This window comes from Maniola jurtina, chromosome 14 (genome assembly GCF_905333055.1).
Source record: "Maniola jurtina chromosome 14, ilManJurt1.1, whole genome shotgun sequence".
In the NCBI taxonomy this organism is placed as follows: domain Eukaryota; kingdom Metazoa; phylum Arthropoda; class Insecta; order Lepidoptera; family Nymphalidae; genus Maniola; species Maniola jurtina.
Window position 1 is genome coordinate 12,948,869 of NC_060042.1, and position 144,179 is coordinate 13,093,047.

Genomic DNA, 144,179 nt, shown 5'->3' on the forward strand with positions numbered 1-144,179 from the left:
ATGAGATGGATTTATGTAAGAGGCATAACTTCATTTTTATTAAAATCTGAGCAAAGTCAAAGTATGCCCTATAGACCTTAAACAGCTAAGTATGCATGTCCACTGAAGCCGAGCGGAGGGGACTGCGGAGACATATACAGGGTGTTTGGTAATTAGTATATAATGACGACACGTACCCAACCCATGCTACTTTGATCTGATAAATAAAATGCTGAAGTAAAATGGCGAAATAAAATTATAAAAATTTCCATCCAAAATTTTAATTTTTTTATAACCAAGTTTTCATGGCCCTAATGTGCCCTAACTCACTGAGATCGTTGGCCTCAGCCTATCTAAAGATGGCCAACGATCTCAATGAGTTAGGGCACATTAGGGTCATGAAAACTTTGATATAATTTTTTTTTAATTTTGTATGGAAATTTTTATAATTTTATTTCGTCATTATACTTCAGCATTGTGTTTATCAGATCAAAGTAGCATGGATACGTGTCGTCATTATATACTAATTACCAAACAACCTGTATAACAAACAAATCAGATTATTAAAAGATGACGTGAATATCTCAAAAACTTGATTGGTAGGTAGACTAAGCACGTCTCCTCTCTGCTGCGCTTCAGTTGACAGGCACCTTCAGGTCCAGTAGTGACCAAAGCAGATATGGATGGAGATGTGTTTAGCAGATTATTCAGATTTTCAATAGATGACGTGAAAAAAATATCACGTCTTCTCTTAACCTAACCCCCCGATTGTGCATATAAGAAGAACGTAATAATTCATCCTAAGCGTAATCAAATTCTGCATCTTGATTGGTTGGATTCGCTGTTTCCATTCTTCCACAGCCAATCATGAGGCAGAATTTGCTACTGATTACGATTATTACGTTTTTCATAAACAATCGGGGCGTTCATTTGAAGACCTAACACATCCCCCCGCTCCACTTACCTAGATTTGGGGCCACAGGCCAGATTTATAATACTTAAGTCTTATTTACACTAATTAAAATGTTATAACTATTATTATAATCTATATTCTTTACTAACATAAAAATAAGAACACTACTCATGCAGATGCCGTCAGGTAAAGAGTTTTTTTCATGAGCATTTCAAGGTACAAATCACTGAATAGAAAATCATTTATTTATCAAAATGTGAATTAAAAGTGAGATTAATATAAAAGGGTTATTTTACCTGAAGGCATAGTATGCCATGTATTATTAAGAAAAGTGTAATTTTTTTATTAGTCCCAATGACTAGAACAATACTGATTTACACAAAAAAGGAAAGTTGAACACTAGCCAGCTATAGACGGACATGTTTCATAGAACATACTACAGGAAAATAGTGCTTTTTATCTTTTGGCAGATTTACACTAAGTGTCTGTCAACTGAAGCGGAGCGGAGTGGAGATGTTTGATGATTAACACACCAGTTAAACATATTATTAAAATACTAGCTGTGTCTCTTCGTGTGAATTTAGGTTTTTAAAAATTCCAGCAGTGGCGTGACGCATTAATAATCTGTTTGATCCGCTCAACACGGTCTCCGCTTCGCTTCAATTCAGTTCAGTTGACAGGTACCCTAACTAGTCACTTAACTATAAGAAATGTTGATATTAGGATACAATCATAGGTGCATAAGAGGGTCAAATACGTACATCAAAAATATATCTTTGGCTAGTTTTTGGTTTTTTTACATGATTTTATATCTTTTTGGGTAGTTTTCACATGATTTTATGAACTAAAATAGCTACGAGTATATTGGTTGTGGCAGATATAAAATAGTTACTGATATTACATAATATCAAAATATGTAGGTCTATAAATGAAGTGAGGTTTCGTTTACTAAAATATAAATAACCTAACTATTTATAAAGTCACGCAACTTATGTATCTGTACCCTAACAATGTAACTGTACCCTATAATGTAACTGTACCCTATAATGTAACTGTACCCTATAATGTAACTGTACCCTAACAATGTAACTGTACCCTATAATGTAACTGTACCCTATAATGTAACTGTACCCTATAATGTAACTGTACCCTAACAATGTAACTGTACCCTATAATGTAACTGTACCCTATAATGTAACTGTACCCTAACAATGTAACTGTACCCTATAATGTAACTGTACCCTATAATGTAACTGTACCCTAACAATGTAACTGTACCCTATAATGTAACTGTACCCTATAATGTAACTGTACCGTAACAATGTAACTGTACCCTATATTGTAACTGTACCCTATTAGATGGGCCTCACACTTTTTTACATGATTTTATATCTTTTTGGGTAGTTTTCACATGATTTTATGAACTAAAATAGCTACGAGTATATTGGTTGTGGCAGATATAAAATAGTTACTGATATTACATAATATCAAAATATGTAGGTCTATAAATGAAGTGAGGTTTCGTTTACTAAAATATAAATAACCTAACTATTTATAAAGTCACGCAACTTATGTATCTGTACCCTAACAATGTAACTGTACCCTATAATGTAACTGTACCCTATAATGTAACTGTACCCTATAATGTAACTGTACCCTAACAATGTAACTGTACCCTATAATGTAACTGTACCCTATAATGTAACTGTACCCTATAATGTAACTGTACCCTAACAATGTAACTGTACCCTATAATGTAACTGTACCCTATAATGTAACTGTACCCTAACAATGTAACTGTACCCTATAATGTAACTGTACCCTATAATGTAACTGTACCCTAACAATGTAACTGTACCCTATAATGTAACTGTACCCTATAATGTAACTGTACCCTATAATGTAACTGTACCCTAACAATGTAACTGTACCCTATAATGTAACTGTACCCTATAATGTAACTGTACCCTAACAATGTAACTGTACCCTATAATGTAACTGTACCCTATAATGTAACTGTACCCTAACAATGTAACTGTACCCTATAATGTAACTGTACCCTATAATGTAACTGTACCGTAACAATGTAACTGTACCCTATATTGTAACTGTACCCTATTAGATGGGCCTCACACTGGCGTCGAGGTTGTACCGCGTGATCGCCACGTCTTGTATGTCTGTGAGTTTGTTCAGTAACGGTGTGATGAAGGTACCGAGCCATTCCTTCGTGCTCCTGCTTCCGGTGATGGCCGCTAGTTGGCGGACGAATATCTCTCGTAGCGCTGTTAGCTGCCTTATTAACCTATGGAAAAAACAATTTTAAAGAAAATTATTGTCAAATTAGATATTTAATATAAATAAACTTTTACAGCTATTTTCGAATCATCAAATACGTCAAATAAATCTAATTTCGAATCGTCTACAATCAGCTCTTTTTTAGTTACTGTAACCTTCACTTGTCGGGGGTGTTATAAATTTTTAATTTACACTTTTTATAGATTAGATATGTACAATATTATGCCCTGTATCATTAAAAATAATTGCATAGTGGAAATCAAACAACTCGCTGTTTCAAAGACGATAAAGGACATAAACAGAGGTATATCTCTATGATGCTTACATGACAGACTCGTTGGCGATGATCTCGAGCTGCGCGGGGCAAGTGTAGCCGTGCTCCACTTGCCACGGGTTCATCCACGTGGCCAATCTGAAAACAAAACATACATACTGTCCATACTATCCATACTAATATTATAAATGCGAAAGTGTGTGTCTGTCTGTCTGCTACCTTTTCACAGCCCAACCGTTAAACCGATTCTGACAAAATTTGGTACACGGTTAGCTTATATCCTGGGGAGGGGCATAGGCTACTTTTTATCCCGGAAAATCAAAGAGTTCCCACGGGATCCACAAAAACCCATCCGCTTAAGCGATTTGTATGAAATTTGGTACCGAGATAACTTGCGTCCCTGTAATTGACATAGGCAATTTTTGTCGCGGAAAATCAAACAGTTTCCACGGGATCTTTAAAAACCTAAATCTACGCGGACGAAGTCGCGGGCATCTTCTCGTATGTATATAAAATAATACTACACAACTACTATACAAAACAATAATAGTCTACATTAAAGTTTAATACTTACAGATCGCTTTGTATGAGTTTCTCGGAGCGCTCCCTGAACATCTCATAACACTGCATGTGTTGCACCAACTCTTGTCCCGGCGTCACGTCCGCTTCTACAACAGGAATGATGACTACTAGTCAAATCAGCGACTTTTTATCAAACGTCAAAACCCTCGCTTAATATGGAAGCTTGTATGATATACACATATTATGTGACGTCATAAGCATGTTTTTCATTCAGATACAAGTTAGCTCTTGACTGCAATATCACCTGGTGGTAAGTGATAATGCAGTCTAAAATAGAAGCGGGCTAACCTTACCATACCCCTGTAGTTTCTACACGTGGCACGGCTTTGCCGGTAGGATGGTCGGAGAGTGGCACAGGCTACTTTTTATCCTGAAAAATCAAAAAGTACCTACGGGATTTTTAAAAATCTATATCCACGTGGACGAAGTTGCGAGCATTCTTTTTTTTTTTTAATTTATAGACTAGCGCTTGGCTGGAATCAGATCTGCTAGCAAGTGATGATGCAGCCTAAGATGGAGCGCGCTTGCCTAGAAGTTGCCTATTCAGTATTCACTCTTGACTTGAAGGTACCCATATTAAAGTGGAAGGGTCAACAGCTAGTCAATTATAATATTATCACTTGCTTTGACAGTAATACATTTGAGTAATAAGTACCAGACAAAAATATTCATAATTACCATTGACTTCATTACTATAGTTGGTGTCCAAAAACTTGTTCCACAATCGCAAGCACTCCCTCAAACAGCCCATAGACACCGCGAGCAGCTCACACAGCGTCGCGAAATGGTCGTACCTACAACACAAAATCAAGGAGTTGCCATAGTAATTAATAATTTGGAAATGACCGTCGTGAATATGAAAAAACCGGTCAAGTGTGAGTCAGACTCGCGCACCGAGGGTTCCACACTCAGGTATTTTTCCGACATTTTGCACGATAAATCAAAAACTATTATGCATAAAAATAAATAAAAATCTGTTTTAGAATGTACAGGCAAAGCCTTTTCATATGATACCCCACTTGGCATAGTTATCTTACTTTGAAAATTTAAACACATTTTAATTTTTTTTAAATGATCTAACCACAAATTCATGGTTTTCGGATTTATTCCTTTACTTGTGCTATAAGGCTTACCCAGACAGACAAACAAACAACAAAGTGATAGGATCACTTTGTTCTTTGTTCCGTTAAGGGTTCCGTTTTTCGTTTTGATGTACGGAACCCTAAAAAGTGTTATTTCTTGTACGATGGTAAGTACGGAACCCTTCGGTTGCGAGTACGACTCGAACTTGATAGATTTTTTACTAAACATAGGAATAGAAACTGGTGTGCTTACCGTGACCAGCCCGTCAGTATGACACCCACAAAGTCAACCTTGTGGCTATTTTTCTTGACTTCATCTATCCACGCCTCCTGATTGCTCATGTACCTTTCCTCATTCGTGTAGACCTGCCTCCAAACAAATAACAATAATAATAAGTGACTGCTCACAATCACAGAAATGTCAATTAAATGGTTAACAAGTGTTAATTAAAAATTTATAACACCCCCGACAAGTGAAGGTTACAGTAACTAGAAAAGTCCCATTTCATATTTTATTTATTTTAAGTTATATTTTTGTTGGTACCAAATAAACAGTTTTTCTTTCTTTCTTTTCTTTCAAAAGTGCTGATAACTTTCAAACGGCTGAACCGATTTTCTTGGATTATAGTAATTAAGAACACTCTCGATCAAGCCACCTTTCAAACAAAAAAAAACTAAATTAAAATCGGTTCATTAGTTTGGGAGCTACGATGCCACAGACAGATACACAGATACACACGTCAAACTTATAGCACCCCTCTTTTTGGGTCGGGGGTTAAAAAATTGATAATTTTTATCGATCACCCTGGCGTGATGAACGCTGTGATCTTATAAGCTGGAAGTCCCGAGTTCGATTCATGGCAGGGGCAATATGGGAATTTGTATTTTCTAAATTGTCAACTGAGCGTGGTGGACTATGGCCATAACCTTTGCCCAAATAGGGCAAAAAGATTGTACTAACCTATAATATGAGCCTAATAAGTTTTATTTTATTTAAACTTACCTTACAACTGCCATTAGCACCTTTGAATGCACTGCCGGCCCACACGGTGGGAAATAGCGTCTTATAGTTCTCCCACAGCTGCGGGTTAATGTGGAAGTGAGGCTTTATGTTGTAGTCCCACACCACGGGCCGCACTAGCTCCCCTAACTTGTAATCTAAAAAAACCGGCCAAGTGAGAGTCAGACTCGTGCACTAAGGGGTTCCGTACTCAGGTATTTTTTCCAACATTTTGCACGATTAATCAAAAACTATTATGCATAAAAATAAATAAAAATCTGTTTTAGAATGTAGAGATAAAGCGCTTTCATATGATAATATACCCCATGAGTCAACGGGAAGTACCCTATAGGTTTCTTGACAGACATGATGGACGGACGAATGGACAGACAGACATACAGACAGACAACAAAGTGATCCTATAAGGGTTCCGTTTTTCCTTTTGAGGTACGGAACCCTAAAAATAGGTGGGTACTGGGTACATTTATACTGTTTTCTTTTTCCTTGACGGCGCAGATTGGTGCCTGACAGGGAGAAATGGAGGATTCTAGAGGGGGTCTATGCCCAAGAAAGACAACGATCTAATTAGTCCAGGTAGGATTAAATATACACTGGGAAATTGGTATTACCATTATTTTGTAAGTAGTGTAATATATTGTATAATTGTAGTACTTAAGATCAGAGAATAAAGGCTATTTTTATTTTATTTTTATTTAAATAATATATACTAATCGCCCATTACTACCCATATTATAAATGCTAAAAGATAAAATGTCGTTGATTTGACTAGTAGTCATCATCCCTATTTTTTAAGTTAAGCAAAGTCAAGTGCAGTCTATAGATACCTTACATTGCAATACTTCAGCAGGAGTAGACCGCAACATATCGTCCCACAGTAGAATAGTAAGTTCCGGACGCAATTGCTTTATGAAAATGGCTAGATCTCGTATGTGCTCCAAATACAAGCACAATTTCCCGAATTTACTTGATACGGCCCTGTACTGGCATTGTATGCATACTGCTGTGTGCCACACCTAGAAACATTTTTTATTTCTGTTACAAGTTAGCCCTTGACTGAGATCTCACCTGATGGTAAGTGATGATATAGTCTAAAATGGAACTGGGCTAACTAGGAAGGGGTAATCGCCCACATAGATTTAGGTTTGTTAGGGTTCCATACCTTGAAAGGAAAAAAAGGAACCCTTATAGGAACTGTCTGTTATCTGTCTGTCAGTCGTGTCTGTCAAGAAACCTATAGGGTATTTCCCATTTACCTAGAATCATGAAATATGGCAGGTAGGTAAAGTAAGTAAAAGTAAAATATTCTTTATTGTACACCAACAAGACAGTAATATATAAATAACATTATAGATTTATGTACAAAAGGCGGCCTTATCGCTAAAATAGCGATCTCTTCCAGGCAACCTTAGGGTGAGGAGATAATAAAAATTAAAGCAAGTGGAAGGGGTGTACTAATAAAATAAAGTAAATAAACATAATGTATATATATAATTTAAAATAAATAATTAAGTATATACCTAATAATAATAATATTACAGTAAATAAGAACGGAATAAGGATAGGAATAGACGACAGATACGAGGAATAAAAAGTAGAAATAAATAAATAAACACATCAGATTGAGGATAAATAGAATAGTTTCAGTTTCGTTTTGAAAATAGACAGAGATTTAGACTGTTTGATATCCAAGGGGAGAGAGTTCCAGAGCAGTATAGCGGTAACAGTAAAAGATTTAGCATAATAGGAGGAGGAGTGTGTAGGTATTTTCAGCCGTAGGTCTTAGCCGTAGGTTTTCAGGTAGGTCTGCACAAGTAAAGGAAAAAATCGAAAAACCGTGCATTTGACAAAAAAAAAAAGTGTTATACGATCCTACGAAACCCTTTGTGTGTGAATCCGACTCATCCGGGATTTTTAAAACCTGTGAAACTATTTCTGGGATAAAAAGTAGTCTATGTTCTGAGATGTAAACTCACTCTGTACTAACCATCAAAATCGGTTAAACTGTTGGGCCATGAAAACCTAGCAGATATACAGACAAGCTTTCGCATATTAAGTATGGAAGTATGGATTGGCAAGTTACTTACTTCATCAGCCCCTATATGAAAGTATTTAGCGTCAGGCTGAACATTTAAGACCTGTTGCACCATCGCACGCACCAAGCTCTGGCTGTTCTGTTGTGAAGGACATAACACTGCCGGTGTCCTGGGCTTCTCTTGTAACTTCCTGAACACTGGGTGTTTGAGGACAAACTCCATGTGCCCTATAGTCTGAACTAATTGAATCTGAAAGTTTGAAATAATTATGGTACCTTTAAGGTCTGGTAGTTTTTGTATTTTGTTTTAATAATTTATTATTATACACTTTATATTGGCATTACCTGTACCTTTGTAGTAATGTAAGAGAATCTAATAAGTTACTTTTTCCCTACCTACTTCTTATTTGAAACCTGATTATGCCCCCTTGTAAATCCACGCAGATTTAGGTTTTTTAAAAATCCTGTGGCAACTCTTTGATTTTCTGCAACAAATTTGTCTATACCTGGGATGCAAGTTATCTTTTCAAATTTTATCATAATTAGTAAAACAGATGGGCTCCAAAAAGCTAGTAGCTAACAGACAGACAGACATGATACTTTCGCAATCATATTATTAGTATGGAATTTGCAAAATTTGGAAACTATGACAATATAATAATATGGTACCATCGAGCTGGAACTGTGATAGCTGTTAAGCTTCCAACTTAAATCCACCTATCCTATAATACAATTAAACATAAACTCTAATACCTACCACTTCAAGCTGATTCTCCTTTGCACACTGAAAAATATACATCACTTCTTCAATAGAATACATTCCATCGCCGCTTGCATCAGCATTGCTACCAATATCTACTATTTCTCCTCTGTAGGGGAAAGAGTCCTCCCATTCTATGAGTATGCCTGTAGCACCGCATTTCTTGATATATTTGAGTACCTACAAAAATCCTGTATATTAACTTCAGTCAAAAACTGGGTGATAATTTTTTAAGCAAATCTTTAACTACAGACATATCTTGGCGCTGTGATTTTGTAACATGGACAGAAATCCAAAGACAGGTCCAAAAACAGATCAGGGTCAATGTAGGAGAATACAAAATTTTTCAATTTCAATCAATTAACAAGCAACAATTAATTGAAGGTGTGACAAATTAACAAAGTAGAAAACTTAGATACTAAGGTACTTATAAAATGTATAATGTAAGTATAAATCATACCTGTTCTAAAAATGACAGCTTCAAAGGTGCACCTTTCAAATCCAAGTGAACTATCCTGCAAGTGATGTAACATTATAATTGTACTGTCTTGTATTATACTAAAGTAAAACCTTTACGTCCATAGGTGATTATTGGGGTGTAAGTAAGTATATTATATTTTTAAAGATAGATTTTATTTCCTCTGTTTATCAGCCTGAAAGGAAACAAACTAAGCATCCCCTAGAAATGGTTACAGGCTTTCGAAGTAATACGGACCAAACAACGCGCAAACATTGGCAAAATACCTATCACTTACTTATGCATTATAATTTGAAGTCGCACCGGGACTAAACAGCACTGAATTTTAAATAAAATAGTAAGCACACTTAGCGGAAATGGTACCAGGACACTCCGTCTTAAGTTTCCTTGTTAATTCCGCAACGTATTAACCGTAAAGGAATGAGTATTTTGTAGATATTTGGAAATAATTTCAGAGAAATTCAGTGAATTTAGCTGGAATTTAGTGATAAGAAAAGATAAGAAAACCCACATGTGAATACAAATCCCTAGCAGCAAATGTCAAAGTCAATTGACATAACTGTCAACTATCAATATGACAATGACACTGAAACATGTCAATAAAATCATAGATATTCTAACGCCATATATAATAAGCAGCCTACAATCTTTGTATGTACGGGTAACATTGTAAACGTGTCAACATTGTATAACTTATAAACATAGAAGCAAATTAGTAGGTATATTCATGCATAGAAGTAATATGTGTTTTTTTCACTGTCGGTATAATGTGTTTTAATCAGTTACTTATATAAGTAAGTAATTATTAATTACTTAGCAATTTAGTTTAATTAGATTCCGTTGGCACCTTTCGTGTACGGAACCCTAGAATAGTTACTTCCTAGTTGATACTCCAGGATGCGATATCTTTGTGTCAAACGATAAGACCGGTTCAGCAGTGAGTTGACCGTAAAAAGGTCAAACAGACAGACAAACCGACTAAACTTTCGTTTTTATAGTTAGTATTACTAGATGACGCCCGCGGCTTGGTCCGCGTGGATGTTCGAAACAAAAGCTGTCTATTCAATCATCTCTTCTTTCGTCGAATAATCCATGAAAAGGTAACAGACGGACAGATGGACGGACGGACAGACCGACACTTCGCATTTACAAAACATAGGTGCATATTAGTTAAGTGAGGTACATAATATAATCAGTGTGGGACAACCTCCAACCCGGAGCTCAAGAAGATAGCGGGAAGTGGGTGGATGAGGAAGGCGGAGGATCGTGTGTGGTGGCGCGCTCTTGGGAAAGTCTATGTCCAGTAGTGGACGCAAACAGGCTGATTGATTGATTGAATTTAATCCTAGGGTAGATAATTTAAATCCAGCCTAGGCTAACTAGCGAGACCTAAAAATATCCTAATAAATACCTACACCTACCTAATAACTATCTATTTAATAGGTATTTGCTCAGGGTATAAAACAATATAAAACAACACAAATGCATTAATACCAAACTTTAATGAAATAATTCTTGGTTAAATATTGTATATTGTATAATTTTTTATATTAAAATGCTAAATAAGTAAGTAGGTAAGTATAATAGGTATATATTCGAAAACTTACGAACTACAAATTACCTACAATACTTTGAAAAATATATTTCGTACAAAATATAAATAGAAATACATAGTAATTATTTAGGTACCTAGTTACCTAATATAAAGTAGTTGTAACTTGTACCTAGCTGTAAGAATATGTTAATGTAAAAATCTAGATACCTACTTAGGTATAATAGTAAGTATCCATTAATTTCAAAATTCACTCTGTAAAAATAGTACTTGAATATAATAAAATAATATAATAATGTTACATATGTATATCAGTATTTATTTTACAATATTTTTAATAACAGTTTTTGTATGTAGGACGTACTAGGTACCACTAACTTATTTTATTATAAAATCTACTCCAATATTTTTTATAAAGGTGGGCAGAGATTACGCACAGCTTCAATTCGGATTATTAGGCACAGTAGATCGGTATCATGACTTCCGGTTTCATATCACGTACCTACTAGATAATTAATTACTATCAAAACTTCTTCAAACCAATATTTTTAAAATGCCTACGCTATCGCTTCGCATACCTACTATACAAAAAATAATTAAAAAAACATCCGCACTTACTAGTCAAGTTTCACAGCAAAACTTAATTTAAAAAAACTCACAAGAAATTACATACAAAACTTTCTACTACACAATTCAATGAAACCTTTAGCCACATGCAACCTTCGTCTTACTGTAATGTCCTTCGTTATTATTTTCTCCTAGAAAATTAAAGCTACTTAGTGCAAAAATATTTTAAGATATCGTGTGACACAACAAATTTAAAATATAGAGAAAACATAAGTACCTGCTACTTACAACTATAATAATAAAAAAATACCTAAAATATTCATTTCGCTACAGTTCACTCGTTATTAAACTAGATAGGTATATAACTTTAAAAGATAATAATAATCTTAAATGTAAGTATGTCAATCGTCTATGATGTCATTATAATTTCTTAAAAATGTATTGAAAATTAATCAGCTCATTTTATATCACTGAAGTAAAATAAAATATTAAAAATAAGTACCTTAAAAAAAAATTGCATAGCCGTTTTATCAAAATAAACTGGCTCCTGAAGTTCGTTATTTACAATATTGTATTCACTCTAAAATCTGTCTAAAACCTATTTCTTTCCTTATGTCACAGTAAAAAGGCACTAAATTAAAATGAACCCAATCCTAAAGGCGTACACACACTAAGAACTAATATTTAAGTCACAAAATCAAAGATTATCTAATTAATTAATGTGCAATAATGATTCTCACTCCTGGATCGGGTTCGACCGCGACATCTTTAGCCAAAGGAGCGTTTCCGATTATGCGGAAATTCTTTGTGTATGGAATAACAGCTACTAGGAAGCCCGAAACGATCACCCATATACCAGCCACGTAGAACGCCGCGTCCCAATATCCAGTTCTGTCTTTTAAAGCTCCTGAAAATATTGATAAACGTATTTTAGAAACTGCCTCTCTTTAGCTTTAGCTGGCGGAATTTATGAAAACTTTCTTAGTGGGGTACTTTATAGAAAAAGATTTTCTTCATTTCTACAAGCAAAATCTCACATTTCTAGACCTCCAGGTGTTTTCAATTTTTTATTTGTGTCAAATAAGAAATAAAAAAAAAAAGTTAAGTGATTTATTCGAATAAAAATTAAAAACCAACGTAATCGCAAAACACTGCCTGGATCTAGATATATCTGTTATCTTTTTGCGGATTAAAGCAAAGTAAGCTGGTTCCTTGTCCTAAATGAATAGGCATGCTTGGTGGCATCATAAAAATCGTTTTGTTATCGTTTAAGCTTTAAGACATATTGTAGATTAACATCATATGATTGATTCAAAAATTCCAGATTGATTACCAATAATATTGATTTTTAATAAATACCTACCTAAAAGGTTTACATGATAACAACTGACGATAACAGAATGTAAACATATCAAAACTCTGATATTTCTGCTTGCATGAGGAATACACATTGCGCATAGAAGTATAACTAATACGTATCTATGTGCTATATATGTGATGAATTCATTTGTAAGGAGGATGACTGATGTAATTTTTCCAGAAATAATAATTTACCGCATCTAGACTGTACCCCCATCGATCCTAACATTGCTTTAAGTAGGTATTAAAATTTTATAAAAATCAAAAATTTTGCTTGAACAAACAAATGAGCATACAAGTGTTAGTGAAACTAACACTTGTATGCTCATTTGTCATTTGTCAACTATCATCGATGTTGAAATGGTCAAACAGTATTGTAGCCACTTATTGCAAATAACTATTTTTGGAATGTAAACATGAATCTACAACGAAGTTATATGGGGGTCGAAAATGCCCTGAATGGCTTCGAGAAAAGGATTGTACGGTTCGTCCAGTTCGTGCCTACTGAAGTGCCTACTGTAGTGATCTAGCATAGCTTAAAAAATAAAGAAAAGAGTAAAGAAGAAAGTCAGAAAGAAGAGTCAGAAGTAGTTGCGCGAAATAGGTAGGTACTATAAAAATAACACTAACTCACCAGCTATAGGCGGTCCAATCAAATGTCCGACTCCTTGACTTAGCAAAACCAATCCATAAGCCATTGTAAATCGTTCCAAAGCAATCAACTCCACCAATATACTTGGGGTGTAAGAATATGAACTGGAGAATGTTAGACCAAATACCATTGAGTTTATGGCTAAGATGTAAAAACTGTAGGTCTCCTTGGCATCTACAGTGCGAATCAGAATGGGGAAGAGGATGATTGTACCGCCACAGGCTATCAGGCATGCAGCGTATGTTTTAGTTATATTGACCCATGGCAGATCACCGATCCATCCAAGACCCACCTGAAATTAACAAGAAATTACGTACATATTCAGGACAAATAAAGCGCAAAATGAACGCAGGATAGAAGAAGAAGTACGATTTATTACAGAAAATTAAATCAACGAAGCTTCTAAAATTAATTTAATGTGGGTAGTGCATAAAAAATCTTTAGAAAATTAAATTATTAAATCCTGATTAAAAGGCGAGGTAAAGACCTCATAAAGTATATACCTACAATAATAATTCACCAATTCGAGGATATTCAAACCATTTTTAATATTTTAATGCGTAAGTTGTCCTTGACACATGAAACTTATCAGACTAAAATTAATAATTTAGAAAAGCAAATAAGACCTTAACCATGTTTGCTTTGCTGCATTCAAAGATAAGATTAGATCTCTCCAATGTTGTCGCTGTACTTCTTATGGTAATAATGATCCCATCAAAAACATAACATGTACAAAAATCCAAGTCTCGCAATGTACCTAGTTCTCTACCGCAAAATGTTTTGAGATCTAACATAAAACCAAGTCGGTTAATTTATTTAGTATCTATAATCCCACCAAAAACATTTCATGTAAAAAGGTAGCCAAGACTCACAAGTTCATAATGTTTTCACTGTTAAAAAGTTATGAGATCTCTAGTAGAGTCAAGCCCCTAGCTGAGCTTAGATTTGTGCTGGCCATGGGACCTATCCCAAGTCCAAAGTAATATAGCTCTTAAATGTTCTTGACTATATCACATTTATAACAATAAATAACAAATCACTCTACTTACAAGCTCTGATTCTACAAACCCTACATCTTGGTAAAAAAAGTACGGCTTGGCCGTTTACAGTTCGTGGATTTTTATCTGAAATGACATTTAAGCCCGGAATAGCTTCTGCGACCATCACGAAGTACAATACAAATTAGTAATTGTCGAACAAACTATTCCTTATGGCCTTAAAATATGTTATGTCATGTAATAGCTTAGCTCTTCACCAACAGAAGCCTATGATCTTCTCAGGGCCAATGTCACTGAATGCGGTGTGTTGTTTAGGTTTGAATACGTTACTCCATATGACATTGTTAAAGTGTTCAAATCTTTACAAAGCAAAAAAACCGGAGATCTGTGGGGAATATCAGTAAAAATAATTAACAATATTATTGATATTATTGCGCCATATCTAGCCTTAATTTTTAATGAGTCTGTGGATACAGGCGCTTTTCCAGATCTCATGAAATGTAGTAAATTGATACCTCTTTTTAAATCGGGTAGCAAAAGTGACCCAAATAATTACAGGCCAATTTCAATTTTGCCAACACTGAGCAAGATATTTGAGAAAATCATGCTCAACCAACTGCTTCAGCATTTCAATTTAAATAAGCTACTCCATTCTGAACAGTATGGCTTCACTAAAGGTCGATCAACAACCGACGCGGCCGCAATGCTGTTAAAGCATATATTCAATGCGTGGGAGGGGTCACAGAATGCCATTGGTATTTTCTGTGATTTATCCAAGGCATTTGATTGCGTTGAGCACGAGACTCTTTTAGTTAAATTGAGCCACTATGGAATCAAAGACACTGCGCTTGGTCTCATTGCGTCCTATCTTAGTGATCGTATTCAAACAGTATGTGTGAATGATGTGAAGTCATCCGGATCAGCCTCACTAATGGGTGTTCCTCAAGGCTCTATTCTAGGTCCTTTCATGTTCTTAGTATACATAAACGATTTACCATATGTAGTCCAAAATATTTGCGATATCGTACTTTTTGCTGACGATACGTCTTTGATTTTTAAAGTCGATAGAAATAAGGACAATTTTGACGATATAAATGGTGCCATATCTCAGGTAACTCACTGGTTTACTGTAAATAATCTACTTTTAAATGCAAAAAAAACTAAGTGTATTGAATTCGCACTGCCCAATACCAAGAACACAAGTAACATTAATTTAATGATAAATAATGATATTTTGAAAATAGAAGAGACTACTACATTTTTGGGGATAACCTTAGATGCGAAGCTGCAATGGGGCACCCATATATCAACTCTTGCTGGCAAACTAAGCTCTGCTGCTTACGCGGTTAGAAAGATTCGACAATTAACTGACGTGGAGACCGCAAAGATAGTATATTTTGCTTATTTTCATAGTATTATGTCTTATGGAATCTTAATATGGGGTAGAGCGGCAGATATTGGGAGAATTTTTGTATTACAAAAAAGGGCAATACGCGCAATTTATAACTTAAAACCACGCGATTCACTTCGAGAAAAATTTAAGGAAATAGGTATCCTTACCGTAGCCTCTCAATATATTTACAACAACATAATTTTTGTAAGACAAAATATTCTTAGTTACAAGAAGGTTGGCGATCTACACAACAGGCTGACTAGACACCGTAACAGGCTTGCGACTCCTACACTCCGTCTCAGGAAGGTCCAAAAGTCATTTGTGGGAATGGGTATAATCTTCTATAACAAAATTCCTCAGTCAATTTTGGACTTGCCTTTACACAGGTTCAAAAAATCTATTAAAAATATGCTCTTGAGAAAAGCATATTATACTATCGAAGATTATGTAAATGATAAAAAAGCGTGGATTTGAACTTCGATTCGCTCCAGCAATGCGCAGGACTTCAATTGCTTTTATACATGGCATAATATTGTATATCAAATCTTTGAAAAGAGCAACCGCCGAGTTTCTTGCTGGTTCTTCTCGGTAGGAAAGGCATTCCGAACCAGTGGTAGATGCTTTTGACGATTCGAAAGAACTTGTAAAAGTCTAATTGAATAAAAACATTTTGAATTTTTTTTTTTTTGAATAGTTTTACGAACATTAAACGGCCAAGCCGTCCTTTTTTTACCAAGATGTAGGGTTTGTAGAATCAGAGCTTGTAAGTAGAGTGATTTGTTATTTATTGTTATAAATGTGATATAGTCAAGAACATTTAAGAGCTATATTACTTTGGACTTGGGATAGGTCCCATGGCCAGCACAAATCTAAGCTCAGCTAGGGGCTTGACTCTACTAGAGATCTCATAACTTTTTAACAGTGAAAACATTATGAACTTGTGAGTCTTGGCTACCTTTTTACATGAAATGTTTTTGGTGGGATTATAGATACTAAATAAATTAACCGACTTGGTTTTATGTTAGATCTCAAAACATTTTGCGGTAGAGAACTAGGTACATTGCGAGACTTGGATTTTTGTACATGTTATGTTTTTGATGGGATCTCATTTCTTTTTGTAGGTAGGTAACCATCCTTTTAAGTTCAGATACGGAACCGTATAGTAAGGTGGTAGTTTTCAACATTGCCGCCGAGTACAGATCAGCGTCGATGTAAGGGTCCCCACGCTCGTCACAAGTATAAAGTTGTATCCATCCCAGTGCACTACCACATACTCGACTACAGTACGCCTACGCGAACTTTTTGATATTAATTTCACAATTATTTTACTACAGTATTATATTATAAGAAGATAACACCACAATCCGGGAAAATAATACAACTATTTCGTAGAGTTCTCGAACTCGTCTATTTTACTTAAAACTTGATAGGTACTACTAACTAACAATTGAATTATATTTTATGATTACCAAATGTTCATCAGACACAACCCATGAATGGACCTCGACGTTTAGGGCTGTCAACCGTACTTAATAATAAAGTATGTTACTTTATTTCGGGCAAACGTAACGTATGAGAGCAATATTTTTTTTTGCCTATTTTCACTTATATTTTTTTAAATTCTTTACTTAGACAAATAAATCTATACTAAAATAAATTTATATCTATGTAAAGACGTAAAGTTTGTAAGTTTTTTGTAGGACGTAATCTCTGGAACTATTGAACCGGTTTAAAAAATTTAATAAGCTACCATCTGCCAAGTAACCACAATACATCGTATTTTTGTAAGTTCACTTTTTTAACTGCTCTCGTTTACTATTAACGTGAGTTTTTCGCCTCAGTATTTTGTATACGACGTTTTGTATACGAGATCTGTTTACAATTAATGTAAATCGGGTGATATTTAAGAAAATAATATATATTTAATAGGTGGCAACTGTCAACCCTACTGACATACCACATCTGGCAAAATTAACAAATAACTCTAAACGACTGAGTAAAAAACAATGCATAGCATTGATTGAAAAGAAACAAGCTTTTTTTCCGAAGACCGAATCCATCGAGTGCCAACAGGATCCTTATTACTAAGCCTTGTCTCATCCTGTAGGTTCGAACATACGGGTTACCTGCAATGACTTCTATGTATACTAGTATACATAGAAGTCATTGGTTACCTGGGAGAGATCACTTTAGTGATAAGGTCGCCCTTTGTATTTGTATAAGTGTATCATTTATTATTGTCTTTCTATTTTTGTGCAATAAAGTTGTTTAAATAAAATAAATAAATAAATAAGCCCCCGCCGTCCGCCTGTCCGTCTGTCTGTCAGTGGGCTGTATCTCATGAAATGTAGAAGGTAGATAATTGAAATTTTGAAAGATTGTGTATTTATATTGCCGCTATAACAGTAAAATATAATGAAAATAAAATAAATAAAGGGGGCCTCTATACAAGAAATGTGATATTTTTAAAGCGTCTTTTTTGTTTTTTAAACCAAAATACCTATTTAAAAAGTACATAATTTTCAATTTTGTGCGATGATATGGAACCCTTTGTGCGCGACTCCGACTCGCGCTTTCTATTGTATATTTCTATTGTAGCGTATAAGTTGCTTTCGAAGTAAATATACCATATTCTGTACCATATTAGTACTCTGAAATAGGGTTCATTATTGTCTATTTCAAATATGCCATACCTAGTCCCACTGCCTACCTGCTCTGTAAAAGGGTCCATTATTATTTTCTATTTTCAAATACACCATATTAATACGATGTAATAGGGTTCATTATTGTCTATTTTCAAATATACCTTTTTATTACTTTGTAATAGGGTTCATTATTGTCTATTTTCAAGTATTATCGCCTAAAGATAGGCGCTTAAGTTATTCGAAATTCGCTGCAAATGTAACTTTGTAATCACGCAAGTTTGCAATCTTTTTATATAGGTTTACAAAGTTACTTATGCAGTAATAAATAAAAATAAGTATATCTTGAAAACGGGACTGAAATTCAGGCATTTTTAAATTTTTCCTTGCTTTATACTCTAAACACTAACTGTGTGCAAAATTTGAAACTTGTAGGTCTGCTAGAAGTACCTTAGAATTTTGATGATCGGTGAGTGTGTCACTTACAGAATCAAGGAACTTTGACTTGTAATAGTTCTTAAACTACTGGTTCAAATTAAATGTAATTTGGGCATATACCTGGTTTTACTATGTCCTCTTGGTCACTGAAAATTCAGACTTCTAGCTTTATCTCCAACGAAGTTACAGGGGGGTGGAAAGCGACACGAATGGGTTCGAGAAAAGGATGTTACGGTGTACCTCTAGCTCGACTTGGCCGGAGGCACTACCGTGCCTCCAGATAATGATAACGTAAGCGACTAATCATCTCCGTAGTGCAGACAACTTGAAATAACGTTATGTCACTAAGTCAGATGTTAGATTATCTGCTGAGGTTACTCAGTGATAGATAATTCTTTAATTTTTCTCATAGATATTTATTTAAATCTACGAACAGAACCTATATGTCACAATTAGAATTTGGATAAGTGCGTTCTTATAACATCCCAGAATCCATGTTGTCACTGATTTTATATAAAGTAGATTAGATACCCCATGTTTAAATTTAATAAGTTAAAAATCATACTTACAATACCAATGATAGTTGCCACACCAAATATGCCCAACATGAGAGATCCTTGAGTTTCAGAGTACCCATTTTCTACCATGAATGGAGATATATAGAAATAGGGTACGATGAACCAAATGAACAAAACCAACGTGGATAGATTCATCATGAGGAAGTGAAACTCAGTAAACATATTGAAGTCAAATGTCTTGTTTATCATACGGATGAATTTTTTCCAACAAGTCTGAAATAAAATATTTTTTTACAAAATGCATATACTTAGATATTATAAAAGGAATCAGATAAGATTTAATGTTTCCAATTACCTCTTCTACCGGATCTTCCACAGACCACATGGAGTTTTTATAGATGTCAGGACATGACGATGCACGTAATTTGTATTTAGCAATGTTCATCATAGCACCACGATGCATAATAGAGTTTCGATGTACTCGTATACCCTTTAGATAATGATGATCAGTTTGAATCTGCCTGGAAAACCAGTCCTGGCGCGCTTGTTTCGGAGTAATAACAGCAGTACGATTCTCTGGAATCGGCTGTAACAGTTTCTCTTTGACCACTTCTAGCTTCTTATCAAAATCTTTCTTTTGTTTCTTTTTGAGCTTTGCTTTTTTATTTGAGTCAGTTGGTAGTTTTGTTTCTGAACTGCTTTTTAGAAGAAGTAAAGAAGGATAGTTCTGTAGAATGATGTTGTAGAGACGTTCATTAGAAGTGATTTGGTTGAAAACTTCAGGTGGAAGCTGCAAAAAATATTCAAATTATTCAATATCATTTATCAAAATACCTGTAAAAATAAATGGAACATTCATTAGTATATTTTATTTACCTTTTCATTTTGTTGTAAAAATGTTGGTAAATCAATAACAGAGCTAACTTTCTGATTATGTATGTCAGCATTTCTTTTGGTTACTGCCTCTACATTTTCAGCTTCAGCTATAGCTGACACTAATTGCGCTAGAATGTGTTCAGGAGTCGCCCCACTGTTTACCATCGTCTTAAGTTCTTCGGCATCAGGATACATAGACTCCCCACCACCTGATCTTGCCGAAATTGACGTGGAACTCGAAGCTCTCTTAGTTTTACTTAATTTCCTATTTTTTTTCTGTTCTAGAATCAACCATTCAGGGTCTCTCATTACCGCACCACATACACAAACATTAAGTACTGTGCCAGCTAAAAGCATCAATGTACCTCTCCATCCAAATTCATTTAGTAAATATGTTGTCAACGGCGAGTATACAAATGTACCAAATCCAACTCCACATGATCCCAAGCCTACAGCTAAATTGCGACGTTTCTCGAACCAATATGCTATTGAAACGACAGCGGTTACGTACAACAGCCCCATACCAAGCCCAGCAATAATACCGTAAGTTATATACAAGACTTCTACAGTATTACTATATGATGCCGCTATAAATCCTACAGTTGAGAATAAGCCACCAAGAATTGTCATATTTCTGCATCCATATCGATCTACTAGTGCGCTCATGATAGGTCCTGCTATTAAAGGAACTGAAATGAATAAACTCCCAATGAGGGAAGTCTTCGCTTCACTCGTTTCAAAATGTTCTACAAACTTGGTTTGCAGCAATCCATATGAAAAAGCGAGTCCATCAGCTACGGTGGCAATGAGAAAAGAAGCCGCAACCACAACCCAGCCCCATCCTCCATCAGGTATTTGTGGTTCCTGGTCTTGCGGTGCATTACTGGAGCAAATACTGTCAGCATCTCCCAATCCCAAGAATTTAACTCTTTCATTTGTTGATTTTGTATCTTCATCACTTCTGTCGTCCTTGTGAAAAGCTACAGTTAAAAGGTTGTCATTTGATTCTTCCGTCTTCACTGAATTAATTTTATTCAGATCATTTTTAGAGCTACCTACATCTCGCAGCTCATGCCTCTCATCATTGACAGAATCGATGTATTTGATATCATTATTTATGGTGAGTAACGGAGACGTAGTCTTCTCCTCTTCAGATGGTACTTTCGGTTCATACTTGAAAACTTGTTCGTTACCTGGGATGCCATTTGCGTAGGTTCTTTCCGTGTCCATTAGTGCCGACAGGCGCTTTTAAGTACGAATTTAAGTACTCGTGTTCGAGTCTTTCTGTATCTAAAAATTGTAAGTAAGAAATGTAGGTAAGTATATAAATAATTTTTTTATGACTAAATACAAAATACTTATGACAAATTAAAATAAAATACTTAAGTAAGTTTGTTAAGTTTTACTGTAGTTTAAAAATATTACTTAAAATATATTAAAAAGATAAAAACCTTATGACACAGAAGAATTTGGATTCACAATCCAAATGGTGATTGCTCTACGTTGAGACAATCAGTTCTCGCGACCAATGTCTTAATCTTGGATCACGGGCTGAATAGCGACAAGGGCTTTTCGAAATACAAAGTGTTAGAGCGCAGGGATTGTAACTTGTGGAGTTCATCAAGGACCGGCTAGTCCTCGATATCAGGTTTTTAAAATATGCACTTTTGAAAGTATGTCCTTTATAAAGATTTTTAGATGCTTTCTTTGCTTTTCTTGACATAGATTCAAAGTTTTTTCTGCAACATTTCAAACGACGCCAGCAAATAAATCTGAAACAATAGAAAGTCAAATTAACGAATTATGTAGAGGGATTTTCCGAGTTTTATTTCAAGGTCAAATTCAACTTTTGTATGATAATACATTGACATTTTTTATATCCATCATTATGTAAACATTTGTTGATAATAATTTTATAGGTCTTTCAGATAACGATTAAGAAGTAAAAAATGTAAGTACCTAGTCATAACTTATACCTTAAACATTATTAGGTAGGTAAGATCCAGTTTTACTACACGTAATAAAATAATGTTGCGGACAGAAAATAACTTCACACCTACCTGACAACTACGTAAATAATAAATGAATAGAGATGTAATAATATAAATAAATAATACATACCTATTGGTATTTTATCAGTAATATTGCCTATATTATTATTAAGTAGATATAAGTGTTTTATTTCCAAAAATACCGTGCTCTTTTATGATGACGGTGTGACGGATGGTACAACTTTTATGATAATATGCACGCGCCTTTAAAAAACTCAGCGCGTATTACCGCAGATGAATAATAAATAATAATATTTTATTTTAGTTTGGAAGTTTGTATATTATTTTAGTTCTAAATTTAAAAATAAGTTCATCATTGTTAAAAATAACGCTCCATTATGGATCTTAATTTATGTCAAGACTACAAATCCGGAAAATAGATTCTACTGGGAAGAGCCGGTAAAGAACTCATCACCTAGGTGCCTTCTTTATAGTTTACAGACTTCAAAAACCTTTATTATTACGGCGTTTTATAATCGACCGTACCTACCTACGTAATTTCTTTACAATAAATACACGGCTATAGTTACATTTTCTTTGAATTTAACTAGATCGAACTGCATGTGTAGACCTCGGTATTTTAATTAAATTAAGTATTTACGTACATAATGAAAAAATCAAGGAAATCCACAGATTAAGCAAAACTAGACTCAACCAGTTTGAGTTTTTCAACGGCTTCTAGAGGTAAGTAGGTAGTTACTAAGTTACCGAGACAGTAAAATTAATTATGTCCATTCAATGCAATTTTGTGCAGGATATAGGAAATCATTATCAGGGCTCCGTAGCTAAAGGGTGCGAACGGTACATATTACTAAGCCTCCGATGTCCGCTGTTCGTCCGTCTGTCTGTCTGTCAGCGGACTGTAGGTATCTATCTCATTAACAGTAATAGGTAAAAGTTTCACAGATTGTGTATTTCTATTATAACAACTAAGACCGACTTAGGTACCTAAGTTCTAATAAAAATTTCAAGATGGCCACCATGTATGATAAAAAAATTAAAAAGTGCATAATCTTGTACGATGGTACGGACTACGGAACCCTTCGTGTGCAAGTCCGATTGAATTTTGACTGGTTTTTTATCCTTCTGTAACTATTTATTTATTTACCTGGGTCACAAGTCATCAACCTAGGTTAGGTAGGTGCTTACTTAGCAGTTTTATTAAACCTGCCCACAATAATAGCCCCCTCCTATATTTTTAACCCCCGACCCAAAAAGAGGGGTGTTATAAGTTTGACGTGTGAATCTGTGTATCTGTCTGTGGCACCGTCGCTCCTAAACTGATGAACCGATTTCAATTTAGTTTTTTTTGTTTGAAAGGTGGCTTGATCGAGAGTGTTCTTAGATATAATCCAAGAAAATCGGTTCAGCCGTTTGAAAGTTATCAGCTCTTTTCTAGTTACTGTAAACTTCACTTGTCGGGGGTGTTATAAATTTTTAATTTAGACTTGTATTTTAAGTAGGTACTTATTGGTTTCTAATTGAGTAGATCAGTTAATAAACTGTAAATAAAACACTTAATCCTAAAGGAGCTGGCGGACAATACGCTGTCATTTGTACAATTTTATTCTGATTTTTAAAAAAACAATCCGGATGTTTATGTGGCCCACTATTAGGTACCTACCTAAGTCAGAACTCATTTCCAAGCAAAACAGTCTAGAGTCTAGACTCTACTATTGAGTTGAATGTTCGTGATTTACATCAAAACGGTACAATTACAGCAAAGCTTCTTTCATTCATTAAATTACTTAACACCTTTTAATCTAATTACTTACACCGTTTTGTTCACTAGCTCCAAAGTCATGTAAACAATATTACTTTAATTTGAGTATCTACTAATGCATTACATTAATCATTGTTGGAATTACAACTTTATTGTAATACATAAAAATACATAAACGATTGCCAATTTGCCACCATTCATATTCAAAGCAAAATGTAAATCGGTACGATAACGGGAAAGGGACAGCTACATTTTACATATTTCGCCAGCAAAGACTCTTACGTATGCTAGAAAAGGACAGACAGACTCAATTCATACGCAAGATTAATGAACTTTAAGTCAAGGACGCTCAACTTGGACCGTTTTATTCGCGACCTGATTTTGTTATTATTGCAAATTACATTATTTATGCACAAAAGGATTTTTGTTTATGTAGGTACCTTTATGAAGATTTAGGTTTTCAAAAATCCTGGAAGTCATTAATTTTCCTGGATACCTACAAGGTACTTATTTATATTTTATGTGCCTCCAGCATGCAAGATATCTTTGTGCCAAAAGTACCTATATTTACTTATTTGTGTGTGTGTGAAAAGGCTGAAAAGATCATTTTTTTAACGGGCGCATTTTCTTTGCTCTCTATTTTTCTAGTAGGTGCCTAATATAAGTTGCCCTTAAAAATAAATACGTACTACTTAAGATATTATTATTCCTACTTACCCTAGTTATATTATATTATTATGTATAATATAATAGGAATTAGAAAAGAAATAACATTGTTTTCCTGTACAAATTCAAACTAAGTCACTATGTACTTATTTTATATTGCCTACCGGTCTACATAACAGCATAAATAAAATTATTATATTTAAGTAGGCACTACCCAGGTAAGTATTTATAATACCTAATCACTTCGTCTACGGTCAAACGCTTGGTCGGCCGTTAAGTGTAGTAATAACTACGTTAGTACTATTATAATATATTCTCTGTAACTAGGCAGAAACCTAAGTACCTACGTGGTAATTTTCCATTGGACTTGAGTGGATTTTGGCTTTGCATGATGTAACCATGCAACAATGTCATGTAACCTTACGCCGTTTGCGTCCATAATCATTTATATTTTGTTGCCATAACAAAGTTATAGCTGTAAGTTTTGCTTTACTTTTACTTATACTTTTTTGCACAGACCATTTGAGTGGCATGATAATTCTAAATGACTGATTTACTTGTTACCTGTTGAGAAGTTCTATCATACATCTCCTAAAGTATTGATCAGATCTTTACTAAAAAATAAAATCTACTAGAAAGTACAACCTTTGTAAAAAAATAAGGGGTATGGAAAATTGAAAAAACTTCATTCCCTATGAACCCTTGCTTTTGGGATAAAAACTATGCCATAATAATTTAAAAAAAAAATAAGAAAATACTGTTTTTGGCTCTATATCATCAATAATGTAATCGATATTTTAATCCATAAATATATTTAATGTTCAGTACAGGAATCGTCCAGTTAAATTATACTATATATTAATATATAAGTAGGAATAGACTGTAGGCAAAACTTTTTGTCATTAAAATGTTTGGTTTATCAAACCGGAATGATAATGACTTATGAAAGCCAATAAACCAAGGCTAGCAACTTTTTATGAAAGGATGACACCCGATATTATTGATAGTGATAACACCCAATAAACTTCTGAAGTGCTGGTATAGGATGCAATTTTATGCATTTCATATATTTTATAACCCTGTAGAATGTAGATATTATAAATTAAAATAATATACCTACCTAATTGTTACTCCAATGAATTAGTCATTTATTATTTTTATAAACACCATGGGTAGGGGTACCTACTGCAAAGTTAAATAGGATATTCTTAAAGTTGATGTAATGAGGAGCTGGCAAACAAAATGGTGTAACTAATTCCACTATCAAAATACTTTTATTTTTTCATCCTGATTTTTTTGGGTTTGGGTTTTTTGGGAAAACGGTCTAGCTAAATTTGAGTCCAAAGTTCATGAGTTCATTACTGATTTCTGAGCTTCTGAATTCATTTTACATCGATGTTTCTAAGCAAAACGGTCTAAAACTGTGCTAAATGCAGTCGAAAGTTTGTGATTTCCATCAAAACGATAAAGTTTCAACAGCTTTCTTTCAGTTTGTTGTTCCTGTTGTAAAATTTAATTAGGTGCAATTACATCGTTTTGTTCGCCAGCTTCCCAAAATATAATGTTAGCTTTTTTTGCATTTGAAACCCCAAAATTCAATTCGATATTGTAGGAAAACCTGAATTCAAACCACTCTATGCCTCAAAAAAAGAATGTATCGGTAGAGACTTTACGTATTTGCATTTTTCGTACAATGGTGAGTAATGGTACTTACAGTATTTTAAATAGACATTAAAACCTACTTATATTTTAGTTTAAAAAATTGGTTAGTAAGTATAAGTACCAATTTTATTTTTAAATAAAGTAATTTTAATTACAATATGAGCGTCTGGCTGATTTCATTATAGGTAATTAACATTTTTTATGGAATTCAACGGACGCATAGCAGTCATGACACCAGCCAAGTTTAATTAATGTGCTGCGCCGACATTTTATCGCGTTGCTCTTCTTACTAATAGCTTTGTCCTTTTCAGTAACGCCACCACATACCTCAGCATCGAGATGCAGGACGCTGGATTACTATCTGGGTAGGTATCTACTTATTCTTGCAACACTGTGTTGCAACATTAGCATTATTTGTATATTCTGAGTTAGCTTTAGTTTAGTGTCTAGTAAACTCAGATCTATAATAAACGTATCTAGATCAGGTTCTGTATCCGAGCTATACCTAGACCTTCTGTTCAGAATGTGACGCCATTTTTATGTAAAATAAGTTTCATCCTTTGTTAACCGCGACCATATTGTGAGGACCTAGCTAGAAACATATTTTGATTCAATATATTTTCCATTAGAACAAAATAATATACATTTTTATTCAAAGTTCCGTTCCAGTGAATTCAATGAATTTTGTTGGGCATAGATTGACCGCTTTTTAGTAACAGGTAGCATAGTCACAGGCAGAATAGTCCTTTTTCACTAAGACATTAGGGATCGTGACGTTTTAGCATCATCCATTCCTTTCATCCTCAACCTTTTACTTCACCCTGTTCAGGTATTAGGTACCTACTACCAAGGTAGGTAATTACAAATAATTTAAGGAGCTAGCGAACACTATGTTTGTACATTTCTGATAAAAATATTTTTTTTTTGTTTAGTCCGGATTTTTTCAAAGACCTGAGCTCATTTTCAAGCAAAACAGCCTAAAACTGTGCTAAAAATGAGTCCAAAGTTCATCACTGAAAACAAACTTGAACTCATTTCTAAGCAAAACGGCCGACCTAAAACTATATACTAAAATACATCGATGACTAAAACAGAGTTCCGAGTGCATGATTTCGGTCAAAACGGTACAATTACAGTAGTTTTAACAGTTTCATTCAGTTTTTTGAACCTCCTGTAAAATTTTATTTACCTAGTGTAATTACACCATTTTGCTCGCTTTACATACCTATTTTAGTTTTATTATATTTTGTCTAGATAGAAAAGTAGGTAGGTACTACTTAATATTATTCACCTAACCTAAAACCGATACACATGGTAGCATGTAACCTACCTATATGTACCTATATTATGTTTGTAAACAAATTGAAGTTAGTGTGAGTTAAATAATGTCAAACGGTTTAAAACCTGTGATAGAACTTACTAGGTACATGTACATAAATACATACCGACCACATAATAACGAGTGAATGTAGATAGGAACTGTAGTAGCTACATAAAAATTCATTGGCAGGAACGTAGAACGTTTAATATAAGTAGCAAAACTAGAATACGAAAACTTACCGTAAAACTCCAAAAGGAGCAGTGAAACCTTTTTTGTACGAAGAATGCACAATTATTCCGTCTGGCAACAAATATTACGAAAATAGAACGCGTTCCCAATTCGAAAAAGGAACAATTTAATGATGCACGCTGATATATAAGAGGATGACGTCAGCAGTCCCGTGTAAGCTGTAAACTATCTGAACTGAACAAAGCGCACACGTCTGGACGATAGCGCGTCGACCGACTGTATGAAGTATGAACTTCTGAGTTCTGATTCTGAACGTGAACACTGAATCGTGGTTTGTGAGTGTGAATACTGACTATATGTTATGTGAATCAGCCTGATGCACTGCCCTCTACAAATACAAGTACGCTGGACGTGCGATTGCTGACCTGTTGTTGAAGCAACTAGATTTTCACTATTTTGGCGCTGACAGCAGTGAGTATCATATGAGCGTTCTTGGAACTAAATGTGAAATTGGTGAGAAATCTGTCAACACATGAAGACCATATTTTGACACAAAACGTCAATTTTAAATCTCGGTACGCTCGGCGTGGCGTTTCGAATCAACTCAAAAATAACTGTCATTTTGTATGGTCTGTCTCTTCCAGCGTATTTGTATATGTTCATTTCATTGGCCTTATTGTCGTTATGTGAATGTGTGTAAGGCATGGGCACTTAGAAATTTCCAAAAAAATTAATGGACTCTAGCCTTCAAAGTTCAAACCCAAAGGACCACCCGAGGTCCAGACTCGAGAGATGCACAAACGGTGTTTTTCACTCTTTTCAATGTGACATTTTGTGGTAAGCTCTCAATCGGACAACAATCGGATGAACCGATTTGTATAGGTACCTACCTGCTTTCTTCTGTTTAAAAATTCTTGCCTTAGTTTAGTACTAAACAAGACTAGGATTATAATTAGCTTAGTTAAGTACATATAATTATATTGTGTTGGAGTGTGACAATACAATATGACTCATGTCAGAGATTTAATGACCCTAAAGAACCCAAACACAAGTAGAGGTCTGCTTAAATACTTGGGAAAATTCTATACAAACGTGATATAATCACGTAGTATGTGCGCAAGCAGCCAGCTATGTTATCGAAATCGTACCTACATCGATTTAACTTTCCATGTAACCAGCCAATGTACCACCATTAATTATGTCAGATTAAGATTGACATTCTGCTCGTATAAATCGATAATGATAACGCTTAATTTACTTTCCGCAGTAATGATAGAGACGGAACATCTTTCTGACTCTATCACTCATGTTTTATAGAAAACGAATAAATAAACGACCGTAAAGTCGTTTGACATGATTTCTAGTTTCTACCTGGCTCTACCTTGGCATACCTTCTAGAATTTTCTCCGAACGGCTAATAATAGTATCGTCTTTGTATCCCATGAGCCGTACTCTTTTAATAAGCCCTGTTTACTTGGAGAACATCAGTTTTTATATTATTATCTACCTACTAGGTAGGTAGGTACATAATTTGCAAAAAAGATTCAATTCGATCTTCGACCCATCAAATAAAACTCTAACCAACAAACTGAATTTATTTATTAACCGCCAGATGCAAAGCATTAGGAACTTCCGGATTTCAGAAATTGGCTCAAATGAATGAAAAACAAATTCATCATTCCACGCGCCGCGGCTAGCCTTCGGTCGAGAGGTTTTTATGAACACATTACATGAAGTTGGCTTCTCTCCAGATCCATGCTTGTGCAAAAGTGTGTCTGTCTGTCTGCTGGTTGACAAAATTTGGTACAGAGATAGCTTGCAACCCGGAGATGGACATATGGTTTTTTAATTTATAAACTGGCGCTTGGCTACAATCAGTCAGTAAACTAAGCTGGAGCGCACTTGCCTAGAAGATTCACTCTTGAAGAAACCCATATTAAAATTGGAGGGGAAAACTGATGCTGGAAGGGCGTTTCATATTCCGTTTTATTTTTTGTCCCAGAAAATCAAATAGTTCCCACAAGATTGTAAAGAATGCGCGTGCGTTATTTACTGACAAACATTGTAAAACAGTGAAGCATACTATGGGTACCTACGTATTAAGTATCTACCTCCGCAATATGATAATATTATCAGGAACGCTTACAATGGACAATGAATCGAAATTGTTTCCTTTCATCATACTCAATACTGAAATGCAATATGATGCAGCCAGTGACGTATGACCTACCTACAAAGTACCTAGTCCTACGTTATAGAAGTCTTCAGTTCATGGTTTTGATCAATGAACTCATTTTCAAACGAAAAGGCCACCTAAAATTGAGTCCAAAAGTGATTTCGAGCAAAACGGTACAATTACAGTAAAATTCGAACAGCTTTATTCAGTTTTTGGCTTTTCCTGGGGCCTTAATGTTTTGTCAGTTTCATACAAGTTTTATATGAACATGTTAAGACAATATTAAAACATTACTACTTAAAGCGATGGTAGTAAGACCCCTGTATAAAGGTATTTCGTGCAGTTACACCGTTTTGTTCAAAAGTTCCACAATTTATTTTTTTAGGTCCAGGGCGCGGCTTTGCATAAAAACAAAAGAAGCCTGCATCCAGTTGGGTGCAGTCATGACCAGTTTTCGCCGAGGACGTCCATCTACATAACAGTGCAACCGACAATGATGTTGACACACTTCGGTAATAAGCTCTTGTTGCTCTTGTTATACGTTTCTCGTTATCAAAAGGAATGTTGGGTATGATGTTATGTACCGTACCCAGTAAGTATAGGTACCCATGGATGGTGTACTTCCACAATTTGGCACGTACTAGGTACATACTATGTAAATGCAACTTTAAACAAATGTAAATCAAAAATTTTCAACACCCCCGACAAATCATTTTCTAATAAATAATTATGTATATCTAGGCAACGTCCATCTTGACAGCTTGACATTTGTCAATTGACTCTTGAATATTATGAACCTAAGGGTTATCTAACCTTCTTTTCTACAAAAAAACTAGAAAAGAGCTGATAACTTTTAAACGGCTGAACCGATTTTCTTGGATTATAGCTAAGAACACTCTCGATCAAACCACCTTTCAAACAAAAAAAAGTAAATTAAAATCGGTTCATTCGTTTAGGCGCTACGATGCCACAGACAGATACACAGATACACAGATACACAGACACACAGATACACAGACACACAGATACACAGATACACACGTCAAACTTATAACACCCCTCTTTTTGGGTCGGGGGTTAAAAACTGCATCGGTCTCAGCTACAAAACATTATATGGACTCATTCCTCCCAGTGCACCTACTCCTCGTCACTTCTGTATACATCTCGCTTTAGGTTTCTCCTAAATAATGGTGCTTATAGGGTTTAATTTAGCTTCTAAGTGTATCTACCATAAGGCAGGGCAAAAGTCAACTAGAAAAACAATAGTAAATAATAAAATAATTAGTAAATATTTCAATACGGAACCCTCTGCTAACACAAAAGCACTTGACGGTTTTATGTATTTACCTACAGCGCCGCGCCCGATTAACTGTTTTGTTCAGTGCCAGACAAACAAAAAAATACATTTTTTACATGTATTGAGAGGCTAATCTTTTAAAATTATATACTTAGACGAATCTAAATCCATGCGATTACGAACTAACTACTTATTAAGACAGGGTACCCATCTCGACCTGTCGCGTAATATAGGCACCCATTTTTTCATCTCCAAGAAATAAAAACAAAAAACGTCCAGGCTTTGAAAGGTTTCCAAAACAATCCACGAGGTCATATTTTATTTGTACGCATATTTTTGCAGTCATCGTCCAAACGTCCCGTGCAATGTTACTCTTTCGCTGACCATACACGATCAAGTCACAAATTGTTTTACCGTCAAGTTTGAAGCGGACTTGAAGCGGCGTCCAGTCAACTGATAGCCATACATCGTCAAGTGCGCATTATGTCCTGGCCACGTTAACGGCCAACAACGCGGTGTTCAACGGCTTTTCCCGTTAAACGTAGACATAGCCACGATCTACCTCAGAATACATAACAGTCCAGGGATCAACGTAAAACGGCATTCACAATGCCGTTTGGCGATAGACGATTTTAACCCCTACTGTAGTGGCTACTCAGTTTAACGAGTTGATTATCACGATAATTATGGCGTTGTTGGGCATTGACGCAACATAACATAATACATACCATGCCATAAGCACATGAATGCAGAATAATAGCCATGCACACCGTCAAGATTACTGGACGCCGCGCTGCTTCAAGTCGTTGAAAAATTTAACTCTAGAATTAATTCAAGAATTAATTCAATGCTTCAATCTATTGCTTTGACGGTAAACTTGCATGCCCAGGGCCAGCGATAGGCACTTTCTGCATGGTTGCATGCGACCTTGATTTGGTTTTGCCGTTACTATCCTATTTTTTCTTGCTGTATTTTTCCACCATCAGGCTTTCAATTAAATGGTCTGTGAAAATAGAGTTCCTTATACGGAGGTACGAATTATCATACTTATCTGTAAGCGTAGAATAAATTACAATAATACCTACTAGGTATCCGTATTCCGCTTACCTTTGTTACTATATTAACATAGTACTGTGGTACTATTATGTTATTCTGTGCTATTAATAGAAAAATCATCATTCCTTTGTATGTCTGCCTAAAGGTACTCAATAGGTATCTAGAGAATTAGGTAACTAGAAAGCGTTGATGTCGAAACTATGGGGTGCCATCTCTTCAAGTAGATACCTACCTAGGTAGATGTTTTTTGAATTTAAAAGAAATAAAAACAAAAAACATCCAGATTACGAAAGGTTTCCAATCAGTTTCCAATACAATTCACGAGGTCATATTTTATTTATACATTTTTACAGTCATCGTCCAACGAACGTCCCACCCATACGAAATTACCCATATAATAAAAATAAAAACATCCAGCCAAACTTCGAAAAGTTTTCAAAATAAATAAATGCACGAGGCCATGTTTTTTTAGGTAGGTACCTATACATTTTTGCAGTCATCGTCCAATGTCCCGTGCAACGTTACCCTTTACACTCAATATCACGTTCAACGTCTCAACGTCTCAAGGCATCACCGAAATAGCGTAAACCGTGAGGCCTTGACGTCATTTGGCAGCCACGTCTCCAGATTTTCGTATCGGATTTGGCGGCAGATGCGACGGTTTTCGTTATATTTTAACACCTTCGCGTTGAGATGTAACAAATTGCTCCATCCTAGGTACTAGGTACATAAGTATCCAATATTAGCCATGCTAATCATGACTATTACTCCCCTTTCCCCTCCAATTAAGCGTAAAGCTTGTGCCAGGAGTGGGTACGACAATAAAATTAGTGCAACGGGTGCGGTTTGAACCGCCGACCTTTCGGAATTCAGTCCGCTCCTCAACCGTTGAGCTATCGAGGCTTCGAAATTATTGATACCTACCTTATACCTACTTGATTATTATTTTCTTGAAGACATAGGTAATGTCGATTTAGTTAATTCCGAACAATTACTACATATCAACAGTACTAGGTTATTAACCTTAACCTACTAACTACTGCTGATAGTAATTGTTGGCTACTGTCGATTCTAGCATACTCCTCACAACTTTTCGGAGTTGTGAAAGTTTTAAGCAATTAAGTACCGATCTCTTGCTTCAACGGGTAAGACAAACAGCACGAGAAAACCTGCATGACCATGCATGTAAGTCCGCCTAAAAATACTACCTACTACAGCTAATTAAATAATAAGAAGCCGTGAAAACAGCTAAAACTGGAGCAAATGACGTCATTTGGCACACGCACCCTCCAGCCGAGCTGCTTCCCTAAATATAACCCAAATTGCTAGATACTATCCTACTGTCTAATTCATCACCATAATTCATTCGACTCATATAATTATTATGGCTTTGTTAGTCTAAGATTTGACTCTTACCTAATCGTTCGAATTTTACTTCCATAACCTGTATTAAGCTACATTATGCTACCAATTTTATTCAATCAGCCTGTTCAATGCCATCAATTAATCAACCACTGTTGGTCATAGCTTGAGACATCAAACGAATTGCAGGGAGCCGCTGGATCCAGGCGGCGCGACACCGTGGCGTGTGGAACTGTGGAAGTCCCTACAAGAGGAAACCTAGAGCAAGAAAATCTTGTCTTACTTTTATTGTCTTTGCCTTTCACATCTTCATAATAGGTTGGTACTTGGTAGGTAATATTCCATTTATTTCATGACAACCTCGCCTCGTTCGTTAAAATAACAAGCAATCCATAATAATATTATGATAGGCATCATGATCACATTCTTCGATTATTATTTATTATTGATCGTAGATGAGAACGTGTGTTCATATTCCTCCAATGTTATTAAAAATATTGAAAGGAATTTATGTTGAACATTGACTGTTATTCCTTCAATGTTATGAATTTACCATGAACTCGCTGAAACTATAAATAGCTAAATCTGCAATGTAGGTACTGTCTAAATCTTTACTTTCATGCTAATATTACTATAAATGGGAAAGTATGTCTGTCCGTCTGACTGTCCGCTAGCTTTTGACGGCCCATCTGTTTAACCGACTTTGACATTTAAGGACAAAAATAACTTTCTTTCCAAAGGACGGACTTAGGCTACTTAGGAATATGTTCCGGAAAATGAAAGTTGCTGTGGGGTTTATAAACAGCACGGGTACCCTATACTAAACCACGGGTTTATTATAAAACCTAAACTCACTGGGAAGTAGTAACGGCCATCAGTTATTTTTATAAATTTTTTATCCGATTGGGTTGATAATGAGTTCAACCTAAACATTATTTCAAAGAATTTCCTTTTCCTCATGACCTTCCTTATTTCTTAAGTCTTGTTTGATTGAGAATGCAGAACCTGTTTCGGAGATTCTTACAATTCAAACAGGTACAGAGATACGACGAGATTTCTAAAAATAGAGTAAAAAATCGGCTTACCATCTTCTTGGCACTGAATTTCATTAGACAAGTAAATTGAGACGGCATTTCCAAATTTTGGGTGTTTGCCACTGACGAATATAACCACGCGATAAATATCCGTTTAAATAACAAATTTCAGACATTTTCTATCATGCATGTTAAGATAATAAGTACCTATAAGTAAGAGCAGAGTCTCCACACTGGAAGACAGCAAAGATCCCCACAATACTGTCTTTGGCGGGTTGTAGGGTGCGGTATGAAATACAGGCTTCATTTTATTTATTGTTTCAAGGTCGAAATAGATAGATAGATAGAACACTTTATTGCACAATAAAACTCATGTTAAGGAACACAACACAGAAAGAAGAAAACTGAAAAAACAATTGTGTGCGTAGGCGGCCTTATTGCTTGGAGCAATCTCTACCAGGCAACCTTAGCAGAAAGGAGAAGCTAGTGTTGGAAAAAGATATTGCTATCGCACATGAATGTACATGGATGCAATTAAAAGATAATAGTGGGTACTGGGTCTGTTATCTGTGACGTTTAATATGCTTGACTAGATCTCAATTAACTGTAAAAATACTTAAATGATTCTGTGCCCCTGAATATCTTATAGGGTTCCGTACCTCAAAGGGAAAAACGAAACCCTTATAGGATCATTTTGTTGTCTGACTGTCTGTCCGTCCGTCTGTGGTGTCTGTCAAGAAAACCTATAGGGTACTTCCCGTTGACCTAGCCTAGAATCATGAAATGTTGCAGGTAGGTAGGTCTTATAGCACAAGTAAAGTATAACAGGTAACGATCCCGGACATAATATGGTTGATGTTGGGTTCAAAGGGTAGAGGGCAATTCTCCAAGCCAAATGATATGGTATTCTGCCCGCGCTGATTGGTTACGTTATGTATTTTTAACCCCCGACCCAAAAAGAGGGGTGTTATAAGTTTGACGTGTGTATCTGTGTATCTGTATATCTGTCTGTGGCATCGTAGCTCCTAAACTAATTACCTGATTTTAATTTAGTTTTTTTGTTTGAAAGGTGGCTTGATCGAGAGTGTTCTTAGCTATAATCCACTAAAATCGATTCAGCCGTTTGAAAGTTATCAGGGGGTGTCGGGGTGTTATAAATTTTTAATTTACACTCGTTAAAGTTATAATTCTTTTCTCTTTTGTAGTCTAAAATATCAATGCTCGGTCCCTTCGATCAAACTCTACCTATCACTATAACTATTTTCAGTTTTCGCTTTTTTACTGCACTTTGGAGTTTAGACGGCGTCCACCACTGTTTATTCGTATTTATTTACGTTTAATTGAGTTCGATAAGGAATAACATACTCGTAGATCTACTATTAGATACGCACTAATGGATATTGTTAGGTTAGGTCAATTACAGAGTAACATATTTGTGTCGACCAACTCTATTACAGGGACGTCCCATCTACTTGATGATTTGAACTTTGATGTTAGTAACTACCTATATTCCAGAGGGTTCTATTTATTACCCGATTGCGCCGAAGGTCAAAAGGATGGTTAAGTTTTTGACCTGTATGTATGTATGTGCATGATCGTTCATATGTCCGGTAGTAACTACTCAACGGTTCAACCGATTTTGATAAATGATACGTCATTGGATTCGTATTGATGGCGCGAGTGGGACTGGGTGGTAAGTACTCTACATTAAGTTCTTAAAAAATCAAAATGGCACCTATGATACAGTTTATTCCAACGCTTCTTCTGCTTGAGGCATTTTGGCTTTCATGCTCATATTGGAAGCGCCAGTGATATTTTTTTTTTTTTTTTTTTTCTTTATTTATTTAAGGGCTTTGATACATTTAAAAGTACATGTCAGCCCTATTATAATCTAATTAAATACAACAATACAACAAAATTCTTAATCTAACAAAACAAGTCTTTCTCACTATCCATAATTTGATTTAGAATTTTAATATTATCCCCAAACCAAACCGAAATATACTTCATAATCTCCTCAATAATTAAACCAATAAATGCTTTAATCTTTTCTTCGAAAGTGCAGTCCGACAAATATATCTCTTTCAATTTTTGAATTAATTTCATATAATTTATGCTACCTTTTTTTCTCTCGAATTTGTTCTTCTCATTGCCTTTGTTTTCATCATCACAATCATCCATGGACATACCTGTATTACTTTCTTTCTTCTCTTCACCACTGCTTCCTGTTTTCGTATTATTCTTATTTCGTTTCCTAATCTTCTTATTTCGTTTTACACGCTGCTTCGTTTCCGTTCTATCTTTTTCTTGTTGACTCTCTTCATCTGTGGATTCTTGCTTTTCTGTGTCCACCAGACCAGGCTGTCTTATTAACACATCTTTGTATGATCTTCCGAGACTTCGATTTTCAGTTACAATTTTAGTCGCAGAAATTTTTTCCTTTTTCGAATGCTCATTATCAGTCTTTTCATTCTCGCTAAGGTACACTGATAAAGCTTTTTTATATGTGTAATTAAAATCTCGCATTATTATTCTAATGTTCTTCTCTTTCAAAAACACTGGACAAGATTTATCTAAGGCCATATGGTTTCCCTTACAATTAACACACTTATATACGGCTATTTCGCAATTTGTATGGTATTCTGTACATTTTGGGCAAACTATTTTCCTGCTTGGACAGAACCGGATAATATGCCCAAATTTCCAACATCCAGTACATTGAGTAACAGGATACATATTATAGGACACCACTTTAAACCTACATCCATATCCACGCACATAAGCCGGTAAGACCGACCCTCTAAAACCTATACGAATTGTCTCACTTTCTATCTATTTTCCTGTGCTTGTTGTACGTTTTAATCTTCGTACAGAGACTATTTCAAGGTCACTTTCCAAATTTTCTTTAATCTCTTCTTCGTCTATATCTAAATCTACATTTCTTATTATGCCATACGATAAACTCATATCATTCAACAGCTGACACCTAATCCCCATATCTACAATTGTTTTGCAATCTACCAATTTCTGTGCACTTTCTCTATTTTCAAATTCAATAGTTATCTTAAACGGACTTTTATATTGAATGGTAATGATATTCAAAATATTTTCCGATCGTAATAATTTTGCAAATTTAAATTGTTTGGGTAAAACTTTTTTATGCGCCAGTGATATTGTGTGGTATAAAATATACATTTTTCTTTGTTTCTGTTAGGAAGCGAACGTCTGTTATCACGGCTCATAAAATAATATCCGTAAACAGAACTGCACTATCCAATATCCTTAGAACATCAGCACTACCTGTTCGTAAACACAGGTCGTTTACCTTCCATCGCATATTGCAAAGGTTAGCCACTTCAATCCTACCTTGCCATATTCACTGCTAAGAAGAATGTTTCTCAATAAACCAGCATCAGTTACATTCAAAAATAAACCATAAAGCACTACAAATAGCGTTTAAAATACATCGAAGAAGATGAAAAATGCATTTACAAGAAGCTTTCGCAAATTGCGGGTTCCGTATATTTACCTACTAATACACAAAATGTTGGAAATTCAACCTGTCTTACATAGCCCGAATAAAAATAGTAGGTAAGGGTCTAAAAATAGTAGGTACCTAATATAATAGTTCACCACCCAAGGACAAAGGAAAACTCACGCATGCAGCTTTCCTCACGAAATAGCACGTGGTGAATGCATCAGTAAAGTATCGAATAATTATTTTAAGAGGAGTCTCTCCGTCACTCGCTTCATACAAACGTAGTTCCAATTTCATTTGAATATTAAGCAACCAAAGTCCTTGCAGACATATTCTAGAAATTAAATATTTACTTATTCTAATATTTTAAACTAGAACCCTAACAATCAGATGATCCGTGGTTCTGTGTGTAGGAGATACATACACATACAAACTTAGACGTAAAATTAGGTAAAATGATTACGTATTGAGGTAGGATCAAGCAAGGTAAAATATTTGTCATGGTCAAATCAGTTTAGCTATGGATAAATACAACAATAATAAAAACACAGTCCATTTAACTGTTAGTAAATGGTACCTACTTTGGTTTATTCAAGACCTCTTCCGTTTTTAGGGTTCCGTACCCGTTTTTTAGGGTGCCAACGGGACTCTATTACTAAGTCTTCGCTGTCCGTCCTACTCCGCCTGTTTGTCCGTCTGTCTGTCAGTGGGTGTGTACCTTGTGAACCGTAATAGGGAGAGAATTGAAATTTTCACAGAACATGTATTTCTATTGCCGCTATAATAACATATAATAAAAAATTAAAAAGTGTTATTTCTTGTACGATGGTACGTGGATCCCTTCGTGTGCGATTGACTGATTTACAATAAATACGTTTTTAACCGACTTCGAAAAAAGGAGGAGGTTTTCAATTCGTCGGAATCTTTTTTTTATAAACCACCAATTCGGTTCACATAAAGCATAGAAATCAAAAATGGAAACATTCTATAAGGTAGTGTTCAAGGGTACGACGCGTGGTATCTACATGTCTTATAGCCATCGACGAGTATTTATTCATCCAAGCCATCGACATACAAATTATTACAAAGTCGAGTCTATGAAGACCTCAAAGCTCAGATTAATATAAAAACCTCAATAGCTCAACGAGTAGGTAAAGAAGCAGACTGAAATCCGAAAGGTTGGCGGTTCGAACCCCACCTATTGCACTATTGTCGTACCTACTGACTCCTAGCACAAGTTTTACGCTTAGTTGGAGGGGAAAAGGGGAATATCAGTCACATGGCTAATATTCTTTTTCCTTTAAAAAAATATCTACCTAGACCGTGCGAGGTCGAGCAAGATAAAATATTTAACAATAGGTTTGTAGGTAGGTATTAACAGCGTCTCTAATAGGCTCTTAATGTCAGAAGCTATTAATTTGCGCTTTGTTTACTGTTAACGATAAAGATAATTTATTTTATGGCCACGTGCTCCGTGTTTGTGAACTAAAATCCTACTTATTTCGTATCAATATAAATATTCATATCAAGAAGCTAGTTTTTGGAGAAAACTTGTCGAGTTTCTTTTCAATCTTCTCGTAGAATTTGATTTTCAAACTGGTCACATACTTTATAACTTACTCTATTAATTCTACTTCAAGAGTCAAGATAGACCTGAACTCGATATTAGTTAAAATTATTCAAATAATAGTTCCAGATAGGTATGCTTAGGGTATAGGAGTCCCATCATAAATATTATAATTATGAGTTCTATGGATGGATCTCAAACATATTTTTAGTCTAATCACCAAAATGATAATTTTCTTTAAGGTACATTTACTTAAAAAAAGGATCATAAAGAAAAAAGAAACAACACAACATGTTGAAAATATCTTAAAGTTCATACCTAAGAGCAGCTTTCTTCTTTATAATCCTTTTTAGGGTTCCGTAGCCGAATGGCAAAAAACGGAACCCTTATAGATTCGTCATGTCTGTCTGTTTGTTTGTCTGACCGTCCGTATGTCACAGCTACTTTTCTCCGAAACTATAAGAACTATACTGTTGAAACTTGGTAAGTAGATGTAGTCTGTGAAACGCATTAAGATTTTCACACAAAAATAGAAAAAAAAAAACAATAAATTTTGGGGGACCCCATACCCAGAACTGACACTCAAAATATTTTTCTAAACAACAGTTTAGACAAATCGCTGGAAAGGTGTTGTAACTCAATCTCCTAAATCTTATACCGAAAATATTTTTTAACAAGTGGCAAAAGGCCAATTATTTACCACAGTAGGTATGTTTGCAGTTGATCATATAAATCAAATGTGATTTGAGTTTTGACAAATAAAATAACACACTTGTACATAAACTCTTGAGCCTTGAACTTTGAATTTGATCGCCGCTAGTTTATAAAACTCAAACTCAAACTCATTTATTCAAAGTAGACACAATTTTACTCCTTTTGATGGTGGTCTTTTGATGGTAATTGTTAGAGTTGTAAGGTGATATAGTAGTGTAATTACGTAAACTTAAAAGTAAAGCTACGTGCTACAAAAATGGTACAAATATTTTGATGGCTTTTTTTAAAGTTTAGTCACTAAGATCTGATTTTTATCTCTACTAGACGTTGTGTAAACGTTGCAAGTGCAGTGTCTAATAGAAATGGACCACTTCACAGGTAGGTAAGCATGTGAAAAATTACCTACCTGAAAAACCTTCTCATAATATTAAAAGAGAATACATAGTATAAAGCATTCATTTAGCAAAGAATTCTAATTTCTACAAAATTTCCTATCAGCTCTTCTTCTAAGAAGAGAGGTCTGAACTGAACCAAAGTCCGTCACTTACACCGTCTAAAGATCTTTTAAAGACTCATATCTTTGGGTATCCATTCACATACTGAGTAGGTACATCCGAAGGGTACATGCCGAAGTAATTTTAGGCTCAGCGAGTGGCAGCTATTTTTAGTGCAAAACGACCGCCTGCTCAAATCTGTGATATGTGTAAATGTGTTACACTACACCCAGTTAGGTACACCACATTGTTCAAAAGAGTTGATGATAAGTACTTTTCTAATCCTGTCAAATAATTAATTAATTATTATAAAACTTCATAGCCGTGTTTTATAATTATTATTAGAGGATGCCCGCGACTTCATCCGCGTGGATTAAGGTTTTTAAAGATCCCGTGGGAACTGTTTGATTTTCCGGAATTAAAGTTGTCTATTCAATTATAGGGACGCAAGCTACCTCCCTCGGTACCAAACACACAAATAGGTTAAGTGGATGGGTCTTTAGGAATCCCGTGGGAACTCTTTCATTTTCCTGGATAAAAGTAGCCTACGTCCTTCCCCGGGATGTAAGCTCTGCACCTTTCATCAAAATTGGTTTAACTGTGGGCCGTGAAAAGCTAGCAGACATACAGACAGACAGACACACTTTTGCATTTATAATATTAGTATGGAAGTATGGATTATGGATCAAACGTAAAATATATTACTATTTACTAGCTGATGCCCGCGACTTCATTCGCGTGGATGTAGGTATTTTTAAAATTCCCGTGGGAACTCTTTGATTTTCTGGGATAAAAAGTAGCCTATGTGCTAATCCAGGGTATAATCTATCTCCATTCTAAATTTCAGCCCAATCCGTCCAGTAGTTTTTGCGTGAAGGAGTAACAAACATACACACACACACACACACACACACCCACACACACACACACACACATACAAACTTTCTCCTTTATAATATTAGTGTGATGGTTAGACGGAGAATACGTGGCAGTTTGTCTCGTGAGCGTATCTTTATCAAGTTTATTGCCTTCTTAGAGAATTATCTACTCTTATCATTTTCCGCTTGATTGTACCTACTCGTTGTTATCGACATGTCTTTATACTTTACCAGATACTTATTACTTAATTAATGTCTCGCAGATTTACTGTTTCAAATTAAAATGCAAAAAATATTATTTCTTAATTCCTGACTACCTTGCTTGCTTACTACACTTAACTACTTATTCAAGAGGGTTTGAAAATCATGTGAAATAGAAAACCGGACTAAGTACCTAATGCGAGTTGGTTTTGAGTGAAGAGGGTTCCGTACGATGACTTCGTATTTTGTAAGTTTTATGCACAATATTGTGAGATTTACAATGACCATTCCTGTAATCTATAAGTAAAGAACTATTTTCTGCATATTTTTTTTTTTTAATTTTAGACTCTGTAGGTTAAGATAGAGACGTCAATTTCCATCTTTGTTCTTAAATAGTTTTACAACTGTTTTTTTAATTAGGTTTATTAACGAATATTTTGTGTACCAAATCTCAACTTAATCGATCCAGTAGATTCGTAGCAAATTAGCTATGACAGACGGACAAACAGACTAGGGATCTTTTAAGGGTTCTGTTTTTTTTTTTCATTCAAACGTAGGTACGAAATACGAAAAAAGAAACGTAATGATATAGTGCTATAGATAAAATAAATAGGCGTCTTTTTTTTTTCTCTCTCGTCTGGCTTTTACAATGATTAGCCACTGTCAAGTTTGTTGTTATTTGTAACAAGTTAGCTAAACTATACAAGTATGGACCCCGTCTGTGCCGCCGCTCGCCGACATACGCACGGCACCCCCTTAGAGCGCTTTTCAGTCAGTTTTAACAAAAAAAAAAAACACTCCAAAAAGTCACAACACGCGCGCCAGCAAACGCCACCACAGACGAAGTCCATAGGCGTCTTAGAATCTATAATATTATAATTGGTTTACCCTCATTCCATTTATGTGCCTAACTAACAGTTCTATGTAGGCAATTCTGAGAATCTCAAACCTGAATAGAGCTGATTGAATGGACAGTATAACAAGTGCATGGTTTTCTTTGAATTAAAATGTAGTGAGACTGAATGAGAGCTATTCCTATAGTTAGAGCGTAAGTTTTCTATGAAAAATAAAACCGACTTCAAAAACCACAAGCACTAAAAAGTAATAAATAATCTTTGTTTAGTTACACGTGTAATGTACCTAGGTAAGAAGTCGAGCGAGCATAATAAAACAAAATTAGAAATCCAAATGTGAAGCTCGCCCGACTTCATACCTAGGTACATGACACGTGTAACTAAAGAAAAATTATTTATTACTTTTTAGTGCTTGTGGTTTTTGAAGTCGGTTTTATTTTTCTTTTCAAATTTTTTTATTTCACAATTTTTAGTGACCCCACTGTACTATAATATGCTATGCCCAGTTAAAACCCTACTGCTTACTAAGCTATTACACTGATCGCGAGCAATTTACTCTTATCCATTGAGGAGTTCTGTTCTCCATCTCCGAAGATATTGGGACAGTGGGACCACCTGCACAGACCCTTTCAAACAAAAAAAATTAAAATTCCAAATCGGTTCAGGGGTCTTTGAGTACCTAATCGGTGAACATATTACATTAAAAAAAAAAAAGATTCCGACGAATTGAGAACCTCCTCCTTTTTTTTGAAGTCGGTTAAAAAAGATGATTATAGCACAGTCAACAGTGTTTAGAGCACATGAGTATAGATATCCCTATATAAATAGAGTGCAGTTCTTGGATTCGGAATAGTCAAGCGCGTTCAATACTCGAGAACTTTATTTTAAGGGTTCCGTCATGTATTAACAGAGTATTTTCGTCTATTTGTCTAGCTGTAGGTATGCGTTCTTCAATCACATCGTCGCAACGGAGGAATGCAACGGATCGATATGTTTTTTGAAAGGGTAGGTATTACCTACCTAGTCTAGGGAGAGTGAAATGACATGGGTTTTAGGCACCTTTGGTCCCGCAAAATCAAAGAGACGGGATTTTCCACGGGATTTCTAAAAACTTAAATCCACCCGGATGAAGTCGCGGGCATCAGCTAGTAGGTAGATACATAAAGTAAAAGTAAAGTAAAATATTCTTTATTGTACACCAACAAGACATAGTAATATATAAATAACATTATAGATGTACATAGGTACCTACCTAGTTTATTCTTACACCAGAAACACAGAAAATTATACTTACTAAATGAAATGATTAGGTAATTATGGGTAGGTACCTAGGTAACAAAACCATGTTTTACACCAATTTAGGTAACTAGGTACTTATCTAATCTATCTAGGTAAGTAGCGTAGCTCGCTGAACTTTTGGTCTATGTACACTACATATCGAGTTAGTAAAGTTCATTAGGTAGGTATATGATGTAATCATACTGTCAATAGATATCACTGGCAGACTGGGTAGTAACAATAACAGTACAGGTAAGTGGGTACCTATACCTAGGTATTGCCATTTTAACACTGTGTATTTTAGCAAATAATAATGTACTACTTAGTTACCTACTTGGTGTAATTATACAATGTGTAAAGTTTAAATAGTAAACCAATACTTACCTACATAAATAAATAGATACTAAGTTATTTACTATTTAATTAGTATATCACTGATTAACTTTACATTAAAAGTAACTAAAAACGGTGACACAATATAATAGACGCTACAAACAAATATTTTAGGCAAATCACCGATTTTTAGGGTTCCTTAATGACCTTACCTCAATAGGAAAAAGGAACCCTTACAGGATCATTTCGTTGTCTGTCTGTCGTGTCTGTGAAGAAAAGAGAATCAAAACCTATATTATGGTACTTCCCGCTTACCTAGAATCATGAAAGTACCTCGATTTTTTTGTACAAGAAAAAGCAAAAATCCGAAAAACACCACAAATGTGGTAGTTTACCTACTAAATCACGTCATGTATGGTGCTGTCCGTCATTAACTTGCAGTGTTGCACATAAAAGTGGTAGATACTTATATCTTGTAAGATAGTACGGAACCCTTCGCGTGTGAGTCCGACTCGCACTTGACCGGTTAGTTTTGTTGCTATGACGTACTTATTTTCCTAATTACAACCTACATACTTCCTGATAATCTAATTTTTTTCGAACTCTTAAATGCAAGCACATTCCTTTCTTCAAGTAGGCACCTCCATCACATACATTAACTTTTATACCATATATAGTATCATATTATATGATACATTATAATTAATTAGGAATTTATTAGGTAGTATCTAAAATGCAGTAAGTATGTAGGTAAGTACCTACGACAAACGCAACGCTATCATAAATCAAACAGAAGCATCGTGATTCGTGACACAAATTAATGTTGAATCCTCTAGTTCATTGACACAGCCTAAAAACTAATTAGTAGTATTATCATACTTAAATACATACCTCAAAATTTAGAAGCCAGGATACTCCCGAGCAGCTGGTCACAACACAAGAACACGTGCGGCGAGCAAAACCACTCGATCGAGTCTGTTTTTAAGAGTTACGAGCCACTTTACGAGGCGAGACCTGCGTCGCGCCTCTTTCTAACGCACCGCATTTTTGCTGACTATTCAATGCTTCCTGTTGGCATACTCCTGGAATGGTCACCGAGAACTGCTTAGTCCAAATCCATATTAGAACCACTCGTTACACGAACTGCCTTAACGCCGCAACTAGCATTAAACTTCAAAACCTATAACGGAATCTATCTCTACACTATTAAGTAAGTATATCAAGAGGTAAAGTTTATAAGTTTGTTTGTCGGGGGTAATCTTTGGAACTACTGAACCAATTTGGAAAATTCTTTAACCAGTATAAAGCTACATTATTCTTGAATGACATAAGCTACATTTTATTTTCAAAAAAATTAGAGATCCCTAAGGAAATTGTAATATGCTACCCGTGTTAATCCGGGACAGGTCTCTAGTTAGGTATATGATGAATCATGATGAATTCATGATTCAACCAGCCCACTACTGATCACAGGTCTCCTCTTGGAATGAGATGGGCCAAAGAGAAGCCAAAGTCCGCCACGCTGGCCAAGCGTGGATTGGTAGACATTACATACCTTTGACAATATTATGGAGAACTCTTTGGAAAGTAGGTTTCCTCACGATATTTTCCTTTACCGTTAAAGCAAGTGATAACTCCGAAACCAAGTGCGTACCCAAGATCGCACCTCCGACCTCCCGAATAGTACGTGGTGAGTAAGGTGAACGTTTTAACCACTAGGCTATCACGGCTACTATGTAATTGTAATTCTTTAAGTTAACTGACACTCTTTCAACTACCCAGTTCAAATACATAGTAGCCAGAGTAAAAAAAAAAAGAAAAAAATTCTAACAGCAATAACATTGAACACCAATCACCATGCAATAACTAAGAAAGAATCACTTTAAAGTTTAATGCTAGAGCAAGATTAGAATTCAACATGAAAGTAAAATAGTTTAAATTAAAAAAAAAAAAAACATCAAAACATTTTCCGAGATTTTCACAAATTTTTACTACACGGTTGCACTGTAAACCGGATTTTACTCGCGAAAAGGAATCACGTAATATTCGATCTTTTCAGAAGTTGAGTCACCTAACTATTGAAAAAGGGACGAATTACTGATAACGATTTTCAGAAAATTCGTGTCTATGATGTAAAAAAAAACCGTAAATAAACACTTTACATTATCTAACAATCGTAAAAAACCTATAAAAACACTATGGTTTACTTTTTTTTTTTGGAAAACTGTTTTACTTCATTGAAGAGAATTTGTGCGCGCAACTAGACGTCCTCTCGACGAATGCCCGTTATCAGAGACGATAGTATTGTTGACAGAAAATATAACTAATGCAAAGCCTTGAGTGGAAATTTACATTTCGAGATTAAATGCTAGGATGTTAAGTCTCGCTTTTTAAAATAATTTACTTGAAATTACTGCTCTAGATAAAATTTTGAGTTGATTTATCTCGTTTGAGAGTGTAGAAAAAGTGACGCCAGCGAACGTAAAGGAACTTTTACACGGGCAATTTTTTGAGCAATTATTGCTTGGCAACACGTATGGATCACTCTGAAGCAATATGCAGCAATTTTAGTAAAATACGGCACTTGTTTTTCCGCTTAAAAGCTCATGATAATAAAAACACTAAAAGCCGCCGCCAGTAAAACCTCCATTGCCAGTTACTACTAATCACACTAATATTATAAAGGCGAAAGTTTGTGTGTGTGTGTGTGTGTGTATGTTTCTTACTCCTTCACGCAAAAACTACTGGACGGATTGGGCTGAAATTTAGAGTGGAGATAGATTATACCCTGGATTAGCATATAGGCTACTTTTTATCCCGGAAAATCAGAGTTCCCACGGGATTTTTAAAAACCTACATCCACGCGAATGAAGTCGCGGCCATCAGCTAGTTATTACTGAACCAAATTGCTAGTGTATTGAATGTATTGCCTAGTAGTTCAATATTATTGATCCATGTAACTCCAGGTCCTCTCAATACGATGTGGCAATTGCTGTGTTCAGGTAAGCACCTATTGCAGTAAATTGCTTCATGTGGTCGTTATAACATAATTGTTGAGTAATTTCAATTGCTCGTGTAAGCGCACCTTAACGCAAAGAGATTTTGTAAGCTTGAAATAACTTTGGTTACACAGTACATACGAAAAGCAATGAGCTATTTTGAACGGTTGGTAGTCAGTCAATATTATCTGATTTTCTTTTCAGTTTTCAATTGGCGTCTTACATAACTGCGTCTATTTTCTTGAAAACCGTTACCTAAGTATTTCCTTCTATTTATTATGATACCGATTTAGCGTCTTTAGAAAAATATTCTTTTGTCGAATTCATTGTGCGTTTAATAATAATTAGCTTCTTACATAACTAATGCTGCTTTTCCTGATAAGCGCTATGTATGTTACGACCCCGATTGAGTGTCTTTAGAAAAACTGTCGTGTTTCATTTTTCAGTTAGCGAGGACATGGATTCTGTACTGACCTATTTCGGAAGAAGGACTATTTAATCCGCTTAGATATTCTCAATTAATATATAAAAGGAAAAGGACTGATAGCCCAGTAATTTGGGCGTCAAAAAGGGGCTTATCTGGAAAGTTTTCAGAATGTTATGCAAATTGGTGGTTTTATAAATTTTGATGTGCTCTTTCCGAATTTTTATTTAGCCACCTCGTACCTTTGCCGCTCGCGCCGCCATCTTGGAAAAATGGCGCCCAAAAACAGTTTTTTCACGATAACTTCTTTCCCATTCATTTTACGACAAAAATTGCTATGTAACAATTAAACTAGATACAATTTCCTACAATTTGTGTAGTCACCTTTTTTTGTAGACTCAATAGTTTCAGTGTACGAGCGCCACAAAGCCCACTCCAACACTCGTTTTGGCTAAATAACTCATTTCCACACCACCATGTGGTAGAGTGAGTGGCGTGATTTTTTTTTATGGTATCTCCAGGAGACGGTAGTCACCTTCAATTTAAGCCATCACTTCGTTCAGAGAATACTAACACTCTTCAGAATTCTGCTCGAGATAAGAGTAAATATACTGCATCGCAGTTTCGATCTCATGTGAATATGGACCTTTTTTTTGGGTTTCAAACCCAAAGGATGCCAACGGGACCTTATTACTAAGTCTCCGCTGTCATCCGTCCGTCCGTCCGTCCATCTGTTTGTCTGTCAGCGGGCTGTATCTCGTGAACCGTAATAGATAGAGAGTTGAAATTTTCACAAAATGTGTATTTCTATTGCCGTTATAACAACAAATAATAAAAATTTCAAAATGGCTGACATGAAAAAAAAACAAAAAAGTAATGTTATTTCTTGTTTGATGGTACGGAACCCTTCGTGTGCGAGTTGGGCTTGCACTTGACCCATTTTTTTATTTTTTTAGTTTGTAGTGCGAGGTAAAAATTTTCATGCACGAATTGCGATATTGTGTATTGACTGCGACCACATTATAAACATGCTCGAGACGCCGAAAAATCGGTCAAGTGCGAGTCCAACTCACATAGGAAGGGTTCCGTACAATAATACAAGAAATAATGCTCTTTTTTATTTATTTTTCATGACGGCCATTTTGAAATTTTTATTATACACATTCTGTGAAAATTTCAACTTTCTACCTATTACGGTTCATGAGATACAGCACGCTGACAGACAGACGGACAGACGGACAAGCAAACGGATAACAGCGGACGCTTAGTAATAAGGTCCCATGGGCATCTTTTGGGTTTAAAACCCAAAAAAAGGCTCATATGCACGTGAGATCGAAACTGCGATGCAGTATATTTACTCTTATCTCGAGCAGAATTCTGAAGAGTGTTAGTATTCTCTGGTCGAGCTGATAGCTTTGACAATTGAAGGTGACTACCGGCTCCTTGAGATACCATAAAAAAAAATCACGCCACTCACTCTACCACATGGTGGGGTGGAAATGAGTTATTTAGCCAAAACGAGTGTTGGAGTGGGCTTTGTGGCGCTCGTACGCTGAAACTATTGAGTCTACAAAAAAAGGTGACTACACAAATTGTAGGAAATTGTCTCTAGTTTAATTGTTACATTGCCATTTTTATCGTAAAATGAGTGGGAAAGAAGTTATCGTGAAAAAACTGTTTTTGGGCGCCATTTTTCCAAGATGGCGGCGCGAGCGGCAAAGGTACGAGGTGGCAAAATAAAAATTCGGAAAGAGCACATCGAAATCTATAAAACCACCAATTTGCATAACATTCTGAAAACTTTCCATCTCATATTACAGAATTACTGGACTATGACTGAGTGATCAATCAACGCACAACTCAAATTTCTGGACGGATCGGGCTGTTTGGCATGCAGCTATGTTATTATGACGTAGATATCCGCTAAGAAAGAATTTTCGAAAATTTAACCCAAGAGAGTAAAATAGGGGTTTGAAATCCACGTGAACGAAGTCGCAGGCTAGTAATATTGTAAATGCGAAAGGTCTGTTGTTTGTTTGTCTTTCTGCTAGCTTTTCGAGGCTCATCCATTTAACCGATTTTGGCGCAAAAAACAACTTTTTGTCCCGGAAAATCTAAGAATTCCCGCGGGATTTTAAAAACCTAAAACCATCCGAAGTGGTGGGCGTCATCTACATATTCAAATTAAATTCAAATTCAAATTATTTTTATTCAATTAAACTTTTACAAGTGCTTTGAATCGTCAAAATAATCTACCACTGGTTCGGAATGCTGTTCCTACCGAGAAGAACCAGCAAGAAACTCGGCGGTTGCTCTTTTCAAATGTACAATTTACAATAATTTATAAAAAATAATCAAGTATTTTGATATACCTAGATACCGTAAGGCAACATCCCTGTTATTATCACAAGTTTGCATGGATATGGATAACTTTTAATGTTGTTCGTCGACCTATGCTGTGTCAGCTGATTAAAACTTTTTCTTTATCTATGCGTACTTAATTAGTATAATAGATAACAATAAAACAATAAAAAACCGGTCAAGTGCGAGCCAGACTCGCGCACTAAGGGTCCCGTATACTACAGTCGTATTTTTTCGTCATTTTTGCACGATAAATCAAAAACTATTACGCGTAAAAATAAATAAGAATCTGTTTTTCGAATGTACACTTAAAGCCCTTTCATATATATAGCCCCACTTGGTATAGTAATCTTACTTTGGGGCGCCAGCCAGGTAACCTCCCAGTGTGCCTGGATGTTGCTGGTCCTTTGGAAACGTCCGAGGGGAAGAGCAGTGTTCGGGCCGGTGCGCCCCGGTAACATGGCTAATAATTTCTCTTCGGAGATATTGTTGGCTAATGACCTGGCAGGGGGGGGGGGGGGGGGGGGAGGTTTCTCCGCGTGTCCCTCTGACTAGCAGAGGGCAAAGTGGACGAAGTGTAGGGTGGGACGCGGGCGACGTGCGCATCCCGGGGTCGGGGGACGCACTTCGTTGGTGCGGCCCGGAGGTGCGTCGCTGGCTGGGTCGCGGTTGTTTGCTTCGGCGTTCCCGTGGCCCAGTCGCCAGGCGAAGCGCAGTTGTGCGCAGTAGCGCCGCTGGGGTTTAGTGGGTATTCCGGTCCCCAGCGTCAACAAAAAAAAAAGTAATCTTACTTTCCTCTTGAGGTACGGAACCCTAAAAACGGTCAATTAGACTGGAACAATAATTATAATAATCGCGTAGATGTCAAAGAAGTCGCAGCAACTAGCAAGAATTATCTGCCGTGATTTGTTTCTCGGTCGAGGTCATCATACCTAACTACTTGTTGATACTACGATAATATACTTACCTACTTACGGTACGTATACATAGTGCTATTATATTATTCTGTGCTTACAGATACCTATTGAATTGAGAGCAAAACTGCTGCGCAGAGGCAAAGGTTAAAATGGTTTAGGCATTTTAGGTAGGTACAAATAAATAGGTCCTAATAAAACTGTAACAGGACGAATTTTGTATATTCAATCTGAGATTAATGTAAGTATTTTAATTTTGATCGGAGGAAGCATTTCGATCTAGAGCCAGGCCAAAATAGTATTTCTGTTTGTCTGTGCAAGCTGAAACTACAGAATTGATTTGAATTTTGAACGTACCTAACATAACGTAAGTAATCTATATCTACTAATAAATAAAATTGGAGTGTCTGTCTGTAATTTCGAAATAACTACCTCTTATTAAGCTCATATGGTTATTTGAACGATACCAACACTGAATCACACGTTTTTAAAATTTTTGTCTGTCTGTCTGTCTGTCTGTCTGTCTGTCTGTTTGAAAAGGCTAATCTTTGGAACGGCTGAACCGATTTTGACGGGACTTTCACAGGCAAGTAGAGGATTGACCAGGGCGTAAAATAGGCTACTTTTTTAACCGACTTTTAAAAAGGGAGTTGTGTTTTTCTACCTATGTACACCGAAATCTCCGAGATTTCTGAACCGATTTGCGTCATTTCTTTTTTAATCGATAGAGGAACTTTGCGACATTGTTTCATAAAAAATTTGGAGTCCAACTCCCCAATCCTGATGCTGCAGGGGATCTGACCAATCCACGCGGGCGAAGCTGCGGGCATCAGCTAGTATAAAGTATAAAGCCTCAATAGCTCAACGGTTGTAGGAGCGGACTGAAATCCGTAAGGGCGCGGGCGGTGCAAACCCCACCCGTTGCACTATTGTCCTAAGTACCTACTCCTTTTTTTCGTAAGGAAAATCCGTCATGGGTACCGGCCACGGGGAGCACAGTAGTTATGTCGGACTCCTACTGACTAAAACCTCACGAAGTTCCATCCCACCGCTGACGACGGAGCATCAAGGGACGGGTAAAACATCGTTACTCCGTCAGCGGGTGTCCGCCACCCCCCCACGTGCCCCCAAACACCGTTAGAGGCATGCCGGAACCACAGCACGCCAACCAACCCGAGGACCACACTGTGAACAGCGGACCGCCCCGTGTCCATCATCCACAGATCCTCCCGAGGCCTAGGGTTTGCGGGGAGGGCAATTCCCTTTCCACGGTCCCCATTCTTAACATCTCCCTCGCCCGTCACCAAACTGGATAAGCGAGAAACCGGTGGGGCAGCCAGTGACTGGATGGGTGATGAAACACCCATAACCAACCACCTAACACAACCACACCATCCGCTCGTGGGGCTATGCCCCATGGGTACGTCTACTGCGCCCCCTGCTCGGGACACTCAGAAGGACGCGCGGACAACACCCACTCCCTGCCAGCGCTTAGTTGGAGGGGAAAGGGGAATATTAGGCATGATTAACATGGCTTATATCCTTTTAATAAAAAAAATAACAAATATTATAATATTTTTGATGATTGATATGAGATGAGCTGATGATGATATTTGATGGCAAATTGGATTACAGTCCGACAAGGCTCTTTTGGCACTTGAGTGAGGGCGCAGTTATCGCTTTATGCCGACCGCGACACAGCGAACTATCATCAACTGCACTCTCTAGATGGCGGCTTTAGTTCCGATTTTGGCCACGCGTCAAAAGAGCCTTGTCGGACTGTACTCCTTTTGCGCATACTACGCCACCCGTGCGAAGCCGTAATGCGTTAATTTTTTACTACCGAGGTAAATAAAACAAAAATTGAAATATGTAATCATTTATTTAAATTATGTTTAAGTAAGAAGTAGGTATATAACATCCGATACAATAACTTTAAATTTTTTATTTTATAAACATGAAATAGGTAGGAAGGTATATCACATAATATCATTGCATTAAAGTATTAATAAGATTAATAAATAGAACTGCCTGGGTCTAGAAACTTGAGACTACACAGACCCACACTAAGAAAAATCGAAATTACACCCGAGCATAGCAGGGGCCGGTAACTATATTATAAATTATTTATCATTCATAGTAATAATGTTTAGGTATATCCTAATGCGATAGAGAGAGCTACATGCTTGGAGTTTCTCGACGTGATCAAACCGAAATGAGGAGACCCGTAGGTGAACCAAAGTAACCGGCTTAGCGAAACGGTTGCGAAGCTGAAGTGGCAATGGGCATGGCCAAAGCCCTCGGCAACCTGGGTGGTCTACTTGGCTTCTGGAGCGAGCTTGGATGGCTGGAGTGAAGACTTCGACGGGGAAGGGCAACGCGCGCACAACAGACGGAAACGTTTAAGTGCGGAAATACCAGCCTAGAGAGAAGAAAGAAATAAAGAAAGGGCATGTCACAAGGTTCGAAAAACCGAGAGAAGTTAGGGTCCCAAGGTTCGTACCAAACAGACCTCGAGTCGCAGGGAGCCACTGGAGTCAGGGCCAGGCGCCACAAGACCGTGGCGAGTGGAAGTCCTTACAAGATACCTATCTCCAGCTGTGGTCTGCGGACGTCTATCGGTTGATAAAGATGATGATATCTATCCTAAAGTGATTATGAATGTGAATGTTTGGATGTTTGTTACGCCTTTACGCCTTCACTGAAACGATTTGGCCTGAAGGGAATGGAGATAGCTTCTACCTACCCTGCCCGGCTAGCATGGGCAGTAGATAAAAATTATATCCCCCGATTATATCCACTGATGTCATAGAAATCAGTGGATATAATCGGGGATCTAATTTTTATCTACTGCCCATGCTAGCCGGGCTGGATTATTGATACATTCACATAGGATAGGTACTTTTTGTCCCGGAAAATTGAAGTTCCCGCGGGATTTTAAAAACCCTATAAGTATCACGCGGATGAAGTCGCGGGTATTATCTAGACTAGTAGTGCATATCACTATAACAAATTGTATTTACTAAATAACAAATATTTTTTATATACAAAAGCAAGCATTACAAAAAAAATAGTGAGGTAAGTAGGTACTTATATGCTTATTAAAGAAAACGATGGAAATGACAACTTTCAATGTTTTATCACACGCCCCCGTTTTGTGATTGGTTCTAGGAGTGATAACAATAAATACTTACTAAGTAATAAATACTTACTTAATTCAATAGGAAAATGGCACTCGTGAATCTTGCAGAAGAGATTATACATATTAATTTCAAATCTTACGTCTAAGGAAATATAAAGTAGGTAGGACCTATCCAAAGTGGTTTCAGTATATTGCTTTCGAAGAATTGACAAAAATTGTTACAAACTTTCAATTCGTGTAAAAGCGAAACTAAGCAGTTAACAAAATGTAAATATTTCAATAACTTTCAGTATTAAATTCATAAATTGTGGTCACAATTAGTTTAATTGTAACCAATTGCAATAATTATTAACTTCAATGCCATTCGTATGAATTTCCATCGTCATATTATTGTGAACTGTATTGGTTGCTGTTAAAATTGGTTGTATTAGTATAAAAAAAAATAGTTATAGGCCCTATATTATCACCATCATCTCTTAACGCCGGCTCACAACTTCTATTAAGCACGGGTAAGTATCCTTTCAGAATAAGAATGGTGGCTTGGTCTACCACGCTGGCTAAGTGCGCATTGGCAGACTTTACACGCCTTTACGAACATTATGGAGAACTCAGATATGCAACGCAATGCAAGGCATCGTCAAGGTCTGCATCCGTACGTAGTTGAAATTCCTCGTACACGTACGAAGCGATTTGCTTCCTCGTTTCTAATCCGAACCGCTAGGATATGGCACGCCCTTCCGGCATCAGTTTTCCCTTCCACTTTTAATATAGGTACCTTCAAGTCAAGAGTGAATAGGCAACTTCTAGGCAAGCGCGCTCCATCTTAGGCTGCATCATCACTTGCTAGCAGGTCTGATTGCAGCCAAGCCCTAGTTAAATTAAAAAAATGCAGGTTTCATGTTTCGAAAAATTCGAGGTGCGTGCCTGGGATTCCAACCCAGGGGCCGGCCCTCTCAATCAGGAAGTCAAAATGTGCCACTACTTCACTAGTGACTAGGCTTCATCGTGACAGGTACTCGATGAAGGATCTTTAAGCCATGCTGGAGTCACTCTCCGCCTCAGCCGCTCTCTTCTGCTGGTACTTCTTGACGGGATGGATGAAGGCTATCAGCACCCCGGCCACCACGATCCAGCCCCCGGCGAGGTAGAATGATAGTTCCCAGGACGCAGTCACATCGAAAATGAGACCTGGAATTGTTGGAATTAACTTATTTAATTAATTTTTGACGGACTCCCTGACGAACTGAAAGCGCTGTGGTCTTATTAGTGGGAGGTCTCGGGTTCGATTCCCGGCAGGACTGGTCTAGTCTGGTCTAGGAGGCTTCGGCCGTGGCTAGTTACCACCCTACTGGCAAAGCCGTACCGCCAAGCGATTTTGCGTTCCGGTACGATGCTGTGAAAAAACCTAAGGAGTATGGGTTTAATAATAATAAATAACTGCCTTACCACTTCCTATATATAATAGAAATAATATTTAAAAATATATATAAAAAAGAATATTTAAAAATAGAAAAAAATTGAAAATCTCTCCCAGAACGGTTTGTCACCGCGGGAGTAGTAGACAAAAACCCTCCAATAAGAAAAATACTATCTACAGCTACTTTTATTGTCAGATCTATGGCGAAATGGAGGAGGCTTTCACCGCCACAGGCGGTCCTTACATCAAAATAAAAGTTATAACAAACACAAATAGCAAGCATATATTTTTATTATAGGAAAAAAAAACTTTTTAAAAATAAGATAATAAGTACAATAAAATAGGCTTAGAAAAATAAATAGTAGTAAAAAGTAAATTTAAGGGAAATAATATTTTTTAAGAAAGTGTAATATTAATGCTTTAGAGTTAAGAAGAAATTGTAAGGAATTTGAATAAAGCTTTTATTATTATTATTATTATTATTATTATTATTATTATGTTACCACTTCCACGTTAGCCCGGTTCCATCTTAGACTGAATAATCAATCACTTACCACCAGGTGAAATTGCAGTCAAGGGCTAACTTGTATCTGAATAGAATAAAATAAAAATACTTCCAAGGGAAAGTTAAAAAATCTCACCTGACAAAGGTGGCCCAATCAAATGTCCAATTCCCTGCGCCAATAAAACCAATCCATATGCCGTCGTAAAATCATCCAAAGACACCAGCGTCACCAACAAGCTTGGCGTGAATGTAAACGATGCAGCGAAAAGCAACCCAAACGCTGCACAAATAGAGGCGAGAATCCAATAGCTTGACGCAGCTTGGGGTATGGCTGCTACGGAAGCTCCGCAGAGGATTAGGCACACTGCGTAGAGGTTGCTGATAGAGATGTTTGGGAAGTCACCTATCCAACCGAGGGATACCTGAAAATAACAGAAATCAAAAAAATTGCTTCCATAAAAGCCAAAAAATTAGGTAAAAGTACACTTGGCATCAGGTACAAAGAAGTCTAATTTTAAACATGCGTCCTATTTATCTCCTATATAACGTCATAACGTCATGTGCTAAAAATAAAATATTTTCAAAAACTAGGCGGATTTAGGTATTCGAGTATGCATTTTCAAACGTAAACTGTGTCAGTAGTCCATTATATTTTTGTCACTGGAAACTGGCTAAAAACAGAATTCGCCTACCGGAGACAAAATACGCGAAAGTCTCCAGAATTTGGCACAGCTATAATTTTACATCTAAATTCGTATTGAAGGTATTAGCAGCTGATATATTATAATAAGAGAAAATCCTGCAAAATCTTAAGTTTCAGCGGTTGCTTGGTGAACTGCTAACCCTTCTAAACCAATTTTATAATGCCTATATTCTGTAAAACTCACCATTCCAATAGTATTAGTAATGCCAATCAAACTCAACATAAAGGCGCCATCATCCTCAGTGTATCCCTCTTGTATCATATGCTCAGCGAGATAGAAGTATGGCACGATGAACCACACGAATATGATGATAGTGCCGAAGCAGAGCAGGTTGAAGGTGGCCTTCTTGAAGAGGGAGACGTTGAACATGTCAGCGAGGCAGCTGACGCAGTCGTCGTACCAATTCTGCGAAATGTAGAGGAAGAAAGAATGTAGAAGAAAAAAGAAAGAAAAGAAAAACTGTTAGAAGAAGAATATGTAACTACTTACTAGCATTAAATTAAAAGTTATATCCAAATGCAAGGCGTTAAAATGAGTAATTGGGAGAATCATTTTAGTTGGTATAAAGAAAATATTGAATTGAAAAAATTAATGAACGATTGCAGCCTGATTATTTGGATCTTATCAGTAAAGCTGTTCAATAAATCAATAAAAAATTTGTACAGCAGATAAAAAGGAAAATGAAGAATAAGAACTCAGTATTTTCTACGTTGGCTATTACGAATCTGTAGAGGGTCGAATAATCGAGTTCGTATTACTTACCGTTATTTTTTAGCTGTATTTAACTTTTAAGGTTGTTTTACTTTAATTATAATTTTTTTCTGTACCACTTCTACTACACTTACGTAGGTATCTAATAGCAATAGCTTACCTCTTCTTGTTCATTCACTGTTATCATAGAATTCTTAAAAATGTCCGGACATGAAGAAGCTTTTAGTTTATATCGTTTTATATTTAGCATCGCGTTTCTATGACTTATTGAATTCAACGGCATTTTCAAATCCTTTAAGTAATGATGGTTTACAGACAGCTGTTTCTTAAACCAATCCTTTCTGCTCTCCTTACTATCTTGTTTTATTAATGGTTTGTTTTCTTTTGTTTCAGCTAAAGATTTACTTATCTCATCTAACTTCGGATGTTTCAATTGACAGTTCTCCAGCATCTTTTCCTTAGAATCATCAAATCTTTCAGAGTGCGTTCTCTGTAAAGCATCATTTGTAAATTTGACTATAGGCGGACTGTTTTCAGCATCTTTTTCTTCTAAAGAGTTTATTTTAAACGACGGAACTTTAATTTCTGTATTGTCTGGACTTGCGTTATTTACTAGGGTATCCAGAATATTTTTCGAAACCTGTAAAATATTAAAATTATATTACTTCCCATCCCTAAAAATAAGTATTAATTTAGCACAAGTTGATGAACAAAATATTACCTTATCATCGTAAGTGAGGTAAGTCGGTATAGTTACTAACGATTCAGAGAGTCGCTTACTCTGTTTGGTCACTAAACCTACATTTTCACACCTTCGAATACTAGTTACTTCATCCTTTATCACCTGTTCCGGTGACAATCCCTTAGTAATTAATCTTTTCATGTTCTTTCCGCGTGTAAGAGTTTCATTATCATAACATCCATTGGCAATAGATACAGAGCTTGATTGTTTAGATTTGGCATCTTCTTTACTATATTTATCATTCTTATCATCATCTTTGGAATTTCTTTGTTTCTTTTGCTCCAAAATCCACCATTCAGGGTCTCGCATAACACAACCACACACGCATAAATTTAGCAACGTGCCAGATAGCAAAAGTATTGTTCCTCGCCACCCAAATTCTTCAATGAAATACTGTGTCATTGGAGCATAAACAAACGTTCCGACGCCAGTACCACAAGCCCCTAAACCGACAGCGAGATTCCTTTTCTTCTCAAACCAATAAGCAATAGAAACAACTGCAGTTACATATACAAGTCCAAGTCCTAATCCAGCAATCACACCAAATGTTATCATCATCATTTCTAATGTAGTTGAGATTGAAGCAAGAACAAAGCCTATAGTTGAAATTATGCCTCCCAAAATGGTCATACTTCGGCATCCATATCGGTCAACTAAAGCACTCATCACAGGGCCAGATAGAAGTGGAACGGCGATAAATAGACTGCCTATCCAAGCAGTAGTAGACTTACTAGCTTGGAATTCATCCAGAAATTCAATGTACAGCAGACCAAATGAGAAACTGATTCCATCTGCAATCATAGATATTACGAAAGAAGAAAGCACTACTATCCAACCCCATCCTCCATCTGGTATGGTAACTTTTTTATCATCGTTTGTTATATGTGTTTGGTCTTCTATAACTTTTCCAACTTCAATTGCTTCGAATGCATGATTTGTCACAGGCAGACATCCATTAGTTTTTTTCATATTATTATTTGCACTGTCAAGTTTGATTCCATCAAAATCTTCCTCGTACTGAACGCTTTTATATACTTCTTCAGTTTTGAAATTTAATATAGATTCTTTACGACTAATGTCTAATTCTGGACTTGAGAAAGAATCGATGCTGGTTGTGTCGTCATCACCTTTAACGATTCCTGATGTTGAATCAGTCAACAACGATTCTCGTACTGCTTCTTGGGTCTTCGTTTTATCCCGTGGGGTTCTATTTCTTAGGATTACACTTGGACTATCCTTCTGCGACTCCATTTTTATAACTCATATGCTAGATTATGACGAATAATACTGGTATTTGCTAGTTTTGTTTGGTTTATCGTCTTAATCTTGGATCTCTGGCTGAGTATCGACTTGATTGTCTTGCCACGCTGTTTAGTTTGAGAGTGATCGGTTTGCTTTGATCCGGGACCATTAAGGACGTGATAAGGAGACTCGATTCAGTAAATACGTCACCCATACGCACAAATTCGCTATAGTGTGGTAATACTGTACTACGAGGGCTCAATAACAGTCAGAGGTTGTGTTCGAAAAACTGATTGGTGAACATCTGAAAAGATAAAATAGGTACATATTTCATTTTTATTCTTACATCCGTCTATCCGTTTACTTCATTCCTTTAATTTTTATGCCTTGATGGTTTACGAGGGGTGGATTGAAATCCAAAAGGTAAGTTCAAATCAAGACTGTCCTTAATTGAAAAAGAAAGGATGCCCAGTTCCAAAATTAGTTTTCCCCTCCAATTTTAAAAATGGGTACGTTCAAGTTCAAGAACGAGTGAATAGACATTTTCTAGGCAATCCATCTTAGGCTGCATCATCACTTGCCAGTAGGTCTGATTACAGCCAATCGCTAGTATAGATTTGCTGGTCTTAAATATAACAAAGAGGAATATTATTTAGTTACTTTTAAAAATCTATTCCATTATAATTGTTCAAAGCCAAAAATATAACAACTGAGTCGTAAAAAACAGTCGTTTACTATCTATTATGCAAGGTTACGTATTAAAATATTTTTCTTACGAACTAGGCATGGTTTCTTGCGTGCATTGAGTATATTTCTTTCAGCCCTTAAAGACCCTTCAGCCTTGACCTTCAGGAGCATTTACAGATATTATCATGCTCGCCAACATCGATCGTCTTATTGTTATGAACATTTATGTTCATAATAATGACGATGCTCGCCTATCTAGGAGTGAACCCGTAACTATTTACCTGCATTTGGAAGAAAAATCCATACTAATATTATAAATGCGAAAGTGTGTCTGTCTGTCTGTCTGTTACTTTTTTATGGGCCAACAGTTAAACCGATTCTGACGAAATTTGGTACAAGGTTAGCTTATATCCTAAAGCTCTGAAAACTTCGAGGCGCGTGCCCGGGATCGAACCCCTGGCCTCTGGATTAGGATGCGGACGTCTTAACAACTAGGCTACCTCGGTATTTAATTTGACCAACTTAAAAAGGGACACGGTTTTCGGATTTCGCTTTTGTGTGCTAAAAGACCTACCTGCCAAATTCCATGATTCTAAGGCAACGGGAAGTACCCTATAGGTATACTTGACAGTCACGACAGACGGACAGACGGACACACAGACATAGTACAGATAGACAACAAAGTGATCCTATAAGGGTTCCGTTTTTCCTTTTGAGGTACGGAATCCTAAAAAGGCCGGCCGGGTTTGCTTGGGACACTTAAAAAGTATAGACACTATCTACTCATGACGTGTTATAGATATAGGTAGGTAAGTACCAAATAATATCTATTGGAAAACCGCTTCAAACTGATTAAGAATATTATGGGACTTCATATTATTATAATTTCTTGCATCCCGGCGACGGACATAGGCTACAAGTTTTCAGTTTTAGGTAAAAATTATTTTAGTTAGGTAGGTACGTCCTACATACATATTAAACTTTTAACTCTATGAACTTCAAAATTTACTGAAATTTAAAAATCTTTAACACTGAATGAAAGTACCATATATATCTATACCTAGGTAGGTAGGTACGCTATAAACCTCGTAACTGAAAAATTATGTACCTACCTATCTATCTATAAGTTATTATTTTTAGTTAGGTTATCCGTAATAGGTAAGTAGGTATATGATATAACTTACATGTTATAATAAAATATGCTACAGAAATTACATATAGATGAAAAACCAAAGGTTACTTACTGTTGTGAAAATTAATGAATGAAACTACGATCTAGGCTATTAAAGTAGTCATTGAAAAATATTCATTACTGCAGTACTTACTTGTGTAAGTAGGTATATCTGAAGTAGTACAATAGAAGGGATGTCCAGTGATTCAGATGTCTCGTGAAATACAACCAGCTCCGAGATATTCCCACGATATAATGCTGGCGCCAACACTCGATCGATATGGGGGGTAGGGGGTTAACCAAGGCTTTGACCTCCCTCGTCCCTTCGAGGTAATGATAAATGAGGCCCTCGAGACGTAATATGATTGGGGTGGGGGATCAAGTGATATTGGTTTCCCTTTGTGACGTAAATGACGATATCATGAAAATTGTTTACAGAGAGGTGCTAGTATGTAGGATGTATGCACTGGACAAACTTATTAAATGAAGGACTACTCATCAATGTGTTGTATAGTTACTGAATGATCGCACTAATATAATAAAGGCGAAAATTTGTGTGTATGTGTGTAGGTTTGGTACTCTTTCACGCAAAACCTACTGGACGGATTTGGCTGAAATTTGGAATGGCGATAGATTATGCCCTGGATTAACATACCTATAGGCTACTTTTTATCCCGATAAATCAATGAGTTCCCACGGGATTTTTAAGAAAGCTAGGTCCACGCGAAGGTCTAGGTATCATCTAGGTCTAAGTATTTTTTTTAATAGCGATCAACAAACGAGCAAGTCGTTTAAGTGATTACCGTCGCCTATATAAATATTTGCAGGACCAGAGGAATCGCCAATGCGCTGTGGGTTTTTCAGGAATTGGCTGATCAACCCCATGTATAAACCCATAATTATGTTGAAATGTAGTGGGATCACAGCATCACTGAAGGGAGTTGGTTCGATTATTAAAACTCCGTTGACTTATATTTTTAACTAGGTATGTAAAAAATGAAAGTCTGAGAAATTCAACTTTCACAAAACTTTGGAGCTTTAAGAAACCTAAAAGAATAATAAATACCTGCTACAGACAGAATGGACGAACTTTTTCTTACAACGGAACCCTAATAAAAATAACCCAACTCATTTTGATTATTCTATGAAGACTTTTCGAGTTTCGGATTGGAGCATGGAGAATCCAGTTACGGACACAGATTTGTTATATTTTTTTACGTTCGAATTTCGAATCTTTGATTTGATATCTAATCAGAGCTTCGAATAGGATAGGACCATGGGATAGGACCACAGACTACCTAGGGGGTATTCCATGGATAGGACATAAACTCCTGCAATAATCTAATAGCAATATTTAATATTTCCTATTTCAGTGAAGTACTTTTTCTAGAAACGTTTATAGCGTATTATTAATGTAGGCTTCCTAAAAATACACGAACAAATTAAAATTAAAGGAGATATAGTGCAATCGTTTTAGAAGATTGATGGTATTTTTTGTCATGGCATTTACATAGATTAACTTGGTGGGTTCATTATAGTAAAACGTTATGAATGACTTAGCATTTAAGCTAATGTTTGTTAGGTATTTCCCCAAGGAACCATAAAGATAATGCTTTTGCTTAGCTAATGGCTATCGACGATTAATTTGATGATCCAATGTGAGAGTTTATCATAATCTTAATCCAATAAATATTTACTGACAATTTGCAGCCGTAGCAAGTTTCGATTATTCTAACAAAAAATATTATTTATTTTATTTTTTCGATTCTAAATAAAGTTTCTAACCTATTACATCATACCATTATTATTTAATTTCATGCATAAAATATTATTATACTTTAACCCACTGCGTTAGAAGAAACGTAATATTTTTTTTATTTACGGCTCCGCCTTGGATCCTAGTCTTTTTAAAATTAAACTGTTGCCCGGCTGAAAAATGGTAGTAATTATTTTAAGTATCAATTCAGATTTTTATTATTTTGAAACTGATGATACGAAAATTCTTAGTAATCATTTTTTTCTAGACTCTGAGTAGCAAAATTCAAACTGGATAACTTTGTATTATATTAATTATAGAATAATAAGCAGATATTTTTTTTAGTGGTAACTAATTTTTATGTAACTAACTACTAAAATAAATATATTTTTATTTTTTCTATGTATTGTTCAAATTTAGTAATGATATAATTTTAAAACATAACTAGCAGATAAACAAACAAACAAATAATATTTTATATCTAGTAGAATTCTATAATGATAGAAATTGGAAAAATTTGTGGCAACATTGATACCTTCTTTTTCCGTGCGAAGTTGTTTGAGACACGTGCGTATTTCACGCCAAAATCTCTAAAATAATACAAAATGAGTGAAGGCACTGCGACTATTCGCACTCGTAAATTCATGACCAACAGGTAAAAGTGCATAACATCCATTTCAGACGAAAAACGTGTTGTTATATTGTGCAAACGAAACATGGCACCGCTATGACAGGTTATGTGATAAAGTTTGTGAATATTTCAGGTTGTTGGCGCGCAAGCAGATGGTCTGCGATGTCCTCCACCCGGGCAAACCCACTGTTAGTAAAACAGAGATCCGTGAAAAGCTCGCGAAGATGTACAAGGTGACTCCTGATGTAGTTTTCGTGTTCGGTTTCAAAACGAACTTTGGAGGTGGCAAATCCACTGGGTTCGCATTGATATACGACACTCTGGACTTAGCTAAGAAGTTCGAACCCAAACACAGACTGGCCCGCCACGGCTTGTATGAAAAGAAGAGGCCTACACGCAAACAGCGTAAGGAACGTAAGAACAGGATGAAGAAGGTGCGTGGTACCAAGAAATCGAAGGTCGGTGCCGCCGCGAAGAAGTGATGTGACAGTTAAGTTAATAAATATCTAAAAATCCACTTGCTGTGTTTGTATTTACATTTCCCATTCAGGATACCTCAAGTCTCCTTACTCAGCAAAGCTACTTTAAGAAGCCCTAGTGTAAGATTTTTGAGATTGTTTACGAATTTATTAATAGTGAATCATTCTGAAGATCAGTAATTTTTGATAAATGTTTATGTTTCAAGGGATTCCTTAGTCATATTGACTTTTCTAGAGCAACCTATCAGCAACTGGTTTATATAGAGAAAGCTATTTCTGCCAAATAAATATGTCAAGAGAGGTGAGCTCTAAAAATATCAAACATCTTCACCTGGTATATCATAGTTACTGCAAGAACTCCTGAATTGCAAAAAACATCAAGTACTGTTTACAACTATGAATTCATGTGACAACTTGAGTTTCATACACAGAAGTTGTATCGATGAGCTCTACATAACATTGCTGGTTTGGAGAAAAAGTGAATATATTCGAATTATTCATAAAGAAAAAATGGCTTATTCACCCTTAAATACAATATAGAACTATATGTACTGTATACTCGTCAACCTTTGTTTACATAAAGACAGATTGTCAAGATGAGATCTGTGTATGAGAATACATGGTAAACTATATTTGATTTTGAGTTCCTGCATTACCGATGGCTGTACAGTTTTTTACATGTACCTAAGTTTCCTTTGTCACCTCTAAGAATTTTGAGGAATTCTAATGACATCTTAAAAAAACCGGCCAAGTGTGAGTCAGACTCGCGCACTGAGGGTTCCGTACTCTGGTATTTTTTCCAACATTTTGCACGATAAATCATAAAACTATTATACGTAAAAATAAAAAAAAACTGTTTTAGGATGTACAGGTAAAGCCCTTTCATATGATACCCCACTTGGTATAGTTATCCAACTGAAAATTGAAACACATTTTAATTTTTTTTTAATAATGTAACCACAAATTCACGGTTTTCAGATTTATTCCTGTACTTGTGCTATAAGACCTACCTATCTACCAAATTTCATGATTCTAGGTCAACGGGAAGTACCCTACAAGTTTCTTGACAGACAGACAGAACAAAGTTGTCCTATAAGGGTTCCGTTTTTCCTTTTGAGGTATGGACCCCTAAAAACGTTGATTTATGCTACTGAAATGAAACAAATCAGTGATGAATACAAATTAACATTTATTTTTAAATCAATATTAATTGTCATAAGATTCATCATCAATGTCTTGCTGCATCTTGATATAGCTAGGAGTGCCGCCTTGCCTCATCTTAGGTCGATTATGAGCCTTGCGTTCATGGCGACGGAGCATCTTTCTGTAACAAAACAGTCATCATCATCATCAGTATCAACCGGTAGACGCCCACTGTTGGACTCTGGACTAGTCTCTTGTAGGGACTTCTACCACAGTCCTGCGCCGCCACCATCCAGCAGCTCCTTGGTTTTTGTTATCAAAAAAAGCGATAACAAACATTAGGTACAGGTAATAAAATGTAAAACTCCTTGATCTTTCTGAACTGGTGATGAGCAGTGTTGCATAAACATAAGGGAAGGCTTATTCCATGTCATCGCTTAAGTTCTAATACCACCTAAGTCCAAATTAGCAACTATACAGGAGAGCGAAAAAACTTGCTATTTCCAAAGGCTTGGATTGTTGCCATGCTGTTAGTTTATATTCCTTGGAAGAGTTCCAATTGTTAGTTTTCTCGTGTCTGATTGGCAGAAACGACGCGTCTTTCGATTCTCATGTGAATTGCATCAAAATATCAATGCAGCCAAAAATGATACATGGTTAGAACTTAAGTGACAAGTAAACTTTGTTCAAGGGTGGGTTAGTGTTCTGCGCTTATTGTAAAGTGATTCTATAGGGTTGCAGTAACAAAGTGGTCCTATAAAGGTGATGCTTCATTAGTGCGTTACATTCTACAATCAGCACATGGTATACCCCACCTGCGTTGCGACGACGCACATTCCTCAGTCATGACCATGGAGCTTATCCCATATGATCAGTCTTTCTTGCACCAAGGAGATGAGAAATGCTGTGTATGCACGTCTCGTTTGCCCCTCTAGCAGTGACTGTGGAATACTGTCCGTCGTAGCAACGGAGCTTCCACAGTGCACCACATCACCATCCTCCCGCTTCGTCTCTCGGCCATTGATCCGGTGGAACATTGCGTGCGCAGACGCAACACTTTAATGTTGCATGCCATTCATACTAATATTATAAAGGCGAAAGTGTGTCTGTCTATCTGCTAAGTTTTCACGGCCCAACCGCTGAACTGATTTTAATGAAATTTGGTACAGACATGGTATCCCATGTCATCACGGAGAAGGTTATAGGCTACTTTTTATCTCGGAAAATCAAAGAGTTCCTACGGGATTTAAAAAAAAACCGAAATCCATCCGGGCGAAGCCGCGGGCATCCTCTAGTTTAAAATATATGTAAAACGACGTACAGCAACGCCCTTAGGGTTCCTTTTTTCTCTGGAGATACAGAACCCCAAAATCAACTAAGTATTTGATAGGGGCCACAAGCAAAACCAATATAGTTATATTAGGTGAATTAGCAGAGGTGAATTTAACTTCTGTGAGAGTGAGGTTTTTAATGATAAGTATGATGCAAATAAATAATACTTAAATATGCTATGAATTTGTTTTAACTAACCGAGTAGCAAAAGAGTTCCCACAATCGTTACAGGAGAAAGGCTTCGCATTTCGATGCTGTGTTGCTATGTGGTTGTGTACAGCCTGAAAGAATATAATTAATAATTATATTATATTACTATCACACTTCACACTAATATTATAAAGGTGAAACTGTGTGTGTGTGTGTGTGTTTGTATGTTTGTTACTCCTTCACGCAAAAACTACTAGACTGATTTGGCTGAAATTTGGAATGGAGATAGATAGTATCCTGGATTAGCATATAGGCTACTTTTTACCCCGGAAAATCAAAGAGTTCCCACGGGTTTTCGGGAAAATCTAAATCCACGCAGGCGAAGGCGCGGGCATTGGTTAGTTGTTAATAAGTAACAATATAGTATAAAAGAAAAAACTGACTGACAAAGCTGGAGATTTGTGTGTAGATAGAATCTCATACTAGACATTACCCTCATACCAGACTAGGCATCTAACCTCAAAATAGACTTTTACCCTCATTCTAGCTTCTACCTTCATATTTACCTGTCTAAACTTGAATCCTCTTTGGCAAATATCACATTTGTACGCGGGTGGTAGGTGCGACCGCCTGTGGGACGCTAGGTTGGAAGCGCTAGTGAAGGTGCTATGGCACTGCACACACAGGTAAGGCCGGTCGCCGGTGTGCGAGCGCACGTGTATTCGCAGAGAAGTGCTGCATCGTGCGCGGTAGGGACAGAATTCACACGGAAAATCGAATTCATTTGTATGGGTTTTCCTGAAAAAATTGTTATCTCATGTTTTTATACATGCTATACTATACTCTATCGATGGAAAGAAGCTAGTATAGGGCTGTCTCTGTTACGTATTCTCATAAAAATGAGACAAAAATCTCAATGGACGTCAACCAATTTAAGTCACTGACCAATCACAAACGTTTTCGAATTGAATTTCGAATGTTTTTTTGTTAAAAAAAATCGAATTTATTTGAAAACATTCTGATAACCCTAAAACGAAATTAAAAAAAAAACTTTGGATCTAGGAGGGCGCGGGCGTCATCTATCTTCTTCTAAACATATAAAAGGAAAAGCTGACTGACTAACTGATCTATTAACGCACAGCTAAAACTGTAGCAGCGAATGTTACTGATAAATGAAATGCTGCTTACATATTTACACTTTGTATTATATGAACAAATATTTACAATATGGCTGTAGTTATAATAAAAACTGTGGTATAAAGCGAGGGCCGGAGCTTGATGCTAGACCGAGGTGTTGCGGTCTTGATGTTTCTAAGGTGAATTGGTTGAATGCGCTGCCCGGGGTTCGTCCAGGCCAGCAAGATATTTTGAATCGCTCCGAATTCAAATTGTGTTCTCTAAGTGACAGCTGCAAAGTGTGTTACTTTCTTCGCAGCTGCCGGTCTTAAAAGAGGCTGCATGCTTCTACAAAACTACTGGTCAGATCGGGCTGAAATTTATCATGCAGATAGCTATTACGACGACGCGACGTAGGCATTCTATGCCATTCGTAGTAATGATTTATGAGTCAGTTCGCATACGCACAACAGACGGAAACGTTTAAGTGCGGAAACCAGCCCAGAGAGAAGAAGAGTCAGTTGGCATGTTCATAATGGCTCAACTATACCTACAGATTACAAATCGACAGTAATAGGTAATTACATGTGCGTTTTGAGCCTCGTCACAGTTTTGAGTTCCAGGCCACACGTTTCACACACATAGGATCCCAGCCTTCGTTTCTTTGCATTTCTTTGGCAACTTTCACAATCATTCTGCAAAAGAAAAAAACCTGTATTATAATTTACTAGCGACCAACCCCAGGCTTCACATGGGCATAATGAAGAGTAGATAGGTAGATACTAATGTGGTGTCAGTGTGGTTATTTATAAACTGGGAAGCTGACTGACTGACTGACTGACCTATCAACGCACAACTGGACGGATTTGGCTGAAACTTGACATGCAGATAGCTATTATGGCGAAGACCGTTGCGTGTGGAAATCTCTACAAAAAACCAATGTCCAGCAGTGGGCGTCTATCGGTTGATATTGATGGTGTTGGAAGTATGGATTACTCACACTAGCATTTGGGACCTTCTGACATTGCTTGCATTTAGGTGCATCTACATGGTAAATGATTATTTCCTCGTTATCATTATTGGTATCATCACCTATGTTGTCAGCACAAGAGCTTTCAGATGCTGAAACTAAATATGACAAAATATATATACCTACTTATATGATATCGCAAAATTAATTATACCTAACCAGATGATGCCCGCGACTTCGTCCGCGTGGGTTTAGGTTTTCATGAATCCCGTGGGAACTCTTTGATTTTCCGCGATAAATAGTAGCCATGTCCGTCCCCGGGATGTAAGCTAACTCTGTACCAAATTTTATCAAAATCGGTTAAACATTGGACTGTGAAAAGCTAGCAGATAGACAGACATACTTATGCATTTATTATATTAGTTATATAGATTATATATTATATAGATCATATAGATTATTTTTATTAAAATATGTTCGCAGTGGTGATTTTTGAAAACATGTTTATGATTGGTTGGTGACTCATGGGGTGGTGAATGGTTAGCGCCCATTAAGATTTTTGTCTCTATCATTTGTATGGGATTCGGTAACAGAAAGAGCGCTATATTAACTTCTTTCCGCAGATAGAGTGTAGTCTATTCATTGTTATGGATAGATAGGGCCCTATGTTAAAGGGTTTATCGTGGTTCTCATTTAAGAGCCACTGTAAGGGTGGGTGGAGCCTAAAATAGTGCTGTCCCGTTCGAGCGAGACGTCATCAGTAAAGAAGAGTACACAGCTACTGTGTGCCGACATGTAAAGCTAAAGAGAGAAAGACTGACATATGAACAGTACAAACATATTGTACAACTATACCATGATTACCATGCTTACTTTGCTAGGTAATTATAGTCTACTAGCCGATGCCCGCGACTTCGCCCGCGTGAATTGAGGTTGTTTGAAATCCCGTGGGAACTCTTTGATTTTCCGGGATAAAAAGTAGCCTATGTGCTAATCCAGGATATTATCTTTCTCCATTCCAAATTTGAGCCAAATGTGTTCAGTAGTTTTGCGTGTAGGAGTAACAAACACACACACACACACACACACACACACACACACACACACACACACACACACACACACACACACACACACACTCACACACATACAAACTTTCGTCTTTATAATATTAGTGTGATACCACGAGGTCAAAACCGTCGACCCACTGTCTCTCTTCATACTTCGCCACTGTATAGATAAGTGAAAACATAAGAGTTTACCCATTTCAGCCTCTTGTTGTAGCCTCCATTGAGCCAGTTCAGCAATTTGCTTTAGCTCGACAGCTTTACCAAGTGTAGTTGCACATTCTGAACAAATGTACTGTGGTCTTCCATCATTTTTCTTTACCTGATAAATATTGCAAATAATTACATAAAAAAACCGGCCAAGAGCGAGTCAGACTCGCGCACCGAGGGTTCCGTACTTGGATATTTTTTTCTATATTTTGCAGGATAAATCACAAACTGTAACCTCTAACACTAAAAAGTAAATAATGACAGAATATATGATGCACACAAGAGTTAACATTTTTAGGAGCCAGGACGGAAAAACAGGAGTATAGCCGTAACAATCTATACTTATAAATGGGAATCACTCACAATAGTTTAAACAATAAGTACTGATTATTTACAAACCTCAATGCCTAAAATATTCTTGATATCCTCTGCAAAGTTGATACCTGTTTTATTAATAAAAATATTAGTTTCTGCCGGCCTCAAGCACAGCCGGCAACTGTTACACGCTCTGTTCTTTAGTTTTTGTAATGCCCTAAAACAAATGGTAGAGATATATCAAGGCTAGATGCTAGAATAGAGACTTCACACCAAAAACCACAGCTTTGGAAGATCACTCACTATGTGTACAGAGTTACAGACTATCCTGATCAACTCATTACTGCCCAACTACTGAGTACGGGCCTCCTCTCAGAATGAGAAGGGTTTAGGCCATAGTCCGCCACACTGGCCCAATGCGAATTGGCAGACTTCACACACCTTTGAGAATTTGCAGAACTCTCAGGTATGCAGGTTTACTCACGATGTTTTCCTTCACCGTTAAAGCAAGCGATGTATAATTGCTTAAAACGCACATAACTGAAAAGTTAGTGGTGCGTGCCTGGGATCGAACCCCCGAACTCAGATTAGGAGGCGGACGTTCTAACTACTAGGCTATCACGAGCTACAGACTATCAATTAAGGCTAAATAAATGTGGCACAAGACTGAATGGGCGAGTGGAAGTCCATACAAGATATACCTATGTCCAGCAGTGGACGTCTATTAGTTGTTGATGATGATAAAATTATTATCATCATCAACAACTAATAGATTGGTTTATGCTTTAAAATTGTATTAATTGACAGTAAAGCTTATTGGATGGTAGTTAATAACCAGCCAGAAATAAGCTTCCCATTAAATCCATACAGGGCATAAATTTTAAATACCTAAATTAATAATTCCTGTACCTACCACTTAAAGAAGGTAGCACACATGCTGCGCTAAAAGTCGTACGGAGTTTTGCTGGTTCTTCTAGAGGGTACTAAATCAGAAGTACATTTACTGTACTATTCAAAATTGTACTAGTTTCCTAGTATTCAAAGTTAAGTAATAGAAACAAAACAATACTTCCAGAACTTCCGAGGTTACTGAACCCATACCCAAATAAAATTTTTAGAGACTAAAAAGTTCGATAAAAAGAAACCATTTCAAGGGCTTACTTGTTGGTTTCATCCATTTCTTGCTTATTAAGGTTTTTCAGATACTGTATCTTCTCAAACTCAATTTTGTTGGCTTTCAGTGATAAAAGCTTTTTAGACAGTAATATTGTTGTCATTGCTTATAATGAAAATCCAGAAATCCAGCCAAATAAGGAGAGAATAGAAAAATTATTACAAAATCCACAATGATTGCAATTTGTAAATGCAGGCTGCAGCAACAAAACCACAACAAAACACCAAACACCTAAAACACAACGAAACTGAAAACAACTGCATCAATCATTATTACTAACTTATTTATTGTGATTGGCTGAATTTATGGTATTGTTGTTGCAGCAATGTATTTTGACCAATAGTAAGTGAGCATCAACCAATCAGAGGTGATTTCGATTTATTTTGACAGTTAATTAATATGACAAATGGTGGATTATGCAGATAACAAAAAAAAGACAAAGACAACAAAGTAAAGAGTGCATTGAGGACTCCGTCTGTGTTGGTGTTGGCTGGCGTGCTCTCCCTTTTTGGAGTGTTTTTTTTTTGTTAAAACTGACTGGAAAACGCTCTAAGGAGGTTCCGTGCGTATATCGGCGAGCACCGGCACAGAGGGGGTCCATACTTGTATAGTTTAACTAACTTGTTAGAAATAACTACAAACTTGACATTGGCTAATCTTTGTAAAGCCAGACGAGAGAGGAAAAAAAAGGCTAGTCCATCCAGGCTAGTTTTGAAGAAATAATGCTACGTGATATTTGATAAACTTTATGGCGGCAACCAACAGCATCCCCCAAAAACGCTAAAATTCGCTTGCCAACTGAATCGTCTCTATCCCTAGTCACCCAATTCTAAACAAAGTCCTACCAACGGTCTTGCAGTAAGTAGGTAGTACCTAGTAGATACGAATGAACTACGATACAGTTATCATTATTATTTTCATATAACCCCAACTGAGAATTTTATAGATAGTGACACTCGCGCCATGAAGACGTATCTATAGGTACTAATAAATAAAATTGGAGTGTCTGTCTGTAATTTCGAAATAACTACCACATATTAAGGTCATATGGTTATTTGAACGATACCATAACTGAATCACACGTTTTTAAAATTTTTGTCTGTCTGTCTGTCTGTTTGAAAAGGCTAATCTTCGGAACGGCTGAACCGATTTTAACGGGATTTTCACATACAAGTAGAGGATTGACCAGGGTGTAACATAGGCTACTTATTTAACCGACTTTCAAGAAGGGAGTTGTGTTTTTCTTCCTATGTACACCAAAATCTCCGAGATTTCTGAACCGATTTGCATCATTTCTTTTTTAATCGATAGAGGAACTTTGCGATATTGTTTCATAAAAAAATTGGATTCCAACTCCTCAATCCTGATGCTGCAGGGGATCTGATCAATCCACGCGGGCGAAGCTGCGGGAATCAGCTAGTTTTTTAATAAAATCAGTTTAGCTGTTGAGTAGTAACGTGCGGACATCCATATACTATATGGATGTCCGCACGTTAATTCCATACATACAGGTCAAACACCCCTCCTTTTGAGCTTCGCCGCAGTTAGTAACAAGTAGGCACTAGTCAGTTTTAATTATCAAATTATTATTCGTGTATTATACTATACCTTCTACTACTATTATAGGATTCCCCCGCCGCGCGCCGCGGGTACATAACTTCAGTGTAACATCTCCGTTGCAAATTTAAGTTTTTAAAATAAATTAAGCACAATTCAGCTACCAGTTAGTGTTTATTACGTTATTGGACACGACAGCAAACTGGACAATCATTATATTAGCAATGTGGAATGCAGTAAAGTGCTATAAACAGTGAATCAATTCTTAACCAGTGCACAGTGTATAATCTAAGTGAAGTGTCAACACTCAAACTACCTTCTTAGATATACATATTCTCTGACGTTAACAAAGTTCACGATTCCGAAACATATTTTTACCAGTGACTATTGTAACTACAATGGCGCAGTGTACAATGTAGCAGACTGAATATCTATAAAGCCCGTACATTCCTGTTTCAAACCTCACTCATCTAAAAATTTTTTTTTTTTTCTTTTTTTAATCACTTTTTATGATTTATCTGATATATTTTAGATAAGAAAAATATTTTGAACTTTTGGCTTTTATAGTTTTGTTATTTTAACCGAAAATGCCCGGCTTATGTGCAGCTTGTAATAACAATGTCCTAGTTACGCAAAAAAGATTGAAGTGCTCTGTCGGGAGTTGCGCTCTGCTGTACCACAGTGAATGCGTAAACTATGACGACGTCAACCCATCAATTCGAGCGACATGGGTCTGTCCTTCTTGCACCGTTAGCAAGCCTAAACAGGATAACAGCAATACACCAATTCAAGGCAAAAATCGCAAGCAGCAATCGCCCGATAATGCAACCGTCTTGCCGCCACTATTGGGCACGACAAGTAGTCCAAATCAAGATGTTATTATAAACGAGATAAGAAATTTGCGTCGAGAAATGAAGGAACACTTCGAAAACCAACAAGTAAGCCTTAATAAGTTCGATGCCAAGCTTACCGAAGTCCAAAAAGAAGTAAGGGACCTTGGAGGCAAATTTTGTACACTAAAGGAGGAAGTGGATGAGCTCACAAAGTCTGTGCAATTCTTGTCTAATGCTTATGATGACCAGATTGGGTTAAATGAAGAATCCAAAAAGTCCCTGTCGAATTTAAATACGGAAAACCAAAATTTGCGATCGCAAATGATTGACTTGAATAGCAAAATTGATCACCTTGAGCAGCAAGCTAGAGATTGTAACGTTGAGCTTCAGTGCATCCCGGAAACCAAAAATGAGAATATCCTCACCATTGTCCAGCAGATGGCATCAGTTGTCTCTTGCGACCTAACAGATGGCAGCATACTGAACTTTCACAGAGTTGCTAAGATGGACACACAATCACAACGACCGCGAAGCATTGTAGTGAAATTGTCCAGCCCAAGAGTACGAGACGATTTACTTGCGGCCGTTAAACGTTTTAATAAGAAAAATCCACAGAACAAGCTGAATACGTCTCATTTAGGTTTCGCTGGTCAGACCACACCTATATACATCATGGAACATTTATCCCCGAAGAATAAAAAATTACATGCTGCCACTAGACTAGCTGCGAGAGAGAAGAAATACGAATTTGTATGGATAAGAAATGGTCGTATATTTGTTCGTAAAAACAATGGAGCTGCAGCACTGTGGATAAAAAATACTGAAACTCTAAACGGCTTACATTAGTAAATCAATTCTGTATGCATGCATTAACATTTTTATTGTATAAAATTCACGCTAAATATTTTTTACCAAAATGTACGAGGTCTAAGGACCAAAACAGAAGATATCTATACAGCGGCTCTATATCAGGACTACGATTTAATAATTTTGACCGAGACTTGGTTGAACAACACGATTTTTGATAATGAAATCCTAGATAGTCGTTATATCTTACACAGGCGAGATCGCTCTTCGTGTCCACTATCTTGCCATAAAAAAGAAGGTGGTGGGGTAGCAATTGCCGTTAGTAAAAAATTTGAGTCCGTCAGGAAGTACGAATGGGAATCTGTATGTGAAGATTTATGGATAGCGATTAAAGTCAGTCATAATATTTTTATATATGTTTGTGGTGTCTATGTTCCTCCGCCTGTCAAGGAAGATTACTTGGAATGCTTTTTTAAAAGTGTGACTGATATTTGTAACAACAAAATAGGTCAAGATTCACCAACTCTTATCATTGGTGACTTCAATTTACCTAACATTTCTTGGGCAACCGATTCGAATAGTAACGGCTTAATGTCTGGTCAAATAGGTAGTAATATAGATAGTCTCTTTTTGGAGCACATTGCTTTCAATAACTTGAAACAATGCAATCTTATTGAAAACATAAACGCCCGTATTTTAGACTTAGTTCTTACAAATAATACTGATTGGATACAAGTAAAAAAAGAAGATAATGCTTTGGTCACAATAGACAACCATCATCCACCACTACAAATTATTTTAACATTAAATTGTAACCGCTACATGAAACCTTCTCGTACACCATTTCTCAATTTCTTCCTATGTGACTATGATAATGTCTGTAATGAACTGGATCAAATAGATTGGTTGTCTCTATTTCAAAATTCTTATTCGGTCGATGCAAAATTAGATATATTTTACCAGACACTAATGCCCATTATTTATAGATATACACCCATGCGGAAACCGCGAGATAGTCACTATCCTATATGGTTCTCAGGTCCATTATTACGAGCACTTAAGGAAAAGGCAAAAATCCACCATAAAAGCAAAAAGTACAATAACCCAATGGACAAATTTGCATACGAATTATTGCGCGAACGTTGTGCCATCTTGATAAAAGGTTGTTATGACAATTTTAAAAAACGAGTTGTTGAATGTATTCGTGATGATCCTACCTACTTTTGGAAATATTTTAAACAACAGCGTAAAAATGGTACCAATTGTATTCCGAATGAAATGATTCTGGATAATTTTGTAGCTAAAGGTGGAAAGAATATATGTGACGCCTTTGCTAAACATTTTTCATCGGTCTACATAGAGACCAGTAACTGTCGAGTAGGAAATTCGTCACTCCCAAGCAATAACATTCCCAATGTTCCATTGGGTTCTTGTATACTAACTGAAGAAGAAGTTTTAAAACATCTTTTAAACTTGGATTCACTTAAAGGTCCCGGTCCAGATCTTCTTGCCCCAATATTTCTTAAAAAATGCGCTCACAAACTAGCTAAGCCACTTACCCTCATATATAACTATTCTTTGCAAACGGGTACATTTCCTACCAAATGGAAAATTGCATATATCACACCAGTGCATAAGTCTGGCAACTCAAAAGATATAAAAAACTACCGACCTATATCTATTTTATCAATCTGTGGAAAAGTCTTAGAAAGCTTAGTTCAGAAAATAATTTATTATCACATAGCCCCATATCTTGATCCTAACCAACATGGGTTTCGTCCTCGCAAATCAACCACTTCTAACTTAGTTAGTTATATATCAGACATCGCTGAGACTGTAGATGCTACTGGTGAGGTACATGCAATTTACACCGATTTTCGAAAAGCATTTGATATGGTGAATCATAACATTTTGTTATTGAAAATTGAGTCTTTGGGAATTCATGGCTCATTGTTACGTTGGTGTGAATCTTACTTAAGAAATCGGTCACAACTTGTTGCTGTTAATGGTTTTAAGTCTTATGAGATAAAAATATCATCGGGAGTCCCTCAAGGATCTCATCTAGGTCCCACGTTCTTTTTAATTTTTATAAATGATTTGGCACTCAAGTTAAAGTCTAAATTTAAAATGTTTGCAGACGATATAAAAATTTACAAAACCATTAACAGCCAAGCTGATGTGACAACCCTACAAAACGATATTGATGCTGTTCACTCTTGGTGCACTACAAATGGTATGTCCTTAAATATTGAAAAGTGTTTCCACATTAAATTTACCAGAAAAAAAAATCCGGTAGACTGTGTCTATAAAATAAACAAGGTTAGTCTTAAGGAAGTTTATAGTATGAGAGACCTTGGTGTTATTGTAGACTCGGCTTTAAGTTTTCGTCCACATATCGAGCAAATAACATCTAAAGCTTCAAAAATATCCGGACTAGTATTCAGACAAATGAAAATATTCAAGGACCCCAGTTTATCTATACTGGTCTTCAACAGTGTTGTCCGTAGCATCCTTGAATATTGTAGCACTGTATGGAGTCCAGGGTATCAAGTTCATTCTGATAGAATAGAACGAATTCAAAAAAGGTTTCTATACCATCTAACTTACAATGACTTCAAATGTGACAAATTGTTTTCATACGAATCTCGTCTCTCTTACTATAAAATGAAATCCCTTAGAGACCGTAGAAAGATTACGGATGTCATTTTTCTGGCAAAATTAATAAAGGGTCTCATTGATGCGCCTGAGTTACTTGAACGCTTGAAGTTCGTTGTGCCCCGTGACTGTAGCCGCTTACACAATCGCAAGACGTTCTGTTTGCCTCAAACCAAAACCAAGCTTGGGCATCATAGTCCGCTATATAGAATGCAGTCTCTTGCAAATAGTTACAGAGATGTTATAGATATCTTCTGTGACAATATACCAAGAATAAAAAGTAAGTTAAGTACACAGATAAGTAATTGTTAGAAAGTAGTTTGTATAAGGTTTTTCCTATTTTGTTAGTAGCTGTTCTGGTTTAAGTTTTTGTTCCTTGTTTGTTAAGTTTATTTTGTGTTGCGCTGTAGTTTTGTACTTACATACTTTAATAGTGCATGCCGAGTCCACATCGAGAAGACGCAATTGCGCGCATGTTTCTTTGTCCATTTATCTTCTTGTATTTTTTCTTACCAATTGTAGTCGGTTTTGTGGACTGAATAAAAAAAAAAAAAAAAAAAAAAAAAAAATACCTAAACTAGGTAAATAGTAAATACCTATTTGGCAAAAATATGAAAAACGAAAAAACTTGTTGCACGCTTGTCTAAATATTCATTCAATATTTTACCTATATATTGTTCCAAGTTATAGGATGTTAATCTAATAAAAATAAAAGGCAACATTCTTATAACATTGTATAGCTTTATTTTATCTTTTCAGTACCTTAAATTACAAATCACAATAAATATATTAATTGGTTTAATCAGGCTGCATCATTTAGGTAGTATCACCAGGAAATATTGAACATTTAACAATAAGTTCTCTTACGTTCGTTTTCAAAATTTAATCCATCTTTGATTTGTAGATAGGTTGCTAATCTTGTTATTTGTCATAAAAGACCATAGGTACAATTAATGTTAAATATTGCATGGTCAACGTTGCTATGTACAGATCTATAAAATTACAGAATATAGAGAATGAAAAAGGACATTTACATAAAGGTGCAAACAAACTGCTGTGTTGTGGTGTGTTGATAAATTCTGGCACGACGATCGACCAGAGCGCGTCAGATCGCTGCGAAAGACGAGTGTACTCGTTTTCATATAAAATATAAAAAAACACTAGTTTGTTTTCACCTTCATATATCAAATAAATCCAGGGACAGTTGAATTCTGCAAAGCAATTCGCGAGCGGACAGAATCGAGCGGGATTCGCAAGACGCCAAAAAAATGCGTGTGGCTTTTTGATTTCTCCCTGATTTTTAAGGGTCATTTTACTAAAGTAAAAAAATCCAGATAAGTATTTCTAAAATAAACTACCTTCAACCGAAAAACTTAGATATAGTTCTTTTCAAGATAGATAAGCAAATAAATTTCGACAAATATGAAATGATACAACACTGACAGCTAAATTGAATTAGGAATTAATAAGTATCAGTACTTATGCTATTTTAAAAATTACCAATTTATGAACTTATTAAAATTAATTTGCACCAAACTCAATGGCCATTCTGAAGATACAACTTAAGCTTTGGGCCCGCAGTTATTTTCGGATAGGACATAAAGTTTGGCGCTATAATCTATAATCTATATAATATTCCGTAGATTATACAAACGCACCACAAAACCCTATTATGTCCAAAAAAATTATACAAAGTAACTATATATTTTGAGTTATTATTATAAGTATGGATTATGTAATGCTCCATCCACATACAATGTATTGCACACTGGACCATAGATGTTTTTGAATAAACTAATTAATAAAAAAAAAATATTTGAATAAACTTCAATCACTGGATACGCTTTCTGCATGGATAACTTGATTTAGAACTTTAGAACTTTCTATAACTTTTTTGAATAAAGGGTCATAAACCTATATGCCTATATTTGGAATATAATTTGAACTAAAAACTTAATCTTTAAATATAGTACCTAATAATAATAATCACATTGTAGTGTCGCTTTGGACTACATTTTCAAATTGAATTTTCGATAAAGACAAGAAAAAATATAAAATTCTAGTCCATACAAGCTACATACAGCATGAACATATTATTCATATTTGATTAAACAAAATTTCACGAGAATTTACATTTTCATTTTAGATGACAAACAAAAGTTTCCAAAATGATCCGCTCGGGGCACGGTTTACTTTCTCAAAAAGTTTAGTTATAATATAATAATATTATTAATGTACAAAAATTAAAAGCGACTGCAATCACACAATCCTGAATCGAACTAACATTCGAATATGAATAATGAATATAGAAATACTGATATTTTTCGAAAATGCTAGATGAATTGAATTTCAATGAAAAAAAATAATAAGCTAGGTAGATACGATTTAATTATTATTTTAGCTGCAATCTCAGTAATGTGTTGTGGTGTGTGCTTACCATTGAACTAAATTAGTACATATATATGTACTAATTTAGTTATAATGTAAGGGATAGTTAAAACAAAAATGGAGTTTTATGAATTCTTTAGTATGATACTGAATATCAAGTTGGAAGAAAATAAAGTTGCAGTTCACAAACTTTTTTTGAAAAATTGAATTGAATTGAATTTTTTTTTGTTCGGAATGATCCGTTTTGTGCGTGGTACTACAGCGGTCGTTGGTTACCAACGCTATTTGAAGCGATGATTGATCAATCGGAGCGCATCTTCATATAAAATGTATCAGTCGCATCACGACACACTACAACAAGCTACTATGTATGCACCTTCATGCATCAATAGTGTATTCGAAACATAGCGAAATATACAAGAAAATTTAAATTAAATAATAATAATAATATACTATAATACAAAAATCATTTAATAATATAATATACGAGAATTCCTAATAATTTCTAATAATTACTAAGGCAGTACTCTTTATTAGATAGTTAATCAGTATATTTTTTCAATCCTAGTGGACTTTCAAAATCTACATTATAACTATTTGTTTACTATTGTATTCTATTCTAGGTCGTAATATAAAAAGCTACAATAATTACAGCTCTAGTAATCACGTGAACGATTGTGAATCTCTTGTATTTAAAAAAAAACGATGTGATGAATGAGCGCTACCTATGCTTATATAGGTATATTTTTAGGGTTCCGTAGCGAAGGGTGCCAACGGGACCCTACTAAGCCTCCACTGCATATTTATCTGTCTGACAGGTTATATCTCATGAACCGTACGTAACAGGTAGAGTTGAAATTTTGGCAAACAAAATGGACGCCATGCGTATAAAAATAAATAAAAAGTAGATACATAGTGTTATACCTTGTACGATGGTACGGAATTCCCTTCGTATGCAAGTCCGACTCGCATTTACTCGCACGCGTTCTAGATTTTTTGAGCTAGGTTTGATAGCTCACAATATGTGAACAATTAAAAAAAATCATAGATTAAATTAAAGATTCTATCTTGCCATTTGCCATCATGGCCCTTTTTTTGCAAATATACAAGTAATTAATACATTAACAGTTTATTTAATATTATTGCTAATACACTACATATAATTAATTATATTATAGGAATACGTATTAAAATATTATAATTTTACAATACAAATTACGTGAATCAGTAAGACTTGATTTATTAAATCAATCTCTTGGTTATTTTACCGTAAAGGTGTTTTGTAATATTGTGTACCTACAGTACTACCACTTTTATAAGTAACGCTGCTGTACCTGCGCAGAAATCTTATTTTTGAATGGCGCGAAAATATCTCAGCCAATCATAGCGCGCGTTCGTCCGCTATTGGTTGTTGCCTACGCGCCATATTTTGTACGCGCGAATTATGAGAAAGATAGCATGAGGGACTTCGTCTGTGGTGGCGTTTGCTGGCGCGCGTGTTGTGCCTTTTTAGAGTGTTTTTTTGGTAGGAAGTGGCCGGTTTTTGTGTTCTGCTGGTGTTTATTGGTGGTCGAACTGACTGGGAAGCGCTCTAAAGGGGCGCCGCGCGTATGTCGGCGTGCGCCGGCACAGACGAAGTCCATACTTATACATATAGTTTCCCTAACTTGTAAATAACTACAAACTTGACATTGGCTAATCAGTGTAAAGCCAGACGAGAGAGAAAAAAAAAAGATAGCATCTCTGCTGTAGAAGTCTCTGTTGTTCTTGTGTTTAAAGTTTTAACGTTAAGCAATAAGGTCTCTATTTCATTGCGAGAATTATGAGGGAGATAGCAGCTCTGTTGGTCTTGTGTTTAAAATCTTAACGTCAAGCAATAAGGTCTATATTTCATTGGTGTATATTTGGTTTTCGTCGGCATTAGGTTGCGCTTTTCGGCACAAACGAATTTTGCCGATGCGACTTATAAAAGTGGTCGTACTGTACCTACTTTTTTTACAAGTAAGTTATTCCACTTTCTATTTTTAAATGAGTTCCAAAGATTATTTATTAGGTATCTTAGAACTTATCACATAAGGTCGATTTTCAATCGTTTACACAATAATTTCTTGTGCCTATAAGCAATGCCTAATGTTTTTCTTACATAAATACGTATATACATAAGTATTAATACATTCTAGACCTTAACTTCTTACAATAAGGTTGTTTATACATTATAATCATTTGTATGCATTTGAGGTGACTCCCTAGTTTAATGGTATTTATTGGTGTCCTTTTTTTTGTTTCCTTCTTTTTGTTTTGCTATTCTAGACCATATTACTTTCAAATAAGGTTGCTTATCGTTTATTCCAGCGATTTGGGCGTGTACTGAGAGGAGACTCAGTGATGAACTAGTGATGTTTATTATGCATTTGAATTTTGCTGTTCTAAACCTTAACACTAAAGCCATAAGATTGCTTATCATTTATACAATGTATTCCTATATATGCGTGTGTGACGCGACTTATAGTTGTAAAATATTGTAATGCCATTGGTTGTTTTTCCAGACCTTATTCCTTTTCAATAAGGAAGCTTATCATTTATACAATGTATTCCCTATGTATGCGAGTGTGATGCGACTCACCACTGTAATGCAGCTGTGTGCTATTATAGACCTTATAATTTTGCAATAAGGTCGCTTATAAAATAAATATTTTCTGCATTTAATCGCTCCACATATACATTCAGTGCGGTTTTTAAGTGATGTGATATTCTATAGTTGTATTTCAAAGAGAGACTTGATGGGCCATTCTGACCATGTGGCCGTATTTGCTTGGGAAACACTCAGAACCCAGGCATTATCATCTTCAGCGGTGTCCTTAGATACAGCAGGAGTCTTCAGTTCTTCATCATTGTCATATCACTTTTGCAAATAGTCATAATAGTAGTTTAGTCTAGTGTGACACAATTCACTACTTTTATATTATTGTTTGCCGTTATACATCTCATTACTTTGACACAATTTTGCTTATCATTCATACAATGTATTTGTATGTATGCGTTTGTGACGCGACTTACTAGTGTATTCTAGAACATAAATATTTTCAATAATGGTCGCTTATCGTTTATACAATAGATTCGTGTGTATGTGTGTGAGGGGCGACTCACGGGTGTAATGCTATTGGTTCTCAGGCTGCGTTTGCCGCGTGGGTGAATGCGCGCGCGCCGGTTCTTCCTTCTCTTTCTTTTGTACGCATCTACGAAAAAGAGGAGTATTAAAATATCTGAACATTGTATGTGGAAATTAGAGACAGCAGAATGAAATTTCCGCTTTTGGTACAAAATAAATATATGAGGTTCCTTGGCATAAAAACATTAAAAAAAAAAGAATATTAGCCATGTTTCCCCTCCAGAGAAGCATAAAGCTTGTGCTAGGAGTGCCACAGGTGTTGAGCTATTGAGGCTGCACGCCACTGACTCTGAAAGACAGACGGGCATAGCTCAGTCAAATACCACCTTACCTGTAGATGTCCTCAGTGGTCTGCAGCATACCATTGGCCAGCAGCAGTCGCCGGCCCGCGGGCGGCGCGGGTGGAGCCCACCACGACACCACGCGGCCCACAACTGGGACCCGCCGCAACAGCCCCTCCTGCCACGCCTCGCGCGCTAGCTCTTCTTGGGCTGCCGTTATACCTGTGTAACAAGTTTTTTATATAACAAAAAACCACGCGAAGGGTTCCGTACCATCGCACAAGATATAACACTTTTATCTGCAACACTGCAAGTCAACGATGGACAGCGCCATCTACATGTGATTTAGTAGGTAAACTAATTACTTTTTCGTGAGTACATTTTTTTTTCTTGTGATATTATAACCTTTTCACAACAACTGTAAGATCTAGTAAGTGTAGCTGTAATATTTAAAAAAACATATAAAGAACCAACCTTTTTTGACAACTTCAGTCATGTCGACGAGTGCCTTGGAGTTTTCTTCAACATCTTTTCCCGCGGATATCACTAGATCCAACAATTCGTCCACATCTGTGTCTGCAGTCACCATGCCAAATCTGTAATAGATAATAATTTATGTGAAAAGATGAACAAAGTCTATCCATTTCCAATATAAAGGTATTAGAACATGTACACATTATATTCTAGAAACCAATCAAAAGCGAGTTAAAGGAAGAGTTCTGTACTTTTGGTAGTGGTAATAGGAACACTGGAAATTTCAACTCTACCCTACTACGGTTCATGAGATACAGCCCACTGACAGACCGATGGGCAGATCGGACAGGTAATAGAATAAAGGTGTTATTTCTTGTACGATGTTACGGAACCCTACGTGTGCGAGTCCGACTCGCGCTTGACCAGTTATATTTGACTCTTAACTAACCTTACACAGGCCATCCCGTCTTCACCGTCCCCACAAGAGAACGCGCCGTCCGTCGCCCTCAGAGTTTCTACCAGCTGCTTGTTTAGATTGTTGAGCTCTTCCGGCGGCGCCTCTTCCCAGCCGGGGGGTATGTATCGAACACCGCCTAGACCTAAAAACGTTATTTCTTATTACGGATGTGTGGTCTCTAATTAACTAAATAATATTAGAATGAAGCCGTAACAAACTGCAGTAAGGGCGTAGTTTATTTGGGAGGGGGGATCGTTTGTCTTACCTGCCCATCCAGGTACGTGCACCAGTCTCAAACACGCGTGTTCCTTCACCCTCTGCTGGAAGGGCTCCCTCAGCGCCACGGTCGCGTGTAACACGTGTAACTGTGCTTCTAAAACGCTCGCCCATGCTTCTACACGGTCCTCTTCCAGAAGAGACCCTTCTAGGGGACAGTAGCGAAGGACTACGCCGTGCGGCTCAGTTTCACATACTTCTATACTAATCTGGGGAAGAAAAATGCACCCTGTTAAAGTTTCAACTCACACCCTGCCAGACCCTATACTCAGCACACTGCGTTTTCCCTGAAAACACACATACACACCCGCACGCACGCACGCACACACGCACGCACGCACGCACAAGCAAAATTTCGCCTTTATAATATTAATTGGATTGAAATATTTTCATAATATTTCAATCCCACTAATATAATAAACATTGATTAACTTAATCGTTACATCGTAATCCTTAACACAAATAGAATAGAATAGAACAGATTTTTATTCAAATAAACTTTTACTAGTGCTTTTGAATCGTCAAAATAATTTACCACTGGTTCGGAATGCCGTTCCTACCGAGAAGAACCAGCAAGAAACTCGGCGCTTGCTCTTTTCAATTGTTCAATTCACAATAATATTCCATACTATACAAGCAATTGAAGCTCCGCGCATTGTGCAATGCTCACCATATCAGCTTCCCTCTGTAAGACCTGCCCGAGCCAAGAATTCAGTTTGTCGTAGTAAGGTGGCGGTTTTTCCACATTTGCTGGAGCGAACTGAAACGCTACGCAGGCGGACGCTTGTGATATTGCTTCCTGCAAGAAATAATATCTGTTACATCTCTTAAGTAAAACTCTCTTTATTGTGTAGTTGTGGGCATCATTAGCTAGAATAATCTCTAAAAAATAGAGATTAATAGATAATGGCCACGTCAGTGTGAATTTAGTTTTCGTAAATCCTGCGGGAACTCTTTGATTTTCTAGGACAAAAAGTAGCTTATATCCTTCTTTGGGAGGCAAGCTATCTCTGTACCTTTATTGAAAAGTGGCACAGATAGACCGTGAAAGGCTAGCAGACAAACTTTCGCTTTTATAATTTTAGTATGGATTTACTATCACTAAAAGTTTGGATGAATACAGTAAAAACAAAAACATTATGGATGCAAAATGATTCAAAATGGCTCTGCTACATAATTTCAAAACGCGCTGGAATTGTATACAACCTTTAATTAGAAATAAGAATTGCACTTACTACTAAATCCACGTTTGGTGGTTCGTCACCCCCTGGCCGCTCACTCTGAAAGATAATAGATATACTTAAGACTAAAATAATTCAGCATACAAAAGAAATAAACTATACTAACTAGTAATATTGTCTTGGAGTACCTAATTCCTGAATTAGCGTGTCAAGAAGGATACAAAAGTCGTAGTCAACTACGCAGCAATTTGTATATCAAAAACTAGATGGCGCTTTACGGAGTTGAATCACGCTAGTGAAGTTTCTTAAGTCAGTTGGTTTTAAGATACAGAAATCCGTGGAACTCTTCTATTATTGGTTCAAATACAGTTTTAGAATATTTTATCTATTAACTCTCTTTATCATCACAACACACCTCACCAACAGCCGCAACTCAGCACTAGCTGAGTTACGGCTGTTGGTCACAATACCCGCCCGGCTCTGGCGGACCAGAAGGCCGCGTCGCCCGTCGATCCGTCGAGCTAGTATCAACGCTGCTAACTGCTGCGTTTAACTACTGGCTCGGTTAAGCTAGTAGCAACGCTGCTAGCCTAGCCGAGCCAGCAGTTAAACCAGCTAGCATGGCTAAAACACCTGCTTAAGTACTTACCAATAGCCGCAAGTCAGCATTAGCTATCAATGCCCGCGCGGCTCTGGCGGACCGGAAGGCCGCGTCGATCCGCCTAGCTAGTCTCTTAGCACCGGCGGCGCGCGCGCATGTCCACAGCGGCAACGCGGCTAGCCTAGCCGAGCCGGCAGTTAAACCGGCTAGTGCAGCTAAAGCGCCTTCTCGACTACCAGCCTACGATAAAATGAACTATAAATAAACCCTAAAAATATCCAGCCAAAAGTTGTTTTTGGCTTTTAAATGTTCCTTAACGTAAGCTATGAATTTATTTTTTGTGATAAAGAGTTTTATTCGCTTAATTTGCTTCTAAAAAAATATAATAGCTTACCGGATTTACTCCTTTGGAATGATCGTTGGCAGTGATAGGTTCCGGTATCCTATAAAATGTCTGAAATACCGCTAAAGAAATAATATCTATACTTGAACTACATAACCTATTTATTTTTATTTGAATTTTATTCTAAGGTTCTCAAGTCGACACATATAATATTATTTGATCTATTGATTAACCTTATCTTTTTAGATACATTTTGAAAAGGATACAACAGTGGGTAAACCCGGTACACCAAACCATGGACCAGGCGTTAATGTGAGTGAGTCTGCTATGCTATATGTCTGAAATATAAAATTATGATTACTTATATGTATATCATACATAAAAAATATAAAATGACGCTAGCTAAGCCGAAGACAGGTGTTAGTACTGATGATTACCGATAAGATACCACAAATGTTAAAAAAAAAAACTAATAAATCTGTATTTTTAAAACTTTGTTACACCCTGTATCTATAACCTAATATTTTGCCTGATAATAGTGTGTCTGTTTTAGTCTTTTCACGGCGCATCTATTTAACCGATTTTGACGACATTTTACAGAGATCACTTGCATGCTAGTTACAGACATAGGTTGCTTTTTATCCCGAAAAAGCAAAGAACTAACTTTGTATTAAATTTCACAAAGATCCCGAAAAATTAAAGTTTCTACAGAATTTTTGGAAAACGTAAACCAACACGGATGAAGTCACAGGCATCGTCTATTATTAAACCCAATTTTTTACTCACCTGTTCTCTTGGCATCACGGCAGGCAGGGCTAAAGCATGACCCCGGACATGTAGATGCACATTTCGTTTGTTACATAACGCTGCAAGGGACGCGAGCGGTGTACCCCAGCCTAGTGGCGGCCCTCCCACTTCCCCCAGCACAAGCAGGGGGGTGCGATTAGCTGCGATGTCCTCTTCGCACAAACGATCTAATGCTTCTAGGTCCATACTTTTGCCTGCAGTAGAAAAAAGATATGACCGATTACTAAAATGATGTATAACATCAGAAGTGGGATTTCAAACAACGCGTGTACGTAAGTCTAATATTATTTTAAACATTAAATTTTTTGACCAGTTGAAATTCAAAGAGTTATTGAACCAAGGTCAAAGTTGCAATTCGCAAATGTTATGTAAGAGCCAACATTTTTAGGTGATACTGTTTATACATATCTTTCAAAATGGCAATTTTTTTTATCTATTATTATCTATCTAGTTTTGAACACAATGCTGTAAGTGATTCGAGATTTGTGTCGACTATTGCACCATAGGAGCGCGCCACCTCCTCTCGTGAATTATTTAGCTGCAGTATTGAAGGCCTTAATGAGTCAATGAGTCAAAATATGTTCTCACCTGAAGCATCAACGGGCACGGGTCTAACACAGGCGAGCGGCAGACCGAGCTGCCGACACAGATGCTGTACCACGCCTAATGGACTCGCCACACAGCTGTATATGGAGGGGAGACGGTTGGCGAACGCTAACGCTGAAAATAATACAAAATTACGCCTTTGACTGAGGAATGTCAATTCAAAAAACTATAACTTCTACGATAAATCAATTAACAAATACAAAATGTGCATAAAAATCATTTACAATGTTGTGAAATACATAAATAGAAAATAGTGAATTTTGACTCTTTCATCTCGACGACAAAAAGCTGCAATGGGCTGTTTTTGATTGCAAGAAATGAACAGTTGTACAGGACCAGGTGACTAGTAAATTTTTTCTATTTCTTCATTTCAAAAAAACATCTATGTCTGACTGTTGTATCTTGGAACATGTATAAATAATGCTCCATAAACTTTAGGGTGATTCAAGATCTATGAAGAGACGTTGAAGAGCCTATGTGACATCTAGTTCCTGTATGTTTTTTTTTTAAATAAAAAAAATATGAGCAAATGAGCAGGCGGGTCACTTGATGTTAAGTGATTACCGCCGCCACATTTGCAGCACCATAGGTACTGCCGATGCGTTGCCGGCCTTTTTTTAGAGAATCAGAGGTCAAAGACTTAAGCATGGGTCACCTTAGGTGAAAATTAGTTATTAGCAAACCTATAGATGACAAAAAGGATGTAAAGAAAAATAAAATTACCTCCATCTTCCAAATATCTTGGGTATCTGTGATGTAGTAACATCCTTGTGACACGGACTAGGCCTTCTAACTGTTCTTGGTGGTAGTATGCACTATATTCTGCCAACCTATAAAAAGTATACGGGTAAGTAAGCTTTTACTGAAACATATTTTTGAATATTGCAAAGATGCATAATCTACACACTTATTTCAATTTTTATTTTACTTGCTTTAGAACCGCCCAATCAGTTAAACATTCAAATTATACATGTTATTCCTTAATTCTATGGCTCTTATGCAACTCCACTTACGGACAGTCACTGCGTGCATTAACATAAACATAAGTTGTACAGTAAAATATAAAATAAAAATAAAAAATACCTAAGTTATAAATTTTAAAAGAATATAATAAGATGCATGCCTATTAAGTTAACTTATCTAAATTATCTAAAATTCAATATATGTCCCACAAGCATATCAATTTGTCTTCATTTTTTTAAAATTATATGAACTTTTAGTGTGGATTTTTCGTGTCTGGAAGTTTCGAAATTTTAATGCAGAAAGGTGCGATCATAACTAATAGGTAAAAATTAATACAATATCACAATTATTACAAATGCGAAAGTGTCCTTCAATCACGCCGCAACGGGGCAACGGATCGACGTGAATTTTTTTCATGGCTATAGCAAAAGGCCTAGAGTGACATAGGCTACTTTTTTTTTTTAAGTGCGGAAACCAGCCCAGAGAGAAGAAGAAGAAGAAGATAGGCTACTTATTATCCCGCAAAATAAAGTGTTCCCGCAGGATTTCTAAAAACCTAAATCCACTTGAACAGAGTCACGGGCATCGGCAAGTAACTTAGTAGGTACTCATTTTATTGTAATTACTTTAAGATCTATAAGCTTCGGTATTTTTTATATTCTTTAGGTTTATTGTATCTTATTATTGTACAACTATTGTTATCAGTGCACGCTGTGACTGCCCGTAAATTGAGTTACACGAGAGCTGTGAAATTTAAGGAATAACTTTTATAATTTGATTGTGTAATTCTGTGGATGGTTCTTTCAACAAATAAAAATAAAATAAATGATAGTTTTGTTCTTTTTTAAATGTATTATTTAAGTACAATTAAAATGAATACTAAATATAATTATGCAAACTATATAAGTTATAAACAATAGGTAATTAAAGCCAAACCAGATTATTTTCACATTAAAAAACATTTATGTGCGTTTGAATATATTAAGTTCTTTGCTTATCAATGTTAAAAACAGCATTTAATTGGTACTAAATAAAATAATACACTGGAATAAAGTGCTTATACTGTTAATTAACAACAGTAATAATATGCCTTCAATAGGATAATAATTAATACCATAATGTAACAGTAATAATAGGTAGATTATTACTGGTGTAAATTTTGAAAAAATTACCTGGGATATGGGTTCATCATCATCATCATCTCAACCCCTCATCAGCTCACCACACTTACTAAGCTGGGTTTCCTCAGAATAACAAGGGTTTAGGCCATAATCCACCACTATGTGGCTTCACTAAAATTGGTTAGTTTGTGATAATATTGTCCATTAGTTCCAAGGTCACTGACATAGCCAAAATTATTGGCAAGCTGAAGTGGCAGTGGGCAGGCCATTCCTGTCGTAGAAGCGATGGCTGTTGGAGCCAGAAAGTCCTTAAGTGGAGACCACGTTTAAGCAAGCATAGTGCGGGGCACCCTCCAGTACAATGGACTGATGATAATAAAGCAGCTGGTGTGAAGTGGCTGGATGAGGAAGGCTGAGGGCTAGGTGTGGTGGCACTCTTTAGGGAAAGCCTATGTCCGACAGTGGATGTCCACAGGCTGAGATGATGATGGTGTCCATTAGTTTGGAGTTACAGCACAAAAGTCATAGCTCACATGTTATCACCTACCAAGGAAATTTAGCTCCAAAACTTTTTATATCAAACTTGGCAATACTGTTTAGAAAAATTCACCATTTCAGTAACAGTACAGCATACTTAAGAATACCTTCCAGGTACAGAAGGATCACCCTGCAGAGACATTTCAATAAATATTGTCTCTTATTACAACACTTGACACACACTGCAGCTTGATAAAAGCCTGTTTTTATCACGCAACTCTTCTCTTTCTCTTTCATAAGAGTTACGTAAGTGCCATCAAAAGGGTTCAAGTGAGCTTGGCCTGATAACACCAAATTGTGGGCAAGTTTAAAAAGTACACTAAAAAAAACCATGATTGAAATCTGTATGTACCATTCCTTATCAATCACCTTGGGTTTCAATTAACTGGATAAGATTACTTATTGCATGTAAAATGCTTGTACCTCTAACAAGTAGATAATTTGATAACAATGTACACCAAATATTTTGACCAGCATTTCAGAGAGTACTCATACTAGTAGTGGTATGTGACTTTGTTTGCATGAAAGGTAATTAAAATTTACTTAAAAAATATATATGTACACTAACTTTTTGTCACTGGACATAGTAACAAAAGGACATGATTGCCTGGTAGAGATTGTTTTGTAGCGATAATGCCGCTAATTGTAATATTGCTTTGTATTTTATGTTTATCTAGTTACTGGATTCTATGATGGCTATTTCATTTATGCATGAATAAATAATTAAAAAAATTGTATGTATTATGGCATATTGTTAAATAAATCTAACTCAGTTATGAGCTACATCTAATGATAGCTAAATACTTATGAGACAAAAACTATGAGATTATACCACTGCATACTATTATAATGGTAAATGGTGATGATGTGAAAACATTAAACAGTAAAAGTTTCTGTATAAAAACCTTTCTATCTATATTTCTAATTGGAGTTTGAGGTTTTGTAATTGTTTGTTTATTATAAGTCTAAAGTTACACACATGCACACACATAATATATCTACACAGCATATATTATACACAATATACAGGTTTAAGTTGTTTATAAATATTTATATTTGTACCTAGTCCATTCATAGTAGTACTAATACACACAATATATTATTTGCTATTCATATTTAAAGTATGTATTGTACTCTTTGTTAACAAGTTAGTAGGTCAATGTTAGGTGGAAACATTACTAACTCATAATTAACATGCAAATTACACATATCAGTAACTTTTCTAGTGTTTTCAAATGATATTATATTTTTTTACACATTGAATTTAACTAAAAACTATAAGTTGGTTATAATATTAGATATTCAAATGAAAATACTTTATCAAAACATTGCTGGTTAGTAATTATTAGCAGGAAAAATACAAAGGAATGTGTGTAGTGTGTACAAGATAAACTTAGTTTGAAGTATGTATCAATATTCTAAAGTACTAATTTACTACTTTTTCACAGTCTATACTAGCACATACTGATATTACCTGAACATATGCGACATCCACCGCGTAGTTTCACTAGCTATGTGAGCTCCGAGTCTGGATGCATGGCCCCGCTCTAATCTTGCGAACAAAGCAGAAATACTATGGGAAAGAATCGCCGCTCGGGTCACAGCATCTGTCGGCAGCAAGGGTGGCTCCATGCTCTCACAACTAGGGTCAGTTTTCATGACCAGGTCTTCTAAAACCTTCAAAATCTCGTCCATTGGCATTTCGTCTGGCTCAAAGAAACCAGTACTTATTTTACGCGCCTCTGGCTTTTTCTCCTCTTCTACGGCATCTTGGGCGTTCACTACAGCTTCTAGCCTCCCAACTACTTCAGAAACTTGGAACTCCAAGCCCCCGAAAGGTCGCCGGTCCTACGAAAAACCAATAACTTAGTGACAACATCGCACTTATGTATAGGACCTATATAGACAACGGAACTCATTTTTACCGAGGAAGATGAGACCTCCTCTTCGGGACTGGGTTTCTTGGAGTCCATATCCAAAGTTGGTGGATCTCCCATGCTGCGTGGCGAATTTTTTCGTAAATTTACGACACCGATAAAAATTTGTAAACGTCACTCCAATGTTTTGACCACGACAGTTGAGTCTATGGTTATAAAGTTTGACGTTCGGGCGGAAGTTAAATAAGTTGAAAGCCACAGAGTAAATTAGCTTAGTTATGGTTAAATTCTAGCTTTTTTTAAATCGGATTCAAATCGGGCCCAGTGCACAAACATTCTAAGTGTAATTTTAACGATTTGGTACGAGTATCCGATTTTTTTGACAATTACGACCTTGAATTTATTGACGTACGCAGCACAAAGAATTGACTTGAATTTGACAGTTTTTTAAAATAGAGACGAATATTGATTTGCGAATTGCAATTTTTTTACAAAAATTGCATTATAAAGCGAATAAAATGTCTTTAGCAAAAATATTTTCAGTGTCGGCTCGAGGTAAAATCGACTGTTACAGTTGTGAATTAATTTTTTGTAACATTTAGTAATTTATAGTGTTTAAAATGCGAAGTTACGCAACTAAATATAACCTCACTGAAAAACAAAGCATTATAAATAGAAACCAAACAAATCCTTGTATTTAAGCGTATTAGCTCAAATATTGAAGTTACGTAGTTCCCTTGACGTAGACAACCGTAAATAAAAAGTTTTATAAATATTCAATTGATTCGAAAAATATGTAATCTATAAAACTCAATAAAATTGGTGAAAATTGCATATTTTGTTTTCAGTTAGACCATTTGGTTCAACTGGCATGCTAGTCCGCTACTCTAGTGCTGGCCAAGAAGGCAAAGTATCGAAAGTGTACCCGCCAACGTCACCTGGGTACAAATATGTAAATGCGGAGGACCCAAACATGAGTATGAAGGAAATGACAAATAGGGCTGCGCAAACGCTGTTCTGGACTGAATTGGCGAGAGGATTTGCTGTGACTCTAGCCCATATTTTCAAGGTAATCAATAAAATATGTAAATACTAGATAATAGATATATTGTTTTGGAAATAAGTTTTTAAGTATCGCCAGACCCCTTTGTTTTGGTGTGATAAAAAGTATCCGAAAATTGTGTGTCATAAGCTGTGTCCCATATTTCATTGACATTATTGGTTGAATATTATGGGGTAAAAAAATACTAAACAAATAAATATTTCTGGTTTTATAATATTTAATTTGGTTGTTAAAACTTATTTTTAACAACCAAATTAACATCAAAATATTCATCTCCTCCTATAGGTCTCCTCTCAGAATGAGAAAAATTTAGGCCATTTAGTCTGCCACAGTGGCACACTGTAGATTGGCCGACTTCACACATCTTTGAGAATATAATGGAAAACTCAGGCAGATTTCCTTACTGTGAAGGAAACTTCACCATAAAACAAGTGACATTCAATTACTTAAAACATGCATAGCTCCAAAAAGTTTATGATTCATGGCCAGGATTGAACCCTTGACCTCCTGAATAAAAAGCTATCATCATAACCACTAGGCTATTACCACTTATTACTGTTCTGTCTGTTGTGCGTGCAATCACCACTTATACCAGTATATTATTCTACTAAAAATTACTGTCTCCCATTACAGGAGCCAGCAACAATCAACTACCCATTTGAGAAGGGGCCTCTATCACCCAGGTTTAGAGGAGAACACGCCTTGCGTCGCTACCCCTCCGGAGAGGAGAGGTGTATTGCTTGCAAACTCTGTGAAGCTATATGCCCTGCTCAGGTATTAGCAAATAATTTTGTTAGGAAATAGCTTAGAGTGTAATTTTCAAGAGTGATTCACATGGCAAATCCCAGTATTCACTACTGCTTTTAAGTATCATATTGTAGGGTTTTTTTCATAGAGTTGGCAAATGAAAGTATAGACTGGAAAAGCACAGCATATTCAAAAAATATCTGTATGACAGCCCATTACTTGATGGAATAACCTAATTTGATACTTTAGAATTTCCTTATTCTCATTTCTGTTCTATCAAATAGGTTATTCTAGGTCTGGTAGGTATACTAATTTTTTGGAGTGTTCACTATATTTATGAAATTCCAAAAATATTACTTCCAGGCAATCACAATCGAAGCCGAAGAGCGCAAAGATGGCTCGCGGCGAACCACGCGCTACGATATTGACATGACCAAATGCATCTACTGCGGATTTTGCCAGGTAAATATGCTTTCTCTCTTATAAATTAAATCTTTATGTGTGGTTGAAAACTAAAATGCGCGTTTGATTCTATTCTTTTTAAATAAGTTGGCAAAAGGTTTCTATCATGTATCAAGTAAAAACTAGAGCTTATAATCTAGGGAACTTACTACTTCTTTAAAATATGGAGGCCTCAAAAAAGCTGATCTGTTTGGCAGCCATTTTTATTACTTTGGTGTGAGTTACTCTCAAGCGATCTCTTAATGCGCCCAATTTTATTTCGAAAATAGAGCTTTTAACTATGTACTTGATACTTAAACACACTTTTGATAAAATATGGCTGTCTCAAAATTGCTGTTTTGTTTGGCGGCCATTTTGACTGCCAACGAAAGTTTAGTAAGTTTTTTTTTTTTTCTTTAAATCTGGCTTTACTCTGAATAGCCAATGTCAAGTTTGTGATATTTTCAAGTTATTGAATTTATACAAGTATGGACTCCGTCTGTGCCGGCGCCCGCCGACATACGCGCGGCGCCCCTTTAGAGCGCTTCCCAGTCAGTTCCACCAGCAATAAACACCAACTAACACAAAAACCAGCCACTCTTAACAAAAAAAAACACTCCAAACAAGCACAGCACGCGCGCCAGCAAACGCCATCACAGACGAAGTCAACGTGTAAGTTACTTACGTCTAAAAAAGATCTGCAGCTCGGTTACGGTAAATTGACAGCTTCTATAGTGTCACGATCGCAATCACCTCCGATTGGGTGACGCTCGCTCACTATTGGCTACAATGCACTGTTGCAACAAGGATACCATAATTTCAACCAATTACGTCAGTTGCGATTGTAATATTGATTGATGTAGATTTGCCAGCATCAACCTACTAAGTTACACTGAAGTCATGGCTAAAGAAAACATAATATTTTACAGGAAGCATGTCCAGTAGACGCAATCGTGGAAGGCCCCAACTTCGAGTTCTCGACAGAAACCCACGAAGAACTCCTCTACAATAAAGAGAAGCTTCTCTCCAACGGCGACAAATGGGAGAGCGAGATCGCGTCCAACATCCGCGCCGACCACTTGTACCGCTGAATATTACAGCATTAGTGATTGTAAATAAAAAATTAGGGCCAGTTTTGCAATAATTCTGTATGTAAAGTGAAATAAAGGTGCTATAGTACTCCATTTTAAATGGAAAGAATAAAATATGAAAGATGACACAATGACAAGAATATTGAAGACAAGTGCTGGTAAAGAAACGATTCGTTACGTGGCGGTAATCATTCCCTCTCACTATCACATTACATAGATATAGTGTGTAAGTAAGAGGGAATCATTATTATCGGACGATACCTGCTGCCATTTTCGATTCGTTTCTTTACCGGCACTTAAAGAGCACTTTGAAAAAAGTGACTAGTCAGGGTCTAGACTAGTTAGTGTCATTCCAAAAGCCGTTAATAGTAGGGACCAGAGTGATTGCAAAATTGGCACTAAATTAGGATTATTAATTTATGTGATAAATAAATAAAAATAATATCATCTCAGTTCAACCAGAGTTTTATTAAAAAGTAAAATTCAAGAAAATTTATTTTTGTCAAAATCTTTATTGATATAATTATTTTAAAACTATTTACACAATTACAATTTCCACAATTATTTATCTACTCTTTCAAAACAATTCAAACTACCTCCTATAATCATCAATTTTCTTATAAGAAAATTGATGATTATAGGAGGTAGTTTGAATATAAGTATATTTATATCTACTACAAAACCTAATTCATGAAATATTATTTTATTATAACTATTAACAAGTAAAAGGAAATCATGCTTTACTTTGAAGTGAAAGCTGGTATTAATTTGTGCGATATACTTCATTCCATAATAATATTAATATCATCAAATTATAATACTTTACGTAAGGCCGCAATTACACCTGTAAGTTTTATTCATTAAGTAGCTTATAAATAACTTACAACAAACTTACTAATAAAAATGAACTTATAAGTTACTTACGTGAGAAAAACTTACAGTTTTAATCGCGGCCTAATATCTATTGCTAATAATGTATTTACATAATTTATCAGTCTACTAATATAACATAATACATTTTTTGTTTTATAATTTAACTAAACTAGTTTCAGAATTAATGAGTCTATTGTGGCTATTTCTGTTTTACTTGATCTGTAAATTAAATTGATTGGTCTAAATCTAGTGCTACCAACATGGACCAATATCTTTATGGCTACCAATCTTTTTCGGCAGGGAACATTATGAAAGTGATAGGAATACATTTAAATCTGTCATTTAGAGATTCTGTATTAAGTAATAAAAAAATGTATGTCAATGTTAACATAATTCTATCAATAATAATTAATTTTTTTCTTTTTTAAATATTCTGTACTAAAACATACAAGTCATGTCATAATTGCAGCCTTATAATATTAGCATCTTAGCATTTTGAAATACTGTACGTTCAAGATTTATGAGGGTTCACTATCCATAGCGGGCTGTATCTCCTACATCGTAATTAAGGTAGAAAGTTAAAATTTTTACAAAATGTGTATTTTTATAGCCGCTATAACATCAAAATATAATAATAATTTCAAAATGGCCGCCATGAAAACAAAAAAATAAGTGTTATTTCTGGTACTATGGTATTGAACGCTTCATGTGCGAGTCAGAGAATTTGATCAATTAGTGTGATTGCCGCCAAGTATCTTATAGCTGTATCTCTCCAGGTCGTCTGTGACACAGTGGAGGCTCCGGTCGGCGTCAATCGTGAGCACCTCACAGCCGATGTCGGGGGAACTCAGCCAGTTTTCATATGACTCGTGTACCTATAATGAAAATTAAAAATTAAATCAGATTATTGAGAGACTAGATGATGATGCCGCGACTTCGTCCGCGTGGATTTAGATTTTTTATAATCCCATGGGACCTATTTACTTTTTCGGGATAAAAAGTTACCTATGTCAATTTCCAGGATGAAAGCTACCTTAAACCGTTATACTTTTAACCGATTTATACGAAATTTGGTACAGCTCAAATTTCGTATAAAATATAAATTGGTTAAACTTATAGATTTTAAGGATTCCATGGGAACTCTAATTTTCCAGGATAAAAAGTAGCCTATGTCCCTCCCAGGGGTGTAAGCTAACTCTGGTTGCGCCTCTAAAAGCTAGCAGACCGACAAACAGACAGACTTTCGCATTTGTAATATTTGTATGGGTTAGAAGGATCCCACCCACGTTCCACAATCGGTGACCAATTCCTTGTCGGCAAAAAATTAAAACGTATCTGTCTTACCAAAACTGGTGGAAAATGTATGATAAAAATCGGCGCCCAATTTATTATCGAACTTAAAAATTGTCTGACGTGGGCGGAGCATTTTAGAGATTGAGAACATCTCCTGTCTACCTCAATGGAAAACGGATGAGTATTGTATATTATTCTATAGTTAATGAGACCTATAGCATATTCTATAGTTTGTGTGGTATAGAAATGGACTATTTTTAAGTCACAGATAAGCATTTCATAAATCTGGGAAGGTCTATTGAAGTAGTTCTATTGAAGTACTCACTTGTTCTAAATATTCCAAAGGCACCTCCGACTCCTCAGCTCTCCCGCGCTTCATCATTCTCTCCCACACTGTTTTGGGAGTTGTCCTCAAATATACTGAAATGTTATATAAAAAAAAAAGGAAAATTATTTATACAAAACAGAAAAAGAATTATTTATTATCATCCGTTTTTTCTTAGTTTGTTTAAAAGATAAACAAATCTGAAAACTGTGAATTGCCATTACATCACAAAAAAAAAATTACTTCTTGTTTGATGGTGTGGGACCCTTTGTGTGTGTCTGACTAGCACTTGATTAGTTTTTATTCTTAAAACAACTCTTACCTATAAGATCTAAACTGATGTCCAAGTATTTCTCCGTGTAGTCAAACCACTGAAGTAGAACTTGATACTCTGGGTCTTTGAGGAAGTCCTGCTTTTTGGCATTCTCCACAAAACAGTGCCTGCTGTTTTGTACTGATCTGAAATATTATTAAAAAGAAAACAATATGATTTTTGATAACACAAACATCAAAAACAGATTGTGATAACTTTTTATTTTAAATTTATAATCCAGCGCTTGACTCCAATCACCCCTACCGGCAAGTGATGATGCAGCCTATGATGAAGCACTTGCCTAGAAAATGACTAAACTTAAAGGTACCTATAGTAAAAGTGGAGGGAAAACCTGATGCCTAAATGATGATGGCGTTCTTAGCAGTTCAAATTAGAAATGAGGAGGCAAATCGCTTCATACCTACGCATCTGTGGAATTACAACTATGTACTATATGTATGTATACTAAAAAGGTGCAGTTTCTTTCATTCAATCCAAGAGTGAAACAATGGACCCATAACATTCATGGTTTGTGGTGATAGTAACATATTATACACAGTATAGCTACCTCTCAAACATTTTGACAGTGATGTTGGGGCTGCAAGGTGGGCTAGTCTGTATCTTGAGGCGGCTGAGGTGCACATAGTGCTGGAAGGCAAAGCTCCACTCATTCATATCACTGTAGAGTAGCCCTAACAGGTTGTGACCACTCACGTTGCGCCATTCTGCTATGGGCTCCTGGAAATATTACACTGTTAAATACAATGAGTGAACACAAGAAAAAATTAGCTTATTTTGCTATAAATCAATACAACCAGATGAATCTAAAGGTGGTGATAGCTTAGTTGTTAAGAATAAGACCTCAACGATGTTGACCTCAAGGAAGTCAGCCTTCTATTCAGGAGTTTGGGGGTTTGATCTCAGGCATACACCTTTAATGTAAGTTATGTGCGTTTTAAGTAATTAAACATCATTTGCTTTAATGGTGAAATAAAACAGTGTGCGGAAACCTGCACGCCTGAGTTGATCGTTATGTTCTCAAATGTGTGTACATAATATGTCTGCCAATTTACATTAGGCCAGCGTGACGGACTTAAGCTTAAAATCTCTTTTCATTCTGAGGCCCATGCGAAGTAGTGGGCTGGTGATAGGTTGATCATGATGATGTGATAAATCTATATGGTACATCCATATGCAAAGTCTCACACATCAGGTCCTGTATTTATTATGATGCAGAGAAATCTACTGTGATCGCTATTATCTTTCTTCATCTGCCGATCTCATTGCCAGGTACAACAGCAATTTCTTCACTGAAACTATATTAGTATAACCCTGCTCAGGGTATACTATATTATGTGGATTAGAATGGGGCAGTATCACATAAGCACCGAAACACTGAAGCAATTTTACTAAGCACATTAGGTTAGTTTGGTATTATACAACCTTCACTTACAGCATGCTTTTCGACGTTAGAATATTTATCGAAATATTTAATGCACGTGGATTTGCCAGAACCTATATTTCCCTCAATTGACACTCTGAAAGGTCTCTTGTTTACCACGCGTGCAGCATTTGTAATGTTTTTCATATTCGACATCATAAATAAAGAATCGGCACTGCTGCCTGCACTTTTATGATTAGACACAAAAGTATAATTTGTGCCAGGTCCAAGGATAGCTTGAAAATTGAAACTTCACATCACGTATTTCATTATAAATTATTTAGTTGAATATTAATAGTTCCAGGATAGCAAAATTAATGATTTCTCAAAACAAATTGGCGCCAACAATGAACAACCACAGCCAACAACCCACAAAAAAATGTCACTTGTCAAAATGACATTCAGTTGAAGGTTGCCACAAGAAAAAATTAAATACTTAGCGCACATTTCTAGTTTTACATTGGGACCATTTTTTTCCATTTACCGGTTTTTAGACAAAATGTGTGCGTCCCTATTAAAATGTGAAAAAGGCGGGACTTTCAAGTAACATTCTTTTTGGACTTCGTCTGTGATGGCGTTTGCTGGCGCGCGTGCTGTGCTTGTTTGGAGTGTTTTTTTTGTTAAGAGTGGCTGGTTTTTGTGTTAGTTGGTGTTTTTTGTTGGTGGAACTGACTGGGAAGCGCTCTAAAGGGGCGCCGCGCGTATGTCGGCGGGCGCCGGCACAGACGGAGTCCATACTTGTATAAATTCAATAACTTGAAAATATCACAAACTTGACATTGGCTAATCAGAGTAAAGCCAGATTTAAAGATAAAAAAAAAAAAACATTCTTTTTTTTTTTGTAGTTTTGGGTTTTAGATTTAAATCATATAACTATATTGCAAAGATTATTATAAAACTCCAAATAGGCAGAGCTCATACAACTGTATTCTAAATAGTGACGTGAAGATAAATACGTACGCCTGTGTTTGTGAAGACTACACAGCATTTTTATTGACTATCTGAGTAGTTAGTGACAGGCCAGTATACCTACCTACCATACCTCAACAATTTACGTAGTTTATTTCTCTATTTTAAATTTACCGCTTCAAATAAAATACCCTTTGGCTACTGTGGCGCCACCTTTATTGAGCTTAACGGACACTTTTTATCACAGGATCGTGCTCCTTACAATCCATAATTTGTTGTTATAGCGGCAAGAGAAATACATGGTACCTATTCTGAAAAAAAAAAAAATCAAATATCTACCTCACTTCTTACGATTGACGAGGTACAGCCCGCTGACAGACAAACAGACGGACGAATGGACTGACAGTGGAGGCTTAGTAATACAGTCCCTTTGGTATCCTTGTGGTTGGGTCTGGTTGGTTGGAACCTTAAAAATTAAATACACATAGTCGCAGGCCTCCGCAGCTAACTACTTACTTATTTATTAATATTTTCGTCTGGTAAACTCATAAAATAAATAGAAAGATCAATTTTTCAGTTATAATAATGTTTAGGCTATTGGAGTAATCATCCTAAGGCCTATTAACTTATTCATTAGCTAAACAATATTAAAATTTCGCAGCAGGGTGGCAAAATCCTCGGTTCATTAAGTATTTTATTCATTAAAGTAAAGGAATAATGAAACTCATTGTTTGAATTTCACGACAGAAAACATCCTGTGGCCCGAAGCTAGGGTTACCACGTATAATAAACACTCAGACTTCAGATTAGTGACTGTTTTTGTATGTACTTAAAGCGTGAAACTAAATAACCACAAGGCAAACCACAAGACAGCTATAATTCGTTTCTAAAACATGTTTACTTTTACATTTTTGAGTTTTATTTACGAATTTATAATTTACTAGCTGATACCCGCGACTTCGTTCGCGTGGATGTAGGTTTTTAAAATTCCCGTGGGAACTCTTTGATTTTCCGGGATAAAAAGTAGCCTATGTGCTAATCCATGGTATAATCTATCTCCATTCTAAATTTCAGCCCAATCTGTACAATAGTTTTTGAGTGAAGGAGTAACAAACATACACACACACACACACACACACACATACAAACTTTCTCCTTTATAATATTAAGTGTGATAATTTGTTTGAGGCTTCGGCCGTTGCTAGTTACCACCATATCGACAAAATCATGCCGCCAAGCGATTTAGCGTCCGGTACGATACCGTGTAGAAACCGATTAAAGGGGTACAATGGGTTTAATAAAATCAGCCGTACCTCTTCCAACTTAGCCGGCTTCCAAGACTGCATTATCATTGTATCATGATTTCAATGTCAGTTTGCGGTAACGAGGTCCTATGGGCCGCGTAGGTATAGTGCGCCTTTTACGCACTTCAGAGAGAAGTTTACCTTTTAATTCAGTTCAGGAAAAATAGATTTTTTTGGCTAGTGGTAACTCTACCGCCAAGGATGTGACGCCAAGCGAGCGTTCCGGTACCTACGATGACGTATACTTAGATACCAATGGGTTTAATAAAAACTTCCATACTTCCGTTCAGGTTAGCCTGTTTCCATCTTAGACTCTATCGGCTCTTATCACCAGGCGAGATTTCAGTCAAAGGCTAGCTTGTATCTGAATAAATAAGACTAAGTATAATTTAAGTATATGATTAGGCTTTGAGAAGGCATATTGTACGTAAATAATTTCACTAAGAATATTATACAATATAGCAATTAAGTTCATGTTTTCCGCAGGGAACCTTGCAGATTAAAGAAATAAGGTCAAGTTAGAAACCTTGGCGCTCGCAAAAAAGCCGTATTTATTCAAGACGGAATCACGAATGAAAGAAATTCTGTTATTTACTAATTAAAAATAACAGGTGTCTTAAAACTCTTAAGTGACTCTTATACAGCTTTTATACAACTAGACGACGCAGAAGTAGGACGGCCAGGGACATTTCACATTCGAGTGTTTTAGACCTTCATACGTTAGGGTTCCAGGTGAGAAAATGTTAAACTTCGTGACTTCTTCATCATCAAATATGGCATGTTTTGTGTAAGCAGTCGACATCAACGTGAGACTATAAAGAGCTGACCCGCAGCGAATACGCGAATCACGCGATTTTTTCCCTCAACTCTGTAATACTTGCAATCATAAAGAGATGCCCGCACTGCGATTTAAAATTCGCGCAGAAAAAATCTGTAATTTGATACACGTGGTGCGGTATTAAATTCGCGCGAATATTTTGTGCAGTATTGAGTAATGTATGTGTAGTGAGATGTCAGTGTTTAATCTGTGGTAATGTCATTCCTTGTCTGTGTGTGTTTTCCCACTTGACTTCTGTTGGTAATTTGGTAATATGTAACATGTCGTACATTTAATAAAAATAAATCTTTTAATATAAAATAACTAATCTTTTAATAATAAAAAGTGATAAACACAACAGTATGGCGTTCACCGCATTCGCAGTGCGGGCAGGTGAAATCCGTACGCGGAAAATAAATCGCGCAAATAAATTCGCGAGAGCAAAAATCGCTGTGCGAGCTAGGCCTTAATACCATCTTCTGAACAAGCGAGCACTGCTTCTTTAAAGTTCTCACAAGAAGGTCTACTTTTCGAAGAGTGATAGGTAGATTTTAGTGAATAACCTACCTACAGAACCCTCGAAATAGTCCTAAATACAATTCCCCCTGTCCAGTTTCCCCCAGTCCCAGAATAGTAGTCGCACAATGCCTCCGCCGCGCGTGGATGGCTGTTGACATCAATTGCAGAGACAATGGCGAGAGATGATTGTGTTTCTTTCATTTCGACGCGAGCTGCGATTGTTGGCGCTCTGTAGGAGCCTATTTATATTTTAAGCGGCACTTTATATACGGTTTGTGTCTCCCATTTTTTGTTTTGTTTTATATGCTAGGTATCTACCGTTACTTACGATTTCGGTTGCGTTGTTTTATTTTTCACAAAATTCCCGAAATCTGTGGCTCCCATTTTTTGTTTTACATGGTATGCGTATTGTATTTTTTATAGTTATTACGTATTCTCACACATTTTTTGAATTGCGGAGAGTGATTTCGCGAAATCCACGAAATTATCTGCTAAATATTATTTCTGGGTTCGGGGGTTGAATTTCCCAAACTTTTGAATTTCCAAAACTCTTCCGCTAAAAACGGTTATATATAATATTATTCAAATTCAAAAGAACACAAGAACAAAGTGTCTTTCAGTGAAAACTAACTGTAAACTAAGATAAGTTAATGGGCCGATTCATAGATATAAGTACTTTTATAAGTTTAGGTTAATATAAAATTGCTTATTAGCTCTACTCGTAAGCTAGATTGCAATGTTAGTAAAGTACTGTCGTCAGCACTTTATGATAAAAAAAAAATCAAAAATTCAAGAAAATAGGTAAAAATAGCTACTCAGCTAGAGCAGGTATTTCCAATTTCCACTAGGCTTCATGTTAATGGAATTGATGGAATAGATACAATACGTCGGGTGTTACAAGCCACCTCACGGCTTTTTGTATATAAAAATATTATGCGTAGTGTACCTACCTAATATACCTATGTGTTCACATAATAGATGATAATATATATTTTTTTCCGGAGCGGTAGAGATTTTCCAAAATCCACTTAACTACCTGTCAAATATTGTTTCTGGTTGGCTGAGTTGAATTTCCCATTTCCCAGAATTCATTCGCTGTTTTGTATTCGCATAAATGGATATATTTAGAGGATAGTGTAATCACAATAATTCACGATCATGATCGTAATAATACAATTATCGATCAGTATAGTCCAAACTCTAAATAATAGGGATAATGATAATTACCTACGTCAAAACGCTTGCTTAGTGAAGGAGCCTAGAATATGAAATACATAGATATCTGTCAAACATAGATACATAAGTAAAGCAAATTAACAGTGACTTGGATGCTTAATAAAACTGCTAATCGAGATAATAACGCTCGTTCCCACTAGTTCAACTACTACCGTTCAACCGTTGAACTAGTGAGACTTTTTTCCCCACTAGTTCAACTGCGTCAAAATTGAATTGAACTAGTGAGAATAAATAGTTGAACTCAATAGGTAGTTCTAGTTTAGGTAACAATGCCATTTTTCTACTGGGTACTTAATACAAATAATATGTCTGTTGCCTGGCAAAAAATGAATGACGCGCGCAGTCTGTTTTTTTTAACCCCCGACCCAAAAAAAGAGGTGTTATAAGTTTGACGTGTGTATCTGTGTATCTGTCTGTGGCATCGTAGCGCCTAAACGAATGAACCGATTTTGATTTAGTTTTTTTTTTGTTTGAAACGTGGCTTGATCGAGAGTGTTCTTAGCTATAATCCAAGAAAATCGGTTCAGCCGTTTGAAAGTTATCAGCTATTTTCTAGTTACTGTAACCTTCACTTGTCGGGGGTGTTATAAATTTTTAATTTACACTTGTTAAATGAAAGTTTGACTATTTAAGTTGTCGTAATAACTTAGATAGTTATAACATTTGTTATAATAACTCATTATCTTCAGATACCCTAGAGAAGCTGGGGCGGTTATAGTCTATTCTACTTAAAAATAACTTTAATGCCACAATAGGCCTACACCTCGCCCGCTCTAGGCCACTTCCCTCACAAAAACACAATTCATTTGTCCAGTTTTCTCAACGCGAGCCAAAATAGCGCTCGGAGGCTGCACAATGCCTAGCGAAAACTGAAATGGACATACAAGTACGCTGGAATAGGTGTGCCATACAAAATGACAGTTGTTTTTTGTGCTGATTCGAAGCGGCTCACCAATCGCAACGGGAATTAAAAGCGACACTTTATGTCAAATGGTTTTCGTATTTACAGATGTTTCATCACTAACATTTACTTACGCTTACTGCTGCTATCAGCGGCCAAAATGGCTAAAATCCAGTTGCTTCAAAAACAAGGGTCCTACTGCGGTAGTTTGACTGTTATAGTGTGACGATCGCAATCACTTGTGACTGGCCGACATTCGTTCTTGTTGCAACAAGAATAGGTACCCAGCTTAAATTCAGCCAGTCACAAGAATTGAGATTGTAATATCGATTGATGCAGCTTTTCCGGAAACGACCTACTTGATTAGCCATGACACTCTATCGCTATTTGCTTAAATGCATTGTTGCTGAAAAATATTATAGATTTTGCCAATCACAGCAATTAAGACACACACATTAGTGTATAAATTAAAAAAAATTGAGATTGTAGCCGATCAACCTGCTGAATACGCTCACAGACACTCACTGAGCTGATATCAGCACCAAAATGGGAAAAAACAAGTTGATTAAAAACAGGCTGGCAATCGCAGGTCCAGCGTACTGCGTACCTACTTGTATTAGTAGAGATCAGTGCTAGCGAAGCGCTGCGCTGGATGGCTTTTGACATTGTGTCACAGACAATGGTGGAATTTGTTTGTTTGTGTTTTATTGTCTCGTCACTCCGCGGCGCTGTTGTGCTTTCATTTCTATTTTTAAACTTTTTTCAAATTAGTAAAGTAAATGGCTAGATTTTTACCCAACTGCAGCCCATAAGGAGGGTTATGTTTTTGACCTGTATGTATGTCCGTTCTTATGACGTCCGCTCGTAACTACTCAACGGGTCAACCGATTTGATAAATTTTAGATTAGTCCAGTGGCGCATGGTGTCACTGGGTAGGTACATGTCCATACATATATTTTTTTTTTAATCTACAAGGGCTAACTTGTATTTAAATAGAAAATTTCATCAATAAAAAATAATGATTTTGGTTCTATCATTATCCCATCCACTTGCAGGCATATTAACTGAACTTGACTTTTTTTAATAAGTAACGAACAATTTCCGATTTATTTTTCTTTATAGGTCCTACAATGTCTTCAGGAGATAAAGTTTCGTAATACTTATACTTTGGAAATTGGAACAATTTGTAAAAGACGAGTCGCTTCGCTTCTATTTTGCACCAATGTGTCTCGAACACTATGAACATCAATTACACTTCACACTAATATTATAAAGGTGAAAGATTGTGTGTTATGTTTTTGCTCTTTCACGCAAAAACTACTGGTCGGATTTGGCTGAAGAATGGAGGTAGATTATACCATGGATTAACACATAGGCTACTACGACTAACTAACTACCATTTATCCCGGAAAATCAAAGAGCTCCCACGGGATTTCTAAAAGCCTACATCCACGCGAACGAAGCCACGGGCATCAGGTAGTGATTTATAAAAATCAACCCAACAGGGGCTGGTTCATTATCGAAAATGTGTTAGATCGAATATGGTGATAGTATTACTTAGAATGGGAACATAGTAATAAGCTTGTAGAAAATTATAAAGGCGAAAGCAAACTTACCATTCGACGCGACTGGATGAAGATGTAGAGTTATATAAAACTAGAAGATGCCCGCGGCTTCGCCCGCGTGGATTTCGATTTTTTAAAATCCCATAGGAACTCTTTGATTTTCCGGGATAAAAAGTAGCCTATGTGCTAATCCAGGATATTATCTATCTCCATTCCAAATTTCAGCCAAATCCATTCAGTAGTTATTGCGTGAAAGAGTAACAAACATACACACACACACACACACACACACACACACACACACATACAAACTTTCGCCTTTATAATATTAGTGTGATCGTAGTAAGCTATCATCATCAACTTACCTCCCCCAAATAGAGGCCGACGTTTAAGCTATCACCGCTATCTAATCTAAAGCTAATCTAATCATTACATAAGACTGAGTCGATCGGAATTTTAAAAAAACCAGTCAAATCATTGATTTCCCCCACAAAGCAGAAGATTATTCTCTTTTTAAAATCACTAAGACTTTCAAAAGATCAAAGGAACACGTGCCACCACTAAAGAAGACTGATGGTAACTGGACTAGAAACCCCTCAGAAAAGGCAGAATTATTTGCCCAATTCCTACAAGGCGTATTCAAACCTAACGACCCAGATGTCTCACATCCTGAAGACGAGATCGACGTGTTTCTAAAAAGTGATCAGCAAATGTCACTCCCAATGCGACCAGTAACCCCAAGAGAAGTTTGTAGACATATCAACAATCTAAAGTTAAAAAAGGCGCCTGGGTATGACCTCATAACAGCTGAGGTTCTAAAAGAATTGCCAAGAAAAGGAATTGTACTGATTACAATCATTTTCAATGCAATCTTACGATTACAGTACTTTCCTTCGATTTGGAAAGCTTCTATTATAAACATGGTAGCTAAGCCAGGAAAGCCCCCAACGGAAGTATCCTCATACAGGCCAATAAGTCTTCTCCCATTACTTTCAAAATTGTTCGAGAAAGTAGTCCTACAGCGTCTTCTTCCACTCCTAGAAGAACAAAATGTAATACCAGACCACCAATTTGGATTTCGTGCCCACCATGGAACAACTGAACAGATTCATCGAGTTGCACACACAGTCCGTCAAGCATTGGAACGGAAAGAATATTGTTCAGCAGCATTCCTAGATATCCAACAAGCCTTTGACCGGGTCTGGCACAAAGGCCTACTCTATAAATTGAAACGCTGTTTACCAAACACAGCATATATGCTTATGAAGTCTTATCTATCTCAACGTATATTCCAAGTCAAATGTGATGACAGCTTATCTACCTTCTATGCCATTGAAGCAGGAGTTCCACAAGGATCTGTACTAGGTCCTGTCTTGTATACCATCTATACTGCCGACTTACCTGTGTCAAAAGACGTGATCACAGCGACATATGCCGATGACACTGCTCTACTGGCCTGCAACAACGACGCCAATATTGCATCGCTCAAACTACAAGAACATCTCAGCAAAATAAGCTCCTGGCTAAAAAAATGGAGAATAAGAGCTAGTGCAGCGAAATCGAGCCATATAACTTTTACTTTGAAAAAAGGAGATTGCCCACCTGTCAAACTAGACGAGACCATCCTACCTACGCAAACAACAATCAAGTACCTAGGTATGCACCTGGATAGGAGGTTGACTTGGAGAGATCACATCAAGAAAAAAAGAGATCAGGCCAACTGGAAATTTCGAGAACTATACTGGCTGATAGGCAGACAGTCCTCACTGAGCTTTGAAAATAAGCTTCTCATATATAAATGCATCGTCAAACCAGTATGGACTTACGGCATTCAGCTCTGGGGTTCAGCAAGCCACTCAAACATTGAGATACTCCAGCGCTTCCAGAACAATGTTTTGAAGGTCTTATGTAACGCACCATGGTTCACAAAAAACAGTGAAGTGCATGCCTACACAGAAATCCCCACAGTAAAGGAGGAAATAGACAGGTCACTTGAGGCCTACAAACAGAGACTTGAGGGTCATAAAAACAGCCTAGCAGTCCAACTTCTGGATCCCAGTTATAGCACGTTCCGCCTTAAGAGGACAAGACTGGCCAGCATATAGTAATTAATACTTATCTTGAAGGGATGTCACATCGCTGGATGTGCAAAGCCTAAACTGATAAAATATTTGGTCCTCAAATCTGTTCATAGTCCACCGACTGATTGCAGATGGAAGAGATGTGAAAGGAAAAAAAAAAAAAAACATTGATTTTATGGACAGCTCACGCTTGACCAAAAATTAAGTATGCCAAAATGGTTTTCACGAAAGTAGAGCTGAGGTTTCCTCAGATAGTTTCCCTGTATCTCCTATGGTTTTGGATTTCACCATGCTGTCCCAGTTAAAAAAAAATTGGTTGTCTGTAAAGTCGGTTTACTGACGATAGTTGAACGTGACAACAAAGGCCGATTGTGCTTCTTTGTCGCTCGTTCCGCGCTCTCGCTTGCACTTCAAGCCTTACATGGAACGCCTCACAGCGAGGTAACGCCGCATGAGTCATGTTTTTTCGTGCGTGCAGCCGGCTCTATCGAATTATAAGACGTTGTCACGTCAAAAACACACTGTATACAGCAGTGAAAGTCTATCGGTTGTGGACGACGATGATGATGAATCTTTCCTGCGTAGGAGGCGTTTTTCGAGTCGCGCTCCTTGTCATAAATATGTTTCTACCTTAAGTTATGATTGAATTCCCGAACTTTCCCTTATACATTCCATTTTCCATGCCTTATTTCAGAACGCCGGCGTATCGCGCGCGCACAAAAGATTCTACACAAAGTCACAATTACCATGTCAGAAGCATGCCATAATTAAATTTTCTCCCGTCAAATTACGACGAACAACGCGAGAAAAGGCGTAGACGAAATAAATTGAACTTAAAACTTCCACTCTTTAACTTTAGAGGGTCGTTGTTTAGGAACGTGGTTAAGTACAATTTATGTCACTAACAATTTTCAACTTAACTTTGGCTATACATGGATTACATACTATACATAAAAGGTATTTTATGTATTTCATTCATGCTAAGTTTGGAATTGAGGAAATCGTGAAACAAGGTCTATAATCCGGTTTAAAAACATCTAAAATTATTCTTTTAGATATTTTTTCCTTCACTTTAGAGAATTTTTCTACAGAAATCTCATTATGTTTTGCAACAAGTAATTTTTGAGTACTTAGGTACTAACTTAATTTTATTAAGGTGCCCAAAGGGTGCCCATTAAATATTTTGGTTTGATTTCTAAATATAAAATCGCAAGCGAAGAAACACTTTTTATATGTTTTATACCTTTTGTAATTCTTTGATATTTTGACTTTTTCAAAATTATATACATTTTTATATGGGTGGTTTCAGATTTTTATTAGTTACGAAAATTTTTGTCTAAACTTGCTTTTTGGGTTGCTTTTTTTTAGTTTTTTTTAGATAAAAAATGAAACTACAAACACAATTGTATTTATATAATATTTTTTTATTAGATATATTATTATGATGTCAGTGATTCTCTCAAATTGTTGTAGTTTTAGGTTTAACTAGTTTAATTTTAATTTAGATTGTACCGATGGGGCTGGCCTAAAGGTCACCTATGAAAGCCCCTTAAAAATATTAGAATAAAAAAAATAGTATGATGTAGTAGGTATGGCAAAACTGTGCCATGTGTTGAGTCTACTCATCCGACCATGGACTTGACATGGCGCAACTGCCAAATATTAAAATATATATTGAATTTGAGTTCTCTATTATACCCTGCCTATGTTTTTGTGATTCTAATTCCTAACTGTATTGGGTAAGACCAAATAAAATATAAAACCAATAACTTCAAGATAGCCTACCGTATAATTTTAAAAATAATTATAAACATTTGTGATTAATAGAAGGATACGACCCTCAGGAATAGACAATACGACAGAGAGATGCTGATAATAATTTAGTAGGTAGTTTAATAGCACTTCCTTCGGAATTCCATGGATTGTGGAGACCTTATAGGTCTCTATAATCCATACTTCCATACTTAATATTATAAATGCGAAAGTGTGTCTGTCTGTCTGTCTGCTACGTTTTCACGGCCCAACCGCTGAACCGATTTTAATGAAATTTAGTACAGACTTGGGATGTATCCCGGGCAAGGGCAGGGCAAGACTACATTTTATCCCGGAAAATCAAAGAGTTCCTACGGTACTAAAAAAACCGAAATCCACGCGGGCGAAGCCGCGGGCATCCTCTAGTGTTGTGTGAATCTGCCAATCCGCAGTTGGTCAGGGTAGAACTATGATGTAAGCCCTTCTCATTAGTAAACATGTTGATGATGATAAGTATAACAGCATTAATTAAAATCACGGACTGATGATTAATAAAATCAGGAAATGTCAGGAATGATGTGAACGAATGAAAGCTCCACATTCAAAATATTATGACTTTCAATTCGTATATCATTCATTTTTAATGACAGCCGCAAGCACTTCACTATCGTTCTTAAAATTAATTGAATCTGTGGGGATGATTTATTATAGATTCGCATTGCAAATAACGAGGGTAGGTAGTTGTTATGGCCACGTCATTAATATGCGGGCAAGTACCGAGCAGTTTTAATTTATTTTCGACAGATTACTTAACTACAGGGATTTCTGTGCGTGATTGACACTTATTTTTTAAATTACTTCGACAGGACGTATAGTACGCGACAGGTTGAGGTGGCAATCGGGGTGGGGACGCCCCGCGCACCGCCTAGCCCCTGCGCTCTAGCGCTGGTGACATGCGGGTGTGCGGGGTGTCCCCCCACCTCATACCCCAATTGGTTCTCGACCTGTCGCGTACTATACCTACCTTTGAAAAGAAATCTTTTCAAAAAACCGACTTCAAAATAATCATAATATCATTATGGTAATTTTAACACAATCAACTCTTTGTCTACAAGTTAATAATAATAAAGAGAGTTCCATAAAAGATATACCTACTGAACACTATCTATTTTTTTTTTAATTTGCATGTCGGCTATTTTGAAATTCGCCATCTTGGTTTCTTATTGTCTAGTGCTATAGCGGTAATTATTTCTTAATTATTACCTTAGAGAGTCGAAATTTTCACAGAGTGTGTAGCACTCTGTGAAAATTTCGACTCTCTAGCTCTATAAGTACCTACATATTACGTTTCATGAGATTCAACCCGCTGATAGACTGACGGACTGACAGCGGAGGCTTAGTACCTTAGGCTTAGTATAGAGTACCGTCGGCAACTTTCGGCTACGGAACCATAAAAAAGAAATCCGTTAACATTTTTTAGACGTAGAGTACCTAGGTATATGATTGGGTGACTACCTAAACAACGGAATGATATCAATTTTGTTTATTCAATTATTCGTTCGATGTAAAAAAATATGCTGGACAAATATTTTTTATTTGTTTAATATTATTAAATCCAATTCAATACTGTAAACTTTATATTCTGGCAATTCACTAAAATAACAAACAATATACAACAACATCGATACTGAAACAATAAAAAGAGGGTGTTAAATACAGGGTGTTTTTGGAACCATGACTTCGTTTTTAATGAATTTAAATTCTAATTTTAATAAAATTATAAACTGAATGTTTTAAAGATTAAAAATACCTATCTCATGTACCTGCCTTACAGGTCAGGAATTAACACCGCAGTTTTTCTAAGTTGTGATTATAATATTATAGTCATCGACAAAATATATGATGGTGAATGAAATAAATGGTGTAAAGAAATCTAGCCTCTTTTATAAATAGGAAGTACTAGAATTACGATTTTCGAAATATAAGTGTCTAACTGATCCTTCCGCCTTAACTCGAGTGAAAGTATGATATAATTTAATTATAACCTATGTTACTTCGGGATAAAGTAGCTTTCTAATGGTCAAAGGATTATTAAAATCGGTTTCAGAGTTTATTGATTAAAAACAAACCAACAAATGTTTTCTCTTTATAATATTTGTATAGAAATATAAGTCTAGGCTTCGGCTGCGTGATGTAATTTATAACAAACATTCGGGGATACTGTAGGAGTGGTTAAGTATCAATCAGTAAAAGAATTTTCAGAATCAGATCATTAGTTCCGGAAATTACCTACTTTCAAACATCCAAACTTTATATTTTTATAGTGAAACTAGCTTATGCACGTTCAAACCCCTGTTATAACCCTTTAGGGATAAGTAGATAGAATTTTCAAAAATCCTTTCTTGGCTTATGTTTACATGCCTTTCAGTCTGATCCGGCCAGTAGTTTGAGCCGAGCGTTAATAGATCAATCAATCAGTCAGTCAGACAGTCAGCTTTTTCTTTTAATAAAAGAAGTATAGATCACTGACCGCTCCAAAAAATAGCATCCTGTGGAGAGAAAAAAATAATCGAAATGGAAAATTTAAGGGACAAATAAACGAAAGATTGGTATCTACCGGTTTTTTACGACTTAATCACACGTACCAATTTCCGAACAAATAAACGGCCAGCGATGCCGACATAAATCGGTTTTCAAACGAAAAATACGGCCGTCGCAGCGCGTGGTAGAGAATTAAGTGGAAAATTGGAATTAAAGGACCGGCCTTTCAGAAAACAATTTTGTAGAAAAACAAATTACCTAGTCGTTTTTTTGGTTAGCGGCGGATAAATTGTTTAGAGCCTTTGTCGATTTTGTACCTTTTTGTGTGTCCTGTGTCATTTGAAGTCTAGACCATAGAAAAATACGCACTGAATTGAGAATCTTGTCCTCCTTTTAGAGTTCCATATTCGAAGGGTGCCAACGGGACCCTATTACTAAGCCTCCACAGCCGTCTGTCCGTCTGGCAGCCATGCAAATTAAAAAAAAATAAGAAGTTAGTATGCGACTCGCACTTGACCGTTTTTTTAGAAGTTGGTTAAAAGGACAACCGATGAATACCTAACATACCTATTGATTTAATTGATTTATTGAAGAATGCTCGGTACTCATACAGTCGAACGCCAAATCGCATACCGAGTTATAGGCTACATATATATAATTTCTTAAATTCATTAAGACTAATAGATATCACAGGAGGATGGTCAAGGATATTGGAATATTAATTATCGTATAGTAACCGGCCGCATAATAATTTTATATAGACATTGTACCGCTAACTAAAATGTTTAACGTAACAATACGGTTTGAGGTAATCTAATTTGAACCGGAGTGCTTTTGTCCGGAGCACAGGTACGGAGCCTGCGCTCGGCCGTCCATTTTGTGGATAATGGCGCGTGTCCTTAGCACTCGACTATTCAGGAGAGTACGCTCACATGTAGTGGATAATGTTTTATCTGGTGAAGTTACCATTCTAGTTTACGACGGTTTGTAAACTGAAATAAGCATATATCTATTCAATTGAAGATTATGTAAATGCATAAAGGAGAGTGGATTCGACCTGCAGCTCGCTCCAGCAAAGCGCGGGACTTCAATTACTTTTATTATCAAATCTTCGTAAAGAGCAACCGCCGAGTTTCTTTCCGCTATTACACTCTTCTTCTTCTTTATGTGTCTCTCCATTACTGAAGGTCAGCAGTCAGTTTTTAAAACTTCTCCTTGTCCATGGCTAGCCGGAATAGTTCTCCTACTGTTTTTATGCCAGTCCACTCCCTTATGTTACGTAGCCATGACTTCTTCCTTCTTCCCACCCCTCTTTTTCCAGCAATTTTTCCCATCATAATTATCTGCAGCAGGCGGTACCTATTGTGTCGCAAAACGGTGTCGGCCCAGGTACGAGATCTTACGTTGCTTGATGGTTTTAACTAACTCGGTCTTCCTCTGCATCCTGGCAAGAACCTCAGCGTTAGACACCTTAGCCGTCCAGCTTATGTGAAGCATCCTGCGATACGTCCACATTTCAAAGGCGTCGATCTTTTTCCTCAAGTCCTCCACTAGCTCCGCTATTACACTACCTACTCCAATTTCAACTCGACCATTTTGTATTTGAGCTATTGACGAACTACTAAACACCGCCTTAAAGTGTGCATAGCCGTATATCCCGTAATGGGATTTCGATAATCCAACGTGCAAATCAATCAGCTCAATAGTTCAAAGCAAATCATCATCGCTTTACAATGTTTAAGCCTGTGCTCCAAGAGCTGGTGGACTATATCTAGCTCTCGTTTAGTTCACTTTGAGTATAGTGTTGAATTAGTGCATTTCAAATGCTATTTGCAAGGAATATTAGTATTGTACATCAACTGTCTAGGTGCGTAGTTGGACTAGCTACATAGCAGTCGTTGAATATGATTTTCTAATGAATACGTAAGTGTTATTATTTTGTTCGTGATCTTTAGGATCCTACTGTTTTAACTGTTGGCTAAGCTATGTTGACCGGAGTCAGTAACATGACGGGTGGCTTTAGGGGTCCGAATTTGGCTAGTAATAATCGTCAACTTAAAGGTGGATCCACACTTTTTAAAATTCTTAAGTACAAGTTAGCGCTTGACTGCAATCTCACATGTTGGTAAGTGATGATACAGTCTAAGATGGAAGCGGGCTAACCTGGAAAGGGTATGGCTGTTTTGATTAAACCCCTACCCCTTTAGTTTCTACACGGCATCGTACCGGAACGCTAAATTGCTTGGCGGCATGGCTTTTCAAGTAGGGTGATAATAGCCACGGCCGAAGCCTCCCACCAGACAATACGACAGACAGAGCGAGAGAGTCGCTCTTTTCTTTATGCCCAAGAGAGGCAGTCAAAATAAAAGAACATTTAAAATGTACGAAAATAAAGTACAAATGTATGTTACCAGAACACTTTACAGTGACACATGCACATAATAAAATAGCAAGAGTGCGCGTCCGTTGTCTATTGTACTGAGGATTGCTCTCCGGAGTCTTGAATTAGAAAATCTTACCCGGATGAACCATTGCTGATTCGTTTTGAGATGTAGAAAGGTCTTTAGATGTAGGACCTTAGATGAATAATCTATAAATAAATAAAATAAATGAATTAAAAAACCATTTAAGAGTTGTAACCCTAGGTCGCTTCTCAGGGCTTTCCATACAGATGGTTTGGTTCACATTTGAATTTTATTAATTGGAAGTCCATGTTAAACAAGGGATTAAAAGCTTAATTTGCGATAATCTACTGAAAAAGGTACATGTATGGTATAATATGGACATGCACCACCTGCCTTATCACTGCAAGCATGTAGGAAAAGCCAGCCACCAAGCAAGTCCCAAGCACCACCATACAACACCACACAAATCCACCACAACACACTCGACGCACATTTCGCTCCGACACCGGAGCATCCTCTGAAGATGTAGACTTTCGTTACATGTGTGCAATGTGCATGCATGATGTGCATTATGAGTACAATTTACTTATAATGCACAAAACAATTCACAAAACACAAAGTATGAAATAAAAAATATTTTATACATTTCCTGAATGTTTCAGCTAATCTATACAATTACCAGACTATACTGATTGACGGTAACATATTATAGTATATTTGAATGGCTCAGGTGTTTTTTTTTCTCTCTCGTCTGGCTAATACAAAGATTAGCCAATGTCAAGTTTGTAGTTATTTGTAACAAGTTAGTTAAACTATACAAGTATGGACCCCGTCTGTGCCGGCGCCCGCCGACATACGCACGGCACCCCCTTAGAGCACTTTCCAGTCAGTTTTAACAAAAAAAAAAAACACTCCAAAAAGGCAGAGCATGCCCGCCAGGTAACACCAACACAGACGAAGTTTGGCTCAGGTGTTCACATTTAGGATGGCACGATTCTTGAAAAGAATCTTGGACGACAGTTCGTCCAAGATTCTTTTCTAACAACGATACAAATATAAATTACGGTGACGACATAGTGGGAACGCGCCGTTAGTGTCATAGAAATGTGATACGATATGATATCCATGTAGCACCTGCACAAAATCATATGATAGGATTAAATATAAAGCGAAAGCCGAGATAATCAAATTATACTTTAGAGCTCGGCAACATACGATCTATACCATCGGATACTATGAAAACAGCAATGCATTTTGAACTCTATTTATATAGCAATAGGTAATATATGGAGTACATACAATGCTATGAAAATGTTATTGAAATTGAAACTCTACATTAATACAGATAACAGTTAATTTTGAACGTGCTTCGTAAAGAGCTTGGATCTATAACATCTTTATTATCGAGCAGATGGCTAGAGGTTTCATAGTGTAAAATACTTGCGGATAAAAGATAAAAGAATATATTATGTATATGGTAGCAGAGTTGATGGTATTTCTTACTGTGAGTTTTTCAATTCTACCCTAGGGTTTTGAACACATAGAACAAGCTGTATTTTGGGGTTCTGGTGAACTAATATTGATCAAAGTTTTTAAGTCTGTCTATATATTTAGACTGCAATCTCACTGGGTAGTAAGTGATGATGCAGTCTTAGATGGAAGCGAGCTAACTTGAAAGAGGTAAGTATGGCAGTTTTATTAAAACCACACCCCTTATCGGTTTCGACACCATGGCTTTGCAGGTAGGGTGGTAACCACGGCCGTTGTCTCCCACGGGAATAAAAAATAGGATTACTAATTTAAAGTAGGTACACCGTCCTTAGGTATTTAGAGTCTTCGTATTACTCTTCATCGAAGGGTGCAGTGATCCATGGTGCCAGAGACGCCATAACATTTTTTCATACTTTATTTTGAATTATTGGAAAACATGGAATTTAAATTTGCATTGCAAATGTTATACTAATTAAAATCCAGTGATATTAATTTATTGTGATAGCGATATAGCCTCTGCGGCTGTTATACTCGTAAGTGAAGTCTGATATTGAATCGTGGTAATTTTCATGCATTTAAACGGGATTTTAAAATTATATCCATGTCCATACCTGTTTTTATGATAATAATAACCAAATACCAGCACCACATCTCGAGAGCGTCTATCCTTTTCTTCCTTTCTTCTTCTCAAATGTTCTTTTTTGAATGAAAATGTTATAATAAAACTTAAGAGGGGTCTCTCCGTCACTCGCTTCATACAAACGTAGTTCCAATTTCATTTGAATATTAAGCAACCAAAGTCCATGAAATTTTGCAGACATATTCTAGAAACTAATATCTATGTCTGTGGTTTTCCAGATTTCTGTTAAAATATTCGGTTTCAAAGTTACGCGGTCTTAATTTACATACAAATCTTTGAGCCCCTGTAATTTGAAAACTACATATTTTTAGAAAAATCTAAAACACCACAGGCACAGATATTAGTTTCTAGAATATGTCTGCACAATTTCATGGACTTTGGTTGCTTAATATTCAAATGAAATTGGAACTACGTTTGCATGAAGCGAGTGACAGAGAGAGCCCTGTTAAAGCTAGCCTTATCTAATAACTGTACAAATTATGTCCGCGTGGAATGGTGTCAAGAATACTGGCTGCAATTCCACGCTGGGCAGCAGGCAAAATGAGCCAGCTATTCTATCACCAGATGAGGTCATTAACCGTGGTAAAATGTTCTTTTAAAGTTATGAAAACAGGGGTAATACATATTATTACGATATGAGTTCGTATAATATAATAAAATAGCGATCTTATCTTTTCCATCTCAGAGCAAACTCTCCCCAGTCGGGCAATCGTTTTCTAAATCAAAACATACGTAACAGTTTTCAGACGAGGTCCCTGTTGTTTTATTACGTTTCATAAGTTACAGAAGAAAACTTTCATATCGCAAACAGCAATTCCAGTTTACTTAGGTTTACTTTTGTAAACGGAAACTTAGTTCACAAATGAGATCTTGTTGTTGTGTATCTTTGATTGTTGTTTGCATGCTTTTATTAAGTTATTATAAAAAAAATACTTAAATTACAGGTTACGTTACAGTCAAAAATCTTATCAACTTAACTTAATCTTATCTTCTTTTAACTGTAAAAGCAGTCAAAACTAGTTTTGCCTGTTTATTATGGTTTATTAGAATTAATTAATTAATGAAATGTGTTTTTTTGTAAACCAAAAAAGAAATGCGGCAAACAATGAAGTAAACTTTAAAATGAAATAGCAATAGAAATACACACTTTGTCTAAAAATCTCAAGTTTCTACCTATTACGGTTCATGTGATACAGTCCGCTGACAGACAATCGCATGGACAAACGAAAGGTCAGCGGAGGCTTAGTAATAAGGCCCCGTTGGCACCCTTTGGGTACGAAACTCTACAAAGTAATACGCAGCTACACGTTTTATCCTAAAAACGACTTTAGGATAAAAGTGTAGAAAATATGTAAGTAGACCTTTTTCATGAAAAGGCATGCCCATATTGTAAATCCCCATAAAATCCGATATTTCCACTGACATCATGCGATTAAAAGTGAAGCTCTAAAGCTGGGATAATCAAATTTGAGAGCCTGTTAACATGGAGGCCGCCAGATCGAGTAAATACCCCTCAGTGAAACCGGACACAATTGTGTTATGTTCCACCGATTTTTTACTGTTGGGATCCCCCTTTTGTTAAAAATCTTTTCTAATCGTAGTTCTTCGTCCGCGGGGATTTAAGTTCTAAAAATCCCGTGGAAACTCTTTGATTTTTCAGGATAAAAGCATGCTATGTCCATCTTCTGGTTATCTGTGGTATAGCCAATATCCTTCCCTGGGATGCAATCTGTCTTTGTACCAAATTTCGTTAAAATCGGTTAAATGGATGAGCCGGAAAAACTAGCAGACAGACATAAAGGAACACTTTCCTATTTATGGGTAAGTATAGCTTTATTCGTTTATCTATGAGTATTATGCGAAGGATTTGGTAGCTCGTTGCATTCCAAGAAAACGCAAAAAGGATTAATGTTTGCACCCCTAGTAGTTGTACGTAGTAGTATCTAGTACAGACTGTACTAGTGTTAGTAGTTGTGCATCTGTCTGGCAGTGACAAGACGATAACCTTTTAACCACCTATTGATTTATTTATTAACAAGTGTAAATTAAAAATTTTCAACACCCCCGACCAGTGAAGGTTACAGTAACTAGAAAAAAGCTGATAACTTTAACGGCTGAACCGATTTTCTTGGACTATTCCGCGCCTACGATCCAAATGTATCTGAGTTTTCCAAAACATCATTTTCAAATAAATAATTATGTAGGTATATCTAGGCAACGTCCATCTTGACAGCTTGACATTTGTCAATTGCCACTTGAATATTATGAACCTAAGGGTTATCTAACCTTCTTTTCTACAAGAAAACTAGAAAAGAGCTGATATCTTTTAAACGGCTGAACCAATTTTTTTGGATTATAGCTAAGAACACTCTCGATCAAGCCACATTTCAAACAAAAAAAATTAAATTAAAATCGGTTCATTCTTTTAGGCGCTACGATGCCACAGACAGATACACAGATACACAGACACACAGATACACACGTCAAACTTATAACACCCCTCTTTTTGGGTCGGGGGTTAATAAAACAACCAATTTATTTCATTTACTAACAGCTAATACTTCGAATGGCGTTTTCCACTTCATTTTATATCAACATACAGTATATTTTTCCTTTAGAAAAATATTCAATATTGATACGGGTAATGGAGTGCGCGCTTTGTGTCCTCACTCACTTTGCAGTCAAAGCGCAATAACGAGCGCTCGGAATAAAGCGATCATCGCCAATTGCCGTGAGCCATTCGGCTGATTGACTCGCGCGGGATTATTGAAACTCTCAGCGGCGATACGTTGCTTTGGCTATTTTATGATACTCTAACTCAAGTAGTTATGCTTACATTGTGGATTAAATGGTATATATTTTTCCTCAATAAAATATTCTAAATGACGGCGAATCGCATTAAAATCTATTGAGAACTTTAGTAGTTAGCTATAAGCGACCACACAGTCAAATACAGATTGTATTATTTGAGATAGAGATATTATCTCGGATAATAAAGCACGCGCTTTGTGTCCTCGCTCACTTTGCAGTCAAAGCGCAATAACGAGCGCTCGGAATAAAGCGATCATCGCCAATTGCCCGTGAGCCATTCGGCTGATTGACTCGCGCGGGATTATTGAAACGACAGTGCGATTCGCTACGGTTACTTTATGATACGCTAGTATGAGTACCAAATACTGCACACCTAATATTGATTCGCTATGGCTACTTTGAAGATTGCCATTTCATATTTAGAAACAGAGTTGTCGAGCAGGTCCATTAGGGTAATTGCGTGGGTGCTTTGTGCCCTCGCTCACTTTGCAGTCAAAGCGCAATAATGAGCGCTCGGAATAAAGCGATCATCGCCAATCGCCCGTGAGCCATCCGACTGATTGACTCGCGTGGGATTATTCAACGCTCAGCGGGAATACATTGCTTTGCGTACTTTATGATACACTACTTTACCTGATTGGGCTTACTTATAAAATAAATTATCGACACCTGCAATTTAAAACATTGTAACTCATTTTTCACTACTTTTCAGGAGAGCGATTTAAACATTCAAAATATTCTCACTTTGTTCCTAAAAGTCCTAGCGTCTTCCAATTTTGTAAATATAAGTAAAAAGGGATTATCTACATTTCTGTATGACTAAATTGTTGTTTACTTATGTATTTTATATGTTTTTATGACTTACAATGATTTTTCATTAAAAACTGGTTTCCAAATAAAGTTGTAACTCAGACATACAGTGCAATTTAGTAGGGCAATAACAAATTTACCGAGAAAAATAATTGTAAGTCTGAGTTACAATGCATAATATTTATTTTAATACATAGTTGGAGTTACCATAAAAATAAAAAATGAATTAATTTGCATTGTTTTTATTATTACAGTTCCAAAATATCAAAATAAACCTAAAGTTAATCAATCTTTACATTTAGGTTTACATAGGGTGTAAGTTTTACAAAGTAAAGTAACAATAATCATAGATTTTCAATTATTTTAATAAGCGTTTAAGGACGTACAACAATTGCCATTAGGCTTTATTGTTTTTGCGTGGAAGTAGGGGAAAATTGTCTTTTGTGACAGAGTGATGGCTTGCTTTACCCACCAATTTCACGCAGCTACATTAAAGTTAGACAAAAACTGTAAACTGTGAATTTTAAATCTTCATTGAAAATTAACCATTAATGAATCAGCCTTTACAATTTAGAACTACATTCCTTCTACATTTAGTCTGTGTTACATTCCTGTTATACTTTATTTTAGTTGCGTAAACTGGTAGGAGAAGCAAGTCATGCAAGCAATCGCTATGACTCAGAGTTTTAAGACAAAGACAGAGCAATCATTTTCCCTATGCTTTCTCGCAAGTTTATAAATTATTTGCGTGAAAGCGGAGGGAAAATGATCGCTCTATCTTTGTCTTATAACTCTGAGTCAGAGCGATTGCTTGCTTCTCCTTCCAGTTCAAGCACTACAATAAAGTTTGACAGGAATGTAACACAGACATTTTCGAATCTTCATGGGAACTAGGGATATCAACCAATCACTTTCTAATTTTTATTCAACTAATTAAAATCAGTCATAATCAACCTCAACAATATAATGTAAAGATCCTGTTAAACATGTTTAAATATGTGGGTGCTGGTGGTAGGTGAAGGAGGTGGATAAGCTCTCTCATTGTTTCTTTTACAAAAGATAAGGTATTTTGTTAAAGAACAATGAGTAAGAGCTGTTGCTTTCTTCTCCATTCACTGGCACTCACATTTAAATATGTTTGACGGGAACTAAGTACAGCAACAAAAAACTTATTCTTTATAATTTATGCATCAAAAAATAGACACAATTAGGTACCTATTAATCAGACTCACTTGCATTTGGTACGTTTGAGCTCAAATGAGGTAAATTTATAAAATAATCATGATAGATATCTGGAATAGCTTTGCTATTGCACAAATTTATTAAACCTTTATATTTTGCAGCAGATATAGGCAAGAGCGCGTTATAAGCCTTTGGAATGTTAATATTTTGATCATTGTTTTGAGGTTCCTTTACATTATGACGAGTACCTGATCGAACAGAAACTTGAGCTATATTAATTATAGACATCTCAGTGTCACTTAAAGAATCATATTGAAAAGTAATTATGTTTGGTAAGCTACTGATAAATTTAATGTGCATAATTTTACTCCAGGTTACTTTCACATTGTTAATATCGCAGTCCCAATTTTTGTACAGTGATAACAGCTATTTTTAACATTAAAACAGTACAAATTAATTAACAATGCGTAAAACGCCGGCAATGCACGCGTTGTAACTCGATCAAAACAAGAAGTGCGGGATCGCAGGGAGATGTGGTTGACACTGCATGCATTCTAAGTTTAGTTATTAGAACAGGAACGTAAATATACGGCGGAATAAATAATGGTAACAATTTTTTTATTTGAAATGATAATTATATTTTAAGAATGAAAACATCGTAACTCAAGTTACGATGAAAGTTTACGAAATATTTTCATTTATGTAAGAAATCTTACCAAGAAAAAAATTGTATCTTATGTTACAATTATTGTTTTGTAAAATTATTATTACTTACCACGGGCAAGTGTGTGTAACTAAAGATACCTTTTTTTCATCGTTAGTGGACGACTAGTTACAATGTTTTTATGCTGGCTAAAATCGTAACGGGAGTGAATTTAGATACGACGGTAAGCGCAAAAAAAAGAGCATTTTTTTCTTATTAACCCTGTGTTTAAAGGTCATTTTCGCTAAAAAGTGAGTTACAATGTTTTAAATTGCAGGTGTCGTTATTATCTTAGCCTACTTATTCAATAGTCTAATATGCATAAATTTTTTCAGTGAAATGCTCTACATGACTGCGAAAACCGTATTAAAATCCACCGAGAAGTTTAGTATTCATAAGCGATTACACAGTTAGATTGTTGTATTTTGTTCTATTTAGATACAAAGATACTAACTGGGACTTTGTGTGCTCATTTACTTTGCAGTCAAAGCGCAACTACCAAGCGTTCGGAACAAAGCGATCATCGCCAATTGCCCGTGACTTGTGAGCCATTCGGCTGATTGACTCGCGCGGGATTATTGAAACTCTCTGCGGGATACATTGCAATGGCTACTTTATGGTCGCAACCATCAATAACTCGAATATTCGTATTGATTAATCTACATAAAAAATCTTTACAAATAAAAGGCAAAAGTGACTGACTCATATTAACATATAGCCTCAGGATACATAATATGGTACGGGCCCCAAGTCTACTATTGCAATTGTGTTTCAGTTGTCTATCAATGACATCTTAATTGTTACTTTTAGCAATTTTGGTAGTCTACTAATTCAATGGCGTCACAATTGCTTTCCGATGGCGTGCCACTGACACTTCAATGACGCAGTTGTAAATAGTTGGTAGTCCCGTACTTAATGACAAGCCAATGATCGAATGTATGCGTAGTCTGCTAATAGTTTGACAGCTGCAATGACCATTGAATCGCCAGTGAACTATCATTGATGCGCCATTGTGCTGTCATTGCTTTTAAGCCAGTGTTTGTTTGGTTTTACGGGTTTAACATCATGTTTAGCAATAGTTTGGGTATTTAGTTGTTATCTTTCTACGTTGTAAGGTGAACACCTAGGCATAATGTCTAGAATAAGATGGAATATTTTGGAATTGGCCAACGCGGTTGATACTCAGGAGTTGATATTGATACTCGCTTGCTAAGGAGCAATATAGACCCCTTTCAGGATATATCCTTTGTAAAAATGTTTCACCTTGGGAAGGAAACTGTAAAGGAGCTAGTGGAGCAGCTCACTCCACTTATTCCGAGACCACAACGGAATGATGGAATATTTGCGGAGACGAAGGTTAGAAAACAACTTCAAATTATCATTGCTTATCTCTAAAGGCATGGCTATAATCTAAGAATACATGAAGTTGGTAGGTATGAATGTAATGTATTACTGTTGCAGATTCTGATAGCCTTAGCATTTTATACACCATCTCATACCAGACATTAGTTGGGCAGAGTGCCCTCCACAGAAGACTGTGTCAAGAGCTGTGAGGCAAGTTACAGAGACACTCAATGCCAAATTTAACAAATGGCCCATCCAGCATGACCGGAATGCCATGAAAGCTAAGTGAGAAATTCAACTTTTCCTAACTGTTGTAGGTTTCCTAATGTTGGTTGGATTTTCAGGTGACAGTGGCTATCCTCTGAAGAAAACAAAGATCACCCCAATCCTCAACACCATAGAGGGAACACCATAGCACAATTTTTATTTAATGCACTCAATAGACTGCACTCAATAGAGTTGAACGCTGTATAGTTTTATTAAATAAAATCCTGTTTGAGACAGTATATGAAAAAACCGGCCAAGTGTGAGTCAGACTCGCGCACTGAGGGTTCCTTACTCGGGTATTTTTCCAACATTTTGCATGATAAATCAAAAACTATAAAAATCTGTTTTAGAATGTACAGTAAAGCCCTTTTATATGATACACCACTTGGTATAGTTATCTTACTTTGAAAATTGAAACAGGTTTTCATTTTTTTTTAAATGATGTAACCACAAATTCGCGGTTTTCAGATTTACTCGTATTCCTGTATTTGTGCTATAAGACCTACCTACCTGCCCAATTTCATGATTCTAGGTCAACGGGAAGTATAGGTTTTACCTACTTATAGGTATAACCTTTAGGTTTCTTGACAGACACGACGGATGGACGGACAGACAGACACAAAGTGATACTATAAGGGTTCCGTTTTTCCTTTTGAGGTACGGAACCCTAAAAAAAGGGTGTCTTAGACAAATAAACTATAGCAAATATTATAGTTTGATTGATAGGTGTTTTATTTACAAATTATTTTTTCAGATGTTTGCTCCGAGCACATGCTTTGCATTACAGTCCAATCACCACAGGCAAGATTGTGAATGCATGTTATATTTTGCACAGTATTGCAAACAAGACCAACGCACGTGCCTCCACTCATGCCTGTGGAAGCTCTTCATCTGCAACAGGTATGTGATTTAATTTTTGTTTATTCTTTAAAAAAAAACAACAAATTTCCACAAATATGTTTATTCATTTAACATAAAAAGATTAAAATATGCTTAATATATAAGAGTAATATTATTATGAATTAAACAACATTATTGTATATTTTAGGATGAACACAATTCAAGGGCCGAGAGTTGGAAAGTGCTATTGAAGGACAGCATTCACAAAGCCATCGAGTTAACCAAGGTCTGCTTGAAGGTAGGGTGCTGCAGCAGGCTCTCATCAACAGGCTGTGGAGAAATGCATGAAATTAATAATAAATAATTGAAATAAATGATTTTGAATTTTGACTAGACTTTGATTAGATTTTTAAAGAAAAAATAATATTTCTTTCCTATAATCCGCATAACTGTTTAGCGATTATAGCGAAACATAGGAATATTAATTTTTCTTTAAATATCATGGAATTCCACAATGTAATGTCTGTTTCTATTCAATATTTGGTTAGATTAATATTGGAAACTCCAAGCATAGTAATTGATAATAATTTGCTGATCTGACACCATTACCAGAGTATTTTCCATTTAATTTCTTTGAACAGACACTAAATTGTACCTTGAATGTAGTCATCAGATTCTGATAGCTGTTTTGTGGGACATTTCTGAAAACAATAAACTACTGTTTATTCAATACTAGAGGATTTCGGTTTTTTAAAATCCCGCAGGAACTCTTTGATTTTTCGGGATAAAAAGTAGCCGATGTCCTTCCCCGGGATGTAGCCCATGTCTGTACCAAATTTCATCACAATCGGTTCAGCGGTTGGGCCGTGATAACGTAGCAGACAGACAGACAGACACACTTTCGCATTTATAATATTAGTATGGATAATATAATGACTAAATGTTTTTAAATATTAAATGAATAAAAAGGCAACCTTTTTCGAGGGGAATGCAACACTCGTTGCATCTCCTGCTCCTCCTGCTGTCCTGCTAAATACAGCAGCAAACTTTTCAATTGCTGCAGCCAGCCTAGCAGCAGCTTGGTTTGTTGCAGTCCCCAGTCTGACAATTGCTGCAGCCAAGTTCTCCGTCGCCTGGGCTTGAGCCAAAATGCGTCTGCATTTTGGCCTCGATATCTGCTCAAGCCTGGCCTGCGAACGCCGCTTAGCCAGGCTTTGCCCCGTCACTGGTGCGGTTGCAGTGACAGGAATGGCTCTCCAAATAGTCTAGCAGCGACGAAATCTGCTCCCCTACTACCATTTTCGCAGTCCCTTATAATATTCACACTTCACAGATTTAAATATTCTGTCTACCTAGGTAGGTATTCGCAAGTCGCCGCAAAAATCAAAAATCAAAATACTAAAATAAAGTTGTTTATATAAGGTACTATCTCTATGAATTGCAGAACTATCAAATGACATTGACATTTAATGTCAATTCGACAATTACAGATGAAATATAATTATTTTTGACATTTTATTTTTTAGATCGCACTTAAAATTTATCTTTTTGGCTTATTATGATAATTTTACTTAAGGCTTAATCTTTAAAACACAAATAGATAACATTTATAATCGAATCTAGCTTAAATAAACGTTTTTAATATGTATTATTTTTTTTGGACTCATTTCGGCAAACGCTTTTTGAGCAAATGGCAATACCAACTACAATGCAACTACAATCCAATTACAAGACCATCGGTCGACCATTGTGAATTTAGTAGACTACGAAATTGTGAATCAATGGTAATTGAATTAAAATTGCATTGTAGTTCAATGACAAATCATGTAAAATAGCAGACTTGGGGCCCTGGGCCCCAAGTCTACTATTGCAATTGTGTTTCAGTTGTCTATCAATGACATCTTAATTGTTACTTTTAGCAATTTTGGTAGTCTACTAATTCAATGGCGTCACAATTGCTTTCCGATGGCGTGCCACTGACACTTCAATGACGCAGTTGTAAATAGTTGGTAGTCCCGTACTTAATGACAAGCCAATGATCGAATGTATGCGTAGTCTGCTAATAGTTTGACAGCTGCAATGACCATTGAATCGCCAGTGAACTATCATTGATGCGCCATTGTGCTGTCATTGCTTTTAAGCCAGTGTTTGTTTGGTTTTACGGGTTTAACATCATGTTTAGCAATAGTTTGGGTATTTAGTTGTTATCTTTCTACGTTGTAAGGTGAACACCTAGGCATAATGTCTAGAATAAGATGGAATATTTTGGAATTGGCCAACGCGGTTGATACTCAGGAGTTGATATTGATACTCGCTTGCTAAGGAGCAATATAGACCCCTTTCAGGATATATCCTTTGTAAAAATGTTTCACCTTGGGAAGGAAACTGTAAAGGAGCTAGTGGAGCAGCTCACTCCACTTATTCCGAGACCACAACGGAATGATGGAATATTTGCGGAGACGAAGGTTAGAAAACAACTTCAAATTATCATTGCTTATCTCTAAAGGCATGGCTATAATCTAAGAATACATGAAGTTGGTAGGTATGAATGTAATGTATTACTGTTGCAGATTCTGATAGCCTTAGCATTTTATACACCATCTCATACCAGACATTAGTTGGGCAGAGTGCCCTCCACAGAAGACTGTGTCAAGAGCTGTGAGGCAAGTTACAGAGACACTCAATGCCAAATTTAACAAATGGCCCATCCAGCATGACCGGAATGCCATGAAAGCTAAGTGAGAAATTCAACTTTTCCTAACTGTTGTAGGTTTCCTAATGTTGGTTGGATTTTCAGGTGACAGTGGCTATCCTCTGAAGAAAACAAAGATCACCCCAATCCTCAACACCATAGAGGGAACACCATAGCACAATTTTTATTTAATGCACTCAATAGACTGCACTCAATAGAGTTGAACGCTGTATAGTTTTATTAAATAAAATCCTGTTTGAGACAGTATATGAAAAAACCGGCCAAGTGTGAGTCAGACTCGCGCACTGAGGGTTCCTTACTCGGGTATTTTTCCAACATTTTGCATGATAAATCAAAAACTATAAAAATCTGTTTTAGAATGTACAGTAAAGCCCTTTTATATGATACACCACTTGGTATAGTTATCTTACTTTGAAAATTGAAACAGGTTTTCATTTTTTTTTAAATGATGTAACCACAAATTCGCGGTTTTCAGATTTACTCGTATTCCTGTATTTGTGCTATAAGACCTACCTACCTGCCCAATTTCATGATTCTAGGTCAACGGGAAGTATAGGTTTTACCTACTTATAGGTATAACCTTTAGGTTTCTTGACAGACACGACGGATGGACGGACAGACAGACACAAAGTGATACTATAAGGGTTCCGTTTTTCCTTTTGAGGTACGGAACCCTAAAAAAAGGGTGTCTTAGACAAATAAACTATAGCAAATATTATAGTTTGATTGATAGGTGTTTTATTTACAAATTATTTTTTCAGATGTTTGCTCCGAGCACATGCTTTGCATTACAGTCCAATCACCACAGGCAAGATTGTGAATGCATGTTATATTTTGCACAGTATTGCAAACAAGACCAACGCACGTGCCTCCACTCATGCCTGTGGAAGCTCTTCATCTGCAACAGGTATGTGATTTAATTTTTGTTTATTCTTTAAAAAAAAACAACAAATTTCCACAAATATGTTTATTCATTTAACATAAAAAGATTAAAATATGCTTAATATATAAGAGTAATATTATTATGAATTAAACAACATTATTGTATATTTTAGGATGAACACAATTCAAGGGCCGAGAGTTGGAAAGTGCTATTGAAGGACAGCATTCACAAAGCCATCGAGTTAACCAAGGTCTGCTTGAAGGTAGGGTGCTGCAGCAGGCTCTCATCAACAGGCTGTGGAGAAATGCATGAAATTAATAATAAATAATTGAAATAAATGATTTTGAATTTTGACTAGACTTTGATTAGATTTTTAAAGAAAAAATAATATTTCTTTCCTATAATCCGCATAACTGTTTAGCGATTATAGCGAAACATAGGAATATTAATTTTTCTTTAAATATCATGGAATTCCACAATGTAATGTCTGTTTCTATTCAATATTTGGTTAGATTAATATTGGAAACTCCAAGCATAGTAATTGATAATAATTTGCTGATCTGACACCATTACCAGAGTATTTTCCATTTAATTTCTTTGAACAGACACTAAATTGTACCTTGAATGTAGTCATCAGATTCTGATAGCTGTTTTGTGGGACATTTCTGAAAACAATAAACTACTGTTTATTCAATACTAGAGGATTTCGGTTTTTTAAAATCCCGCAGGAACTCTTTGATTTTTCGGGATAAAAAGTAGCCGATGTCCTTCCCCGGGATGTAGCCCATGTCTGTACCAAATTTCATCACAATCGGTTCAGCGGTTGGGCCGTGATAACGTAGCAGACAGACAGACAGACACACTTTCGCATTTATAATATTAGTATGGATAATATAATGACTAAATGTTTTTAAATATTAAATGAATAAAAAGGCAACCTTTTTCGAGGGGAATGCAACACTCGTTGCATCTCCTGCTCCTCCTGCTGTCCTGCTAAATACAGCAGCAAACTTTTCAATTGCTGCAGCCAGCCTAGCAGCAGCTTGGTTTGTTGCAGTCCCCAGTCTGACAATTGCTGCAGCCAAGTTCTCCGTCGCCTGGGCTTGAGCCAAAATGCGTCTGCATTTTGGCCTCGATATCTGCTCAAGCCTGGCCTGCGAACGCCGCTTAGCCAGGCTTTGCCCCGTCACTGGTGCGGTTGCAGTGACAGGAATGGCTCTCCAAATAGTCTAGCAGCGACGAAATCTGCTCCCCTACTACCATTTTCGCAGTCCCTTATAATATTCACACTTCACAGATTTAAATATTCTGTCTACCTAGGTAGGTATTCGCAAGTCGCCGCAAAAATCAAAAATCAAAATACTAAAATAAAGTTGTTTATATAAGGTACTATCTCTATGAATTGCAGAACTATCAAATGACATTGACATTTAATGTCAATTCGACAATTACAGATGAAATATAATTATTTTTGACATTTTATTTTTTAGATCGCACTTAAAATTTATCTTTTTGGCTTATTATGATAATTTTACTTAAGGCTTAATCTTTAAAACACAAATAGATAACATTTATAATCGAATCTAGCTTAAATAAACGTTTTTAATATGTATTATTTTTTTTGGACTCATTTCGGCAAACGCTTTTTGAGCAAATGGCAATACCAACTACAATGCAACTACAATCCAATTACAAGACCATCGGTCGACCATTGTGAATTTAGTAGACTACGAAATTGTGAATCAATGGTAATTGAATTAAAATTGCATTGTAGTTCAATGACAAATCATGTAAAATAGCAGACTTGGCCGTACAGCTCAAACCACTATGTCAAGCCGCTTGAGATTTGGCACGTACGTTTCTTCAGACATAATGTTATATGGCGTCATGAAGAACTATATACAAACTATATAACTTATACAAAATATAAAGATCTATAAAAACTTAAAATCTACTCAAATAGTAAGTTTTATCTCTCTAATGTAGTGGTTAAAACTTTGGTCTTATATTATGTGGGAAGATTCCCGGAAGGAGCGATTCGGGAAGACTTCTATTCTTAATTCTACTAGCTACAAATATCTACGACGATTCAGTGTCTCTACGCGGGGTCTACGCACAGTTTTGCGTCTACGCCCTCTACGTGGTATGGGAATGCTTATGTTTTTCTAAATCAGTATGTAAGGCGGATGAATTTATTTAAAGCCTCGGTTGATTACGTATTAAATCTCTATAGAAAAATGTATTATAACATGTATTTTAAATACCTAATTATTATTACCTATTCTGTAAGTTTTAGGTAGGTAATGAAGGACATAGACGCTCCGTCTAAATTTTGCCTTTGTTCTTCTAACTTCGTCGAATTTAATTCGCTCAAAAATTATTGTAAAATAAAGAAAAAGCTTCTTTCAACTATCGATTACGCTCAGTATAAAACAATATTGATTAATCTTTCCCGCGTCTCGCTGGAGAGTTGAGAGCCAGCTGACAGATAATGAATGGTCAATGGACGGACGCGACAGAATCCAAAACGATAAGTTCACCGTTTTTTAGAGTTCCTTACCCGAAGGATGCCAACGGGACCATTATTACTAAGCTTCCGCAGTCCGTCCGTCCGGCTGTCTTTCAGCGACCTGTACCTCATAAACTGTAATAGGTAGAGAGTTGATATTTTCACACAATGTGTATTTCTCTTGCTGCTGTAACAACTAATATTAAAAAATTAAAATTGCTTGCCATGAAATCAACAATAAAATGAAAAAGTGTTATTTCTTATACGATAGTGCGGAACCACTGCACTTGAGCGGATTTTTTTAATCAATTTCATATTTTAAAAATTTGGCCTTTAAAACAACGAGTACCCTCTGGGCATCATATATCTTGTTGTGAGTTATAATATGTATAATAATTCCTCAAAGAATAACACTCTAATTGCTACTTGATAAAGTCCGAGAGAGCCAATGAACTGATATACATAACATACCTACGCGCATTTTAACACTATTTCTTTAGTCGAATAAAAAGATAGTAGGTGTGCTTCGGTAAAAAATGCGATGGCGATTGGAGCTTGTATTTTTAGTATTCACTGGTCAGTATCGAAAGATAGAAAGTTTTTTTTTGTTTAACTGCCTGGTAGCTAGGTTACTTCTTTTTACGAGAAATACATACACGAGAATAGTTCAAAAGACATATGTTAAACCCAAAGCACATAATATAGGTCTCTTCGCATTAGATATCAACCCCAACCGATTTCATTGAACTCGAAAACATACATATTTTAAAGATTTTTCAGTATCCAATCCTTTTTGATCAGCAAGCTTCAAAAATTCAATATTATTTTGAACTGAATATGTGAAATAATATTCCGAACTTAGAACAGGCATAAATTCCCATGAGAAGAGTCCTTGGCAGGCGCCGCTGGCTAAGTTGCGCGAACGTGTTTGGCCCCGTAGCCTGGCCATCAGGCGATGAGTGGAACACCGTGGGGTTTTAGTCGGTAAGAGTCCGACATAACCTCCGTGCCTCCCCGGGCGCGGTGGTATCCATGAGGATTTCCCCACGACAAAAAAAAGGCATAAATTCCCAAAATAGTCCAAATGGGCCGTTTTAGAAATGCCCGACGTTGCATTCATACTCGTACATTCGGACAGAGTAGCGATTTTTAGTGTGTGACGCAACGCTACGTTATGCTACGTGTAAAATAGATACTCCGTTCGAAATATAACACAAATTTATTTTATCGGGGTTTTTTGTACTTCAAATCACGAAGTGTTATCCTCTTCGGAAGGTCCATGGTACCATCCCGGCCACGCAGCTGCAAACTTTTGGAGTTATGTGCGTTTTAAGCAATTTAATGTCACTTACTTTAACGGTGAAGAAAAATTCGTGAGAAAATCTGCATACCTGAGAGTTCTCTACAATGTTCTCAAATGTGCGTGAAGCTTGCCAATCCGCACTTGTCCAGCGTGGTAGACTATGGCCAAAGCATTCTCACTCTGAAAAGAGACTCGTGATGGGTTGATGATTAAAGTGATCACTACACTGAAACTAGGATCATGATTTATTCCCTTTTATTCCTTCGTGGAGCAGTTACTTTCCATGTCTCCCTATCTTTGGCTGCTGCCTTGACATGGTTCCACGAGAGTCCCACTCTTTTAATTAATGGTTCAATGGACCTCCTTCAGGTGTTGGTTGATCGACTAGGTCTTCTTCGACCGGCAAACTACCATTGATGCACCCAAACCTGCCTGTGTACTTATGTAAAGACTCGTGCCCAGTAGTGATGGGTTAAGATGATGATGATGATTCTACACCTACCTATAGTACGCGACAAGTCGAGATGGCAATTGGGCTGGAGGGGGGCACCCTCGATCATAGAGAGCCATATTCTAAGTGGGGTACACCCGTCCAGCCCCCGCGCTAACCCGAGCGCGGTTGACGTGCGGGTGTGCGGGGCGTCCCCCTGCCTCATACCCCGATTGCCATCTCGATCTGTCGCGTTCTGTGCTATTTATTATGAAGCTAGCTTGTCGAGCTTGCATTGTACTTATTTCCCATAAGACCTAGCTGTAAACGTCAAGCCAGTAAAAATGGCGGCTGCTCAGTATGAAACAATATGGATTAATCTTTGCCGTCCCCCGCGAGCCGCGAGCCAGCTGACACATAATGAATCTGCAGTGGACCGACACATTGAATATGCCACTTTTAGAATTTTGTAAATTCATCACCTATGCCTTTATATGCTGCTTCACCATACCATACTTTAACTTTTATTACATTATATATAGTACAGGACAGGTCGAGATGGCAATCGGGGTATGAGGCGAGAGGACGCCCCGCACACCCGCACGTCACTCGCGCTCACCCGCAGCGGGTTAGCGCTCTTTCCACACCACTTAGGTATTTAATTTTACATTTTATCCAGAAATTATGCTTTGTTTCGACATTGATTTGACAATTTCTGTTATGTAACCAATTTCCTGACAAAGTTGGTATTTCGGATATCTTGCATAATATATAAGCAATAAGCATGGAAGCGGCCGTAACAGCTCAAGGTTGCGGTTTTGGCGGGAAGGAGGGAAATCAAAATGGCGACAGCCGACATCGTGTCGACCCATTTCCGTCAAATCTCTACTCAGAATTACTAATAATAAAACTAGCTCTTGTTCGTGTCTGTAAATCATAATCTATACTTATTATATAAAAGGAAAAGCTGATTGACTGACTGACTGACTGATCAATCAACGCATAGCTCAAACTATGCGTTGCTCTTTATTTGCATTCATGTCTTACATTATAAAAAATATTATATTACAACATGAAGCCCCGTCAGGGCGTAGGTATTTAACAAGCAGATAGGTATTATAACATAGACATCCGTTGAAGAAAGGCTTTTGAAAATTCAACTCCACCACGCGGACGAAGTCGCGGGATTAAAGTAAACTTAACGCATTTTTTATATTAATAAGTATTTATACAAGAATGACCTGAAGAAGGTGGCGGGGAACGGGTGGATGAGGAAGGCGGAGGACCGTCTTTGGTGGCGCGCTCTTGGAAAGGCCTATGTCCAGAAGTGGACGCATACAGGCTGATAGATGAATGGATACAAAAATACTCATTGTTAGCAAAATATAAACTTAGTACGTGACAGGTCGAGACGGCAAGCGGGGTGGGGACGCCCCACACACCCACCACACCCACGCAACCCACGCTAACCTGGTGCGGGACAGCGCGCGTGACGTACAGGTGTGCGGGGCGTCCCCCCGCCACATACCCCGATTGCCATCTCGACCTGTCACGTACTACAGATATACAGTGCCGGGTAGGCTAGCTATTATTATTTGAAAGATATTGTTATGGTTGGACAATTTGCGTCTCAATACCAATGGAAGATATTGTGCACACGTGCGTTAGGCGGCCGTGGCAGCCGGCGTGCGGTTTCACCAGGAAATCAACATGGACGCCAATAATTCCATGCCCAACCGACACACACATCGCATGGTGCTTGATGCTGTTATATTAAAAAGCGGATGATGCCTAGGTCAAAAATAAATTATTTCTTCATTAATTATATTAAATAGAGGATCTTCCAAAATTTGTAAAATCCACATTCGCTGCTAGATTAAAGTTAGCTAACCATTTTAAAATATCGATTTAACTAAAAAATTACGTCAGAGCCTCGATAGCACAAAGGTTGAGAAGCGGACTGAATTCCGAAAGATCGGCGGTTCAAACCCCACCCGTTGCACTATTGTCGTACCCACTCCTGGCACAAGTTTTACGCTTATTGGAGGGGAAAGGGAAGTATTAGTCATGATTAGTATGGCTAATCTTCTTTAAAAAAAAATGTGTATGACGTCACATCTGTGTATTTCATACAAGCACCCATAATATAGCGAGCGATTTGACGTCTGATAAAAAGTCGCTGGTTTGACTAGTACTTAGGCATCATCCCTATTAAAGTCATATTATCACGTTGAGAAAGCATCATTGCGGGTACGGGGTAGCACTTACTACCGCATGCCACAGAAACTCTCATATAGGACTATTTTTAACCCCCGACCCAAAAAGAGGGGTGTTATAAGTTTGACGTGTGTATCTGTGTATCTGTGTATCTGTCTGTGGCATCGTAGCGCCTAAACGAATGAACCGATTTTAATTTACTTTTTTTTGTTTGAAAGGTGGCTCGATCGAGAGTGTTCTTAGCTATAATCCAAAAAAATTGGTTCAGCCGTTTAAGAGCTATCAGCTCTTTTCTAGTTTTCTTGTAGAAAAGAAGGTTAGATAACCGTTAGGTTCTTAATATTATGTCAATTGACAAATTTATGTCAAGCTGTCAAGATGCCTTCACTTGTCGGGGGTGTTATAAATTTTTAATTTACACTTGTTTTCCGACTTACGAGTAGGTAAGTCACAAAATTAATATAAGAGACTAGCGACTCACCCCGGCTTCGCAAGGGTTCATAACATAAAATAAAGCCCATGTACTAGGGTATATTACCAGTATAGTTCCAGAGATTACTGCCTACAAACAAACTTAGGAACTTTAACTCTTTATAATATTGGTGTAGAAGTAGAGATAAGCAAAGTCAAATAAGAAAAGTGGAACTCCGAATCCGACTCGGGTGGGCTGCCTTCAGCAAACTATCCGAGGTCCTAAATAACAAGAAAAGCCTCATTTATCTCAAGCGGCGTATGTTCAAGCAATGTGGGCAGCTATGCTAGCCTACGGTTCGGAAACATGGATATTGACAAAACAAATAACATTCAAACTGCAAGTAGCACAACGAGCAATGGAGTGGGCCGTACTGGGTACATCGCTCATTGACCGTGTGCCAAGCAATCCGGAAAAGACCGGCACAATTGACATTGTTTTGAATTATCCAGGTCGAACTGGAAATGGGATGGGCAGGGCTGTAGGTCCACTAATGGGCCCGTTTGCTACTCGAATGGAGACCACTTATCGGAAAGAGAAACGTCCAACGTTTCTCTTTCCGGTTACACATGCCGTAGGTATGATGAGTTCAAGCTTGCGGGGAAACCCTTTAGGAGGCTCGCCCAACGTTGGGAATAATGGCGTGCACGTAAGAAGGCATATGTCCAACAATGGATTAATAAAAACTTACAAAGAAGAAGAAGAATTCACAATTAAGCGCTTCACCCCACGTCCAATAAAGAAGGGTTTAAAAACTGAACTTTGAAAATGGAATTTAAAGTGACCAATTTTTTTCAAAAATGAAACAAAGAGATTACAATATTGAAGTAAAAAAGTCGCTGTGTTTCAATAATATATTATTACAATTCCAATATTATATTGCAATTTGTATACCTATTTCATTTTTGGCCGACGAGAAATCGGTAACCAATTGTTGGACGCGGATGGAGTCTTATCATACGGGTAGCTTATTTTTGCAAAATGTTCGATGGACCTACCTATAATTTTTTGGATTTCAGAACACTCAACAATTTTACAACCTTTTGGTCTGTAGCACATCGTTTTTGAAAATTTAATCTATAATAAATAATTCAGTGAATGTGGCTTTATTTTTAGTGGTAATTGGTAATACATGCGTTGTTACGGTTTGAGCTTTGACCACATCACCGCAGCCGTGTCATGACCACGGCCAGTGTAACGCGGTCAAATCTCTATGTTAAGCTGCAGGCACATTGCTGAAGTGTGTTAACAGTGTTATGATGCGAAAGAAGGCGATTATATCTAAACTAGCCGATGCCCGCGACTTCGCCCGCGTGGATTTAGGTTTTTTGAAATCCCGTGGGGACTCTTTGATTTTCCGGGATAAAAAGTAGCCTATGTGCTAATCCAGGATATTATCTATCTCCATTCCAAATTTCAGTCAAATCCGTCCAGTAGTTTTTGCGTGAAGGAGTAACAAACATACACACACACACATACAAACTTTCGCCTTTATAATATTAGTGTGATACTTTCCTATATAAAAAAGTCTTGCTTCACTGGCTGGCTCATCAACGTGCAGCCCTTGGAGCTAGAAAGCACAAATTTTGTACAGAGTTTCCCCTTTTATTAACCCCCGACCCAAAAAGAGGGGTGTTATCAGTTTGACGTGTGTGTGTGTGTGTGTCTGTGGCATCGTAACTCCTAAACTAATAAACTGATTTTAATTTAGTTTTTTTGCTTGAAAGGTGGCTTAATCGAGAATGTTCTTCGCTATAACCCGAGAAAATCGGTTCAGCCGTTTGAAAGTCATCAACTCTTTTCTAGTTATTGTAACCTTCACTTGTCGAGGGTGTTATAAATTTTTAATTTACACTTGTAGAACATATAACTTTGAACTCAGAACTCTAGAACTCTGGCAGTATAACCGATGCCTCAAAAGCTAAATCGGTATTAGATTATAGATTTTAAAAATGAATCTAGGTAAGCACCGAGTATTAATCAATTTTTAGAGTGAAAATAAATATGCATGAAATAGCACTCAGGTTTTTTGTCTGTCTATTTTTTAAAGCAATATAAAATGATAATTTTGTATCAAATAGGTTTTTAAACGTAACTACCAACCTATTTGCTATAAATCTATTTAGTAAAGTGAAAATGTAGTAAATTGTATAGTTTAGTTAGAGTTTTCTAAACGTATAAACAGTGAAATATGGGGCCAAAGGGAATCGCATCCACCGGATAGTTACCATTAATAATTCAGAACTACTGCATAGGGCATTGTACTGTTTGAAGGGTGACAAGACTTTAGGAAAATTTTAGGAACCCGTTTATTTAAACATATATTACAAACTAGCTGACGCCCGTGACTTCGTCCGCGTGTATTTAGGTTTTTCGAAATCCCGTGGGAACTCTTGGTTTTCCGGGATAAAAAGTAGCCTATGTGCTAATCCAGGATATTATCTATCTCCATTTCGAATTTCAGCCAAATCCGCCCAGTAGTTTTTGCGTGAAGGAGTAACAAACATACACACACACACACACACACACACACATACAAACTTTCGCCTTTATAATATTAGTGTGATATCTACCGTTATTTAATCTGTAAAATGTACAGGTCTACCAACTTTATAAGCTACGCTGATGTACCTGCGCAGAAATCTTATTTTTGAATGGCGCACAATAACTCAGCTAATAATGGCGCGCGTCCGTCCGCTATTGGTTGTTGACTTATGAACGAGATTCTTGTTCTCATGAAGAGAGTTCTTGTGTAATCTTAACGTGAAGCAATAAGGCCTTTATTTTTTTCTGAATTCAGCGGGTCCCTGCAATTCGTTTGATGTCGTCTTTTCACTTAGTGGGGAGTCTTCCAACGCTGCGCTTTCAGATGCGAAGTCGCTATTCTAGCACCTGGCACCCCAACGTCTATAGTGTTTTAGAATTGGTACTCTGACCATTGCAAATTTAACTTCGCAATCCGTTTAGACTATGTTTGTCTTTTTTTTAAAGTAAGTATATAGACTAGCGCTTGGCTGCAATCAGACCTGCTAGCAAGTGATGATGCAGCCTAAGATGGAAAGCGCTTGCCTAGAAGTTACCTATTCACTCTTGACTTGAATGTACCCATATTATAGGTGGAAGGGAAAACTGATGCCGGAAGGGCGTTCCTTAACCTAGCGGTTCTTTAGGTTCGGATAAGAAAGGAGGAAGCAAATCGCTTCGTCATTTCGTCAGTCTACTTCTGATTTTTTTTTTTTCACTCTCGTCTGGCTTTACAAAGATTAGCCAATGTCCAGTTTGTAGTTATTTGTAACAAGTTAGTTAAACTATACAAATATGGACCCCGTCTGTGCCGGCGCTCGCCGACACACGCACGGCACCCCCTTAGAGCACTTTCCAGTCAGTTTTAACAAAAAAAAACACTCCAAAAAAGCAGAGCACGCCCGCCAGCTAATACCAACACAGACGAAGTCCCACTTCTGATTTGATCACGCAGAGAAATTCTAAGCATAGCTCTGCAGTAGTTATCCGTGAAAATCCTCAAAGTGCGTCACCCGTCAAGTTGAACAGTGAGGTAAGCGCTCGCGATGTGTGCTTTCATATTCATAGGCCCCGCTTGTTCTAACCAAAACACAATTCTCTCTGCAATTCGTTGCCGCGAGAAACGTGCATTTGTGTAGTCTGAGACACTCTCTATTCGTGTGCTGCTGCCTTAATACACTTTTATGGATTCCTTTATAGGTATCTTAAATGTTTTGGGTTGTAGTGTACACTTTTGTGGTTAAATGATGGTGCATTTACATTCTCAATCAAGAGCGCGCGACGAATGGCGAGCAAAGACGCAAGCTGTAATTTATGGTTACACATTTGTATCAAGTCTTATCGTCCGATTTTGACGGGATTTTCACAAAAGGGGCTGCATCTAAGCTATTTTACAAATTTTTAACCGACTTCAAAAAAAGAGGAGGTTCTCAATTCGTCGGGATCTTTTTTTAAGTTTTTGAAGTGATCGTATTAACTTTAGACCCATCTCAATCATCGCCGCCGCCGGCGTACTTCTGCGTATTACGGGTCTCCTCTCAGAATGAAGAAAGCCACCCCGCTGACCAAGTGCGGATTGACAGGCTTCATACTTTGAGAACATTATGGAGAACTCTCAGACTTGTAGATTGCATCGTATTTACTTTGATAAAATACCCATGCACTCCTACAAAAAAGCAATACCTACCTATAACAATAAGTTATACATTAGGCTGCGATTACACCTGTAAGTTTTGCTTACGTAAATAACTTACGTAATTAACTTATGTAAACACTCTTATAAGTGGTTTGTCGTATGATCAGAAAAATTGACTTACGTAAGTAAAACTTACAAGTGTAATTGCGGCTTTAGACATAAACACAGTTCGCTAACTTGATATCTCCTTGGACGACATTGGGTTTATGTAATACATGAATGGTAAAGGTATATAGGTTCATGGTGTAATATAATAACCAGAAACCCACAAACGCTTTGCCGGACCCGTCCCTTACGTGTTTGCACATCCGATTACCGTAAAGTAGATTAGCAATAAATTGTATTAACTACTGTTATGTGGGCATGAAATAAGAAAATTTGCCGAAAATCCTTTTGCGTTGCATCTACGTAAAGAAATAATTAGGTTATTTTTAAAAGCATACTAATTATTAGGTTTAGCCCGCGATTTCGTCCGCTTGGATTTAAATGAAACCTTCATCTATAAAGTTATTTAAGGTAACCTATAATATACATGTATGTGGATAAAGTTGAGGGCATAATATATAATAGTTAATGCCCATACTTGACTACCCATGCTATGATAATGTGAAAGAGTGTTTGAGTGTTTGTTTGTTGATCAACGTAATTATTTGTATGGAAATAGTTAAAATGTCCTGGACAAGGTACTTTTTATCCTGGAATAAATCATAGCATTTCCATGGGATTTATATAAGTGTAATCCACGCAGACAAAGTAGTGGGCGTTATCTTTTAAATATATAAAAGGAAAAGGTGACTGACTGACTGATCTGTCAATGCACAACTCAAAGTTCTGGGCGGATCAGGCTGGGCATGCAGATAGGACGTAGACATCCAGTAAGAAAGGATTTTTGAAATTTACCCCCTTAAGGGGTAGCGGGCATAAGCTAGTAATAAATAAAATCCTTTGCGCGAAAAATAAAGCAGACTGAAAACTGTAGAAAATTTATTCAAAAGGAAGAATTTGTCAAAGGCAGAAGGAACTTTGTCGTTTATAAAGATGCCTCACGCGATAAGGACGCCGGGCGACACATCGGAGTTGAATAACTAACGAGATGATCACTCTTGTTATCTTGAACATGTTACATGTGACAGTGACATTGTCAAAAGGACGACTTTTACACTACACGGTCTGTGCACGATATCGTGTCTTGTTGAAGAATTTGTCAAAGGCAAAAGGAACTTTGTCGTTTAAATAAAGATGCCTCACGCGATAAGGACGCCGGGCGACACATCGGAGTTGAATAACTAACGAGATGATCACTCTTGTTATCTTGAACATGTTACATGTGACAGTGACATTGTCAAAAGGACGACTTTTACACTACACGGTCTGTGCACGATATCGTGTCTTGTTGAAGAATTTGTCAAAGGCAAAAGGAACTTTGTCGTTTAAATAAAGATGCCTCACGCGATAAGGACGCCGGGCGACACATCGGAGTTGAATAACTAACGAGATGATCACTCTTGTTATCTTGAACATGTTACATGTGACAGTGACATTGTCAAAAGGACGACTTTTACACTACACGATCTTTGCACGATATCGTGTCTTGTTGAAGAATTTGTCAAAGGCAAAAGGAACTTTGTCGTTTAAATAAATATGCCTCACGCGACAAGGACGCTGGGTGACATATCAGAGTTGAATAATTACCAAGATGATCACTCTCGTTATCTTGAACATGTTACATGTGACAGTGACATTGTCAAAAGGACGATTTTTACACCACACGATCTTTGCACGATATCGTATCTTTTATTTTTTATTTTATTTTTATTATTCAATTGTAATCAACAGCGTTATACAACATAATTATTATAATAAATCTAAGTTAAACTTAAGGCCACATGAGATTACCTACTTAAAATTAATTGACAAGTATTTTAACAGAGTATACAATAATATAAAGAAAACAATAAAAACAAAGAGATGTACAAAAATTAAAACTGTGTGTGGTTGTGTGTGTGTGTGTGCGTGTGTGTGTGTGTGTGCGTGTGTGTGTGTGTGCGTGTGTGTGGTGTATATGATTGTGCGTGAATGTGTGCATGTTTAGATGTTAACTATTTTTTTTTTGCGAAGATGGAATTCCTTTTTTAATTTATTTTTTGTCAGGTGAAATAAGTCGAACTCAGCATACTGCTTATTATAAGTGCGTGCCAGGCGCGGAATTATAGAATTTTGACCATAATTTGTGTTAGACTTGGAAACATACAGAAGGCGCGTGTGACGTGTTCGTAGAGATTGTGCACTAAATGAAAAGGCTGACAACAAGCTAGGACAATCGATTGAGCCAGTCAAAATAGCTTGCAGTAATAGTATATCACACTGCTCTCTTCTTTGTTCTAGCGAGTCGATACTGTAATACGAACACGCTTCCTCATAACTATTGAATTTTTTAAAATCTTTAAAAGCTAAGAATTTCACAAACTGCCTCTGTATGCTTTCAAGCCTTGTTAAAGAATTTGTCAAAGGCAAAAGGAACTTTGTCGTTTAAATAAAGATGCCTCACGCGATAAGGACGCCGGGCGACACATCGGAGTTGAATAACGAGATGATCACTCTTGTTATCTTGAACATGTTACATGTGACAGTGACATTGTCAAAAGGACGACTTTTATACTACACGATGTTTGCACGATATCGTATTGT

General features: G+C 36.6%; 9 protein-coding genes and 3 long non-coding RNA genes across 18 annotated transcripts; 5 read left to right on the plus strand and 7 right to left on the minus strand.

Moving 5' to 3' along the window:
- Positions 1–835: 835 nt before the first annotated feature.
- Positions 836–2,259, minus strand: LOC123871864. The gene is made up of 2 exons (XR_006797352.1): positions 1,902–2,259; positions 836–1,704 (listed from the first exon to the last, which is right to left on the minus strand). It is a non-coding gene; the product is annotated as an uncharacterized LOC123871864 (long non-coding RNA).
- A 13-nt stretch (positions 2,260–2,272) lies between these two features.
- Positions 2,273–9,933, minus strand: LOC123871838 (hexosaminidase D-like). 2 transcript variants are annotated; one of them, XM_045915835.1, is made up of 12 exons: positions 9,694–9,933; positions 9,399–9,453; positions 8,936–9,118; positions 8,231–8,428; positions 6,976–7,159; positions 6,129–6,283; positions 5,379–5,491; positions 4,722–4,837; positions 4,036–4,129; positions 3,513–3,599; positions 3,001–3,194; positions 2,273–2,963 (listed from the first exon to the last, which is right to left on the minus strand). In XM_045915835.1, the coding sequence occupies exons 1-11, from the start codon at positions 9,699–9,701 to the stop codon at positions 3,011–3,013; spliced, it is 1,377 nt and encodes a 458-aa protein (XP_045771791.1). In that variant the 5' UTR covers positions 9,702–9,933; the 3' UTR covers positions 2,273–2,963; positions 3,001–3,010. The 2 variants fall into 2 exon arrangements, with proteins under 2 accessions (XP_045771791.1, XP_045771790.1); XM_045915834.1 differs by having other exon boundaries at positions 2,273–3,194.
- A 966-nt stretch (positions 9,934–10,899) lies between these two features.
- Positions 10,900–47,056, minus strand: LOC123871824. 4 transcript variants are annotated; one of them, XM_045915809.1, is made up of 8 exons: positions 46,979–47,056; positions 45,637–45,827; positions 21,863–22,183; positions 20,412–21,701; positions 19,891–20,325; positions 19,587–19,808; positions 13,529–13,838; positions 10,900–12,442 (listed from the first exon to the last, which is right to left on the minus strand). In XM_045915809.1, exons 4-8 carry the CDS (start codon positions 21,639–21,641, stop codon positions 12,252–12,254), a joined length of 2,388 nt encoding a protein of 795 aa, XP_045771765.1. In that variant the 5' UTR covers positions 21,642–21,701; positions 21,863–22,183; positions 45,637–45,827; positions 46,979–47,056; the 3' UTR covers positions 10,900–12,251. The 4 variants fall into 4 exon arrangements, with proteins under 4 accessions (XP_045771765.1, XP_045771766.1, XP_045771764.1 ...); XM_045915810.1 differs by having other exon boundaries at positions 46,953–47,039; XM_045915808.1 differs by lacking the exon at positions 46,979–47,056 and having other exon boundaries at positions 45,637–45,905.
- An 8,363-nt stretch (positions 47,057–55,419) lies between these two features.
- Positions 55,420–62,042, minus strand: LOC123871823 (monocarboxylate transporter 14-like). Its single transcript, XM_045915806.1, has 6 exons — positions 61,919–62,042; positions 58,644–60,210; positions 58,083–58,562; positions 57,395–57,616; positions 56,644–56,929; positions 55,420–55,773 (listed from the first exon to the last, which is right to left on the minus strand). The coding sequence occupies exons 2-6, from the start codon at positions 59,913–59,915 to the stop codon at positions 55,616–55,618; spliced, it is 2,418 nt and encodes an 805-aa protein (XP_045771762.1). The 5' UTR covers positions 59,916–60,210; positions 61,919–62,042; the 3' UTR covers positions 55,420–55,615.
- Positions 62,043–64,030: 1,988 nt separating this feature from the next.
- Positions 64,031–64,668, plus strand: LOC123871861 (40S ribosomal protein S24). Its single transcript, XM_045915869.1, has 2 exons — positions 64,031–64,175; positions 64,285–64,668. The coding sequence occupies exons 1-2, from the start codon at positions 64,126–64,128 to the stop codon at positions 64,631–64,633; spliced, it is 399 nt and encodes a 132-aa protein (XP_045771825.1). The 5' UTR covers positions 64,031–64,125; the 3' UTR covers positions 64,634–64,668.
- Positions 64,669–65,799: 1,131 nt separating this feature from the next.
- Positions 65,800–72,338, minus strand: LOC123871843 (zinc finger protein 90-like). 2 transcript variants are annotated; one of them, XM_045915842.1, is made up of 8 exons: positions 72,095–72,338; positions 71,018–71,150; positions 70,604–70,730; positions 69,372–69,499; positions 68,957–69,066; positions 67,822–68,053; positions 67,304–67,386; positions 65,800–65,954 (listed from the first exon to the last, which is right to left on the minus strand). In XM_045915842.1, the coding sequence occupies exons 1-8, from the start codon at positions 72,208–72,210 to the stop codon at positions 65,837–65,839; spliced, it is 1,047 nt and encodes a 348-aa protein (XP_045771798.1). In that variant the 5' UTR covers positions 72,211–72,338; the 3' UTR covers positions 65,800–65,836. The 2 variants fall into 2 exon arrangements, with proteins under 2 accessions (XP_045771798.1, XP_045771799.1); XM_045915843.1 differs by lacking the exon at positions 67,304–67,386.
- A 1,913-nt stretch (positions 72,339–74,251) lies between these two features.
- LOC123872088 (spindle pole body component 110-like) lies at positions 74,252–75,343 on the plus strand. The gene has a single exon (XM_045916218.1). The coding sequence runs from the start codon at positions 74,252–74,254 to the stop codon at positions 75,341–75,343; it is 1,092 nt and encodes a 363-aa protein (XP_045772174.1).
- A 3,957-nt stretch (positions 75,344–79,300) lies between these two features.
- Positions 79,301–101,001, minus strand: LOC123871853 (deoxynucleoside kinase-like). Of its 2 annotated transcripts, XM_045915854.1 has the most exons (7): positions 100,640–101,001; positions 99,755–99,924; positions 99,196–99,332; positions 98,874–98,968; positions 97,984–98,130; positions 86,727–86,731; positions 79,301–79,313 (listed from the first exon to the last, which is right to left on the minus strand). In XM_045915854.1, exons 1-5 carry the CDS (start codon positions 100,784–100,786, stop codon positions 97,984–97,986), a joined length of 696 nt encoding a protein of 231 aa, XP_045771810.1. In that variant the 5' UTR covers positions 100,787–101,001; the 3' UTR covers positions 79,301–79,313; positions 86,727–86,731. The 2 variants fall into 2 exon arrangements, with proteins under 2 accessions (XP_045771810.1, XP_045771808.1); XM_045915852.1 differs by lacking the exons at positions 79,301–79,313; positions 86,727–86,731 and having other exon boundaries at positions 97,037–98,130.
- Positions 82,197–93,230, minus strand: LOC123871827 (pyridoxal-dependent decarboxylase domain-containing protein 1). Its single transcript, XM_045915816.1, has 15 exons — positions 93,089–93,230; positions 92,638–93,011; positions 89,266–89,372; positions 88,525–88,656; positions 87,916–88,130; positions 87,396–87,467; positions 87,181–87,240; positions 86,835–87,026; positions 86,240–86,284; positions 85,675–85,803; positions 84,994–85,213; positions 84,720–84,870; positions 84,272–84,393; positions 83,848–84,019; positions 82,197–83,583 (listed from the first exon to the last, which is right to left on the minus strand). The coding sequence occupies exons 1-15, from the start codon at positions 93,158–93,160 to the stop codon at positions 83,505–83,507; spliced, it is 2,142 nt and encodes a 713-aa protein (XP_045771772.1). The 5' UTR covers positions 93,161–93,230; the 3' UTR covers positions 82,197–83,504.
- Positions 93,438–96,840, plus strand: LOC123871854 (NADH-ubiquinone oxidoreductase subunit 8). Its single transcript, XM_045915855.1, has 5 exons — positions 93,438–93,595; positions 93,889–94,109; positions 94,737–94,877; positions 95,214–95,312; positions 96,221–96,840. Exons 1-5 carry the CDS (start codon positions 93,559–93,561, stop codon positions 96,380–96,382), a joined length of 660 nt encoding a protein of 219 aa, XP_045771811.1. The 5' UTR covers positions 93,438–93,558; the 3' UTR covers positions 96,383–96,840.
- A 24,563-nt stretch (positions 101,002–125,564) lies between the features above and the next one.
- Positions 125,565–127,133, plus strand: LOC123871577. Its single transcript, XR_006797291.1, has 4 exons — positions 125,565–125,650; positions 125,756–125,923; positions 126,660–126,805; positions 126,954–127,133. It is a non-coding gene; the product is annotated as an uncharacterized LOC123871577 (long non-coding RNA).
- Positions 127,134–129,124: 1,991 nt separating this feature from the next.
- On the plus strand, positions 129,125–130,693 carry LOC123871789. Its single transcript, XR_006797347.1, has 4 exons — positions 129,125–129,210; positions 129,316–129,483; positions 130,220–130,365; positions 130,514–130,693. It is a non-coding gene; the product is annotated as an uncharacterized LOC123871789 (long non-coding RNA).
- Positions 130,694–144,179: the final 13,486 nt, after the last annotated feature.

Bases quoted from the DNA above. Each gene is read 5' to 3' on its own strand.
- LOC123871838 (XM_045915835.1), bottom strand. The intron at 7,160-8,230 runs GTAAGTAACTTG...AAATGTTTCTAG, and splicing joins TTCATATAGGGGCTGATGAA to GTGTGGCACACAGCAGTATG. The intron at 3,195-3,512 runs GTAAGCATCATA...TTTTTTCCATAG, and splicing joins ATCGCCAACGAGTCTGTCAT to GTTAATAAGGCAGCTAACAG.
- LOC123871824 (XM_045915809.1), bottom strand. From the start codon at position 21,641: ATGGACACGGAAAGAACCTACGCAAATGGCATCCCAGGTAACGAACAA. The intron at 20,326-20,411 runs GTAAATAAAATA...TATTTTTTGCAG, and splicing joins TTTTACAACAAAATGAAAAG to CTTCCACCTGAAGTTTTCAA. The intron at 13,839-19,586 runs GTAAGTATGATT...TGTTAATTTCAG, and splicing joins TGGCAACTATCATTGGTATT to GTGGGTCTTGGATGGATCGG.
- LOC123871823 (XM_045915806.1), bottom strand. From the start codon at position 59,915: ATGGAGTCGCAGAAGGATAGTCCAAGTGTAATCCTAAGAAATAGAACC. The intron at 58,563-58,643 runs GTAATATTTTGT...AATATTTTACAG, and splicing joins ACCTCACTTACGATGATAAG to GTTTCGAAAAATATTCTGGA. The intron at 57,617-58,082 runs GTAAGCTATTGC...TACATTTCGCAG, and splicing joins CAGTGAATGAACAAGAAGAG to AATTGGTACGACGACTGCGT.
- LOC123871861 (XM_045915869.1), top strand. From the start codon at position 64,126: ATGAGTGAAGGCACTGCGACTATTCGCACTCGTAAATTCATGACCAAC. The intron at 64,176-64,284 runs GTAAAAGTGCAT...TGAATATTTCAG, and splicing joins CGTAAATTCATGACCAACAG to GTTGTTGGCGCGCAAGCAGA.
- LOC123871843 (XM_045915842.1), bottom strand. From the start codon at position 72,210: ATGACAACAATATTACTGTCTAAAAAGCTTTTATCACTGAAAGCCAAC. The intron at 67,387-67,821 runs GTAAATATGAAG...ATATTCTTTCAG, and splicing joins GAGGATTCAAGTTTAGACAG to GCTGTACACAACCACATAGC. The intron at 65,955-67,303 runs GTTAGTTAAAAC...GTTTTGTTACAG, and splicing joins GGGAACTCTTTTGCTACTCG to AAAGATGCTCCGTCGCCATG.
- LOC123872088 (XM_045916218.1), top strand. From the start codon at position 74,252: ATGCCCGGCTTATGTGCAGCTTGTAATAACAATGTCCTAGTTACGCAA.
- LOC123871827 (XM_045915816.1), bottom strand. From the start codon at position 93,160: ATGGGAGATCCACCAACTTTGGATATGGACTCCAAGAAACCCAGTCCC. The intron at 88,657-89,265 runs GTAATTTTATTT...TATTATTTTCAG, and splicing joins AAGATATTTGGAAGATGGAG to CGTTAGCGTTCGCCAACCGT. The intron at 85,804-86,239 runs GTAAGTGCAATT...TATTTCTTGCAG, and splicing joins CACCAAACGTGGATTTAGTA to GAAGCAATATCACAAGCGTC.
- LOC123871854 (XM_045915855.1), top strand. From the start codon at position 93,559: ATGTCTTTAGCAAAAATATTTTCAGTGTCGGCTCGAG. The intron at 93,596-93,888 runs GTAAAATCGACT...TTTTGTTTTCAG, and splicing joins ATTTTCAGTGTCGGCTCGAG to TTAGACCATTTGGTTCAACT. The intron at 95,313-96,220 runs GTAAATATGCTT...AATATTTTACAG, and splicing joins TCTACTGCGGATTTTGCCAG to GAAGCATGTCCAGTAGACGC.
- LOC123871853 (XM_045915854.1), bottom strand. From the start codon at position 100,786: ATGATGTCGAATATGAAAAACATTACAAATGCTGCACGCGTGGTAAAC. The intron at 98,969-99,195 runs GTAAGAGTTGTT...ATAACATTTCAG, and splicing joins CATCAGTTTAGATCTTATAG to TATATTTGAGGACAACTCCC. The intron at 98,131-98,873 runs GTGAGTACTTCA...TTTTCATTATAG, and splicing joins CTTTGGAATATTTAGAACAA to GTACACGAGTCATATGAAAA.